We start from the raw sequence: 116,611 nt of genomic DNA, 5'->3' as shown, positions 1-116,611 counted from the left end.
AATTAGTGTGAGCTAGACAATAAGACAACAGATAATCAAAGTATTTTTCAATGTATAATTTCAGTTACATCACACTGTAAACTTTTGCAATAAATTCTGTGCCTTACAATTGTGTCCTCCACAACCACCTGATGAAGGAGCGGCGCTCCGAAAGCTAGTGCTTCCAATTAAACCTGTTGGACTATAACCTGGTGTTGTGTGATTTTTAACTTTGCAATTGTCTTAGGTAGGGATCCTACACAATCTATTAAGACTCTGCCGAATGGTTCTTCAAAAGCTAGTATCAGAATTAAGTACACACATTTAATTGAAGGTTGGGGTTTTCCTACTGTTTAACATGTCAAACATGTCTGGTAAAATTTAAATATGTCTTTATACAATCCTGGGCAATAAAAATGTTTTAGTGATTTTGCATACACTTTTCTAATACTTACACAGCCTTGCATTGGACTTTTCTGAGCCATTCATAAAATTTCATTATAATACCCAGTTGGAATTTGTCCCTGATAGACTACTGCTCATTCCACATTGGCAGTTTTATCAGATAGTCTTGATTTCCTCGTTAGCAATTTGAATTTTAAAAATTAACATTCACGGATTGGCTTTGATTCAGTTTGTTTCATTCCACTCTCTCAAATCAGAATCCAACAATTTTTTTTCTCTGCTAAGGAAGGTGGGTCAAATAGGGTTTACTTTCTTTACTTTATTCTTTTTTTCCTATTTTTGTTTTGAAAGTAGCATTGTATAATTGAATTTCACAATATTTCTATTTTGCATTGATTCTTCCTCTACCTACCTAAATCTATAGACATGAGGTCTAATCACAACACAGTCGTGAAGACACAGAGGATGTCCTGATTGTTTCATTTCTGCAGGATTATTCCAACACCCTCTATGAGGCTAATATTGTTTAACCAATCAGGTCGTTCTCCAAAATAAAATCAATTCTTTCAATCAAGATTTGTCATGTTTGTTATCATTTAAAGGATGTGGGGATTGTTGGCTGTGCCATCATTGATCGCCCATCTCTGGTTGCCATTGGGAAGGTGGTATCAGCTACCTTCTTGAACTATTGCTGTCCATTTGGTGTAGGTAGACCCATAATGCTTCAGATTGAGGGTGATTTAGCGGTTTGGATCAAAAATTGGCCAGCTGACAGAAGACAGAGGGTAGGGGTTGATTGGAAATGTTCATCCCAGAGTTCAGTTACTAGTGGAGTACCGCAAGGACCTGTTTCGGGGCCACTGCTGATAGTCATTTTTATAAATGACCTGGATGAGAGCATAGAAGGATGGGATAGTAAATTTGCAGATGACACTAAAGTCGATGGAGTTGTGGACAGTGAGGAAGGATGTTGCAGGTTACAGAGGAACATAGATAAGCTGCAGAGCTGGGCTGAGAAGTGGCAAATGGAATTTAATGCAGAAATGTGTGAGGTGATTCAATTTGGAAGGAGTAACAGGAATACAGAGTACTAGGCTAATTATAAGATTCTTGGTAGTGTGGATGAGCAGAGAGATCTCGGTGTCCAGGTGGATAGATCCCTGAAAGTTGCCACCCAGTTTGATAGGGTTGTTAAGAGGATGTATGGTGTGATAGCTTTTATGGGTAGAGGGATTGAGTTTCAGAGCCATGAGGTCATGATGCAGCTGTACAAAACTCTACTGCAGCCACACTTGGAGTATTGCATACAATTCTGGTCACGGCATTATAGGAGGGACATGGAAGCATTGGAAAGGGTGCAGAGAAGATTTACCAGGAGGTAATGTGTTATGAGGAAAGGCTGAGGGACCTGAGGTTGTTTTCATCACAGAGAAGAAAGAGGTGACTTAATAGAGACATACACGACGATCAGAGGATAGTGAGAGCCTTATTCCTTGGATGGCGATGGCTAGCACGAGGGGACATAGCTTTAAACTGAGGGGTGACAGATAAAGGACAGATGTCAGAGATAGGTTCTTTAGTCAGAGAGAAGTAAGTGGGCATGGAATTCCCTGCCTGTAACAATAGTAAACTCATCAGCTTTAAGGGAATTTAATTGATCTTTGGATAAATGTATGGATGATATTGGAATAATGTAGGTTAGATGGGCTTCAGATGGGTGTCACAGGTCCACGCAACATCAAGGGACGAAAGGCTTCTACTACATTGTACTATTCTATGCTCTATGCCATTGGGGAAGAAGTTCCAGGATTTTGACTCAGCAGTATTGAAGGATATATTTCCAAGTCAGGATAGTGAGTGGCTTGAAGAAGGAAATTGCAGCTGGTGGTGTTCCCATGTATCTGCTAGCATTGTCCCGCTAGTTGGCTGCAGTTATGAGTTTGGAAGGCACTGCCTATGATCCTTGGAGGAGTTCTGCAGTGCATATTGTAGATGGTACACAATGCTGCCACTGAGTATCAATGGTGAAGTGAGAGAATGTTTATGGTTGTGGTGTCAATCAAACAGGCTGCATTGTCCTGGGTGATGGGGAATATTCTGTTACACTCTTGACTTGTCTTTGACAGGCTTTGGTGAGTCAGAAGGTCAGTTACTCAGTGCAAAGTTCCTAGCCTCACTCTTGTAGTCACTCTACTCATGTGGCTAGTCCAATTCAGTTTCTGGTCAATAGTAACCCTCTATGGCAAGCATTCTATTTTAAATTAGCTGCTTTCTGCCCAAGAGAGCTCCAAAGTTATCAGATTCTGTTGTAACAAGCACTAAGTAGAAAACATCAATGGAATTTTTTAAACATATAGTCGCTATTATAATGCAAGAAATGCAGCAGCTGATTTGCATACAGCAAAATTGAAATAGGTTAATATACAGATAATCAGTTTCTAATGTTGATTGAGATGTAATATTGGCCAAGGTACTATCGCTGGGGATAAATTACTTGCTCTTCCTCAACATAGTACTATGGGATTTTTCATAACCATCCCAAGGGGCAGATACAAATCTGGCAACGCAGTATATCCTGCAGGATATGAACCTAGAAATTTATGATTCAAGGGAGTCATAGAAGTCATTCAGTATATAAACAGACCCTTTGGTCCAACCAGTACATGCCATCCTTAATCTCAACTGAATTCACCACTTCCTCTGGAAGTTCATTCCACATACAAACCATTCTCTGTGTAAAAAAGGTTTCCCATTGTTTGGTTATGCTATCAATAGCTCATTTCACCAATTTCATAACATTGCACTAATTTGAATTCAGACACACCAGTCCAGAAGAAGCTAACTACTGCAGATGCTGGAGATCTGAAATAAAAACAGAAAGTGCAGGATAAACACAGCTGGTGGAGAGAAAGAGAGAACTAATAGATGGTGTTAATGTTTCTGTTAACTCTGTTTTTCTCTCTACAGATGCTTTCAGACCTGCTGAGATTCTGCAGCACTTTCTGTTTTTGCTTTAGGGCAGTACTGACAAATGCTATACTGTTTGAGCACTATGTTTTCCATGAGGTGTTAAAATCTGGTAACTTTAAGGTACGCAATAACAACAAAAGTATTCAATATTACCATTTAAAGAACAGGAATCACACGACACCAAGTTATAGTCCAACATGTTTATTTGAGATCACAGGCTTTTGGAGCACTCCTTCTTCATCAGATGGAGTAAAAAGGAGCACACAGGCCATAATTTATAGGCAGAGAGGTCAAAAGATCATACAAATGGTGTGAGTGGAGCATCCACAGACTGAGTATTAAGTCTCTGCAGGCAATCAGAAGTGTCAGACCATGTGAGTAAAGTGTCGACAGCTGAATAGCAAGTGCAAGGATGACCTATAATCTGATTAATTGAGGCAGAGAGATAATTACAAACAATTAAAAATAAGGTTTTGCTGGAAACAAACCAAATGGCTGGAATAACATGATAGGTATAAGAGTTGCATGCTGAGGGTCTAACAAGTAATCCAAAACTGTACAAATTAGTTAAGGTAGAGATGTGGAAGCTCAGCCTTGAGCTCCTGGGCTTCTTGTGAACGCCTGTCCAAGAACAGAGAACCACCACTTAATTAATACCTTTCAACAGCACTGTTTTTATTCAAGACTGTCAGTATACGAATATACAAACAAGGCTTGGGAGAAAAGCCACCTTAGACCACGTCGGGTACTAAAGAGTGGATTCTCTCACTCTTGATAGGGAAAGTTGTTACATTTATACATAACTTCTCACGCAATACAGAGTCCCATATCATTAAGCTATCGCACAGTGTATTAATCAAAGCATACTTAATTGGAAGCTTACACATCAAAGGTGCTCTAAATCTAACACACACAGATACCAACAGCCATCTGGTTAAGCTCTTAACAATAGCCCTCATTATTCTTACTCTGCTTTTCAAGGTAACATTCAGATATCAAAAATTGCTCTAAACTAAACATGTATAACATTAGTACAGCTCTAAAACTAGACAATGAGACACCAGTATTCCTCTGATGGTTGCCCTTTGATCTGGTGCTATGTACTATCTCATCCTTGGACCTGTGGAGAGGATTGTTTATACAGCTAGGCTGGCTTCTTACAAATTGCTATGTTAGCAATTAGTTTCGCTTAGCCTGTCGCTTAGGATGCCGGGAAATACAGCCAATATGCCGGGGCCATTTTAGTTAACATTTCTGAGCTCCATTTTCTATATGATCACTATATCTATTTCCAACTTATCAGAGAGATCACAAGTTATCCAGGTGGTGGTGCCAAAACAGGAAGATTTTACAGGTACAAAATAATATGCTGAGGTTACGTGTAGCGGAACATGAACACAAGATCATGGCTGAGGCCATTTTCATGGGTACAGAACTTGGCTCTCAGTTTCTGCTCGGTGATTCTCTGTTGATGTGTATCTTTAATGTTGCCTTAGAGGACGCTTACTCGAAGTTTGGAGGCTGAATGTCTTTGACCACTGAAGTGTTCCCAATACACCATGCTTCAGAGCCTCCCTGCCTGCAGGGCATGAGGTATACAATATTGGCGTGTCATATGAGTATCTTCCATGTACACAATGTGTCCTGGTAGTATTCATGTTGATGATCTGACATGTCTTGCAGAGGTTGCCATGGCAGGATTGTGTGGTGTTGTGGTCCATGTTGTCTGACTCTTTTGATCACCTGCAGAGACTTATTATTCAGCCTGTGAACATGTATTCACCCCATTTGCACCATCTTTTAATCTCTCTGCCTAGAAATTGTGTGCCTGTATGCTTCTTTTCACCCCACCTGACAAAGGAGCCCCGTTACAAAAGCTTGTGGTTTTAAACAAACTGTTAGATTATAACCTGGTGTAGGGTGACTTCTGATCCTACCCATCCCAGTCCAACACCTGCATTCCACATTAAAGAACAGCAGTATGGCAATTCCTGGTAAATGCTTATCCATTAGCGAGCAAAACAAGTTATCCGATCTTTTTTCGCAAGTCTGTTTGGGAAATTCTGATGTGCTCAAATTGCCGACCGGATTTGTCTACACTAAAGCAATGATTACATTTTAAAACTTCTCTATTGGCTGTGAACCCCTGGGACGTCACGAGCTCGTGAAATTGCAAGTTCGTTGTTTTCTTTAAACGTTGAGAGACTTCGCCCACGACCACATCCAAGCAAGCGCTCCCTTGGGCAACTTTGTTACAGACTCAGCCAGTCCGGAGCCAGCCAATGTAAAGCTGCGGTTTCGACTCACTGAAATCTGAACTGTGCACTGCCGGTCCCAGGTTCGAGGGTGCGCTGTAAATTCACTCAGTGTATGGCATCGATTCTCTTCTTCACTTTATAAAGAGGGGTCGTAAAAGATTGCACAGATCAACTAAAAACTTTAAAAACTCTGCTCCAAAACAAAAGCTGCGCGAATTATTTAACGATAGTAGGAAAGCAAATCGTTTTAAGTGAAGACTTGATGGCTTTTTAATAAAGCAACTTTGACCATAACATATAAACTATCGGATTATTACTACACCGTACGGTATGATTCTAGCGCGAAATATTGATTTAATGATTTTAAGATCTGTAATAATATGATGGTAGGAATACTATTATCAATTTTAGGCGTGGCAAAAAATAGCCTTTAAAAGATCGAGTGGATTTCTGTGGGATGGAGCAACGGAGGACTTCAGGGAAATATAATTCCTCGTTTTTATCAATCTATTGATAAATTGTAAAGAAAATGCTCCATACAATGTTTAAAGCGTTTCTAGCAGCCAAGTTTAATTAGACAGGAAGATAGTTCTGTTTTGTGTTTAAACACCATCTTCACCAACACATAAACATGCATGTAACAATTCCATAAAGCAGAGGAACATAAGCATGCTCTGCCATTCAATAGGATCATGGATGATCCAACATTCCTCACGTCCACTTTCTTGCCTTTTCTTTGTAACCCCCATTGATCAAGAAGCTATCCCAACCTTAATTGCACACCAGGACTCTGCCCCCAGTTCTGTAATAAGGAGGTACAAAGACTTAGGATCCTCTGAGACAAGAAATTCTTCTTCATTGCAGACTATGTCATCTGGTTCTAAACTCTCCTGTGTGGGGAAATATCCCGAACATTTTCCACGTCAGGCCCCTTAAGAATCCTCTATGTTTAGTGAGATCACCTCTTATTCTTCTAAAGTCGATTTATTAGGGTCCCAAACTGTTTAACCTTTGCTCATAAGAAAGACAATCCCCCTATACCAGGGATGATCCTAGTGAACCTTGTTTGAACTGGCTCCAACGAAATAATTAATCTTCCTTTAAATAAGAGGACCAAAACTGCTCACAATACTCAAGATGTGCTCTCACCAGCACATTCTCGTTTACATTAGCTGTAAATTGGTCAAATTAACTGCCAAGCCTGATGAATATCAGTCTTTACGACATATCTATGTAGAAGGTGTACTTTGTAAATTAAACCAAAATTGACGGGGAATTTAAATTAAGATAATTAGATTAAGTAAATGAATCTGGATTTAAGGAACTAACATCAGACTGTAAAACCTTATCTTCTGCCGAGGCATCTTGTAGCTCTCAGGACTCAATATCGAGTTTAACAATTTCAGAGCATGAACCTCTTCTCTGATGTTGGTTACCCACTCCCCACACCCCCAAATCCTGTCCTGTACAAGTTGTTCCCAGCATTCCGTACCCTCCTCAGTTATTTCCTGATGAAGGGCTTACGCCCGAAACATCGAATTTCCTATTCCTTGGATGCTGCCTGACCTGCTGTGCTTTAACCAGCAACGCATTTTCAACTATCCTCAGTAACCCCTTTGTTTCTTCTCTCTCCCTCACTTTGGGCCCATTAACTGGATTCACTGCCCCCTTCCCCAGACCCACATAAAAACCGTTGCCCAGCTATTTTCAGGTCTGACCAAGGCTCACTGGACTCGAAAGTTAACTTTGTTTTTTTCCCTCCACTGATACTACCAGACGTGTTGAGTGTCTCCAGCACTCCCTGTTTTTGTTTCAAAATTGTACTAAGGGGTTGACCAAAAAAGTCGATTGGCTCACCCCAGGGGAAGAAGTCAGCCACCCTGACTGGGCCTGGTCTACACATAACTGCGGACTCGCGGCAACCTGGTCAACTCTTAATTGTCTTCTTACAATAGCCCAGAGAACCGCACAAGTGTTGTTCCACAAAATGGATGAACCCCACATTCTCAAACAAAACTGGCAATGGACAAGGCATGCACTGATGCCCACCTCCCGTCAGTCAGTCTAATTATTTCCCGTTACATTTTAGGGGACGGAATAGGGGCCAGATGAAGTTTTTTAAAAAAAATGTAAACATTTCTGAGAGAGAAAGCTGATCGCTTAACTAAATTGAAAAAAAAACTACGGATGTTGAAGATCTGAAACAAAGACATTGCTGAAGAAACGCAGCACGTCTGGCAGCATCTGTGGAGAGGGAAACAACGTTAACGTTTCGAGGTCAGCGACCCTTCTTCAGTTTCACTATTTGAAATGTTAACGCTACCAGATGTGTTGAGTTTGTCCAGCAATTTCTGTTTTTTTGCGAAGCTTGCAAGTTTGCTCCCTGACTTTGTAGATTAGCTAGGAAACAAAGAAAATCAAGGAGGGTAAAAAAAGACAAGCAACTGGAACTAATTTACTGTAGAATTGCAGCAATAAGCAGAATTATGCCAATGAAATTGATACATTTTGTTCGTCCTGGGAAACAGAAATAATGGAAATATACAGGCAGCATCTGTGTTCCGCTAAATTGAGGAGGTGACAACAGCCAATCATCTGACGAGATAGGAAGCAGATGACATGACCCATCTGGTCCACTTTTCTTGGGTGATGTTTTAATTTTAAGCAACACACGAACAATGAAATATAAAATTCACAATAAAACTAAACATAGAATCCTTTCGCACATGACTGAGCTAAACAATCGTCAACCGTCTATTTAGAACGGATTACATCTGCTCAACAGCCAATAGAAGTGGCCACTTTAGGCACAAATTCGGGTACATAAAGTGCCTTCCAATTTTTGATCTAAAGCTTTGATTAAATAATAGTTGATCCAAGTTCTTTGACTTTTGTTTTCAAAATTTGATTTCAAATTTTCCAAATAGAGATCACAGACAGACGTTTCTTCCCATTAAAAGAAAAAAGGTCCCCAATTTTCTTAAATTTTCTCCAATAAGCTAACAAAAATAAATAGAAGTTTTAAACTTTTTTTCATAGCACTAAGTACAAGAATACTAAACAAGTAAAAATATAGGGTGAGAACGTAAATACTGAAGTGTATTAATCACAATGACGTTCATTTTCATTGAGTTTGCTGTTTTTCATCTATGAGCCACAATGAGGCGGAATGCTTCTATAACTCGTTTTTTTTAATAACGTGCTTAAATGCTAAATCTTTGCTGGTTACTTCAATGGAACTGCACGAGCATATGGGGTTTAATTTCATTGCCATAAATTGCTGGTTAGTTAAATGAACATTTCGAGTTTAAAAATAGTACTGTTAGCTGGCTCCGTTTGGTTTAGCTTGTGGAAAGTCAGGTTTTTTTTGACGTTTCAACAGCTTCCTCCTGGGCGGCCCCACATTGAGCCTTGCGGCTGGAGTTTAAAGGCAAGTTCAGACCAGCTGGCATGCAGATCCGCCCACAGCAAAACCCATCCAAGATCCACCCCCCTCTCCCTAACCCCGCCAACATGACTAGCACTCAGCTCGCTCTTTCCCTCCTGCTATGATCCTTATACTGTACCAAAATCACACCATGGAAGTAAAAAACACCCATTGATAGTTCCGGGGTTTTCATGTTCGATTACCTGCAAAATAATGGGCTGCTGGAGTGTCTTAACCTCAACATCTGCCTTGATCCTGGCTTCCGGTAAGTGAAGAAATTAAACACTGCCAGAACTTAGTGTGGGGACCATAAATCATATCAGCCACTGGGCTTTTTCCAGCTCTAGCCACTGCTTCATTTGAACAATAGATACGATTTTAGCTGCAATCCCAGATTCACAACTTCACTAACGTAGGTATCAGTTTTTGACCACGTTATTTAACAGATATGTTCACAAATGCAATATTTCCAGCGCGTCAACTATCCAAACAGAGCTTTGTATACGGAATAGACTCCAAAGGTGCTTGTCTTTCACACACGTTCAATCGGCCCGTTTGCAGAAGCAAGAAAACGAGGAACAGATGTTCGTTTAAAGCAAGTCTAGCCATTCAATTAATTTTTGTATTCACAAAATAATTCCAATGACCACGTTTTGCCGAAGTATAGGACCGAGCTTAGGAACAGTTAGCCTACGTTGGGTTTGTTCATTTTGCCGGGAACTCTGTAAGTTCCGAATAATATGAAAGGACAAACCATGTTTAAGTGCGTGTGAAATCTTAGTGACAAGGACAGAAGACAGTTTCATTACCGAGCTGGTAATCTCTCTCCGGCATTAGCTCAGGATAATTTGCTTCCTGACAAACCCCAAATTGCACAAAGCATGTTGCAAAGTCCCAGTGCACCTCAATCGAAAGTAATATATTTCGAAATAAATTCCAGACAACACCGTTTGCTTTTCAAATGAAAAATGCTGCCAATGTTGGAGTTCTGAAAGAAAAACAGAAAGTGCTGGAGAAACTCCGCAGGTCTGGCAGCATCAATGGAGAGAAAGCAGAGTTAACGTTTCGAATATAATATGGCCCTTCTTTGGACTGCCATCCTGTTTTCATATTCGCTCAATTAATGTCAAGGTGTAAACTATTAAGAATATTACATTGGGATCATGATTTAAAGGCCTCAGCGGGACTTTAGAAGAGCCATTTTTACCATTTTCCAGTAGATTGAGCTTTGTGTGGAATTCAGATGGAGCAGATTCCGCAAGTTTTTCCGCACGCTAGTGGTCACTGTTTCAACCGGGGCACCGAAATGACAGAAAATGAACTGCTCAAATCACGCATTGAAGACACTAGCCAAAACCATGATTTTGAGACTTTCTGCAATTAAAATGTGCTATCATTGGCCTGTTCCTTAGGATTTGGAAAAGACTTACAATATGGATCTTGCCGCAATTACGATCGAAAGCAAAACAAAAAAACAAATATATCACCTCAGTCTTTGTGGTTTTAGGCTTTACCGAATAAGAATAAGCAAAATCCATCTTGCCTCCGTGACAAGCGTCCAAAATTCTTGATTTCTAGTAAATATGGAACTGTCACTCTATCTCCAAACGCTTTAATTCAGCTCCAGTTCACTGAGCTAAATTAGTCTTCCTCATACAACTCAACCAGTTCCTCCATATTCTCAGTATCTTGATGTCGTACTAATAACTCAACTTATATTTCTTTTACAAATGCTAACATAAAACAGGACTAATGTATCTATTTAGCACAATAAATGTTGACATACAGAAGAGTATTCAAAGTCTTGGTACGGGAAGTAGGGGAGTTGCGCACAGAGTACACTCTTTACGAATTAATTTTCTTTTCAATTTCTTGGATTTTGCTTCGACCAGATGGATATTTCTGTTTCACCAATTTCCTCCTCTTTACAATTTCCGTATCGAACTGTTATCTTCACTGGCACCAAAGTTTTTTTCACAATTCTGACCTAACTTCCCCACTTCATTTCCCAGGACTAGATCTAAGATTGCCTATTTCCTTTTGGACTGAAATACCATTGAACTAGGAAATAGACTTAGCGACGTTGTAGAAACCTTTGCCTTTTTTCCCAATTACTTTTCATTCAATCTATCCTGAGACAAATAACATTATCCATGGTATTTTCACATAATTCAATAACACTTCTACAAATAGCGACTAAATTCTGTGGGATTTACACTAAAATGTATCAGAATGGTTAAGGTACTTATTTCAGAGAGCAAGAGTTGTTTGTCATGATCTTCAATTCATAAAAGATAGCTTTGCACCTTCCCTTTCATTGGGTAATAGGATAATATCAGTAACAATCAAATGCTAGAATCTACTCACTACATCAGCATTAAGGCACAAAAAATAATGCTCCCCTTTGATGGGGTGATTGATTGTTAGGTTGGACACCACATGGTTTCTAAAATACATTTTATGAGAATTCGGGAATGGCAGAAGAAAGTAGATCAACAATAAAGGTGTTGCAAGACTTAACGATTTACTTGACACAGTCCAGCTGGCCTTTGGCTCTTGAGGAAGCCTAGCTATTGACAGACAACAATGGCATGCTGAAATGGAAGAAGAATTTAAGGCCTAGCCTTATAATGCTGCTTCGTGTGGATGCAAGATGCAAAAAGATGGAAGGAATAGCACTATCAGAAATATCAACAAAGTCCATCTCCTGCCTCATATATGGATTTGAGAGTCTTATGGTAGACAGCTTCTGCCACATATTGATCTGTACAGTTAAATTCATCCATTTTCTGCTCCTTTCATCATTGATATTGTCTTCCTTGAGTAAAGGTACACACCTTTTTGTAAACACTGAATTATTATTCACAAATGATACAAAAGATGGAATCATCTTTGGAGGTATGTGGAATTAGAAAGAATGCCTGATTTGAAAGGAAGGAACCAAAGCTTTGAGTTTTCATCCCACGCTCACACCCATTCCCTACCTTCATCATGAAAGTGAATTGCGAAGGCACTAAAATACAATTTTCTGATCTTTTGAAATTAAGGTACCTGGTTAGATAGAAATGTTATTTAACTTTTAACATTTAGAAATACTACACTGAAAAATGTGAAGAAACCAAAGGCAGGGTCTTTAAAACGAAGTGAGTTTTCTTTGGAAAAAAAAGACTCCATTTTATTTCTGTTTATGTGCTGAATTTTTCAATTTCTTTCTTCTATTCGTAAATAAATACACACTTATTCTCGTTTGTGTTCAGTTGATGCAGAGAGGTTAACATTTTAACATAGTCCAAACCAAAACTGTTGCAAGTATAACAGTGTGTAGGAAAATCAAGGATTTTGACATAATATTAGTTCAATAAGGTGTAGATCTTTAGGTGAGATGGGATTGGTACACATTGCTGCATAACTTATAGTTAAGTGGAATTTTGATAAAGGAATGTTTTTATTTGGCTTATTTCTCAAATTAGACACCATTTTGACAAGTCTTTATGCATTTTATAAATTAATTGTGTTTCAGGAACTATTACGAGCTCAAACGAAGAATTAATTAAGGTCCTACAGGTCAGCTGAGTTCAGCTACTAATTTGTTTTTTTTTGTGGTTAGAATTTCTACCAGTTCAGCATAATGGCCTATTCTAATTACTTAATTCTGCCTCTGGTGTAAGACATAGCAAGAGGACCGGCTATCAGCACTGCAGTTCTTTATGAGTGGAGTACTAGAAGAGTACTTGAATGCTGTCTTTGACATGGAATTAATGATGTTGTGAAACTGAAGCCAAAGATGGTGAATGTAAACCCCAATAGTAAACAACCCTTTTGTCTTTCCCAGAATTACCTTTGAAATAGGTTCAAGTTTAAATAATCGCAGATAATTCTTGGTACATATTTATTAAAAGCATTTGTCGTCTGTTTACCAAATATACTCAGGCACAAAGCTAAGAATCTTTGCCAGCAGTAATACACCATTTTTTGAGAAGCCTGCAAAACATTATGAACACAGCAGTGAAGGCAGATATGGAATGAATAAACAAAATCTAAAGAAAATGATTCACATGAGACCTGAATGTACTTTTAATTTTTGACTTGTCATTCATAATTAAATATGTCTGGTTTTCTGTTTCATCTTAAAATTGAGATCCATTCAAGTCACAAGGATTACTACTAGCCATTTCATCACAACAATTGTATGGAAAATTACAAAATAGTTTAATACTGTAGCACAAAAGGAGTCCATTTAGCCTATCAACATTGTTTCATCTCTTTCTCCAGTTAATCCTGTTCCTTAGCTCATTACTCTTTTAGTTTTAGTATTGATTAAGTTTCTTCTTGAAGGCTTTAATTCACAGAATCACAGAAGTATTATGGCACAGAAGGAGGTCATTTGGCGCATTGTGCCTGCATTGGCTCCCCAAATGAGCATTATTACCAAGTGCCAATCTCTTGCTTTTTCCTGGCACAGTATTTCTATCCATGTAATCATACAATGCCTTCTTGGTCATCAAGTGACGTGCTTCTGTCACACTTCCAGGCAGTGCATTCCATACACTAACTGCTTGTTGTGTGAAAATATATCTTTCTCAGATCAGACTTGCTTCTTTTGTACATCACTTTAAATCTATGCCCTCTTGTTCTTATAGCATTTATGCTTGGGAAAGGTTTCTCTCTATCTACTCTATCCAGCCTGCTCATGATTTTGAAAACTCGACCGAAACCTCCTTCAAAGTTGTCTTCTCTCCATGGAAAACTGTCCCAACTTCCTCAATCTATCCTTATAACTGAATTTTTCATTCTTGTAAATCACATTGCACTCTCTTTAATAAATTCACATCTTTCCTATAATGTGGTGCCCACAACTGTACACAATACTCTAGCTGAGGTCTAACGAGTGTCATATACAAATTCAACATCACCCCCCTTGCTGTTGTACTCCATGTCCTTTCATTAAGTTGAAAACCTTGTATGGTTTATTAGCTGTTCCCTCCACCTTTTGTTTAGATCAGAGTAGTGCTGGAAAGGCATAGCAGGTCAGGCAGCATCTGAAGAGCAAGAAAATTGACCGTTTTTGGCAAAAGCCCAGCTGCCTGACTTGCTGTGCTTTCCAGCACCACTTTGGTCTAAACTCTGGTTTCCAGCATCTGCAGTCCTCACTTTTGCCTAGTTGTTCTCTCCACCTGTCCTGCCATTTACAATGATCTGTGCTCACATACACCAAGGTCCTCTACTCCTGCACTGTCTTTAGAATTATACCCCATCTTTCAATATTGTCTAACCAAAATGAATCCCTCACAGTTCTCTGCATTGAACCTCATCTGCCATCTATTCACCCACTTCAGTAACTTGCCAATGTCTTTGTGGAATTACACACTGTCCTCTTCACAATTTACAATTCTTCCAAGTTTCTTGTCAACTGCAAACTTTGAAATTGAACCCTCCGCATCAAAATCTGGATCATTAATATTTTTCAGAAAAAAGCAACAGTCCCAGTTAAACCTCTCGGGAACTGCATTACAAGCCTTCCTCCAGAAAAAGTTGCCCCTCAGGTCCCTTTTTTTTAACAAACATTGGTATTTATTACAAACATATCAGCCAATGAATATTGTTTGAAATAATATCAGTTTTCAAATTACTTGAATTTTCAATCATTTCCATAAACATTACTTTGCAAATACCAGCATGCCCAAATAACTTTGCCATGTTATTTTTCAGTTTCAATTGTAAAGACATACACTTTGACCTCTACTGTCTGGCAACATGATCTTTACTTCCCCCTTCATTATTACCTTCTTAGTTTCCTTGACAATACATGAAACTCAATCCAAGTTATTGACCTCCTTATTTTATTAACATCAGCAATTGCTGAGGCCTGCTCACCTATACAAAAGGGTGCTAAAAACCAGAGATCATGGGACAGAAGAACACATCCAGGTATTTTGGTTCCCAAAACAGCAGACGTTAATCTACAAACCAGTACACCATGCCACAACTAGCTTTCCAAACTTTTTGTCTTTGGCGAAATCTTAATTGAGATGTAATGGGTTAGTATCACCAGTTACTAAAAAGGTGAACACATCACTCTGTGAAAAAGCTTTGGTAAGTTCAGTTCTTTTGCCAACCTGAAGATGTACAGTCTGAAGAAAAGCATTTTGTAGCATCAGCATGCTGTCTGTGTGCCAGTGACCCATCTTTAATGGGCTCTGAAAGATACTAAGAATAACTCTTTGAGCACAAAATGGCATTTCTTACAGCAGGTCACTTTAAACACCTGTTAATTTTCAATGACCTTAGCTTAACACAAATTGTCTATTGTTGTCTGATAGTGCAAGAAGAGATGGCGAGACCTGCATCACTCTGAAAGCATACTTAAGATTTTGAGAACATCACAACAGGGTCAGTGCACTCCATAGCTTCACAAGGCCACACCTTTTTACTCTTAATGTAGCCGTCAATGTTTCTTCTTCATACCTCAATACAGCAACAAGTAAGGCAGCTCCAAACTCTTTGTGCATATCTTTCAGCGTCAAAATGATCAACTGCGTAAAGTGAGCAGTGCTCACCTTGAATGCAGGCTAATTTCCCCAAACTCTAGATCGACCTTCAGGTCATTTTAGAGGCAGTTGAGTCTGGAAACATGCCGGTCATAGGCGGCAGCTTCCCGCTCCTCCCCCGGACGGTTTATGCTGACGGCCAGCTACAAAGTTACAGGCAGCTTGAGTAAACAGTCAGAGCTTGTCACCCAGCAACCGTCGGTCACTGGAACCACTCCTCAGGTCCTTTCTAAGACTTTCAAATCTCAGTTTAAACCTATTTTTGAACTCCCCTACCCGAGGAAAAAGACCTTGGCAATTCACTTCATCTGTGCCCCTCATGATTTTATAAACCTCTAAAAACAGTTTACATTTATACTCCTTTCGTGATTTTGAATACATATACCAAATTTTCAGTTGTGAGGAGCTTATCTTCAGCTTCTCAAATCCATCTGAATTAGAATGGCATATTCCTGGGACCATTGAACATATCTCTTCTGCACCTTCAACCCCCTCCAAAAACCTAGTACCCAAAATTCTAACAATTATCCAGCTGAGGATAAACTACTGTTTCATAAAAGTCTCACATAACTGCCTGGTTTTTGTCCTCCTTAATTCTGTTGGTAAAGCATCAGATCTCATATGCTTTATGAACTAGTTTGCTAAGTTGGCCTGTCATGTTCAAAAATTAGAAACGAGTAAATTCTGGTAATACACCATAAGCCAGGCAGTTTATGTGGAGAGAAGGTTAATCTTAATATCAGAAGAAATAGAAATAGGCCTTTGGGCCCAACCAAACTGCTCTACCATGCAGTAAAATCATGGCTGATTTGATTGCTATTTTTAGAGGAAATTTTATTTGAATTCTTCTACTTCTACTACACTTCAAAACAAAACAAAAGCTGCAGAAAGCCCATCTGAAATTTAGAAATAATCTAATGCTGATTAACTCAGGGACATATTTATGCAGCAGGTGGAGTGCCAGCCTAATGAAAATGCAGCATGGCCAACAGTAGGATTGAAGGCTCTCAATTCTTCTTCTACGCAATCACCTATTTCTTACTGCCTTTTTGCTCATTTTCTCTGATTTTCCTTCTTTTCCCAACCAGAGACAACCTGTTTCTCACTGCAACATTTTTTTTAAATGGAGAGGCAATGGCCTAATGGTATTCTTGCTAGACTATTAATCCAAAGACTTAGGTAATGTTCCGGGAACCTGAGTTTGAATCCCATCATGGCAGATAGTGGTATTGAAATCATTTTTAAAAAATAATCTGGAATTAGGAATCTAATTATGACCATAAAACCACCACCAATTGCTGAACAAAACTCAGCTGGTTCACTAAGGAAAGTCTCATCCTTACCCTGTGTAGCCTACAAATGGCTCCAGACCCACAGTAATGTGGTTGACTCTGAACTATCTTTTAGGTGATCAGGGATGGGTAATAAATAGTTAATAAACTATTTGGGGTGGCACAGTGGCTCAGTGGTTAGCACTGTTGCCTCACAGCGCCAGAGAGCCTGTGTTCAATTCAGCTTCGGATGACTGTGTGGAGTTGGCACATTCTCCCCCTGTCTGCATGGGGTTCCCTCAAGTGCTCCGGTTTCCTCCCACACTTCAAAGATGTGCAGCTTAAGTGAATTAGCAATGCTAAATTGCTCCATAAATTTCAGGGATGTGTAGATTAGCTGCCAGAGTCTAGGGTAAATGTAGAGTAGTAGGGGAATGGGTGTGGGTGGGTTAGTCTTCAGAGGGTTGGTGTGGACTTTTAGATTAGATTAGATTTACAGTGTGGAAACAGGCCCTTCGGCCCAACAAGTCAACACCGACCCGCCGAAGCGCAACCCACCCATACCCCTACATTTACCCCTTACCTAACACTACGGGCAATTTAGCATGGTCAATTCACCTGACCCGCACATCTTTGGACTGTGGGAGGAAACCGGAGCACCCGGAGGAAACCCACGCAGACACGGGGAGAACGTGCAAACTCCACACAGTCTGTCGCCTGAGTCGGGAATTGAACCCGGGTCTCAGACGCTGTGAGGCAGCAGTGCTAACCACTGTGCCACCGTGCAGCCCACTTGTTGGGCTGAAGGGCCTGTTTCCACACTGTTGGGATTCTGTATTTTGTGAAACCCACAATCCTGACAGTGAATGAAAATAACAAATTTTCATTCGATTGGGATGAGGTTGACCTCATTGACTACAAGGTCATTCATCAGGGTTGTTAACCTGGACCAAACAGGAAAGCCCTGGCTGACTAATATAATCAGGAGATGTAGCACCCCTCAGTTTAGGTGGCTGACATTATAGCTGAAAATGTGTTGCTGGAAAAGCACAGCAGGTCAGGCAGCATCAAAAGAGCAAGGGAAGTGATGTTTTGGGCATGAGCCTTTCTTCATGAATGAGGAAAGTGTGTCCAGCAGGCTAAGATAAAAGGTGGGGAGGGGTGTTGGAAATGCAATAGGTGGAAGGAGGTCAAGGTGAGGGTGATAGGCTGGAGTGGGGGTGGGGGCAGAGAGGTCAGGAAGGTGGTGCTGAGTTTGAGATTTGACTGAAACAAGGTGGGGGGGGGAGGGGAAATGAGGAAACTGGAGAAATGAGTTCATCCCTTGTGGTTGGAGAGTTCTTAGGTGGAAGATGAGGTGCTCTTTCCCCCAGATGTTGTGTTGCTGTGGTCTGGTGATGGAGTCCAAGGGCCTGCATGCCCTTGGAGGGGGAGTTGAAGTGTTGAGCCATGGGGTGGTTGGGTTGGCCTGGGTGTCCCAGAGGTGTTCTGAAATGTTCTACAAGTAGGTGGTCTGTCTCCCTAATATAGAGGAGGCCACATCGGGTGCAGCGGATGCAGTAAATGATGTGTGTGGAGGTGCAGGTGAATTTGTGGCAGATATGGAAGGATCCCTTGAGGCATTGGAAGGAAGTAAGGGGGGAGGTGTGGGTGCAAGTTTTGCACTTCTTCTTGCGGTTGCAGGAGAAGTTGCTGGGAGTGGAGGCTGGAAAAGTGCAGCAGGTCAGGCAGCATCCAAAGAGCAGGAGAATTGATTGTTTGGGCATGAGTCCTTCAGGAATGAGGAAAGTGTCCAGGCTAAGATAAAAAGTAGGGAGGAGGGACTTGGGGGAGGGGTGTTGGAAATGCGATAGGTGGAAGGAGGTCAAGGTGAAGGTGATAGACTGGGGTGGGGAGGTCAACACATTTTCAGCTCTGATCTCCAGCATCTGCAATCCTCACTTTCTCCTGGCTGGTATTATAGTCAGTATGTTACTGATTTCCCCCTTTTTGGAGGAGGAACCTGATTTCTGAACTGGCTGAATTATTTAGCTAGTTTGTTAACTGGCATTCCTTTTAGTGAGGACTGATTGTGCACATCAGGAATGTGCAATGTGTTTCAGGTGTGACTCAGTTCTTAGGGGAGTGATGTTTCACTGACTGGTTACAGCCTGTTACTCTTCTTGAGAAAAGGATAATGTTAATTTTGTGGTAGGGCTTATCTCTTGGACTCTAGTTTTTGTATGTGTCTTTGCTTTTTATTGGTGTTTGGACTGAGCCCTTGTGGAAGACATAAATTTTACCAGAGGAGCTGTTCCTGTGGGGAGGCCTAGCCCTGGGACTGGGCCTCTGAAGATTGAACACCTGTGTGTGTGTGTGTGTACACACGCTGGGAGGAGAGCACTTGCTGTATCCTGGAGTTTAGGAGAACACCTTTCCTTTGGGACTGGACCAAACCCCTGTGAGTTAACTGCACCTGTACAATGTACTGTACTTGAGTGGGCCTGCTTTTCCAGGCTGGGCCAGGACTCCATGGAGACTGAACACCTGTGTGCTGTGGGGTGTGCATTTGCTGCCTTCAGGAGTGGACTCTGCCCTTGATTGCAGACTGTTTTTAGCAATGGACTCTATTTCTGACTGCACATTGTATACTGGTGTGGACTCTTCCTGGAAATGGATTCTATATTTTGAAGACTGTGTATAGATTTGGACGGTGTACCAGAAAAGACTGTTTTGGTAACTAACTGTGTATTGTGGTGTTTCCTGCGTCTATCACCTACACTGTCTTGTGTCCCTGGATCTGGCAGGCCTTGCTGTGAGCCTCATGGGTCGTCCTGAAAACTGTCACCAAGAGCTGGAGGGTGGGTAGGCTATCCTGTGAACCTGAAGGTTGTAGGCTGTCCTGAAAGCTGGAAGATGGGTTGACCACCCTGATGCCAGTTGCCCTGAGAGCCAGATGGTGGGTATGCTGTTCTGAGCACTGTTGCCCTAAGAAGGGGTAATCCGGATGGGCTGTCCTAAAGGTGGTCGAAAGGTGTCGGGGTGGACCGAGAGCCAGAAAGCGCATAGGGGTGGGCTGGAATGTGGGAGGGACAGGGGCTTGCTGGGTCTGTTTTGCATGCACTTTATGTAACAGGATTGTCCTTTTTTATGTACAAATGTCATTGTCACACTTGTGAAACTGGGATTTGAGGTTTGTCCTCATCTCCCTCTAAACTGGTTGAACAGTAGGGTTTGGGGCCTAGCTTTGCTACTCTACCTTGTAAAATTGCTGTTGTATACAGCTGTAAATGCTAACTTTTTGTAATTTTGTTTAATAAAATATTATAACCAAAATAACCAGGAGATGTAGTGTCCCCTCAGTTTAGGGGACTGACTCTGAGCTGGCCAGCCTGCAGTCAGTGTTCCTGCTGTTTCTTTTTTCTTTCCCCCTTAAAAAGAACAAATATAACCAGATGAGAATCTCCCTGCTTCAGGGCTGACTCTATGCTGGCTGGTGCTACAGTTAATGTTCCTGTTGGTTTCTGCTTTTGAGTGGGGGAAAAACCTGATTCCTGAACTAGCTGAATTATTTAGCCAGTTTGTGAACTGGCATTCCTTTTAGTGAGGACTGATTGTTAAACTCCTGATGCACATAATGTTTCAGGTGTAACTCAGTTCTCATTAGGGGAGTGTTGTTTCACTGGCTGGTTACAGCCTGTTACTCTTTTTTTTCCTCTTGAGAAAAGGACAATGCTAATTTTATGATAGGGCTTGGCCCTTGGACTCCAGTTTCCTATGTATCTTCACCATTTTTGGTGTTTTGGAGCCCTTCTGGAAGATGTAGATTTCACCAGAGGAGCTGTTCCTGTGGGGAGGCCTAGCCCTGGGACTGGGCCTCTGAAGATTGAACACCTGTGCTGGGAGGTGAGCACTTGCTGTATACTGGCATTTGGACAAAACCTTGCCTTAAGGAGTGGCTCAAACCCCTGAGTTAATGGCACCTGTACAATGTACTGTTCCTGTGAGTGGGCCTGGTTTTCCAAGGCTGGGTCAGGAGTCCATGGAGACTGAACACCTGTGCTGTGGGGTATGCATTTGCTTCCTTCAGGAGTGGATTCTGCAGTTTGGAATGGACTCTAAATTTTGAAGACTCTATATTGGAATGTGGACCAGAAAGGACTTTTCAGTAATTAAAACTGTATTGTGGTGTTTGTTGGGTCTATCACTTGCGCTGTCTCGTGTCCCTGGGTCTGGCAGCCCTTACTGTGAGCTGGGAGGCTTATGGGTCATCCTGAAAGCAGTCACTGAGAGCCAGAGGGTGGGTAGGCCATCTTGTGAACCTGGAGGCTGGTAGGCTGTCGCGAAAGCCAGATGGTGGGTAGGCCATTCTCAGGACGACAGCGCTCAGAAGGGGTAATCGGGATGGGCTGTCTGAGGTGGTCGAAAGCTATGTCAGAGCAGCTGAGTGCCAGAAGATGCATAGGGGCAGGCTGAGATCTGGAAGGCTTGTTGGCTACCCTGCATGCTGTCGTCCCAGGGAAGGGATGGGCTGTCCTAGAGGTGGCTGGAAGATGTGCTAGTATAGCCCACTGGTCAGATGGCACATTTGGGTCGGTGAGAGCACATGGTACATAGAGGCAGACTGAGCCAGAAGGTGGGTTGCCATCCTCTGCACTGTCACCTCAGGCAGGTATCTAGCAGTCTGTCCTAGAGATGGTTGAAAGGTGTCAGGGCAGACAGAACTCGAAGGGGCATGGGGTGGACTGAGAACCAGAAGGTGTGTAGGGGTGGGCTGCCTTAGTGGGTGGGAGGGATGGTGACTTGTTGGGTCTATATTGTCTGCAATTTCCTTTGTAACAAGATTGTCTATGTATAAATGTCATTGTTGCTGTCTTTTTATATTTGAAACTGGGATTTGTGGATTGTCCTCTTCCTGTAAACTGGTTGAATGGTAGGTTTTGGGGCCTAGTTTTGCTGCTCCTCTCCTTTGTAAAATTGCTGTTGTATACAGCTGTAAATGTTAACTTTTTTTTTTGTAAACTGTTTATTTGTTTAAGATATTAACCAGGAGATGTAGTGTCTCCTCCATTTAGGGGACTGACTCCAAGCTGGCCCACCCAGTCAGTGTTCCTGCTGTTTAAAAAGGTGTTTCTCTGCCTTTTTCCCCCTTCCTAAAAAGAAGAAAGTAACCAGGAGATGAGAATCTCCCTCGTTCAGGGACTGACTCTGAGCTGGCTGCTCATAGCCAGTGTACAGTGCACAAGTAAATAAATGGTGACTCTAACAAGATACAGCTTCTGTGCAGTTATTTCCCAAACAAACATTTCTTTCATACTGCACCAGTTTCTGATTAGATGCCCTGTCCGCTCCACTTAATGCCATCCATTCCTCCAGAAAATTCAGCCTATTCCATTGGTTTTCTCTAATATGCAGCGATGAAGTTAAAATTCAAAGACACTGGTACCTTATCAGCTTACAATACAGGATCCATCACCCACCCTGGAGCTTATTTTTTCAATCCCAAGAAAGATTCTGGGTAATCCAAAATGGAGGATGAGAAAATTGTAAGCTGTTTGTTTGATGTATTTTTTGTATTGGAGCTGATTTCCTCACATTCTAGGAGAAATATTTGCTGCTTTTATATTATTTGGAACTTTTGGGGGGGAAAAAATCAAAACAATGGCACTTTATAGAGGAGGAAGACAGACAAAGGTAGTGACCACATGAAAAGTGAATCAAATGGAGAAATAAACCTGTGCTACTGTCTGACCCAGCATGAGTATGCACAGCTGCCTGTTCTGTTTGATTTCCAGTATCTCTGGCTATTGGAGTCATTGAAGAAAAATTAGTGAAATTCACAGTTGACCTTATGAAATTCTGAGGGGTTTCACAGCACAGGAATAGGTGTTAAAGTATAATTTTTTTTCTAAATCTATTAGTAAGTAAAGTGGGTCTTTCATATGTTTAACTGAGATCTGTCTCTTGATTAAACTTTAAACATGTAAAACTATAGTACTAAGTTAGCCTGGAGCAGTGTTTTTAGAGCAGTAATATTGTGCTATTTTCCAGGTCTGTAGATTAAGGTGTGCAGATCACCTTAAATAGTGATGTGCTCTTCCTGTTGGAAGTGAGTAGGGAGTGTTTCCATGTTACTATTGTCTGTAGGAAGTGTTTGGTTGTGAATCATATCACATGGATTGGCTGGAGTGGCAATGAGGAATAAGGAATTTTACAGGAACTAAGGTGTGATGGATAGCAGTTACAGGAAGAGTGAAACACCAAAAATGCAGTCAAATGAGTTACCTCCAGGAAGATAAGAGAAAGAGGCAGTTCGTGCAGGAGTTTTTTTGCCGCAATTCCCCATTTCAAACAATGTGCTGTCTTGTAAAATGTAGGGGTTGATGGACTTTGAGCGGAATTAGATCCAGGAGTTACATGTCCTTAGAGGAGTGGGATGGCTGTAGGCCAGAGATGTTCTCTGAAATGTTCCTCGAATTGATGCCCTACCCCCAATGTAGAGTGACCACATCAAGAGCAATAGATATAGTAGATGAAATATTTGGATTTGAGGTGCATAGACTTTTCTGCACATTCGAGCATCCCATCAAGAGCAACAGACAGTAGATGAGGTCTCCTGTCCATTGGAATGTCAGGGCACACTCAGAACATCTCAACATGTGAGACATACCCACCAACCAACCCCACCACCCTGTGGCTGACCACTTCAACTCCCCTTTCCACTCCACCAAGGGCACACAAGTCTTGGGCCTCCTCCACTGCCAGATCCAAGCTATCCAACGTCTGGAAGAAGAACACCTCACTGTCTGCCTTGGGACCCTCCAACTCCATGGCATCCATGCCTACTTCACCAGTTTCTGTGCCTCCCCTACCCTACCTCTTCCCGCATCCAACCCTCCAACTCAGCACCATCTTCTTGAAATGTCAGACCTGTCCATTTTCCTTTCCCACCTATCCACCTCACCCTCCCCTCTGACCTATCAATATCATCCCTTTCCTGTGTCTACGTATCACCTTCCCCCTTTTCCCCCACACCAACCCTCACCCTCTCTTTATATCTCAGCCCCCTTTCTTCCCCACCCCATATTCCCAATGAAGGGAGTATGCCTGAAAGGTCGACTCTCCTCCTTGGATGCTACCTGACCAGCTGTGCTTTTTCAGCACCACGTGTTTCAATCTCCTTTTAAAGATCTGTTGAACTTGAGATGGGGGAGATACTAAACAAGTTTTTGCATCAGTGTTTACTGTGGAGAAGGATATGGGAGATAGACAACATGGGGAAATAAATAGTGACATCTTGAAAAATATCCATATTATAGAGGAGGTGGTGCTGGACAGTTTAAAATGCATCAAGGTGGATAAATTCTTGATCTGATCAGGTGTACCCTAAAATTCTGTGGGAAACTAGAAGTGATTGCTGAGCCCCAATATTTGTATCATCTATAGTCACAGGTGAGGTGCTGGAAGACTGAAGGTTGATTAAGGCGGTGCTACTATTTAAGAAAATAGGTAAGAAAAAGCCAGGGAACTATAGACTAGTGAGCCTGCCATTGGTGGGAACCCTGATGGATGGGATTTACATGAATTTGCGAAGGCAACGACTGATTAGGGATAGTCAACACAGGAAATTGTCTCTCTAACTTAACTGACTCTTTTGAAGAAGTAACAAAGAGGATTGATGAGGGCAGAACAGTGGATGTGATCTATAAGGACTTCAGTAAGGCATTTGACAAGGTTCCTCATAAACTGGTAAGCAAGGTTAGATCACATGGAATACAGGGAGAACCCGCAATTTGGATATAGAACTGGCTCAAAGGTAGAAGACAGATAATGGTGGTGGAGGGTTGTTGTTAAGACTGGAGGCCTGTGACGAGCGGTGTGCCACAAAGATTGATGCTGGGTGCACTGCTTTTCACCATTTTACAAATAAGTTGGATGTGAACATAGGAGGTATAGTTAGTAAGCTTGCAGATGACACCAAAACTGGAAGTGTAGTGGACAGTGAAGAACTTCAGAGTAGAATGTGATCTTGATTAGATGGGGTTATAGACTGATGAGTGGCAGATGGAATTTAATTTAGATAAATGTAAGGTGCTGGATTTTGGAAAGGCAAATCAGGGAAGGACTTATACACTTTAATGGTAAGGTCCTGGGGGAGTGTTGAACAAAAAGACCTTTGGAGTGCAGGTTCATAGTTCCTTGAAAGTGGGGTTGTGGGTAAATAGGATAGTGAAGAAGGCATTTTGTGTGCTTACCTTTATTGGGCAGTACATTGAGTATAGGAGTTAGGTCATGTTGCAGTAATGTGGGACATCGGTTAGGCCATTTTTGGAAAAGTGTGTGCAATTTGGGCTTCCCTGCTATAGGAAGGATATTGTGAAACATGAAAGGGTTCAGAAAAGATTTAGATGTTGCCAGGATTGGAAGGTTTGAGTTACAGGGTGAAGCTATATAAGACTGGGACTATTTTCCCTCGTGTCAGAGGCTGAGTGAAAACCTTATTATGAGGGACATGCATTGGGTGAGTAGACAAGTTCTTTTCCCCAGGATGGGGGAATCCATAACTAAAGGGCATAGGTTTAAGGTGAGAGGAGAAAGTTTTAAAAGGTACTTAAAGGGCAACTTTTCCACGCAGAAGGTGGTGTGTATTAAATGAACTGCCAGTGAAAGTAGTGGAGGCTGATATAATTACAACATTTTTTAAAAGACATCTGTATGGGTTTATGAATAGGAAGAGTTTAGTGGATAGGGCCAAATGCTGGCAAATGAGACCAGACTTATTTAGGATATCTGTTCAGCATGGACAAGTTGGACTGAAGGTCTATGTCTGTGCTGTTCATCTGTATAACTCCATGACTCTAAGAGGATATGGGAAGTTACAGTTAAAAGGGAAGAGTAGAAGATAATTGCAACAACAGACATTTAAGGAAGGGAACATACCTCCTTATTTATAAGAAGCAGTCCTATGGGAGATCCATTAGTTGCCTTTATTAAAACTTCTATATATGTCTTGTCTCCAAGTCACAACCTGGTATCAAACTTTGGGGTCATTTCTCATACGTATTTTTTTCAGCTGATTGCCTCAATTTTTATAATTAAAACATCAGCCTGTCAAGTCAGATTGTCATTCATACACATATTTTTATTTTTATATTTATAGTAACTTTACTGCAGCTAGGAAAAAAGTAGTTTTGGCTTGAAAAGCAGAATTATAGTGAGCTTAGTGTTTCGGCAGTGGAAAATACATAAAATAAGGGGTCAAACATTTTGTAGGGCAGTATGTTCCAAATTCTCCAGAAAATGAATCTTCTGCCTTCATGGGATGGGGAGAATTTTCATTTGAAATGGCTGTTTTATCTTAAAGAAACATGTATTTAGACAAGGAAAGTTATACTGGATACCTGTTTTGCCTGCAGTATTTAATCACTACTCTAAATTAAATCTAAATTGTCTCAATCATTACTACTTTTTGGTATGTAGACAGCTGCTTGATGGATTATCTTAGGATTTAAAGTCCTTTTAACAGTTATAGTATTCTATTTGCCAATTCTAAATCAGCCACAGAAATGATGGCCTCGTTTTGTCATAAATGCATCATGACATGCCTGCTTTGGGCACAAGTTGAAAATCTTCCACTGGCTCCCTTTCTGTACTCTCTGCAAGCTACTCTGAGCATACATGGAGCTTAAACTGTGACAGGTTCATGTAACATTGTAGTTTCTCCTATTACTTCATATGGCAGACATTGAGGGCCGACTTTCAGCTCTGCTTTGTTAGTGATATGTTAATTGAGTGGTTCGTAGTTTTTGATAGTTTACTCAGTTTCTTGCATACTGCATTAGAATTTCAATAATGCACATCTAATTTATCTGTGTGATATACAGTGCACTTGCAGGTGTTTATTATGACACCTCACTTTACCTTTCTCTTGTATCTGACTACGGGTGGCAAATAGCTTAGGCAATTTCTACTCTTAAATGATTTTAGTCATATTGGCTACTTCTCTGGTGATGGTTATAAATTCACTGGGATTTTCATATATATTTGTGGTATTACATATAAACACATAAATTAAAAGCAGCAATAAGCAGTCCCCTTGGAACCTTCAGCCTGTTCAAGCATTCATTAATGTCACAAGTGATCTAATTTTTCCAGAAACTCATCTACTTGTGAAAATCTTTCAAACTGTACTTATCAAACATCTATTGCCCTCCACCTTAAACAAATTCAAAGATTCTGCTTCCGCTTCATTTTGAGGATGGGGGCTCCACAAGACTCATGACCCTCTGTGTGGGGGAAAAAAAACTTCTCATCTGTTTTAAATGGGCTGCTCCTGGTTTTTATGCAGTGATTCCCACTTCTAAGTTCCCCAAAAAGCCAAGAGGAATCATCCCATCTGGATTCGCCCTTTTTAGTTCACAATCGCATGTATTTCAATCAATTCAGCTCTGTCTTCCAAACTCCAATAAGTACAAACTGAGTATATCCAACCTTTTTTGCATGAGACAATTCCAGGTATTAGTCTAGTATCTTTCATTTTCTCTGAACTACTTTTAAATGCTTCCTTATATACAAATCAATGCTGTACACTGCACTTCAAATGTGGTCTCACCAATATCCTGTATAGCTAAATCACGACTTTCTTTAAAATTCAATTCCCTTTGCAATAGATATTAACATTCTGTTTACCTCCCCAATTACTTGCTGTACCTACAGAGTAACTGTTTGTGATTCATGCACCAGGAAACCCTCTGCATCAGAGCTATGCAATGTCTCACTATTTAAATAAAATGCTTCTTTAGTATTTATTATTCCAGAAATGGACATTTCTCTACATTTTTCCCCACATTTTATTCCATTTGCCAGATCTTTGCCACCTTATTTGATTTTCACACTGACTTTCCTACCTATCTTTATATCATTAGTAAATGTAGCAACCATAATTTCAATCCTTTCATCCAAGTCATTTATTTAAATTCTAAATTGTTGAGGCCCTTACACTGGTCTCCCAGGCACAAAACTTGTTACATCTTGCCAAATAGAAAATTACCTATTTATACTTATTCTCTGCTTCTTGTTAGCTGGCCACTCTCCTATCCATGCTGAAAATGTGTTGCTGGTTAAAGCACAGCAGGTCAGGCAGCATCCAAGGAACAGGAAATTCGACGTTTCGGGCCAGAGCCCTTCATCAGGCTCTGGCCCGAAACGTCGAATTTCCTGTTCCTTGGATGTTGCCTGACCTGCTGTGCTTTAACCAGCAATACATTTTCAGCTCTGATCTCCAGCTCTGCAGACCTCACTTTTCACTCTCCTATCCATGCCAAATGTTACCCTCTGCTCCATAAGCTTCTGTTTTCTTCAATAATCTTTTGAGGCACTGTCTCAAATGCCTTCTAGAAATCCAACTCAGTACTTCCACCATGTTTCCTTATCTATAGCAAATATCATTTCTTTAAGGAATTCCAATAAATTTAAGCTTGATTTCTCTTTTACAAAACATGTTCACTCTACCTGATTACCTTGATTTTTTTTTCATAGTACACTGTTATAAAATCTTTAATAATAGCTTCTAACATTTCTCTGATGTATATTAATCTAAACCATCTATAATTTCCTGTTTTCTATGTTCCTTTTACATTTGTTTTAATTTCTGATCTAATAGAACTTGAATACAGGGAATTGAAGAAAATTAAAACCGCCTCATCAACAATCTTACATGCCACTTCTTTTAAGATCTTAGAATGAATTCCATCTGAGATCTCCAACAATTTGCTCAGTACCATTGTCATAGTGATTTTAATGTCCTTTTAAGATCCTCTCTCACTTCCATTTCTGGTTTATAGTTATCTCTAGAATGTTACATGTGTAATGAAGACCTCTCATGCCTGTTCAATTTAACTGCCATTTCTTTATTTTCCATTACTAATTTCCCAGACTCATTTTCTATAAGAGCAATCCTCACAGTTCTTTATTTTATATATCTGTAGGAACTTTTACTATATGTTTTATATTTCTAGCTAGATATCTCTCATGCTCCATTTTGCTTCCTCCTTTATTAATGTTTCAGCTTTTCTTTACTGTTTTTTATACTGTGTAATCTTCTGATCTGGCACTCAACTTTACACAATTATGTTTTTATTTAAGCTTGATACTATCCTTGTTTAGTTTACCATAGAGGGTGGGTTATCCCTTTGGATTTTCTTTCTCAAGTTTGCTGAATAGTTTACCCATATCTTTGCACACATGAGACAGTTATCACTAGATATCTGTACAATTAGTTCACATGGTGAATGGGTACCCTTCCAAGCATCAACAACACTGACCTTTTCAGTCAGTGTGAACATTTAATCTGTTTCCCCTGTCTTTTGAATAGATTAATGATTCTAAAAATTATCATTTTAGTTAGGGGGAATTATCTCTGTGCATGGAGAGTAATTACTTGCATTTCTATCTGCAATCAAACTGCATGGAAAACCCTTTTAGTTCAGCAGGATTTGAAAAATCTCTAGGAGAAAAGGGAGGCACCTCCAACTAATGTTAAAGTTATATTTACAAGTTGAGAATTCATTTTTTAATAAATTAGAAAAGGTCTTACAGACAGACTGTCTCTGTTTGCATCTATCATTCTCAAATTGTTAATTTTTTTGCCCATATCAATGTTCAATTTATTCAACTCATTAGTTTGATCTTATCTGTCTTATTTGACTTTAATTCTAGTTACATCAGACTTATTTTTCATTATTTGTTCCTTTTCTAATTAATGAATTGTGCAAATTATCCAGTCCCCATTATGTCCATATATGGATATATTCACATCTCTTCCAGTTGCGTAAAATCAAACTCTACTACTATTAGTCAATGCCACTGACAAAGAGCAGACCCATAGCAATAACTGCCAAAGAGTCAGTTATACAGCACAGAAATAAACCTTTAGTCCAACTCATCCATGCCAACGAAATATCTCAAACTCACCTAGTCCTATTTGCCAGAATAGAGCCCGTATCCCTCCAAACCCTTCCTATTCATGTCTTCATCCAGATGCCTTTTAAATGTTGAACCAGCCTCCACCACTTCCTCAGGCAGCTCATTTGCATACATGCACTATTGTCTGCCTAAAAAAGTTATGCCTCAGGTTCCTTTTGAATCTTTCCCCTCTCAGCTTAAATCTATGTCCACTAGTTTTGGAACCCCCTACCCTGGGAAAAAGACCTTGTCTATTTACCCTATCCATGCCTCTCATGATTTTATAAATCTCCATAAGGTCAACCCTCGGCCTTCAATGTTCCAGGGAAAAAAGCCCCACCCTATTCAGCCTCTCCCTATAGCTGAAGCCCTCCAATTCCAGCAACATAGTTATCAATCTTTTCTGAACTCTTTCAGTTTTGTACCATCTTTTCCATCTCATGGAGATAAGAATGGAATGCAGTATTTTAAAAGCATATCCAATGTCCTGTACAGCTGCAACATGACTTCCCAACTCCTATACTCAATACACTGACCAATGAAGGAAAGTGACAAATGCTTTCTTTACCACCCAGTTTACCTGTGACTTCATTTTAACAGAACTTTGCACCTCCACCCGTAGGTATCTTTGTTCAGCAACGTGCCTTAGGGCCCTACCATTAACTGTATAAGTCTTGCCCTGATTTGCCCTACCAAAATGCACCTCATATTTATCTAAACTAAACTGCATCTGCCAATCCTCACCCCACTGGCCCATCTGATCAAAGTCCTGTTGTACTTGGAGATAACCTTCTTCACTGTCCACTACAACACCTATTTGGTGTTAACTGCAAACTTACTAACCATACCTCCTATATTCACATCCAAAGTAATTAAGAGTTTATCACTGATATTTGATACCTCAAAATCAAAAACTTTGAAACTGATATTGGTATTCCAAAGTTATCCATTAAAAACTACTGATCTGTAGTTTTCATGGGACATTTTGGAGGAATTGCAAAATGTAATTTCAATACACCAACAAGCCTGAGAGGCGAATTCTGCAATCAGTCCAGCATAATTTGAGCAACTGAGGTCAATTTTTATCTTCTTGCTCTCACACAACTTAAGCAGTATGCTTTCCACATGTACCTGGCATGACTTTGCTGAAGCCAGTTGTTTTTCCAGATTCAGGTTCAACTAATTTACATGTGTTGGATGAGTGTCAAAAAAGACCAGCTCTTTAAACTTGGTGTATGTACCAAAAAAAGTGTGGGACGCAACTTTGGTTTTAAGGCTGCTGTTACAAAAAAAAAAGGTTCCACCCAATGCCAAACAGCTACTTTGAAAAAGAAGTTCCAATGCAAGATAATACAGGAGCAGCCTCAGAATTCTCAGCAGTAATTTTCCACGATCAGCGATGTATTCTCAATGTTCTGCCAAAAGATGGAGTGAAAGACATTATTACCTCAGCACATTATCTAAATGGAATGTAAATAATTGTGCCTGTTTCATGCAGGAGTTCTGGCTCACATGTTTGGCCTCAGGGAGCTCACATCACATGCAGAAGTGAAGGCAATCCAGTATATTTTTCCATCCCTATTCTCACTGCGCTGCACTGAGACTGGTTGCATTTTACGGATAGGAAAACTATCATATTTTATCAGTATTAGTTAAATGTTTTAACTATAAATTAATATAATCACAATGAGATTTCAAGCAATCAGTTAAAATTTCCTCATCACAAGATGGTACCGACTAGAGTTCCAACGTAAATAATTTTTGGCTACAATGGCCATGCTCATACCATTTGCAGCAAGTTAAAATTGGCCACATTTAGTCGCTAAAAATAAAAGTCTCTTAATGTACGCATCACCAACAGAAGTGTAATTGTCTGTAACATTGTAGATTTCCTCCTTTAAGTTAATATATAACAAAAACTGACAGATTTTTGAAAATATTTACATTCTTATGTTGTGCACATGACCCAGTAATAGCAATGTGTGGAAATTAAGACTATTTCAAAATAAATATCAAAAAATGATTGTAATCTTTTTTGGGCTCTTGGATTGATTTATGTTAGGCAGATGGAAGTTAATATTTATGAGCACTGAAATGAAGTAAAATTGTACACAGGTTCTTGTCCTATGAAATTTTGCAACAAAATTAGAAAGGAAAATAAGTGAAGTACGGATTATTAAAATCATAAAATAAACAAAGAACTGCAGGGGATCTGAAGCAAAAATAGAAATTGCTAGAGAAACTCAGCAGGTCTAACAGCATCTGTGGGGAGAAAGCAGAGTTAACATTTCAAGTCCAGTGACTCTCGAACATTAACTCTGCTTTCTCCCAACAGATGCTCCAGCAATTTTTGTTTTTGTTATTAAAATGTTACCTCAGTTACATGCTATTGATCTACAGGTGGGATCAAAAATAATTTTAATTACATTATTTTTATCAGCATCAAAAGCAAGACACCAAGGATAAGTAAATATAGATGCCACATAAGGAACAAAACAGCTGAGTAGGTTTAGTTGTGGGAAAGGCTGCATGTCAGTTTACCAGATCCATGTCCTTATCACTCATGATCTTCATCCTGCCTTCACTGTCCATTGTTGTTTCCAACTGGCTGGCAGCTCACAATGGGTGTGATTAGGCTGGAAGCTGGTGAGTTAGGTGTCTGATGGACATTTAAATTGGTCAGGCATCCCCGTGGAAGCAATGCCACTTCTCCAATTGTTCACCAACTGATTGACGGGACCTGTGTCAGGATCATTAAATCCAGCCCTATAATTAAGATAAGAGATGAGATATTGGGTCTATTTGGACTTCAATCGAGAGGGATAAACAACTGAACAGAGATTTTAAAGTTTCAAAAAAGCTTTAATGTCACGTGAAAAAGGCTTAAAGTTTGTGATGATGCACCATTAATTTAAATTTGCCTTTAATGAGCCCACAAAAATGTTTTGTGAAATTTCTTCACATAGAATTGTTAGAGCTTGCAGTGCTTTGCAATAGGCAGTTGTTGAAACAGAGGTATTTGCACATTTTAATAGAAGTATAGATAAAGATTTGAAAGGGTGGTGGGCGTTTAGAATGCATTGCCAGCAGAGGTGGTAGAGGCAGGCACGGTAGATTCATTTAAGATGCGCCTGGGCAAATGCATGAGTAAGAGGGGAGTAGAGGGATACAGATGCTTAGGAATTGACTGACAGGTTTAGACAGTACATTTGGATTGGCTCCGGCTTGGAGGGCCGAAGGGCCTGTTCCTGCGCTTGCAAATTTTCTTTGTTCTTCTTTGTTCTTTGAAACAGGGGAAGCAGGTTAGTGGAATTTGATAAAACCTGTTGCATCAACTTTTGTAAATGCCTGTAGTTCTACAGTGAACATTTCATTCAAATATGGGTTAACATAGGAGAAAGAATTGGAACAGTTTGGCTTCCAGAATAAGGGGATCTATGTAAACAAAAATGCTCATCAAATAGCATAATAATTACCCTTACTAAGTCAAAGATAATGATGCAGAACCCAGCACAGAAAGGCCCTTTCATCCTATTTCCCTATGTATTCTTATTGAAGGAGCATGCAAATTAACCCTAAATTCCAGCATTTCACCAGAACTGCTGCCTTACAGTGCCAGGGACCTGGGTTCAATTTTAGCCTTTGGCAACTGTTTGTGTGGAGTTTGCATATTCTCCCTGTGTTCGCATGGGTTTCCTTCGGGTGCTCCGGTTTCCTCCCACGACCCAAAGATGTGCAGGATAGGTGAATTAGCCACGCTAAATTGTCCATAGTGTACATTATTAGTCAGAGGTAAATATAGGGTGAGGGAATGGATCTGAGTGGGTTACTCTTCGGAGGTTCGGTGTCAACTTGTTGGGCCGAAGAACCTATTTCCACATTGTAGGAAGTCTAATTCTAGAATGCTGAAAATTAGTTCTTTTCAAAGCAAATTAGCTTTTGAAAATTCATATGGAATCTGTTTCCACAAAACCCTCTTCAGGAAATGCATCGTAGATCTTAGAAAATGAATCTGGGGAGATGGGTAAAAGGATCACCAAAAGGATACAGGAGTTAAACCAATATTTTGCAGATGCATTGAACATTAAAACTGAAGAATACAGGGAAGGAATTAAGTAGCATCACTAGAGTAGTATTAGACAAATTATTAGGGCTAAAGGCAGATAAGTCCCCTGGCCCCTGATGGCTTGCGTCATAGGATCCTAAAAGAAATAGCTATAGACATAGGGGATGCATTGGTTGTAATTTTCCAAAAATCTTTGCACTCTGGAGAAGTATTGGAAGATTAGAAAACTGCTAATGTGATACCTTTACTTTAAAAAGGGAGGGAGGCAAAAAGCAGGTAATTATAGACCAATTAGCCTAACATGTATTGTCAGAAAATTTTGAAATCAATTATTAGGGAAGTAATAGTAGCAGGTTTAGAAAGTTGTAATCTAATCAAGTAGAGCTGAAAATGTGTTGCTGGTTAAAGCACAGCAGGTCAGGCAGCATCCAAGGAACAGGAAATTCAAAGTTTCGGGCATAAGCCCTTCATCAGGAATGAGGAAAGTTGTCCAGCAGGCTAAGATAAAAGGTAGGGAGGAGGGACTTGGGGGAAGGGCAATGGAGATGTGATAGGTGGAAGGAGGTCAAGGTGAGGGTGATAGGCCGGAGTGGGGTGGGGGCGGAGAGGTCAGGAAGAAGATTGCAGGTTAGGAGGGCGGTGCTGAGTTCGAGGGAATCGACTGAGACAAGGTGGGGGGAGGGGAAATGAGGAAACTGGAGAAATCTGAGTTCATCCTTTGTGGTTGGAGGGTTCCCAGGCAGAAGATGAGGCGCTCTTCCTCCAACCATCATGTTATGTTCTGGCGATGGAGGAGTCCAAGGACCTGCATGTCCTTGGTGGAGTGGGAGGGGGAGTTAAAGTGTTGAGCCACGGGGTGGTTGGGTTGGTTGGTCTCCTAGAGTCAGCATGGCTGCGTGAGTGGGATATTGTGTCTGACTAATTTATCAGGGTTTATCGAGGACTTCTCAACCAAAGTGAGTAGAGAGGAACTAATTGAATATGTTGTATTTGGTCTTCCAGAAGGCATTTAACAAGGTACCTCACAATAGAGTAGGTCATAAGATAAGAGCCAATGGCGCTGGAGATAAAATATTGGCATGGACAGAATTATGAGCAGGAAAGAGTGAATTATTTTTCAAGGGGCTTCTTTTTCAGGTTGGCAACCTGAAACCCCAGTGGGATCAGTGGTGGGACCACAAATGTTTACAATACATATTAATGACTTGGAGGATGGAAGCAAATGTACAAATTCATCAAATTTGCAGACAACACAAAAATTGGTGAAAGGCAAGTTACAAGAGAGATGTAAACACTTTATAGAGAGATAGTGATCGGTTAAGTCTGTTATGGACCAGATTGAAATCCCTCAAAATATCTCAAGATCTGCTTAGGCCCTAACCTTTATCTTATCTACAGGCCAGTGTTAGATGTGATGTTCCAGATGTGATTTGACTGGTCCACTACTAGGCTTTAAGCACAACTCACTTTATTCTTACAACACAGTTAAAATATAAATAAGAAAAAAGAAGAATTGACATTATTTTTATTAAATATTTCAATAGAATTAATGTAATGTATTATTTAAATACTTGTCACCAACTGTTCCCATAAACAGACCATAGGCAAAGGCAAATTCAGCAAAACAGATTTTTTTTCTCACATCCTATCTCCAGTCCAGGAGAAAGGCACCCTAATAGATTCAATCTAGTAGCGTTGAGAGGACTCCAGCTACTGCAGCACACAGAGAGACAAAGAGAGCTATGTCTAACAAGTTTAAACTCCAAGTTTAAACTGAAAGCAAAACTAAAACTCTGGGACTGTGTGAACCCAATTCCACCTACTCAGAATTCTTTTGTCTTGGGAGTTCAGGGGCTCAAAGTGGTTTATCCAAGGCTTCTGGAGCAGACATTTGGCACAATTGGCAACACATCTATGGAAGAGAAACAGCACAGAACAAATTTCTCTTACAGGCATAGCACTGACACAAATCAGTGGGCAAAACATTGGCAAATATGGGAAAATTTGGTAGTTCATTTTCGAAGGAAGAACAAAAGAACAGAATATTATTTACATGGAGAGAAAATCACTTCAGAAAGCTGCAACAAAAAGAGAATTTAGAATAAAATGTGACTCATTGAAGTACATAGGACTATTAAGGGGCTTTACAGAGTAAATGCTGAGGGTATGTTTGCCCTCATGAGATAGTCTAGAACCAGTGTGCATAGCCTCAGAATAAAGGGGTGCCAACTTAAGACTGAGATGAAGTGGAAAATTTCTTCTCTTTGAGTGTTGAGTATCTTTGGAACTCTTTGCCACAGGCAGCTGTGGGGGCAAAGTCCTTGTGTATAATTGAGGATGAAATAGATATATTTTTGATCAATAGGGGAATCAAGGGTTACTGGAAAGGGCAGGAAAACGGACATGCGGGGTTCAGATCAATCATAATCCTGCTGAATGATGTAGTAAGCTCAAGGGACCAAACAGCCTACTTTTGTTCCTATTTCTTATGGTCTAAACATGATATCTTAAATTCCTTTGTGAATAAAGCTACCAATATTCATTCTATTTTCTTTGCGAATTATTTTAAATACACAATCTCTGGTTACTGATCCACTTGCTGCTAGAAACATTTTCTCCCTATTTGCTCCAATAAAATCCTTCTAAACCAAGTTATCAATGATTTGTGAATATCTTTTCAAGGTCTCTTATCTTGTATTTGCCTGAAATAGCACCTTTTAAGGTTATATTGCCACTTTACATTAATTCTCCTTGAGTGCATTATTTCGTACAGATATAATAATTTGCATCTGCACTGTATTGGCCTAGAAGTAGTCGGTGCTGGATCCACTGCTTTTCATCATTTATTTAAAGATTTGAATGTGAACATAGGAGGTATAATTAGCATGTTTGCAGGTGACACCAGAATTGGAGGTATCATGGACAGCGAAGAAGATTACCTCAGAGTACAATGGGATCTTGATCAAATGAGCCAATGGGCTGAGGAGTGGCAAATGGAGTTTAATTTTGATAAATGTAAGGTGCTACATTTTGGGAAAGCAAATCAGAGCAGGACTTATACACTTAATGGTAAGGTCCTAGGGAGTGTTGCTGAACAAAGAGACCTTGGAGTGCAGGTTTATAATTCTTTGCAAGTGGAGTCACAGGTAGATAGGATAGTGAAGAAGGCATTTGGTATGCTTTCCTTTATTGGTCAGAGTATTGAGTACAGGAGTTGGGAGGTCCTGTTGCAGCTGTACAGGTCATTGGTTAGGCCACCTCTGGAATATTGCATGCAATTCTGGTCTCCTTCCTATTGGAAGGATGTTGTGAAACTTGAAAGGGTTCACAAAGGATTTACAAGGATGTTGCCAGGGTTGGAGGATTTGAGCTACAGGAAGAGGTTGAATAGGTTGGGGCTGTTTTCCCTGGAGTGTCGGAGGCTGAGGGGTGACCTTTATGGAGGTTTGCAAAATCATGAGGGGCATGGATAGGAAAAACAGACAAGGCCTTTTCACTGGGGTGAGAGAGAGTCCAGAACTAGAGGGCATATGTTTAGGGTGAGAGGGGAAAGATATAAAAGAGACCTAAGACGCAACTTTTTTGCACAGACAGTGGTGCGTGTAAGGAATAAGCTGCCAGAGGATGTGGAGGAGGCTGGTACAATTACAGCATTTAAAAGGCATTTGGATGGGTATATGAATAGGAAGGGTTTGGAGGAATATGTGTCAAGTGCTGGCAAATGGGATTAAATTAGGTTAGGATATCTGGTCAGTATGGACGAGTTGGACCAAAGAAAATGTTTCCATACTGCATGTCTCTATGACTCCAGTACAAAAATAATATACCTTAGCCAAATAAAACATTGTGTAGCTTGCATTTAATTTTCTAATCAAGACATAAGGTTATTTTTACAGCATATTAATAGACTAGCAATCCCTACCAGGTTGTACCCTCTACCTGTGTTCACCTATCCTTACCTCACCACCCTACCCACCTGACCACCCAAACCCATCCCCCAACACCTCTCACCCCCTTATTTGCAGCTCCACATACACCTAACCCCAGCCCTGAAGAAGGGTTACACCCGAAACATTGATTTCTCCACGTCCTGATGCTGCCTGGCTTTCTGTATTCTTCCAGCCTCCTGCTTGTCTACCTGGCAAGCCCATGGCATTTGAAAACTGTATAAATTTGGGGCTTGTCTAATGGGCCAAACTGTGGCCAACCAAAGTTGCGTATGTGACCCACAACATTTTGTTAGAGCAACAAGTTGTGACTTTTAAGTTGCTGTAGAGCTGCTTGTCCATACAAAGGCAGTCCTATCCCCACTATTTAGATTTGCTACAAGTAGGAGTAACAATGAGCCTATAAGCAGCAAATATTGGAGAGACGTGACCTGTGTTGGATAAGTGGATGTGGGTTCCATTTAGCTTTCAGACAGTCCATTCTCTCTCCACCCTTGGCAATGCTCTTGCTCAATCACATAGCTTCCAGCCCTTGATAGAGCTCAAGATGGTTGAACAGGCTGGGGAATGGCAGTGGTGGCCCTGTCAGAGTCAGCAGGAATTTAAGATAGGGTCAAGTGAAAGCATGCCACTCAATCCATAACACAAAAATATTCAAGTCCTGTGGGCATGGGTGCATGACGGTGTAGAATGAGTGAGTGAAGCTGAGTGAGACAACTCGTGTGTCAATGAGACAGAGTGAGATAGACAGAATATGTGTGAAGGAGAATGGGACTGAGATAGTTTGTGTGAGAGGGGAAGGGATATATTGTGTGCGAAGGAAGGAGGGAAATGTGTTTGAGAAGAATAATGAGTGACGAAGCAAAAAGAGAGAGTATGTGTGAGACAGGGAGAAAATGTGTGTGTGTGAGAGAGAGAGAGGGTGGTGTGAGAGAAGGACAGAGAGAATGTGTGTGTGTGAGGGGAAGAGTGGTTGAGTATGAGGAAGGGAGAATGTATGTGGGTGGAAGGGAGACTGAATTCTGTAGGTGATAGGGAGGGACAGATTATTAATGAATGAAAGAAGGAAAGTATGTAAATGTGAGAAGGAGAAGGAGAGAGCACCTTAACTCAGCTCTGGTCTCCTTTCCATTTCCTGATGACCAGAGTATGGAGCCCAAACTGTCTTGCTCTAGCTCTTTTTATGTGATTTCATTCATTATTAAAAACTCATTTAATTCATCGACTTATTGCTTTTTTTCTGAAATTCTCATTAACTATTGGGCCAAAAGTTATTTTTCTGACCTTTTCTCATTGGCTCCAGAATGGAACCATGCAAAAAATTGGACAAGGAGGAGAAAGTGAGGACTGAAGATGCTGGAGATCAGAGTGGCGCTGAAAAAGCGCAGCAAGTCAGGCAGCATCCGAGCAGCAGGAGAATCGACGTTTCGGGCATAAGCCCTTCATTCTCCTGCTCCTCGGTTGCTGCCTGACTTGCTGTGGCTTCCAGCACCACACACTCAAAACAGTTGAACAACTCTGGCACAAACTAGGGTAATTTGAAATTAACTTAACTGACAGCATCATCAATGCTAAAGACCTTTAAAATCTGATTTCTGACAGAACCAGTTGAGTTGAATGAAATGTCCACATAGCAGTCAACTTGTATACAATTTATGCATGGCCCCTGGTGCTGCGAAATAGTGATTTAGTCTGCTGTCTACAAACAGACTGAACCACTTTGCTGTTCCTTGTGTAGAAAAGACCGACAACCTGGATGCAATTTGTTTCTTCTTCATGTATTTTTTTTTCCTCTCCCATTTCCCCTTAACTTTTCAAAGCGGCCTTTTCTTCCAAATAATGTTCTCTCGTGAAAGCTGTATAAACGCTTTATATTTTATAAATTAATTCTTGGAAAAATAAACACATTGAGCTGAACAACAGATAAGTTCAATTGTAGGTCAGGAGTTTCTGAATTTTTTTGAGTACAAACCACAAGATGTGGAAGTAAAGGAACTGAAGCATCCATTGGTTCTCAAATTCATGGCACAAAAACAAAGATTGCTGGAGAAACTCAGCAGCATGGCAGAATCTGTGGAGAGAGAAACAAATTAATGTCTCAATTTTGATATGATTCTTAAGAAAAATAAAGAACTGTAATTTGCAGATTTGAAACAAAACAAGAAACCTGAAACACAGCAGGTCTGACGTATCTCTGGCAGCATCTGTGGGGAGAAAGCAGAGCTGTTTTGAGTCTGGTGACTCTTCATCGGAGCTGTTTTCTTAACTCTACATTCTTCCCACAGATGCTGCCAAAACTGCTAAGTTTCACCAGCACTATTTCTGCTTTTGTTTCTGATAAGATTTTTCTTCAGTTTTTCGAACATGTTCGGTTTTTATTTCAGATTTCCAGTATCTGCAGTATTTTGCTTTTATTTGAATGCCATTCATGGAATTTCATGACTGCATTATAATGTTACTTTCATATCCAAATAGCATTGAGCTTCCTAAGTACTTCAATGGATTTAGTTAGTGAATAACTGAGCCACAAAGATAGGTATGGTCCCAGATTTCATAGCTAGTAATGCTAACTTTGCTGATTGCAGTTGGTTCAACATTAGGACATTTTAAGAGTAAGGATTGCAATAATAGACATGTTTCTGATTGTTATCCATTGATCCTGGCTGGAAGTCTATCTATTGATATTTGCTGAAGATGGAACTGAGTTAACCTGTGATGTCCCTGATTCGTTACTTGAGTCCATACCGGGAGCAGCAGCATACGTACCTTGGAATGAGGAATGAACCTAGTGAAGCCAGTACAGAGGGCTGGTTACCTGTACAGTAAACATTAGAAACAGCAGACCAAAAGCAGAACTAAGTGGTCCGAAAACCAACAGATCAGAGTAGAGTTGTTATATGATCTTTTCCATGCCAGGACCTTTCCAAGATAGAATAGCTTTATTCACTCCATGACACCAGATTTGGATGACAAATATTGTCCTTGTCAGGAATGTTCATGTCGTTGAAATAAATAAAACAAAACACAGATGGTCAATATTGTTCAAGACCATTCACTGACTGGTGCTTTTGCCACTGGAGCTAACACTGACCATACTAACTCAATCAGATTATTTTGACAGCACTTTTTCCCCCATCTAATTCAATCATTGAGCTGGGTGTGTGCAAATGAAACAATATTATTTCCAAGTTTCCCTTCAATTAATGGTGCTGACTGGAATTCATTTCCGCTCAGTCAATTCTTGGAATTCCCTATGTAACAGATTAGTGGGAGTACAACTACTTGAAAGATTACAGAGTTGTTTGAAGAAGAGCCATCAATATTTTCTTCAATCAAGTAGGACTGAATAATGGCAATGCCCACATCTCAAGAATACCTAAGGAAAAGAATGAAAATGGTAGCTGTGGAGTAAAGAGTACACTATATGTTTCCTCAAAGCTTAGCTGTTAAACATAAGGATTAGGGCAGGTTCCAAGGATATCCTCAGTTCCCAAGCCTTGTATACAGTTTTGCTTAATAAACTCAAATATTCACCTACTTGAGTACAGATGAGATCATATTACAATGACCTGAAAAAAATGAAAGGGATGGAAGTGAATATTTCTAAATATTTATTGAAGCATGCAATAACCTGTTGTTATCAGTTGACAATCAAAATCATTTGGCTCAATTTCTTGCAATACTGACAGGACCAAAAATTAATTAACTCCGCTCTGACAAAGGAAAATAATATCGACCCAAAATGAATTCATTGACAGCCCACAGTAAATGCTTGGCAATCAATGTCTGGCCAAGTATCCATAATCTCAAAAATTGAACAAACAGATCTTTCTACAATTACTGAAATTATGAAGTAAATTTCATATTTGTAATACTCATAGCCAGATAATTAAAATCAGTTTACCCTAGATTTAATGCAGAAAATTGCTTAAATGGCAATAAATATGTGACAGTAATGTTTGCGCTGAATGATAGGAATGGTTAAAACCATTAAGTTACGATTTTATGAGGGAGAAGATCTCAAGTTCAATTTCCATGCAATGGGCATATGATACATTAATCTCATGCACGAAAGTTGAGAATGACAGTGAAGACAGTTGCTCACATGCCGGGTCATAGAGATGTACAGCCTGGAAACAGACCCTTCAGTCCAACCCGTCCATGCTGACCAGATACCCCAACCCAATCTAGTCCCACCTGCCAGCACCCAGCCCGTATCCCTCCAAACCCTTCCTATTCATATACCCATCCAAAAACCTTTTAAATGTTGCAATTGTACCAGCCTCCACCACCTCCTCTGGCAGCTCATTCCATACACGTACCACCCTCTGTGTGGAAAAAGTTGCCCCGTAGGTCTCTTTTATATCTTTTCCCTCTCACCCTAAACTATGTCCTCTAGTTCTGGATTCCCCCACCCCAGGGAAAAGACTTTGTCTATTTATCCTATCCATGCCCTTCATCATTTTCTAAACCTCTATAAGATCACCCCTCAGCCTCCGACGCTCCGGGGAAAACAGCCCCAGCCTGTTCAGCCTCTCCCTATAGCTCAAATCTTGCAACCCCGGCAACATCCTTGTAAATCTTTTCTAAACCCCCTCAAGTTTCACAACATCTTTCTGATAGGAAGGAGACCAGATTGCACACAATATTCCAACAGTGGCCTAACCAATGTCCTGTACTCAATACTCTGACCAATAAAGAAAAGCATACCAAACGCCGCCTTCACTATCCTATCTACCTCCGACTCCACTTTCAGGGAGCTATGAACCTGTACTCCAAGGTCTCTTTGTTCAGCAACACTTCCTAAGACCTTACTATTAAGTGTATAAGTCCTGCTAAAGTTTGCTTTTCCAAAATGCAGCACCTCGCATTTATCTGAATTAAACTCCATCTGCCACTTCAGCCCATTTGCCCATCTGATCAAGATCCTGTTGTGATCTGAGGTGACCCTCGTACTATCTCTGATCTGCATTTGAGAATGGCAGATCCAACTTTATTGTACTACTTCCCCTGAAACAAAGACCCAATTATTCAAGGTGCTTTTTCCTAATGCAGGAGAGTGAACGGAAAGATTTCCTAAGTCTGCCTCATCTCAGGAGCTAAAATCCAGGCTTAGAAATATAACCATTAGAAATATAACCTGGGTCTCAGAATTACAAGATTTGGTTTTGAAACTGAAATTGAATTAATTTAAATATCAAATATCTCAGCTAGCCTCTGTGAGATAAATGATTCAGGGTGGGAGGAATGTTGTGCGGGGGAATCATTAGAATTTTGGGAAGTTGTCTGTGCAACTTTTCCCGAACGTTTTTGGGGTTGGATCTGAAGCACCAACCTGTTGGATTTCAGTGCTGAGTTCAGAAGACAAAGAAAAGTGATTTACCAAGAGTTGTGGAACAGTTGAGGACCAATTGAATAGAGCTTTGAGAAAGCAGAGTCTGAGTAATTTTCTGTGGAAGTTGCTGTGCAGCAATTATGAGTGAAGTTCAAAAGTTCAGTTCAAAAGTCCCAGGTCTTACAAGACAGCTGTCAAAAAGTTTGGAATCAGTCCCAAGAAAGTTGATGACTTCAAGAGCTCGATTAGCCACCAAAGATTTTGTGGGAAATGCTGTAATAAAAAAGGTATTCCTTAGAGAATTTTAGTCTAGAGTATAAGTGATTTTTTTTTATTGTGCTTTCTGGAGTAATAATGAGTAACTACCTAAGCCAGTGTTTATTTATTAATTTTTGATTTACTTGATTCTTATGCAGTGAAAATTATTTCTTTTGAACTGTGGAATCGACTAGATTAGTTCTTGCAGTAAATCAGTGCCATAATTGAATTTCTAATTCAAAATTAACAGTCTCTAAAGCGGTCATAATAACAGTTAGAATGTTCAATGCTTCCTTTTCACTTCATTTACTGGAGGAGCATCAGCAGTTGAAGAAAAGGATTCCAGCAATGTTGTGTAGTGCACTGTCCAGACCTAAGCAAGCTCCCCACCAATAAGCGAAGCACATTATTTTAAAGTTGCTGGACAATTATGAAGGAGCTGAGCAAGACAGAACAGAAGGCAAACAGTAAGATGAGAACTTAACTCCTGAATCATTGGTGCATTCAACAAACTTGGTATATTGACACTCATGTAGCTTATACTCTCTATTTAATAAATGAATCTGTCTATATGCTATTAATGAAGTGGTCCAAAGCATTTGCTGCTATATTGTTTTCTGTACCTCTCTAATTAGCATCAAATTTCATTCTTTTCTGTGCTGCCATCTTCATCTACCTTACCAAGAATAAAGGAGTTAAAATTAACCTGCTGCACTCAGCAGAAACAGGATTGGGAATTTTTTTGAAATGAGGAATTGTGTTTTACCACTGGAATTTGATGGCCTTTTTTTTGTTGCTGACTACAGTTAGGTGTTAAGAAGGTGGTCAAGAGTATAGGCAAATTTGTTTCTGTCAATCTGATTCTGATATAAGAACACAGGCTTGAACAAGAAAGCCACTATATCCTTCTCACCAGACAGAGGCAAATCAGTAATTGTCAGCAAGAACAAAGAGGCAGTCCCACGTAATTGTAAAACTTTCAAGTCAAGGACAACAGACGTAGTCTTCTGCTCCTTCCCCTCATAAAAACATCAAACCTCCCCTCCTCAGACCCTGCTCAAAGCTACCTCCCTGCAAATTACTAGATTGCTGAAATCCCTGTTTCTCATTCTGACCAGCAAACTCTTCCTCCTCTTCACCAGCCAGCTTTTCACCTTAGAGGTTATAAAGATTTCAGAAAGCCGTTTAAACAAGAAAAGAAAGGTGGCGAAGGAGAGAAATTGGTTGTGGGGGCAGAATTCAAGAGCTTAGGACCTAAATAACAAATAGCCAATATGTAAACTGTGAGGTAAATGACTCAAAAATATTTGGCAGATATTAAATCCTGAACAAAATAGTCACTTAGAATTAATAAATGATGAAAGAAAAGTGCCCACAGTTGGGTAAAATAAGTAAGAGGTGCATATGACCAGAATCGGAGAAATATACTGTTCTGAAAGGGTTAAAGAATTGGTATACAGAATCAAGGCCTTCAATCCTTTTTCTTTTGTTGGGTGCTTTGTTGATATACAATTTGATTAACTATAATCATATTATGCATTTCAGTCCCACTTTCATGATCCTTTAAAATGACAGTCCTGCAGCACAATGCATTTGACATGAGAGTATATATCCCTTGTTTATTTATCTTCTCAGGAGATTTTGTCACAAGAACCTTAGAAAGTACTTCTGACAATAGTCTCAGTTCTCAGTTTGCTGTTTGTATTTATCTAATACTATAGAACAATTTGTTTCATGGGCTGTTCTGTCATGAATTCTAGGAATTGTTCAGGATGGGTCAGCAAAAAAATCAAATTACAGCTTCTGTAAGTACTGTATACATTGACAAGCAAAATTTGAATAGGCACTTGACATTTGAAAGCTAGACTGCAGTCTAATTTTAGCAGCGTTTCTTCACAATGTAAGGGACAGGAGTTTCCTAATGGGCATTGGGACCCTACCATCAAGAGATCTGAAGCTTGCACTGTGTAGGAAACAGTTATCCAGCAAATTGGTAAACGTATGGCCAGAGGGTATGCTTGTCTTCTGGTTAAGGGTGATAGATGGGAAAAAGGGTTGCTAGTAAACCAAAAGGCAGCCTTTGCTTCTGAGGTGGAGGGGCTACAGTAGGCCATCCAGTTCAGAAGTAGTAGCCTTTTCAAGTGTAGAAATGTTCACATATGAATTAGGAACAGGGCTGGACCATTAAAAACGTTCAGCCTGTTACACCATTCAAGAATAGGAAAAGATGGAGGCGCCTTCTCTATAACATTTTTTTACATTCAAGTAATACATTCCTTCAGCTGTGGCCCATTAATGCAGAGAAGGTGCAGTGAAAAACATGCAAACAAGGAGGGTTTCCAACCTGCATGGAACACTAATAGCCTAGCATGTCAGTAGAAATCTACCTCCAGGTGGCTATATTGTCCTCCTTTGTTACACTGGATATTACTACAATCAGCTTGTTACAATGCACTTTATTGCAATGTATTTTAAACTGCCTTAAATGGTTCTGGGCATTTGTGGAAAAATTATGAAGAATGATGTAGCAGACCATCCAGCCCATTGGATGGCAGTTTTATTTTTGTCCTCTTTTTTTCCGTCATGTTCACCCCCACTTGGGGGCTTGAAATACAGCACAAAAACATAACGAATAGGAGTAGACCATTTGGTCCCCTGAGCATATCCAATTGGCTGTATTCAGTTGTGAAACATTTACAACCCTCTTGGAAAGGCTATTCTGAAGATTCATAATTCTAAATCAGATGAATGCGAGGTACTGCATTTTGGGAAAGCAAATCTTAGCAGGACTTATACACTTAATGGTAAGGTCCTAGGGAGTGTTGCTGAACAAAGAGACCTTGGAGTGCAGGTTCATAGCTCCTTGAAAGTGGAGTCACAGGTAGATAGGATAGTGAAAAAGGCGTTTGGTATGCTTCCTTTATCGGACAGAGTATTGAGTACAGGAGTTGGGAGGTCATGTTGCAGCTGTACAGGACATTGATTAGACCGCTGTCTGAATATTGCATGCAATTCTGGTCTCCTTCCTATCAGAAAGATGTTGTGAAACTTGAAAGAGTTCAGAAAAGATTTACAAGGATGTTGCCAGGGTTGGAGGATTTGAGCTAGAGGGAGAAGCTAGACATGCTTTGGCTGTTTTCCCTGGAGCGTCAGAGGTTGAGGGGTGACCTTATAGAGGCTTACAAAATTATGAGGGGCATGGATAAGATAAATAGGCAAAATCTTTTCCCTAAGGTGGGCGAGTCCAGAACTAGAGGGCATAAGTTTAGAGTGAGAGGGGAAATATATAAAAGAGAATTAAGTGGCAACTTTTTCATGCAGAGGGTGGTACATGTATGGAATGAGCTGTCAGAGGAAGTAATGAAGGCTAGTACAATTGCAACATTTAAAAGGCATTTGGATGGATATATGAATAGGAAGGGTTTGGAGGGATATGGGCCGGGTGCTGGCAGGTGGGACTAGATTGGGTTGGGAAATCTGGTCGGCATGGACAGGTTGGACCGAAGGGTCTGTTTCCGTGCTGTACACCTCTATGGCTCTGAAGGAATTTCTCTTCATCTCAGTATTAAAAGATCAAGTTGGTGCGCTGAGAATATGGCCCTATGTTCTCGACTCTGGCAATCTTTTTCATATTCTTCCAGAAGATCACCTCTCATCCTTCTAATCCCCCAAAAAATATGTCTTTTATCGGTCACTCATCACAGGACAACTCTCTCATCCAGGAAAAAATCTAGCAAAGGATTTTTGTTCTGTTTCCAAGGCATGTATTCTTTGTTAAGTAAGGAGGACAAACCTGTGTGCAATATTCTAGGTATAATCTCACTAGAGCCCCATACAATTATTGCAGTACCTCCTTATTCTTCCAATCAAGTCTCTTTCCAATAAAGGCCAACAAACCTTTTTGCCTTCCTAATAGTTTGACTGTACCTGCACACCAAAATTCCTTGTTCCTTGTACACGTGCACCCAATTCACTCTAAACATCATCACTGAAAAAGTTCACATTTTTAAAAAGGTTTTGTTTCTCTACTCTTATTTTGAAATCAAAAAGCACTGACACTTCACTATATTGTATTTTGGTGAGGTGATGGCCTAGTGGTCATCTGTCTAGACTATTAATCCAGAGATCCAAGTCATGATTTAGGGACCTGGGCTCAAATCTGGAGTTAAGTCTAATGTTGACCATGAAATTGTAGTTGATTGTCATCTGGTTCACCAATGTTCTTTAGGGAAGGTAGCTGCCGTCCTGACATGGTCCAGCCACTATGTGACTCCAGATCCACAGCAATGTGGTTAACTCTTAACTGCCCCCGGCCACATCTTTTTTTCAGGTACGGAGCCTAAAACGTCTCACAATATTCCCAATGTGGTCTGACCAAAGCTTTATACTGCCTCAGCAGTACATTTCTGCTCTTGAATTCTAGTTCTCTTGAAATTAATGCAAACATTATATGTTCCTCCTTAACTGCAAACTGAACCAGGAGAATCCTGAACTAGGACTCCCAAGTTTCTTTGTACTTCAGGTTTACAAAGCCTTTCCCTGTTTAGAAAATACTCAATGCCTCTCTTCTTCCAACCAAAGTGCATAACCTCACACTTTCCCACATTGTATTTTGTCTGCCACTTTTTTGCACATGGGGATCCCTCCATACTTCCCAACACTACCTATCTTTGTATCATCTACAAATTTAGCAACAATACCCTCAGGTCCTTCATTCAGATCATTAATGTGTAAAGTGACTAATTATGGTCCCAACATGGACCCCTGTGGAACTCCAATATTCACAGGCTGCCATCCTGAAAACTACCCCTTTATCTCCACTCTCTGTCTTCTGTCAATCAGCCAATCCTGTGTCCATGTTACTACCTTGCCCCAAACACCATAATCTCTTATTTAGCAGCCTCCTATGCAACACCTTGTATTTGGAAATCCAAATAAGTCACGCCCATTGACTCTCCTTTTTCTAAATTGCTCATAACGTCCTCAAAGAATTCTAATAGATTTGTCTGGCATGACCTCCCTTGATAGAGCTGTGCTACATCAGCCCTATTTTACAATGTAATTCCACATACTCCACAATCTACGTCTTAATAATGGACTCTAACACCTTCCAAATGACTGAGGTCACTGACCTATTTCTTGTCTTCAGCATCCATTCCTCTTGAACAGAAATGTTGCACTAACCATTTTTCTGTCCTCTAAAACCTTCTCTGACTCCAGTGATTCCCAAAAGACCATCAATGCCTCAGTTATCTCCTTCAGAGTCTGGGGTAGACTCCATCTTGTCTGGGTGATTTATCACCTTCAGACCTTTCAGCTTCCCCAGCATCTTCTCCTTAGTGATAGCCACTATACTCACCGCTGACCCCAAATGTCTTAAAATTCTTGTCTGCAACTGGTATCTTCCACTGTGAAATCTGATGAAAAGTACCTATTCAGTTCCTCTGCCGTTCCTCATGACCAGTTCTCCAACCTAATTTTCCAGCAGTCCAATGTCCATTTTGGCCTCTTTCTTACCTTTTGATATTTTAAAAACAGTTCTTGCTTACTCTCATGTTTCATCTTCTCCCCTCTTCTTGCTTTTTTTGTTATCCTCTGCTGGTTTTAAAAGGCTTTCCAATGCTCTGGCATTGGCATTCCTACAAATCTTCACTATATCATATGTTTTTTTTTTGTTTTTATTTTTTCTCTGACTTCTCTTGTCAGCCATGGTTGCCTCATCTTTCCCTTAGTTTGTTTCTTCTTCATTGGGATGAACATCTGCTGTGCCTCCTGAGTTACCCCCAGAAGCTCCTGGCATTGCTACTCTCTGCTAGGCCCCACTCCCCTTCCAATCAACTCTGGCCAGCTCCTTACTCATATCTTCTTAGTTACTTTTACTCAATTGTAATACCATTACATCTCATTCCAGCTACGCCCTTTCGAACTCCAAGGTGAATTATATCAGATTATGGGGATGAAACTGAAATTGAAATATTGCATTGTAGATTAAGCAATGCAAAAAGGTATTAAAATACAGTTATAATTTAAAGAAAAAATTAAAAAATGACAGGTATTTAAAGCAAAATTAGCAATCTGACTATCAATGGAGTCATTTTGTGTGTATTAAAAATGGCAAGAAAACATAAACCTCATGAATTGCCAAAAAGTATTTTCATATATGCTAATGACAATCTAGCTTAAAAGCTACAAAGAACATGGAAGTTATATGCACGTATTAAGTAGCACAATGAGAGTATCACATGGAGAAATCAATCCTAGAATCATTTAAATAAGTTACTCTGAGCAAGTTGAAAATGAAATAACATTTGACTGTCACAAACTTAAAATGCATTTTATTGCTAAATTGCGAGAGGGTAGAATGTCCAACAAAATATTGCATTACTCCCTGGTTTTATTTTTTTATTTTGTAAATTTCAGTTTAAATCCAATTGTATTTTCCTTTTCAGATTTTCTTTTAAGATTTTCCATTCAGTTTTAGGCTGTAATAGTATAAAATTCTATATTTTTGATTACCAATGAATTGTAAGTCACTGTAAAATCAGCAACAACAAATTTTATACAGAACTTTTACTGTGGGGAGATATTCCATGGCACCCCAAAGACTGTGAATAAAGGAGAAAATATGACATAGGTAGGTTCTAAGAAATGTTTTAAATGAAGAGAGAGAGAGAGAGGTAAAGGGACTTAGAGATGGAATTCCAAAGCCTAGGCATCAGGCTGTTTACCATGCATGTTCACCAATAACAAGGTGATTAAAATCAGGGATGTGCAAAAGGACGGAGTTGTGGATGGTAGTGATATTGGAGTGTTTTAGGACTTGAGGAAGTTACAGGATTATGGAGATGCTAAGCTGTGAAGGAAATTGAGATCAAGAAAGTGAATTTTAAATTAATATATTGCCAGATCTGTTGTGTTATTGAATAGAATCCGGACCAAATATGCAGTGTAACTTAAAGATATTTACACGACTCACAATATGTGACACTCTGGTATAACAGTACCCGCTTCATCTTTGATCAGGCTGTCAATGCAACGGAGTCGTGTAGGATGTTCAGTCCATCAGTTATGTGTACATAATATAGAGTAACAAAAAACAAACAATGTGTAAGTCTGACATATCCTGCAATGTAAATAGTATTGTCAATAACTTTAAGATAACTATCTCAACACGAGCCTATCTTGGTGGTATATGTTACATGAACTAACTTATCGGGCAGCACTCAGACGATATCATACTGAGAGTAGTGCTTGGCTCAAGAAAACATGTCATGATCAGGAGCTGATGTCAGCCCACAAACACAAGAATGATGGGCAAGTAAAACATAGTGCAAGCTAAAATGCATGGCTTTCTGCATTCAGTTCTCTTCTAAGCAGCCCTGTAGTCCAGTATGACTATGGTGATTTTACCTTTACCATTTTACATTAAAAATATGAAGCATAGTAGTAAAATGGTATATTATTGATAACACTTAACATACTATTTATGTTGACTCCTACTTCTAATTCAACATCTATAGTCAAATATGTCAGTAATGGAAGTAAAGCATGCCAAATGGTTAGTGCAAAAATGTGCCCACTTTTATTGCATTTCTGGGTCTTCTGAGATTGGCCTGAATTTGCATTGCAAATAGTCTGCTCTTGTACTGAAGGCTGGAGTAGCAACATCTGCTGAAAGCACCATTAATTCTTTTTCCAGCAAAATCTAATTGTACTTTTTTCTAATTTAAACAATTCTGTGGTACATTGCCAACTGCTAGCTTATAGACTTTGAAATTTAATTTCAAGAAAGCTGTTCGCAGAGTTAGAAATACAGAAATTAAGATAAATTGCATGAATGATTGGAGATTTTAGAAGTTTAAGTGGATGAAGAAAGGACATTGTAAAGATTTTTCAGAATTTGGACTCTGTAGGCCAAACGAAGATACAGATAGAAAATTCCAGGTCCAGTAGACAGTTACAACCTATTATTACTGATAAATATATTGCTTTCATTCATTCAACCTTTATTGGATTATACACTAATTGGTCCTTTCTGGTGTACAAACCAGTTGCCATTTTCTACAGAGCAAATACAACTGATGTATTCAAAGATTATTGCTACCTGTTTAAATAATTTTTTAAAAAATGAAATACCACATTGGGCCTGCATTTTGTTCCTATTTCTCTTCAGCAAGTTTACTATGATTTATCTTAAGTTACTATTGACAGTTCTCCTGATTATGTTTTATAACAATGGATACAAAAGGGACAATATATTGTAGTACAAGGGTCGTTGTAGTGTTGTATTGATAAAAGTTCAATTTAACTGGAATGCAGTTTATTTAAAAAAAAACAGGAATCATGGTGTATATTGTAAAGAAATCTTTCCCAGAAATATTTTAAAACTGAGTGAAATTAAAGCTGCCAAGATTGGCTTACTGTTAAACTATCTGTACTATGTTCTATGTAGTTGTGTAATCTTTATATTTAATAGTGTAGCAATTAGGAAACTAGTTATCAATAACATGTTCTGAAAATGGAATTGTAGGAACTCCTTGCTATTATATTTGTTACTTAACATATACATATTGTGCCTGCTGATCAAATCTCACACTTACAGTTTAAGCAAATAGTATGTTTACATAGATTTTGGCAACAATCCCCATTTCATATTTCTGTTTAGAAATCTAATCCATGATTATATTTGGCTTAGGAAAAAACAGCATAGGTTCAATTTTAGTTGGGAAAATGAACTGTTTTTAATCAGCTTTATTTCACTCCAGTATGGCCTCATCTAAAGTTTCTGAAGTTTATATTTTGATGTTTTGCATTTGCCTCAGTAACATCTGGAACTCTTTCATAAAGCACAATCTTTCTTTTTTAATGTTTGTGCAGCTTTATTAAATCACCAAAGGCTTAATTTGCAATTCATCATCTGGATTTAATTAGAGGCAATATGAATGATGTGGCAGTCAGAATGTAGATGTTGGGGGGAGGGGATTGGACGCTGTAGTAACTTCAAGAAGTTAATGTTCCTCCTGATAGAAGATTATAATCTAACTTGGTCAATCTTCGTCTCTTATACTGCTCCAAATTACCTCTTATATTTAACTGCTGACACAAAACTGTGTTTGATTTCCTCACAAGATATTCATTGAACGAAACAAATTCAAATGGATCTATAAAGGGAAACACAGAGTTCAAGGCTGCAATTTTCATCTCCCTAGCCTCAACATTATCAGTGCTGTGAGCAGTGTTTGCATCCAAAATGCTGCCCATGGCACACATGTATATTACTAATGCACAACATTTGCTGGGTGACGTTTGGGAGGAGAGCACCATTTTGTGGGAGATGTCATTTTGGTAAGTGCATTAAGTTCCACACAGGACACATCAAAAGTAAACCGATCATGAGACCGATCGGTGTACAACACTGATTTTAGGCTAGCAGTGCATTTGGAGCTCAATGCTTGAGCTAGCGCTGTCCTGAATTAACCTCCAAGCTATTTAAAGGAGTCATTGACAATGTACAGGTTAGTTGCTGACATATCGCTTTGTGATTGCTAGAGCTCTGTCAAGTAATGTTTCTATGCTAAGCTCTTTGACCTAGTTTCAAGGATTCCCAGGCATGGCTGCAGGAGTATCCATTCTTTTTGCACCATAACATGACAGGTAGAATAAACAGATATTTGTATCATTTGAAGCTTGTAAATCAGAAGAGCTTGTGAGATAGGAGAAAAGGGCATGTGAAAAGACGGAGTAAGGCCATAAGACCATGAGATATAGGAACAGAATTAGACTATTTGGCCCATCAAGACTACTCTGTTATTCAATCATGGCTGATATGTTTCTCAACCCCATTCTCCTCCCTTCTCCCCATAATGATCCCCTTACTAATTGTGAATATATTTAATTTTTTCTTAAATATACTCAATGATTTGGCCTCCAGCAGTCTTCTGCTCTAATGAGGTCCACAGATCAGCCAGCTGAAGAAATTGCTCCTCACCTCAATCCTAAAGGGTTATCCCTTCATTGTGAGGCTGTGCCCTCAGGTTCTACCTCTTTTGCTGGTGGAAACTTCTTCACCACATCTACTCTGTACAGGCCTCTCAGTCTTAATGAGTTTTAATGAGATAGCCCCTCATTCTTCTAAATTCCATTGAGCATAGACCAATAGTCCTCAACCGTTCCTCATATAATGAAGCCTTCATTTTGGAATCATCCTTGTAAACCTCCTCTGTTGCCAGCACATTCTTTCTTAGATACAGGGCCAAAAACAGCTCAATACACTCTAAATGTGGTCTGACCAGAGCCTTATACAGCCTCAGTAGTACATTTCTGCTCTTGTATTCTAACTCTTTTGAAATGAATTGCATTTGTCTTCCTAAATACCAACAGAACTTGCATGTTAACCTTAAGAGAATCCTGGCTATATCCTCAGTAAGGTCAATTTAAATAGTGAAACATCTATCAGGATTCTGTGATACAATTTTATCTGGTCCCCCACTGGTTAGCTTAACTGCCTCTGATTATGTGTCAAATTACCATGCGAGAGAGAGAAGTGTATTAGTAAATGAGTGCAATATGTGTGGATGATATGGCTGTTATGGTTGAATTAATGGCAGTGTGCGAGAGGTGAGAAGCCTGTATCAATGAAATTCAGCTTGTATCATGTTGAAATGAAGCTGTTATTTTTTAGAGAAACATTTGTTTATGATATGTGGACCTCACTGGTTAGGCCAGCACTTAAAGACAATCCATAATTGTCCAGAGAGCTAGTAAGAGTCGTCATCATTATTGTGGCTCTAGAGTCACGTGTTGGCCAGACCAGGGAAAGATGGCAGATATGCTTCCCTAAAGAGAAGTTTATTTTTATAGCCATTGTTATAGGTCACCATTAACGTTTTATTGCAAAATTCTAACTAAATTCAAATTTCACCATCTGCTTTAATGGGAGTTAAACCTGTGTACCCAGAACATTACCTTGGATTCTGGATTTCTAGTCCAGTGTCAAGACCATTGCAACACCACATCTGTTAAGTATTTTAAATATAAGTCCTGTTTGTTAAAGATTGCTGGCAGTTGAGTGAAGCATGTGAAGTGCAGTTCATGGAAATTATGGGATATGGTATTTGAACGTACATTCAGAGGTCCTTGTGTATGAGGACATGTGGGAGTCATTGTGGGATGAAATAGGAATGTAGTTGGAATAACTCTTGCATTTGGGTCAGAAAAATGGGAAGGCACCATACTACCTTAAGGGAGAGAGACCTCGAGGTGCTCCAGTGCAAATGGAGGTGTAGTCGTTCATGAGTCACAGAAAACTAACATGCATGGAATGTTGACTTGAAAGGAAATGAAAGAAATAGAATATAAAGCTAGGGAAGTATTGTTGCAACTATACAAGGTGTTGTTGAGACCGCACCTGGAGTATTATGCACAGTTTTGGTCCCCTTATTTGCGAAAGGATGTAGTGGCATTAGAGCCAGTTCAGAGGAGACACACCAGATTGATCCCAGAGATGAGGGATTTGTCGTATGAAGAGAAATTGAACAGTTTAGAAGAATGTTTAGTTTAGTTTACTCTCTGGAATGTAGAAGAACAAGGAGAGATCAACATGAGGTATTCAAGATGATAAAAAGTAGAGATAAAATAGACATGGAGCAGATATTTTCTCTTAACGGGCATTCTAAGACAAGAGGTCATAGTCTTAGGAGAAACTTCTTCTCCTAAAGGGTTGTGAATCTGTGGAATTTGCTACATCAAAGTATGGTGGATGCTGGGACAGTGAGTAAATTTAAGGAGGAGTTAGTCAGATTTTTAATTGGTTAATGGTTTGAAGGGATATGGAAAGAAGGCAAGAAAATGGGGGTGAGGAGCATATCAGCCATGATCAAATAGTGGAGCAGGCTTGATAGGCCGAATGTTTTAGTTCTGCTCATATCTTATGAACTTATGAAATGGTTATGATATGGGATAACCATTCAGCTGCTATTCAACAACCATTATTATACATAATTACAGTATAAGAAGGGAGATAAATACTATATCTGCAGCTCTGAATGGAATGCACTCTCCCTACCACCCTCTGGATGAAAGAGCTTCCCTCGAGTCCCCTCAGAACATTCTGCTCTTCACTTTAAAATTATACCTCTTGTTATAGAGTCACAGAGTCGAACAAAGACAGGCCTTCAGCCCAAACTGGTCCATGCTGATCAAAATGGTGAATGTGAAGACTGCAGATGCTGAAGATCAGAGTCAAGATTAGAGTGGTGTAGAAAAAGCACAGCAGGTCAGGCAGCATCTGAGGAGCAGGAAAATTGACGTTTCGGGCAGAAGCTCTTCATCAGGAATGAGGCTGGGAGCCTCTGGAGTGGAGAGATAAATGGGAGAGGTGTGGGGCTGGAGAGAAGCTAGCTAAGAGTGCAATAGGTAGATGGAGGGGGTGATGAAGGTGATAGGTCAGATAGGAGGGTGAAGTGGATAGGTGGGAAGGAAGATTGGAAGGTAGAACAGGTCATGGGAACAGTGCTGAACTGGAAGGTTGGAACTGGGGTAAGGTGGGGGGAGAGGAAATGAGGAAACTGGTGAAGTCCACATTGAGTAAAAAATGAGGTCTGCAGATGCTGGAGATCACAGCTGCAAATGTGTTGCTGGTCAAAGCACAGCAGGCCAGGCAGCATCTCAGGAATAGAGAATTCGACGTTTCGAGCATAAGCCCTTCATCAGGAATAAGAGAGAGAGAGCCAAGCAGGCTAAGATAAAAGGTAGGGAGGAGGGACTAGGGGGAGGGGCGATGGAGGTGGGATAGGTGGAAGGAGGTCAAGGTGAGGGTGATAGGCCGGAGTGGGGTGGGGGCGGAGAGGTCAGGAAGAGGATTGCAGGTTAGGAGGGCGGTGCTGAGTTGAGGGAACCGACTGAGACAAGGTGGGGGGAGGGGAAATGAGGAAACTGGAGAAATCTGAATTCATACCTTGTGGTTGGAGGGTTCCCAGGCGGAAGATGAGGCGCTCCTCCTCCAGCCGTCGTGTAGTTGTGTTCTGCCGGTGGAGGAGTCCAAGGACCTGCATGTCCTCGGTGGAGTGGGAGGGGGAGTTAAAGTGTTGAGCCACGGGGTGATTGGGTTGGTTGGTTCGGGCGGCCCGGAGGTGTTCTCTGAAGCGTTCCGCAAGTAAGCGGCCTGTCTCACCAATATAGAGGAGGCCACATCGGGTGCAGCGGATGCAATAGATGATGTGTGTGGAGGTACAGGTGAACTTGTGGCGGATATGGAAGGATCCCTTGGGGCCTTGGAGGGAAGTGAGTGTGGAGGTGTGGGCGCAAGTTTTACATTTCCTGCGGTTGCAGGGGAAGGTGCCGGGGGTGGAGGTTGGGTTGGTGGGGGGTGTGGATCTGACGAGGGAGTCACGAAGGGAGTGGTCCTTGCGGAACGCTGATAGGGGAGGGGAGGGAACTATATCCTTGGTGGTGGGGTCCGTTTGGAGGTGGCGGAAATGGCGGCGGATGATACGTTGTATGCGGAGGTTGGTGGGGTGGTAGGTGAGAACCAGTGGGGTTCTGTCTTGGTGGCGGTTGGAGGAGCGGGGCTCAAGGGCGGAGGAGCGGGAAGTGGAGGAGATGCGGTGGAGGGCATCGTCGATCACGTCTGGGGGGAATCTGCGGTCCTTGAAGAAGGAGGCCATCTGGGCTGTGCGGTGTTGGAATTGATCCTCCTGGGAGCAGATGCGGCGGAGACGAAGGAATTGGGAATATGGGATGGCGTTTTTACAGGGGGCAGGGTGGGAGGAGGTGTAGTCCAGGTAGCTGTGGGAGTCAGTTGGTTTATAATAGATGTCTGTGTTGAGTCGGTCGCCCGAGATAGAGATGGAAAGGTCTAGGAAGGGGAGGGAGGAGTCTGAGACAGTCCAGGTGAATTTCAGGTCGGGATGGAAGGTGTTAGTAAAGTTGATGAACTGTTCAACCTCCTCGTGGGAGCACGAGGCAGCGCCGATACAGTCATCGATGTAGCGGAGGAAAAGATGGGGGGTGGTGCCAGTGTAGTTGCGGAAGATGGACTGTTCCACATATCCTACGAAGAGGCAGGCATAGCTGGGGCCCATGCGGGTGCCCATGGCAACTCCTTTAGTTTGGAGGAAGTGGGAGGATTGAAAAGAGAAGTTATTCAGGGTGAGGACCAGTTCAGTCAGTCGAAGGAGGGTGTCAGTGGAAGGGTACTGGTTGGTGCGGCGGGAAAGGAAGAAGCGGAGGGCTTTGAGTCCTTCGTGATGGGGGATGGAGGTGTACAGGGACTGGATGTCCATAGTGAAAATAAGGCGTTGGGGACCGGGGAAGCGAAAATCCTGGAGGAGGTGGAGGGCGTGGGTGGTGATGCCCTGAAGTGTTCTAAGGTGGAAAATGAGGCTTTCTTCCTCCAGGCATTGGGCAGTGAGGGAGTGATGGTAGAGGCGGCCTAGGACCAGCATGTCCTCGGCAGAGTAGGAGGGGGAGTTGAAATGTTTGGCCAATGGGTGGTGGGGGTTGGTTGGTGTGGGTATCCCGGAGATGTTCTCTAAATCGCTCTGCGAGAAGGGGTTCAGTCTCCCTAATGTAAAGGAGACTGCATCTGGAGCAACGGATACAATAAATGACATTGGTGGATGTGCAGGTGAAACTTTGGATGTAGAAGGCTCGTTTGGGGCCTTGGATGGAGGTGTGGGTGCAGGTTTTGCAATTCCTGCGGTGGCAGGGGAAGGTGCCAGAAGGGGAGAGTGGGTTGTTGAGGGACATGGACCTGACCAGGTAGTCATGGAGGGAACGGTCTTTGCGGAAAGTGGATGGGGTGAGGAGGGAAATGTATTCCTGGTGGTGCGGGTCCATTTGTAGGTGGCAGAAATGTCAGCAGATGATGTGGTTTATGCGGAGGTTGGTGGGGTGGAAGGTGAGGACAGGGAGGGGAGGCAGTTCCATCCTTGTTGTAGTTGGTGGGGTGGGGTTTGAGGGCGGAGGCGCTGGATGTGGATGAGATGCGTTGGAGGGCATCTTCAACCACGTGTGAGGGTGAATTACGGTCGTTAAAAAAGGAGGCCATCTGTGTGTTATGTGATGGAACTAGTCCTCCTGAGAGCAGATATGGGCAGAGGCAGAGGACTATGGAATACGGGATGGCATTTTTGCAGGAGGTAGGGTGGGAAGAGGTGTAATCCAGGTAGCTGTGGAAGTCAGTATTTTTGTAAAAATTGTCAGTGTTGAGTCGGTCGTCATTGATGGAGATGGTGAGGTCCCGGAAGGGGAGGGAGGTGTCAGAGATGGTCCAGGTGAATTTAAGGTCAGGGTGGAATGTGTTGGTGAAGTTGATGAACTGTTCATCCTCCTCGCGGGAGCACGAGGTGGCGCCAATGCAGTCTTCAATGCAGAGGAGGAAGAGGTGGGGAGTGATGCCAGTGTAACTATGGACTGTTCTACGTAGACAACAAAGAGACAGGCATAGCTGGGGCCCATGCGGTGCCCATGGCTACCCTTTTTGTCTGAAGGAAGTGGGAGGATTCGAAGGAGAAATTGTTAAGGATTAATTGATAATTGTTAATTGCCAGTTCAGCCAAACGAATGAGTGTCAGTGGAAAGGTATTGGTGGGAACGTCGGGAGAGGAAGAAACGGAGGGCTTGGAGACCATGGTCATGACAAATGGAGGTGTAGAGGGATTGCATGTCCATGGTGAAGATGAGGCGTTGAGGGTTGGGGAAACAGAAGTCTTGGAGGAGGTAAGGGCATGGGAGGTGTCTCGAATGTATGTGGGGAGTTCCTGGACTAGGGGGCAATAGGACAGTGTTGAGGTATCCATTACAGCAGGTGGTGGCATGGTGGCTCAGTGATTAGCACTGCTGGCTCACAGCACCTGGGGCCTGGGTACAATTCCTGCCTTGGGCGACTGTCTGTGTGGAGTTTGCACATTTTCCCTGTGTCTGTGTGGGTTTCCTCTGGGTGCTCTGGTTTCCTCCCATATTTCCCTGAACTTGGCACATATCCTTTAAGACCTTTCTTATCCATGTATTTGCCCAAATGTTATTGTAAATGCCTCAACCACTTTCGCTGGCAGCTCATTCCATATGCATACCACCCTCTGTGTACAACAGTTGCCCCTCAGGGTTCCCTTTTATTCTGTCCCCTCTAACTTTAAAATGATGCCCTCTAGTCCTCGATTCCCCAACCCTCGGAAGAAGGGCGGCACGGTGGCACAGTGGTTAGCACTGCTGCCTCACAGCGCCTGTAGACCCGTGTTCAATTCCCGACTCAGGCGACTGACTGTGTGGAGTTTGCACGTTCTCCCCGTGTCTGCGTGGGTTTCCTCCGGGTGCTCCGGTTTCCTCCCACAGTCACAAAGATGTGCGGGTCAGGTGAATTGGCCAAGCTAAATTGCCCGTAGTGTTAGGTAAGGGGTAAATGTAGGGGTATGGGTGGGTTGCACTTCGGCGGGTCGGTGTGGACTTGTTGGGCCGAAGGGCCTGTTTCCACACTGTAAGTCTAATCTAATCTAATCTAAAAGACTGAGTGGATTCACCCCATCCATGCCTCTCGCTGAAGGTAGGCATGCAGGTGCAGCAAGCGGTAAAAAAGGCAAACGGTCTGTTGGCCTTGATTGTGAGAGGTTTCGAGTACAGGAACAGGGATGTGTTGTTGTAGTTATACAGGATCTTGGTAAGGCCACATCTAGAATATTGTGTGCAGTTTTGGTCCCCTTTTCTGAGAAATAATACTCTTGCTCTCGAAGGGGTGCAGCGAAGATTTACCAGGTTGGTTCCAGGGGTGATGGGACTGACGTATGAGGAGATATTGGCTGGGTTAGGATTGTTTTCACTGGAGTTCAGATGAATGAGAGGAGATCTCGTAGAGACTTATAGAATTCTAACAGGGCTAGACAGAACAGATACAGGGAGGATGTTCCTGATGGTGGGTGCAATCAGAATCAGGGGTCATAGTCTGAGGATACTGGGTGGACCATTTAGGACAGAGATGAAGAGACATTTCTTCACCCAATGAGTGGTGAGCCTGTGGAATTCATTACCACAGGAAGTAGTTGAAGCCAAAACTTTGCATATATTCAAGAGATGGCTCGATGTACCATTTAGGGCGAATGAGATCAGTGGTTATTGGGAGAAAGCAGAATTAGTCTATTGAAGTGGATGATCAGCCATCATCTTGATGAATGGTGGAGCAGGCTTGAAGAGCCAAATGGCCTCCCTTTGCTTCTCTCTTCTATGTTTCTATGATCTTATACACTTCTACAAGATCTCCTCTCAGTCCCCTTACTCTAAAGAAAAGCATCCTAGCTTGTCGAACCTCTCCCTATAACTCAGACTATTGAGTCCTGGCAACATCCTTGTAAATTTTCTCTTTGCAGTTTAATAACAGCATTTCTACAGCAAGATGACCCAAACTAAACGTGATACTCCAAAAGCAGCCTCATCAATGTCCTGTATAACTGCAACATAACTTCCCAATGTCTATACTCAATGCCCTGACTGATGAAGACCAATGTGCCAAAAGGCTTCTTCACTGTCCTGTCTACATGTGACTCCACTTTCAGAGAACCATGCACCTAAACTCTAAAGTCCTTCTGTACCTCTACAATCTTTAAGGCCCTAAATTTCACCATGAAACTCCTATGTTGATTTGAATTTCCAAAATGCAAAACCTCACACTTATCTAAACTCAATTTGCCATTTCTCAATTTTGCCACTTCCCTGGCTGATCAAGGTCCTGCTGCAATTTCTGATAACCTTCCTCACTGTCCATAATACTGCTTATTTTAGCGTTATCTACAAACTTACTAATCATGCCTTGTACATTCTCATTTAAATCATTGTTATAGATAACAAACAGCAATGGGCCCAACACCAACTCCTGAGGCACACCACTAGTTACAGGCCTCCAGTTCAACAAGCATCCTTCCACTATTAACCTCTGCTTCCTGCCATTAAGCCAACTGTGTAACCAATTAGCCAGGTCCCCCTGGATTCTATACAATCTAACCTTGCAGAGCAGCCTACCATGTGGAACCTTATCAAAGGCCTTACTGAAATCCATACAGACTACATCTTCTGTCCTGCCCTTCTCAACCTTCCTGGTCACTTCATCAAAGAACTGTAATAAATTTGTGAGACATGATCTCCCACTCACAAAGCCATGCTGACTACTCCTAATCAAACCCTGTCTTTCCAAATGCATGTATATCTTATCCCTCAGAATCTTCTCAAGTAACTTACGTACCACAGACATTAAGCTTACTAGTCTATAGTTTCCAGGTTTTTCTTTGCAGCCCTTCTTGAATAAGGGCACAATATTCGCAACCACCAGTCTTCTGGGACCTCACTCATGGCTAATGATGACGCACATCTATCAGCCAGGTCCCGCACAATTTCTTCTCTAGCATCTCAGTGTTCTTGGATATATCTGATTAGGACCGGGCAATTTATTCACTTCCATATATTCTAATATGTCCAGCACCACCTCTACTGTGAAATGGACTGTCCCCAAGATATGACTACAACTTCCCCAAGTTCCCAAGTTTTCATGTCTTTCTCCATGGCAAACATGGAATAGAAATATTCATTGAGGACCTTGCCCATCTCCTGCCATTCCACACGTTAGTGTGCACTTTGGTCCTTCAAGGTCCTATTCTCTCTCTAGTTATTGATTCTTTTAAATAACTACAAAAGATAAACAAAGAAAAGGAGAAAATAAACTTTGAGAGTAAACTTGCAAATCATATCAAAGTGGAAAATAAACACTTTGGCTTCACTGTACCTTTTTATATAATTAAAGTAAACATAAGCCCCAGGAGAATGAAACTTGGGACATGATAATGGAGAACCAGGAAATGGCAGATGAGTTGAATAAAGATTTTGCATCCATCTTCACAGTAAAGACACTAATGGCACTTGAAGAATACTAATTAATTAAGAGGCAAAAAGGGGAGAAGGAATAAATAAAATAATTTTTTGCTACAGAAAAAATATTGAGGAAACTATTGGCATTAAGTCATCTAAATCTAGGGGATGTGTCCTAGAATATTAAAATTAGTAGCTACAGAGATTGTGGATGCACTGGTCATGATCTTCTGACAATCCTTAGATCCTGGAAAAGTACCGGAAGATTAAAAATGCCAACCTAACACCTTTATTCAAACTAGGAAGGAGACAAAAATAACTAACTATAGGCCAGTTAGCTTAATATCTGTGATTGGGAAAAATATTAAAAATATTACAAAGCAAGAAATAGAGCATTTAGAAATGCACAAATCAAGCAGTGTTAGCATGCCCTCATGAAGGAGAAATCATACTTGACAAATATTTTAGAATTCTTTTGAGGTGTTTACATGCTGGATAGCTAAAGCAGAAGCAGTAGATGTAAAATAATCTACTTGGATTTTCAGAAGGTGTTTGATGAAGTACTGAACATAAGGCTACTTTATGGAATAAGAGCCTATGGTCGTGGAGGTAGCATGTTAGAATGGACAGAAGATTGGCTAACTAATAGAAAATAGAAAGTTTGGATAAGGGGGCATTTTCAGGACAGCAACCTGTAACTAATGGTGTGTCACAGGGATCAATGCTAGGGCCACAAGTATGTGCAATTTATTAATGACTTAGACAAGGAAAGTAAATGTGATATTCACTACTAAGGGAAGTTTATGGATGACACAAAAATATGTCAGAATGCTGGTGATCAAGATGACTCACAGACTCTACAAAGGCTATAAACAGGTTAAATGAGTAGGCCAAACTTTTCAGATGGAATATAATGTGGAGAAATATCACTTTGGCAGGAAGAATAGATGAGCCAAATATTATTTAAATGGTGAAATATTGCTGAAAATTACAGCATAGAACAATTTGGCAGTCGTCCTGCTTTAATCACAATAAGCTAGCATAAGTGCAGCAGTTATTGAGAAGACAAATAGGATGCTGGTCTTTATTTCAAAGAGAATGGAGTATAAGAACAGAGCTGAAAATGTGTTGCTGGAAAAGCACAGAAGGTCAGGCAGCATCCAAGGAGCAGGAGAATCGACGTTTTGGGCATGAGCCCTTCTTCAGGACTTCTTCGTTCTCATGCCCGAAACGTCCATTCTCCTGCTCCTTGGATGCTGCCTCACCTGCTGCGCTTTTCCAGCAACACATTTTCAGCTTTGATCTCCAGCATCTGCAGTCCTCACTTTCTCCTATAAGAACAGAGAAGTCTTGCTAACATTAATGAGACCATGTCTGAAATACCGTGAACAGTTTTAGGCCCCTTACCTAGGCAAAGATACACTGGCGATGGGGGTCAATTCAGTCAGATTGAACCCAGGTATGGAGGAATGTCTTATGAGGAGAAGTTGAGTAATTTCAGTCCATTCCCCTTGCAGCTTATAAGAATAAGGAGCAACTGTATTGAAACATAAAATATTGTTAGCAGAGAGATGGTTTTCAGCTGTGGGAGTGTCTAGGACTAGCCGTAAAATCCTCAAAATAATGAGTCGTCCTATTAGAATAAACATGGAGGAATTCCTTCTCTTAGTGAATCTGTGGAATTCTTTATTGCAGATAGCAATAGGTGCTTGTCAATGTAAATATTTTCAAAGCTGAGGTAGCCTCATAATCAGTAAGGGAATCAAAGATATGGGAATAAAACAAGAAATTGAAATTTTTGATTTTCAGAGCATCCATGCTCCCTTTGAATAATGCAGCAGACTTGCTGGGCTGAATGGCCTACTCCTGTTCCTGTATTTCATGATCTTGCAATCCTATGTTTATATAGGTCATTGTAATGTTACAGTGCTGCAATCAGGTCCTTGAGGCCTGATTCCTTGTATTAGCCACCAAGGTTATCTTCGTCCACGGTCTCCACAATATATGCTGTGAGAATAATGCACATCTCCCCTCTCGCCTTCCTCTGCCAAGGTATCTCGTATAGCATCAGGGAACTTTTATTAATGCTTTTTCTCCGTTGTGCCATAATTTACTCTTATTCCTTTTCCACACACCATTCCTGGACATAGTCCACAGGCAGAGTATGCCTTCCTTTTAAAAGGTGCAGGCTGGTTTTAAATGGTGCAGACTAAAATGGCGTACCATTTTAGGTGGTGAAAATAGGCCACAAGTGGGGAGGTATGCAGTCACACAAATGTGCATTTAGTATTGCGTGCACATAGCAACATGCACATAAAGTTGCCTGCCTGCCTGCATTGGAAGCAATGAGTATTGGGCAAATTAATCATCATAATTCAAAATATTGCAGATTTGAGGCAGATCTGGCAACAACTGTGTAGCTTCAAGTCCAGTTCTGAAGAAGAGTTATATTGGACTCAAAATGTGAACTTTGTTTTAACTCTCCACAGATGTAGCCGAACCTGCTGAGACTTCTCCAGCACTTTGTTTTTATATCATAATCCCAACATTCATCATGGGGCCTCGAAGTTTGGCTCCAAAATGGCTTCACACCCTTAAAAGATTGCAGATGCAGGACAGCAAATTAGTTCTGAAATGTTTAAAATAGATTTCAAGCGTAATTATTGGGTTTTGGCTGTGTAGTAGTTTAAAGCAGTTTTTAATTTTGATGCTTGAAACTCCTGTGTGCATTATTGATCCTATTGCTTGAATGGTTTGAAAGTTAATTTTCTTAATTAGTTTAACATGTGACTTTAAAAGGGTGAATTAAACAGTGATGGAATAATTCTCCATGAAAATATTTTCAACACACTCAAAACATTTGTGTGTATCATTCTGGATAATTCTTGATTTCATACCAAATATTACAGCACCTGAAATAATTGCACAAAGACAGATATCCTGTCACCAAGTCACCCTTTATTTACCTGTGCACAGTACACTGGCTGTGGCCAACCAGATTGGAGTCAATTGCCTGAACTGAGGAGGTTCTGAATTCCTGCTTATGCTAGTCAGCCAGAGCTTTCCTGATTGGCCCAGGTTAACAACTCTGATCAAGGACTTCACACTGAACACAAGATCCACCTGGTTTTAATCACTACATCCCTCCCTTCCAGGTCCAGGGACATAGGAAAATCTATAAGAGAAAGACTAGACCTGTGATATTTCTGCCTCCGGTCTAGTTCCTCTGACACCTAATGGACTGTAGCCTGTCTCAGGAGATTTTCTTCCGGCAGTAACAGTATCAAGGATACACCCACCTAGGCCTCTAAGGTTTCCTTGACACTTTCAAGGAAGAGGGAGAGAACAGCTTCTGACAGGCCTTCTGGTTATTCTGAGGGGCCAAGATGTTTTGCCCCTGCCCCATTTTTGCGAGATGTTGGTTTAGGACTATATCACCTACCTTATGAAATAAGTCACAGGACCTAATCTATACCAATACAGAGCTATCCACTCCACCCTCCTCCCTGACCTATCACCTCCATCTCCACCCCCATTCACCTATTGTACTCAATGCTACTTTCTCCCCACCCCCACACCCCTATCATTTCTCTCTCCACTCTGCAGTCACCCTGCCTCTATTCCTGATGAAGGGCTTTTGTCCGAAACGTCGATTTTTCCTGCTCCTCGGATGCTGCCTGACCTTTGCTTTTCCAGCACCACTCTAATCTAGACTCTGGTTTCCAGCATCTACAGTCCTTGTTTTTGCCTAGTTGTACCAATACAGAGCTATTCCTATGGTCCGGCACCAAACTTCATCCCCTGAATTAAATCCTCTCTCTCATTGAGAGGAGGCATGTGCTCGTGTTCGCAATTTCAATTGTTGCACATGGGATGGTCCAATAATCAAACAGGAACCAGGACAGTTTGGTAGCAAGTGATTCTGAAGCTGCTTCTTTAAGCCTGCCTTCAACACTTGGACTGTTCTTTCCATGAGACAATTGGATGATGGATGGTCTGGAGCTGTCCTTATGTGCTGAATGCAATTTGACTTTTGAACATATTCAAATACCCTGCTGGTAAATGATGTCCCATTGTCCATGACCAGTACTTCTAGGAGTCTATGTATCATGTACGATGCTTGCAGCTTCTCAATTGTCACCCTTGAGTTTGCCAAACTAACTTTATGCATGTCCAACCACTTTGAATAGGTGTCCGTAATCACCAGGGCCAACATTATCGACATGCAACTGAGTCCAGGGTTTATGTGGGGTGGTGCTGGTGGCAATTTTTGTCTTTGCTGGCATTCTGGGCACAGCCCCATCAACGCAGGTATGTCAGCATTCAATCTTGACCACCAGACATAGCTTCTTGCTAGCAATTTCATCTTGGAAACCCTGGATGACCATGAAGGAGTTCCTGATGAAGGGCTCTGGCCTGAAATGTCGATTTGCCTGCATCTCAGATGCTGTCTGATCTGTGCTTTTCCAGCAACACCGTCTCAACATGGAGGAGTTCAGCCTGTATCTGGCAGTGACCTGTACTTGGGACAATCACTCTTGCTTCCCTATAGTAATATGCCATCCTCTACAGTGATCTGGTCTCACCAGGTACAGAAAGGTTTCAGTCCTGATTGTGAATGTCCTCCTGTCTCCCCCATTACCATCAACTGTTTTAGTTTCTCGAGGACAAGATCTTTTGTTGTCCACAGTTGGATATTGTCAGCGGTGACTGGAATGGTGTCAAGGAAGTTTAAAACCAAAATAGAATCTTCCAGGGGAGGCACCACCAGTGGGGTATCTGACAGGAGGCAGCTCAAGGCACCCACATTAGCCACTTAGCTTCCTGGACAGTGCTTTGTCTTATACTTGTACGCACTGAGAATAACGGCCCAATGCTGAATTCTACCAGAGGCAATGGGCAGCTTGTCTTCCATCAGCATCCCAAGCAGGGATTTGTGATCTGTTACAATGACAAATTCCTGTACATAAAGGTACTGGATGGAACTCCCTTACATCAAAGATGACCTCCCAACCTCCCTTCTCTATCTGGGCATATTTTCATTCAGCATCAGCCAAAGTCTGGAAAGCATATGCTAACGGGTGTTCCTCTCTGTTGGGCCATTGATGAGCCAACACTACCCTAATGCCGCACAGGGAGGCATTGCATGTCAGCACCACCTCTCACTTTGGATCACTGTGGGCCAACACCATAGAAGATGATAGCTGCTTTTTCACTTCCCTAAAGGCTATTTCTTGGCTACACAACCACTACCAAGGCTGAACCTTTTTCAACAGTCAGTGTAAGGGTGCCAAAATGGATTCCATAATAATGCACTAACCCAAGGAGAGATCTAAACTCTGGTACAGATATAGGAGCCAGGGAACCTTTGATCGCCATCACTTTATCTTCCAATGGGTGTAACCAGGTTTTGCCAGCTTTGTAACCCAAATAGGTTACTTGGGGCACCTGAAACATATATCGTTCCCTGTTGAGGTGAATGCCCAGCTGGGAGAAACATTTGGGCTCTGTGTCCAAGCTCTCGAAGTGCTCTTTACTGGTCTTCCCTGTTAATAGTACATTATCTAGATAAATGGCCCTTGTAAAATGTTTTCCATGATCCACTGGAAGACGGCGCAGGCTGATGATGCCTCGAATGTCAGTCTTGTAAATTGATATAAACCCTTACGGGTATTAATTGTAGCATACTTCTGCGGCTCCTCATCCAGTTGCAATTGCAAGTAGGTGTGGGTCATGTCCAGCTTCTTAAAGGACAGCCCCCCCCCCCCCACCAACTTTGCGTACAAGTGCTCTCTGTGAGGGATCGGGTATTATCCAGCTGTGAGAAACAGTTTACCGTTTGAAAATCCCTAGAAGCTGTCAGGCTTCACCATTGGTACTACCAGTGCTGCCCATTCTGCAAACTGCTCTGATTTGATTATTCCTTTGCTCATCCAACCTCTAGATTTCTGCCTCTACTTTCAATCACAAGGCAAACGGCACCAGGTGGGACTTGCAAAATCTCAGAATTACTTCCTGGTCAATATGGAAACTGGCTTTGGCATCTTTGATAGTTCCAAGCCCTTCCTGAAAAGCTCCTGGCTATTTCACTAGGACTTCACTGAGTCATCCATTTTCTAATCAAAAAATGTTGAACCAATCTAAGTGAATCTATCTCAAATAATTCAGTCCCAATAGGTTTGGTCCCTAGCCTCTTACTACCATCAGTGATAATTGAACCAACAGCTCCTTGTAGGAGATTGGAAATGAAGTTTTACCGTTAATTTGCAGTTGTTTCCCAGTGTATGTTCTCAGTCTGGCTGAGATTTTTGCTCAAACTTAAGAGAGTCCTGAGCAGATTTTGTTAAAGACAGATTCTGCAACCACAGATACAGCTGTGCTAATATCGACCCCCATGGCAACTGGATGACCATTTAACCAATTATTAATTTTAATATGTTCTGATTTGGATGTTGCTAAGCATTGTTCCCACCCACGTGTAGCAGGACTTTCCAGGGTGCGCACTCTCCTGGTACCAGCCTACAAGTTTTTATACTGAAGTCAGGCCTTGGAGGCCTCCTTGCTGTCTTTGAGTCCACATACTGGCAGCAACTACAATGGTTTGCTGGCCCAGATTCTGAAGAATGATTTCGCCACTTGGCCGAGGCTCGGCTTTTTTATGGGGTTATACAGTATGCTGGCCAAGGGTCCCTCTGCTCACGGAATCCACAGCACCACAGAACAAGCAGTTCGGCTGGGAGTCCGTGAACCACCACAATCTGCAGCTGTAGGGGACTGCTGCATACAGCACCCTCCACCCCAGATCCCAGAGAGAAAGGGGCAGGATACCCACGCAGAGAGCCGTCCACTGGGGATCTCCACTGCCTGGTGACAAATGGCATGTCCAGCCGGTGGATGAGGGAAAAGAGGTGGACGAGTGTAGCAACTATCAATAGAGGGCCTGCCATGTTATGCCCCTGAAGGGGACAAAACTAAAATTCTGGAGGTGGCTCAGGTTGTGGAGCACAGACTCCCACAGGAAGTACGGGACCTTGGGTCCTCTCCAGTTTGCATCTTTTTTGTTTTTTTTATATAGATTTTACTCTCCAGTTTGCTGTTTAATTTTTTTTGTATATTTTTCTTCCAGTTTGTATTTTTATGCTTTTTTATAAATTTCTTCTCTCCAGTTTGCATTTTGTTTTTGTTTTTAATATATTTTTCTCTCCAGCTTTGTATTTTTTCTTTTTTTTAAATTTTCTTTCTTCTTCCCTTTCTTTCTCCCTTACCCCCATATTACCACCTAACTGCGGTGGTGCTTATATTTTCCCCAGCACCAGGTGGTATGTGTGCAAGTGTGAGACATTGTGTGGATTTTTGGATCTAGAAAATTCAGACATTGATAAAAAGGGGCACAATATCAAAGCTTTACATTTTGCATTCATCAGAACTAGGACACAAAAATCCAGCTTTTAAAAAGGACATCAATTTGAATAGCATGAGAAAGGGATACTTAGTCTTTTGGCCAACGAACATAAGACAAAATTGTGTCTTTTAGCAATATTTAATTTCAGTACTACCCAGAATTATTTTTAGATAGTTTACAGCAAAGAGAAATATTATTTAGCCCATTGTGTCTGTGCCAATGAAAAATGAAATATCTAGTTTATTCTCACTTTTCAGCTCTTGATCCAAAACCTTAAATGTCATCGCACTTCATGAGCATATCCAAGTTTCTGTATTATGAGGAAAGGGTCAGTAGACCCAAAATGTTAACTCTGATTTCTCTCCATAGATGCTGCCAGACCCTGCTGAGCTTTCCCAGCAATTCCAATTTTTGATTTTGTTATTTTTTTCTTGTTTCTTTGTGTTACAGTATTGAATATCCATGTCCTTACAAGTTTCTTGGAGACAAACCTATGCAAGTGGTGTGACTATACTAACCCAATATGCGAGGACAATGTATGTTACAGCAATTGTACATTGAATTCCTATTGTGTAAGTTCAGAAGAAATATGTGTTGCTATATGGTAAGTGTTAATTGTAGTTTTAGATCTTGTGCTTAGCCTTCTTTTTGTACTTGCTTTCTGAAGGTGACAACCTTACTGTGAATTCTCATTTCTTCAGTTGCAACTATGTTCGCAATTGTGTGAGGAAACACAACTTTATTCTATCCCCTCTAGACGGTTTAGTTATTTATCAGCACTAAGTGCCTTTATTTAAATCGACAAAAATTGCAATTTCACCATTCAAATCAAACTAAACTGCACATTTTTTGGAACCTGGGATGAAACCTGACCACCCAGATGAAACCCACACAGTCACAGGGAGAATGTGTAAACTCCACTCAGGCAGTCACTCAAGGCTGGAATTGAACCTTGGTCCCTGGCATTGTGCTCGCCATTGTGTGACCCTAACATGTGTGCCAACCTGGTGTGTCATATTCATCCATTGGAAATACATTAAAGCATTCCCATCACATCATGGTGATATGGCATAGTGGCTCACTGGTTAGCACTGCTACCTCGCAGCACCAGGGACCTGGGTTTGATTCCCATCTTGGGCGACTGTAGGGAATGTAATCATCCAATCAGAAGTATTTCACAAATTCTTCCACTTGTTGCTATTTATAATTATCTTCCACATTGACATATTCCAACAAAATTGCACTTCGCACAACCTACTGTGTATGCTGATGATTAAGAATTTTTTTATCATATTTCTGAACTTTCAAATTTGTATTTTTGTTTTACATGCCATTCTAATTAACCTTTGTGACTCTACATAGGAAGAAGGACAATGAATCCACAAGTGTTCAAACTATGTGTCATTATCCAAATTTACCAGTGGAAGACATAATAATCACAACTTACAATACAACAGTTTGTATCATGACTGAGCAGCCCACAGGGAAAGGAAGGATGTATGTCTGTGGATGTACCAATGAACAGGAGTGTAATGATAAACTTATATTTCAAAATGACCAAAATAGTGAGTATTTATCTTTTTATATAAAAATTTAAGGCAATTTTGTTTTGTATATTACATGCTTTTTGCATTGTTTACCAAACCTCTTTTCTCAGGAAGTTAGATGTTTTTTCAAAATCAACAAATTAGAAATAAATACACTAAAAGAAGTCTACATTACTAGATTCTGGTCTAGGTTACAACATTCTCACTAAATAAACTTTCACATTTTCTTCCATTCATTCTACCTGTGATAATCTCTCTCTCAAGAATATTATTAATTCACATTCCTAGCAAAACACCCAGAGCTGATACCAAGTCATAAAGAAGACCAAATTGAAACCTTGCTCCCTTCGTCTACACTCTTCCTGCTACATAGTGTTTCTGTTTAATTCTGTCTATGCACATTTTTCATTCCTGGGAAAGTTTTTTGATCTATTTTGTGACTTGAACTTGAGATGCTTTTTGTCTTTGGCATACTGCAATACAAGACCACATCAGAGGCTGAGAACCTTGTAGTGAGTACTCACCTCCTGATTCTAGAAAACCTGTCCACCAACTCCAGGGCACAAGTGAGTTGTGTGATAGAATACTTTCCACTTGCCTGTAAGTGTGCAGCTCTCAAGAAGCTTGGCACTATCCAGGGTAAAGCAACCCATTTGATTGACATTATATCCATAAACATTCAGTCCCTCCACTATTGACATTCAGTTGTATCTACATGATGGACTGCAATAATTCACCAAGTTTTCTTCGACGTTACCTTCAAAACCCATGACCACTTCGAACTAGAATGACAAGGGCAACAGATATATGGGACCACGACTATTAGCAAGTTGCCCTCCAAGCCACTCATCAACCTAACTTAAAAATATATCAGTTTCTTCATTATTTCTCGATCAAAGTCCTGGTTCTCCCTCCCAAAAGCATTGTAGGTGTCCTAAACCAATTGGACTGCAGCAGTTCAAAAAGACAGTTTCACCACCACTGTCTCAAGGGCAATCTAAGGATGTTTGATAAATGTAGGCCTAGATAGTGATGCCTGCATCCCAGGCATGAATAAAACGTTACAAAATTATATTCTATCACGGTTGAAACAATGAAAGTCTATAAGTAATTAATCTATCTTCCAATGTGGATGCAAAAAGTAAGCACCGCTCAAGTTTGTTTAGGTATATTTGCGCTATAAGCAACTATGGAGTCCAGGTTGTTCTCTATAACTTGGTTTCTCTTTTGGCTTTTTACACATTGGATCACACAATACTGGTTGATTACCCAAAAACTGAAGTACTGTGGATGTTAGAAAAATGAATTGAAAACAGAATATGCTGAAGAAACTCAGCACATTTGACAGCATCTGTGGCGAGAGAAACAGTTAAAGTGTATGTTAGATAGTGTTTATGAAAACTAATTACAACAGTGATAATTTCTCATCCTATTGAGGCAAGCTGTTACAATGAAGTTGATGCTTATTATGTTTTTAGTTTAAGGAGTTAATGGGCTGAAGCAATGTTTAAAACTGGGAAATGGTCCAGAACTCGCAATTATTATTCTTCCATATGGGAAAGCATCTGGCTGGGAATTGGAGTGACTCAGTGATTGGCTTTCCTGTCTCTCAGCTGGAAAATCCTGGATTGAAGTTCCATTGCAGCTTTGTTGGCTATTAAAGAACACTGCTACTTGTGCAGGCAAACTGATATGTATCAGTACTCATCCCCCGCTCAATAAATGGGGAAGGCTAATAGTAGGCAGTACATACAAAGCTAACCGACCAGAGAACTGTTTCTCTCGCCATAGATGCTGTCAAATGTGCTGAGTTTCTTGAGCATGTTCTGTTTTGAATTCAGACTTTCATCATCCATGGTACTTCAGTTTCATGAAATTGTAGGTCTTCAATCTACATCAGTAGATTTCTATTATCAATCCATTGATAGATTTGTGCAGAAGCAAATAAACTTTTTATTTCAACATCACCATCAGCAAATTCATTATTGGTGAAACCAGTATTTTCACTTCATCGGTCCTGCTATTTAAGGATTGCTTCTGACTAGGCAGGATCTCTGTCACAATTACTGAGGATTCTTCCTGGGTAGATAAGGAAGTTAAATATTCTGCTTGGACTTGTTTCTTCCATTTCACTTGTATCTGTTAATAGCTTTTAGTTCACCAGTATTGACAAGCTCTTTTAGCATCTGGTACCTGCACTATTTGTTGTGTTGGTTTCTCACTTGTGTTTGTGGTTTGCTACTTTAAGAATTGAATGAACTCTGCTGGTCTCCTGGATTGAGTAGATCTTTTCTTAGGATTGATGTATTTTGTTTCTGGACTTGTGCTTCATTCACAATCTGAATGGCTTACTCTTGAGTCAGATCTTCTTCTTTGAGCATTATTAAATTTGTCCCTTAATAATTCTGTTTCTTATGAATTCTGACTTGAAGTCACTATTGTCACATTTTTCACTAATCCATAAGGATTGTTAATCTGTGAATTCCCTTGAATAGAAGATAGAACATAGAATATTACTGTGTAGTACAAGCCCTTCAGTCCTCGATGATGTGCCAACCTGTGAAACCAATCTCAAGCCCATCTAACCTAAACTGTTCCATTATCACCCATATGTTTATCCAACGACCATTTAAAAACATTTAATGTTGGTGAATCCACTACTGTTGCAGACAGGGCAAACCACACCCTTACTATTCAGAGTAAAGAACCTACCTCTGACATCTGTCCTATGCCTATCACCCCTCAGTTTAAAGCTATGTCTCCTTGTGCTAGCCTTTGCCGTCCAAGGAAAAAGGCTTTCACTGTCCACCCTATCTAATTCTTTGATCATCTTGTATGCTTCTATTATGTCACCTCTTAACCTTCTTCTCTCTAATGAAAATAGCCTCAAGTCCCTCAGCCTTTCCTCATACAACCTTCCCTGCATACTAGGCAACATCCTGGTAAATCTCCTCTGCATCCATTCCAATGCTTCCACATCCTTCCTATGATGCGGCAACCAGAACTGGAAGCTATACTCAGAGTGCAGCAGCATCCGAGTTTTGTACAGCTGCAACATGACCTCAGCTCTGAAACTCAGTTGCTCTACCAATAAAAGCTAACACACCGTACGCTTTCTTAACAACCCTATCAACCTGGGTGGCAACTTTCAGGAAATATTGCACAGGGATGATCTTTATTCATCCACGCTACTAAGAATATTATTCATGATTTGGAGGAGACAATGTTGGACTGGGGTGGACAAAGTTTAAAAAAAACACATAACACGAGATTATAGTCCAACAGGTTTATTTGGAAGCACTAGCTTTACCAGGTGATGAAGTAGTGGTGCTTCAAAAGCTAGTGCTTCCAAATAAATCTGTTGGACTACAATGTGGTGTTGTGTGATTTAAAAGAATCTTACCATTAGCCCAATACCCTGTATTCCTGTTACTCCTTCCAAAGTGAATCACCTCAATTTTCCGCATGAAACTCCATTTGCTACCTCTCAGTCCAGCTCTGCAGCTTATCTATGTCCCCCTGTAACCTGCAACATCCCTCTGCACTGTCTACAACTCCACTGACTTTAGTGTCATTCACAAATTTACTAACCCATCCTTCTATGCCCTCATCCAGGTCATTTATAAAAATGACAAACAGCAGTGGCCCCAAAACAGATCCTTGTGGTATATCACCAGTAACTGAACTCCAGAATGAACATTTCCCGTCAACCACCACCCTCTGTCTTCTTTCAGCTAGCCAATTTCTGACCTAAACCGCTAACTCACCCTCGATCCCATGCCTCCACATTTTCTGCAATAGCCTATCATGGGGAACCTTATCAAACACTTTACTGAAATCCATATGCACACCACATCAATTACTTTACCCTCATCCACCTGTTTGGTCACCTTCTCAAAGAAATCAATAAGGTTTGTGAGGCATACCTACCCTTCACAAAACCATGTTGACTATCTCTAATCAAATTATTTCTTTATAGATGATTATAAATCCTATCTCTCATAATCCTTTCCAAAACTTTGCCCACAACAGAAGTAAGGCTCACTGGTCTATAACTTCCAGGGTTGTTTCTATTCTTCTTCTTGAATAAGTGGTCAACATTTGCTATCCTCCAGTCTTCTGGCACTATTCCTGTAGACAATGACGACATAAAGATCAAAGCCAAAGGCTCTGCAATCTCCTCCCTGGCTTCCCAGAGAACCTCAGGATAAATCCCATCAGATCCAGAAGGCTTACCTATTTTCACACTTTACAGAATTGCTAATACCTCCTCGTGAACTTCAATCCCTCCTGGTCTAGTAGCCTGTATCTTAGTATTCACCTTGACGACATTACGTTTTTCCTGTGTGAATGTTGACGAAAAATATTCATTTAGCATCTCTGCAATCTTTTCGGACTCCATGCACAACTTCCGACCGCTATCTTTGGCCCTAATCTTACCTTAGTTATTCCTTTATTCCTGACATACCTATAGAAAGCTTTAGGTTTTCCTTGATCCTGCGTGCCAAAGACTTCTCATGTCCCCTCCTGGCTCCTCTTAGCTCTCTTTTTAGGTCCTTCCTGGCTAACTTGTAACCCTCAAGCACCCTAACTGATCCTTCATGTCTCATATTTACTTAAGCCTCTTTTTTCCTCTTGACAAGAGATTCAACCCCTTTAGTAAACCACGGTTCCCTCGCTCGACAACTTGCTCCCTGCCTGACAGGTACATATTTATCAAGGACATGCAGTAGCTGTTTCTTGAACAAGCTTCACATTTCAATTGTGCCCATCCCCTGCATTTTTCTTCCCCATCCTATGCATCCTAAATCTTGCCTAATTGTATCATAATTGCTTTTCCCCCAGCTATAACTCTTGCCATGAGGTATGTACCTATCTCTTTCCAACGCTAAGGTAAACGTAACCGAATTGTGGTCACTATCACTAAAGTGTTCACCTACCTCCAAATTCAACACCTGGTTTGGTTCATTACCCAGTGCCAAATCCAATGTGGCCTTGCGTCTTGTTTGTCTATCTACGTACTGTGTTAAGAAACTCTTCTGCGCACAATGGACATAAACTGATCCATCTAAAGTATTTAACCTCTAAAGTTTCCAGTCAATATTTGGAAAGTTAAAGACACCTTAACAACTACCCTATTACTTTCACTCCTATCCAGAATCACCTTTGCAATCCTTTCCCCTACATAACTATTTGGAGGCCTATAGAAAACTGCCAACAGGGTGACTTCTCTTTTTCTGTTTCTAACGTCAGCCCAAACTACCTCACTAGACAAGTCCTCAAATGTCCTTTCTGCTACTGTAACACTGTCCTTGACTAACAATGTCACACCTCCTCCTCGCTTACTAAACATCTGAACTCCATAGCCTGCAACCACCATTCCTGTCCCTTCTCTATCCATGATTCTGAAATGGCCACAACTTCAAAGTCCCAGGTGCAAGTTCATCCACCTTATTCCGGATGCTTCTGGCATTGAAGTAGACACATTTCAAACCACCCCCCTGCCTGCAGGTGTAATCCTGCAAACTTGAAACCTTACCAATGACCTCACTACTCTCAACCTCCTGTAAACTGGAGCTACAATGCAGGTTCCCATCCCCCTACTGAATTAGTTTAAACTCTCCTGAAGAGCATTAGCAAATTCCCTCCCCCACCAGGATATTGGTACCCCTCTGGTTCAGGTGTAGACCATCTAGTTTGTAGAGTTTCCACCTACCCCAAAATGAGCCCCAATTATCCAAGTATCTGAATCCCTCTCTCCTGCACCATCTCTTGAGCTACCTGTTCAACTGCTCTCTCCCTATACCTCGCCTTACTAGCATGTGACATGGGTAACAAACCAGAGATAACAACTCTCTTTGTTCTAGCTTTAAGCATTCACCCTTGCTCCCTGAATTTCTGCCTTACATCCCCATCCCTTTTCCTACCTATGTTGTTGGTGCCTATGTAGACCACAACTTGGGGGCTGCTCCCCTTCCCCCCCAAAGATCCTGAAAGCATGATCCAAGACGTCACGGACCCTGGCACCTGGGAGGCAATACACCAACCACGAGTCTCACTCATTCCCACAGAATCTCCTATCTTTCCCCTAACTATGGAGTCCCCAATGACTAATGCTCTACTCCTCTCCCCACTTTCCTTCTGAGCCAGAGACCTGTACCCCATGACCTATCCTTGGTAAGTCATTCCCCCCAAAACAGTATGATTGTTATATAGGGGAATAGCCACATGGCATCCCTGCACTGACTGCTTCTTATCCCTTATAATAGTCATCCAACTATCTTCATTTCAAGGAGTAACCACCTCCCTGTTGCTTTTATCTATTATTGTCTGTGCCTCCTGAATGATCCTGAGTTCATGCAGTTCCAGCTCCAGTACCCTAACATGGTCGTCAAGGAGCTAGAGTTGGTGCACTTCCTGCAGGTGGACTCAGCTGGGACACTAATGGTGTCCCTCACCTCAAACATCCTACAGGAGAAACATTGTCCTGCCTGCACTGCCATCCCTGCTATCTTCCCTTCCTACGAAACGAAAGAGGTAAAAGAAGCTTACCCGATTTTCCCCTAGTGATGTAAGGTTAGAGGATGTGGGTGAGTGGGTGGGTGAGAGGCCCTACAGGTGTAGGGTCTCAGGTTTAGCAAACAATCAACCTATACACTTGTAGGGGAAAAAAGTCCCAGAAGCCTCTGCACTCTGGTAAGTTTTTTAATGAAGAGTTTACCTTCCCAACAGCCCCTGGTTTCTGCTCTCACAGGTCCCTCTGCAGAAATTACGAACTCTTCTTTTAAATTTCTTTTGCTTTATCAATACATTTATTAGTTCTGAGGTTCAAGTAGTTGTCAAGGGATTTCATTAGTTCTCAAAAGTATCTATTGCTTCTTTTACCTTTGGACAAGCTTTAACATCATCAGCTATCCTCCTAACCATGAATAGAACTGTACTTTCTTTCTCAGTTTCTTAATTAGCATCTGGTTTGGAAGCTACGCTGTTTATCAGAAATTTTTCTTGAAAATGTCTCATTCTATGTTCTATTTAGCTCGTCTCTGAAGTTAAGTATTTCTGGCAATATTATTTCTGATGCTCTATCTTCCCAATGTAATTAAGTATTTTGGTATTGTAAAGGCTTTTCCCCCCACAGTAATAGTAATTCTGCTGTACATTACAGCTATACTAGAGGGTTTCTTCATGTGTTGCAGCTACAATGAAGGATTCCAACTTTCTACTGCCTGAGTGGAGTCTCCCAAACTTTCTGTCCCAGTTAGACAGGATATTCCCTCAACTCAGCACCGCCCTCCTAACCTGCAATCCTCTTCCTGACCTCTCCGCCCCCACCCCACTCCGGCCTATCACCCTCACCTTGACCTCCTTCCACCTATCCCACCTCCATCGCCCCTCCCCCTAGTCCCTCCTCCCTACCTTTTATCTTAGCCTGCTTGGCTCTCTCTCTTATTCCTGATGAAGGGCTTATGCTCGAAACGTCGAATTCTCTATTCCTGAGATGCTGCCTGGCCTGCTGTGCTTTGACCAGCAACACATTTGCAGCAGGATATTCTTTTAATCTGTCCAAAGTTATTGTTTTAATTACTGGCTTTGTGATGTCTCTAGCTCTGCAATGTTGGATTAATACATCTTTCATGACCATTTACTTTTTTTTCAAACAATCTCTCCAATATCTGCTCACTTGCCACTGAACTGCAGGTTGGATCTGCTCACACAAATCATGACCTCTCAATGCAGCCAGCATCTACTTTGCAGTTATTAGTTCTCCAACTCAATAGAGTTGCTAACTCTCCTGTTGCAGCTCATCTCTGAAATGTTTTTACCTCTTCACTGGAGTTTTCTTCCTTGTTAAGGATTGTCAGTAAGGTTTCTTCTCCAGAGTTCTTAAATTTCAACTCTATCCTGTTGATCTTTTTCCCCTGTATCCTACTGTTGACTGTGCAGTATGAGCAGGTGAATTAAAGCTGTGTCTGAAGATCTCACACTGTTGCTTACCATATATTGTAACAGAAGTCAAATAAAATCCACACCACTGTCTACCATGGTGTCATATCAGGACACTACACTGTTTGAGATGCTGCTCATAAAAAAGAGGATAGTGGCAGCAACATTTATTAAGTGCTGGAAACTACAAAGCTTGCTTGGTCTTCTGTGATAGAGGAAAGCCAATTCCTAGTCTAACTGGAAGTGTATCTTATAGTTAATAAAGCTAGCAAGTAACAGGTTATGAGGATAGGATAGACATTCTTACAGAGACTTTGACTAGGACTAGATGTCTCACTCCTACCACATACTAGACTCTTCTGCCCACAAATCCATATGACTACTTCATTGTGGCAGGTGCTTATTTTATGCTATTCTTCAGTATTAACTCTGTCAGGATAACCAAAATATCATTGTTCCATAAATTTAATACCACTCCAACAATTAACCCAAGCACAGTTCAAATTCATTCTAAACCATGAAACAGGTAAACCATTTCCATCAATACATTAATAATAACATAATCCAAAACAGTACAACACAGGAACAGGCCCTTCACCTTGCAAGCCTGTGCCAATTCCTAATCCTAATTTGGACCCACTACTTATTACCCATATGTGGTTTTGATCCCTCTGTTTGCCTAACATTCATGTGTCTATCAATATATGCCTTAAACATTGCTAATGTGCTTCCCACCACCTCCACCAGTGGTGTGTTCCAGGCACCCACCATCCTCTGGATGAAAATTTTCCCTGCCTTCTCTCCTAAACGTTCCCCAACTCACCTTAACTGTGCCCTCTTGTAGTTGGCCTTTCCACCTGGGAAGAGCCTCTGGGAAGAGCATCCTATCTATGCCTCTCATAATTTTGTAGACCTCAAGCAAGTTGGCCCTCACCCTTCATCTTTCCAGTGAAAACAATCTGATTTTATCCAACCTCTCCTCATAACTAAAACCCTCCAGACCAGGCAACATCCTGGTAAACCTTCTCTGCACCCTCCCTAGAGCATTCATATCCTTTTGGTAGTGTGGCGACCAGAACTGCATGCAATATTCCAAATGTGGCCTAACTAAAGTTTATACAGCTGTCACATAACTTGCCATCTTTTTATATCCGATGCCCCAGCCACTGAAGGCAAGTGTGCTGTATGCCTTCTTGAACACCTTATCCATTTGTGTTGCCACATTCATGGATCTGTGGACCTGTATGCCCATATCCCTCTGTATGTCAATGATCCTCATGGTTTTGACATTTATTGTAATTTGCACCTGAATTGCATCTTCCAAAACGCATCACCTCACATTTGTCTGGATTATACTCCATCTGCCATTTCTCTGCCCAAATTTGCAATCTACCTATATCCTGCTCTACATTTTCACAATCATCCTCACTATCTGCAACTCCGCCAATTTTGGTGTCATTTGCAAACTTACTAATCAAGCCACCTACATTTTCCACCAAACCATTTAGATATATATTATAAACCACAAAAGTCCCAGTACTGATCCCTGTGGAACACCACCAGTTACTGATCTCCATTCTGAAAAGCGCCCTTCTGATGTTACTCTCTCTCTTCTATGAATCAATTTTGTATCCATGTAGCCAAATCAAACCCAATCCAATGAGATTTCTCCCTTTAGTACCAAATACCCATTATTATTACCCGTTAAAGCATATTCAATAGCAGAATATGTGAAATTTTCTCTAACATTAGGGATTGAACCAATTCCCTATCACAAGGGATGGCAATCTTTTGGCTCCTTTTTTTCAGACAAAACCAGAGTTACTTAAAAGAAATTATTCACTTTTTTAAATGATCTGAAGTAAACCAATGTCAGTTTGTCATAAGCTTCAGTCATTGGTGCTGCATTCCTGGAGATACACAAGATGTGCCCACAAGTTTTATTTCCTCAATTTTATATTGATCTCCTTGAATCATAAGTATCTGATATCACCAGCAAATTCCACAAATTCACTTTCTTAACTTTGTGCCCATGGGCTGCTGGAACAAAATTACGTGCATGAAACACAGCAGTCTTAATAATATCGGAATCTGCAAATGGTTCATACGAAAGAGGTTACTAAATTTATAACACTTTTCCCAACAAAAAAATTTTGTGTTAGAATTGTCTGAAGTTCCTATGGCTATGTAAACTTTGTAGTACTTGTGCATCCTTAATCCTTGAGTCTTGGGACTGGGCCTTTGCCAGACCAGAAAATTTGCCCAATCACAGGAAGTCGAGTATATCCAATGCATTTGCACTTTAAAATTCAGCTTGACTCATATCAATCACAAGACTGTTAGATGAGTGGTTTTTCAATCAGAAGCCTAAAACAGCATTTAAGGTATCCATGTTGGATAGATTATAACAAAAAGCAATATGACTAAAGATCTGTGCAGAGCAACTTCAGGGAAAACTAGATACCATGTGGGTTCTACATCACAGATATTTCTGCACCACAGATCCAAATTTGGGAAGTACAGTCTGTAGCAATTTTATCAAATGAGAAAAAAAATTGCATTTCAACTCCTTTCTCACTGGATATGGACACTAGGTAAATACAGTAATTTTTGCCAAATCAAAAGTAGGAGCTAATCCCTGTTCACATACTTGAAGCCTTTTCCTGTCCAGTTCAAGTTTCCTGGTTTCAAACTTTCATTATAATTTCAAGTTTTTGAATTTCTCTCTTTCTCTTTCTCTCTCTCTCTTTCTCGCTCTCTCTCGCTCTCTCTCTTTCTCTCTCTCTTTCAAATTATAGTTTTCATTTTGCTTTCATTTTCTTCTCAACTTCATGTTATTTCACTTTCAAATAAACCTTAGCCAAATCCATTTATATTTCATCTGGATTACCTTTTTCTTCCTCAAGGTAAAAATATTGAACCAATGCCTCAACTATTTCCGACTTAGTCAAAATTATTAGAATTATTTTAATTTTTCTGTTTTAATATTTTCTTTTGTCAACAGCTACAATGTCTTCACATAATTCTGCCTTTTAAGGAAAGCTTCAGAAATAGTTATAAACCTTTTCACCTTTCCAATGAATGTTCCAATGTTCACTGTGAAAGTTTGTTTTTAATCTTAGCACAGCCTGTGGATTCAAAATCCTGCAAAAGCCCAAGTTTTTAAAGATCCCCATGAAGACCAATAAATTCTTCCAAAAAAAAACCTTAATTAAAAGCTGAATGGAGAAATGTGAATATGAGAAGATTTTATGTCAAAGCTGTTACTGCAACAAAACAACTTAAAGTATTTTAAACAACTTACTATGTTTGTTGATACGTATTAAACTACAAATACCCCTCTTTATTTTTAACAAAACCAATAAATCCCATTACCAGATATTAGATTAACTGTTCTTTAAGCACGTTTTCAATAGTCGTGGAATCAGTCCAAAGTTGTTCTTATTTATTGAGGATTTAGAGCTTTTCCTTTCTTAGCTTGGTAACTTGTAACCCTGAACAGTAATGGCCACTGATGTGACTATAATCAGCAACTGAGTATTTATGGGTTTCAACTTGGCCAAGGGTAGATATGGAATCTTAACCATTTTCTTCCTCCCTTGATGGGTAAAATTGCAAATAGTTCAGTATAAGCAGAAAGGGTCATTCAAATAATTATATGGGCCCCAAACTGCAAATCCACTGAGGGACCATAAAAGTCCACCTAATATTTAATGCTTCTGTCCTTCTGTTTGATGAAATATTTGTGATTGCCCGACATCACCTATTCAAATACCTTTAATACTAATGGTTTTCATTCCATGTTATTTGTAAAGTATTTACCTCAGAGTACAATGACACAACATTCCTAGTAAAGGAGGTTAATATTTTACCTTAATTACATTTTTTTTCCAGAATATCCAATACCACAAAAAAATGAGGTATTTCCTGTGGCTGTGTTGAGCCTACTCCCACCTATCCTGATTGCTTTCATGATAACGATGGCATTTTATCTCTTTCGCACTCGGCAACAGAGAAAAGTGAACAAGGATTGGCCACAGAAACAGAGAGAGCACCAAAGCCTCACTAGGACTGACATGAAAAAACCTGGAGAGTACGATGGAAAATGCACTGTTACAATTGATGATGGTCAGTCTGACATCAGTGCAACATGTGCCAACAACATCAATCACAATAATGAACTGTTGCCAATTGAACTGGATGGCATTGTTGGAAAAGGTAGATTTGCAGAAGTCTGGAGAGCAAAACTCAAACATAGTGCTTCAGGCCAATATGAAACTGTTGCAGTGAAAATCTTTCCTTGTGAAGAATATCCATCATGGAGAACTGAAAAGAAGATCTTCTCAGACGTTGATCTCAAACATGAGAGTGTGCTCCAGTTTCTCACAGCAGAGGAAAGAGTAAGAGGAATGGAAAAACAATACTGGCTCATTACAGCTTATCACAGTGTGGGAAATCTACAGGATTTCCTCACAAACCACATTCTGACCTGGACAGACATGTATATGATGACAGGATCCCTTGTAAATGGGGTTGCTCACCTTCACAGTGACTATACTGCGTGTGGCACCCCAAAGATTCCTATATCTCACAGAGACATTAAAAGTACAAACATTCTGGTTAAAAACAAACAGGAATGTGTTTTGTGTGATTTTGGTCTGGCACTGAGGCTTGATCCATCTCTAACAGCTGAAGACTTTGCAAATAGTGGCCAGGTGAGTATAACATGACTTTTGATAGATTGTATTGCAAAATGAAGCTGATTAATGTAACATAGCCTGACCACTTAAATCATGGTTTGATTGTATTAAAACAACAGAAAAATCAATATTTTTAAACCTATGAGTAGATATAAACGCAATGGCTCCACTTGATCATGCACAAAATTGAATTTTGTCATTTTGCTTCCAATCCTGCATTGCAGGCTGTTAGAGTTTGAACATGGATTCAACAGAATGACAGTACCTAAATTGTAGAAAATTGGGTGTTGACAGCGTACCTAGTATGTCTTTCCAAAGTGCCTAGTGGTATGCTAGGAATGCTCCACACAGAATTGTTTATCACGATGTACACAGATAAATCCATTCAGGTTTCAATTATAGACTCTCCTTCTCTCCTAAATATTTTTGTTTTTTCTAATTTACCATATAACGTCAAAGAAGCAGCTACCTTAATGTACAAATCTTGACAGATAATGCTGATGTAATATTTAGCTTTGGAGAATAACAATGTAGGCATGAGTCTGATCTCCTTTTCCATACATGTACACTAGCGAAGGTTTGATATTGGTTGATTATCCGGTATGGAGACCATGAATTGATTTTTCCTTTTTACAGAATACTGGGGTTATGGCTTCTTCCTGCTGCTGAAACTATTACCATCCTATTAACAAATGCAGAATTAAACCCAGGAGCTTCCTGGATTGTAGATTCCGTATTACAGCAAAAATACTCTTTTTCTTTAAGTATGGGAGGGGATTTCCATTCATAAATTATGTAATGACTTTATTCGTTAAATGGTACTTAATGTAATAATAAATCTTTCCGAATAGCTGCTGTACATACAAAACCTGAGAATTGCTGAAATATACGTTTTGATGAAGCTTTTCATCCTGCACTCATCAGGACAATTCACGCAAATACAAATTCAAAGGGAAAACCAATATTTATACTGCATAAGAGGAGAGTGTAGGTTAACAAGTGGATTCTCATTGGGAGAGGCATTATGTTGCAATGCTATGTTTGATCTGATGCTATTAGACTTCATGGAATCCAGAGTTAATGTTGAGGATCCCAGTTCAACTTATTTGCCTGCATACCAATGTGTCACTTCCACCAACAGGCATTAGCGAATCTAATGACCAGAAACTGAATTGGACTAGCCATATAAGTACTGTGGATACAAGAATTGGTCAGACGATAAGAAATCTGCAGTGCGTAACTCAATTCGACTCCCCAGACCCAGGGTCTGTTCACCATCTACAAGGCACAAGTCAGGAGTGTGATGGAATACTCCCCACATGCCTGGATAATTGTAACTTTAACAAGACTCAAGAAACTTGACACAATCCAGGACAAAATAGCCCACTTAATTGGCACCACATCCACAAATATTTCCTCACTTCACTGACTTTCAGTAGCAGTAGTGTCTACCATCTACAAGATGCACTGCAGAAATTCACCAAGGTGCCTTAGATTGCCTTTGTCATCTAGCTGGACAAGGGTAGCAGACACAAAGGAACACCACCATCTGCAAGTTCCCCTCCAATCCACTCACCACCTTGACTTGAAAATGACATTGCTATTCCTTTAGTGTTGCACGGGTTTCCTCCGGGTGCTCCGGTTTCCTCCCACAGACCAAAAAGATGTGCAGGTCAGGTGGATTGGCCATGTTAAATTGTCCATAGTGTTAGCTACATTAGTCAGAGGGAAGTGGGTCTGGTGGGTTACTCTTCAGAGGGTCGGTGTGGACTTGTTGGGCCGAAGGGCCTGTTTCCACACTGTAGGGAATCTAATCATAAAATCTAAAAAAAAGTGTCCCTTCTTCAGAAGTAATAAAGCCATCCTTAACAAACTAATATCAATTCTGTTCCAATATTAGATACCATTTTCCAACATCACAGTGAATGAATTGAAAATTTATAAAATCGTAGGTCAGTTTGTGAGTGTTATTTTCTAGATTTCCCTGATGGTCTTAAGGGTAAGCAATTGGAACTAATGGAAATATCAGAATTTTCAAGTATTAAATGCATAGGGCTTGTATTTCTGGTACATTTTGCAAAACTCAATTTAAATATGTTAGCTAAATAATGTAAGTCATGGAGTCATACAACATGGAAACAGATCCTTCAGTCCAACTCATCCATGCCAATCAGATTTCCTGAACTGAACAAGTCTCATTTGCCAGCATTTGGCCTGTATCCCTCTAAACCTTTCCTATCCATTTACCTCTCTAAATGTCTTTAAAATGTTATAATTGTACTCGCCTTTAACATTTCAACTGGCAGATCGTTTCATATACACATTACCCTCTTTGTCAAAAGGTTGGTCCTGAGGTTCATTTTAAATCTTTTCCCTCCCACCTGAACTATGCCCTCTAGCTTTGGATTCCCCTACTAGAGGGAAAAGACCTTGGCTATTCACCTTAACTATGCCACTCATGATTTTATGAATCTCCATGAGGTCACCCCTCTGCCTTCTATGCTCCAGGGATAAAAGTCCCAGCCTATTCAGCCACTCACTATAACTCAAACCTCCAGTCTTGGTCATGTAGAAACATGGAAACATAGAAGATAGGAATAGGAAGAGGCCATTCAGCCAATAGAACCTGTTCCGCCATTCATCACGCTCAGGGCACTTCATCCAACTCAGCAGCCTAATCCCACTTTCTCCCTATAACCTTTAATCCCATCTGCCCCACGTGCTATATCTAACCACCTCTTGAATACGTCCAGTGCTTTGGCATCAACTTCTTGCTGTGGTAATGAAATCCACAGTCTCACCGCTCTTTGGGTGAAGAAATGTCTCATCTGTCCTAAATGGTCCACCCCGTATCCTCAGACTATGACCCCTAGTTCTGGATGCACCCAAAATTGAGAACATCTGCCCTGCATCTACCTTGTCTAGTCCTGTCAGAATTCAATAAGTCTCCACGAGGTCTTCCCTCATTCGACTGAACTCCAGCAGAAACAGTCCTCATCTAGTCAATCTCTCCTCATACATCAGTCCCACCATCCCAGGAATCAGCCTGGTAAACCTTCGCTGCACTTCCTCGAGAGCAAGAGCATCCTTCTTCAGAAAAGGAGACCAAGGCTGCATACAATATTCTAGGTGTGGCCTCACCAAGGCCCTGTATAACTGCAACAACACATCCCTGCTCCTGTACTCAAAACCTCTCGCAATGAAGGCCAACACACCATTTGCCTTCTTTACCTCATGCTGCACCTGTATGCCTACCTTCAGTGACTGGTGCACAAGAACACCTAGGTCCCAGTGCACACTCCCCTCTTCCAATTTATAGCCACTCGGATCATAATCTGCCACATTGTCATTCACTTTGGAAGCAAAAACTTCACATTTCTCCAAATTACACTGCATCTGCCATTGATTTGCCCACTCATCCAACCTGTCCAGATCATGCTGAAGGATATCTTCATCCTTGTCACAAAGTTCTCCCTCCCACCCAACTTCGTATCATCTGCAAACTTTGAGATGTTACATTTTGTTCCCTTATCCAAATCATTAATATACATTGTGAATAGCTGGGTCCCAGCACCAAACCCTGTGGCACCCCAATAATTTGAAAAAGACCCATTCATTCCTCTTCTTTGTTTCCTTTCTGTCAACCAGTTTTCTATCCATCTCAATACACTTCCTTAAAAATCTTTTTTGACACCTCCAATAACATCCTTCCCATAGCAGAGTGTTATGTACGAGACCAACCACCCCAAAATATATCAAGAAGATATCCTGAACACCAACTTTTTTCTTATTTTTAAAGACAAGTGTAAGGCATTATGTTCCAGATGCAATTTGATTGGTCATACTTCTAGGTTTGAAGCAAAATTTTTAAAGATTAGCTTAACTAACTATATGAATATATTTAAAATATATTTAAAAAGTTGACATGTATGCTAATTAGCACTGATTAGCTGTTCCAAGATAGTAACATCCCATAAACATACCCTTGATAGAGGCAAATTCTGTAAAATAGATTGTCTCACATGCAAAGTTTCTCCAGACCAGAAGGAAGGAACAACAAGAGAAAATTCTGAGCGACAGAGTGAACTGAAGCATTTTGCTGTAGCGGGGAGAGATGTATAGCAGCTTCTAAACCCTAACAACTGCTGAAAGTTAAACAAATATCTTAGTTAGTTGGAAGCTTGACCACACACATTCAGGCTACTTCTGTTGTTCCAACTTTTTAAAAATTATAAGATTTCACAAACTGTTTACTTTATTGGATTGGAACAGAGTGCTCAACACCTCTGTCTCAATGCCTCTTCATAAAAAAAAACCCCAGGACAATATACACCTTTTAAAGCCATTGTGTCGACAAACCTTCCCTCTTAAAGAAAATGAATAGTCAATATACAAAGATGGCATCTTTTTAAAAAAGTTTTATGCTATTAGTGCATGATAATACATATACATTACATTGTCTATAAGCATGCAAGCATTCACTACTACAGTCCATTTAATCATTTTTCTCATTATTGAATGCTTTCATTTTCCTTCATTAAAGTTGAGACAACGCATTAGCAAGTATATTTTTGCATCCTGCCATATGTATACTTTTCCAATTGAATGGCTGCAATAATAAGCTCCATATAAACAAACAGTCTGGTATCATTTATCCTTATTTTGTTCCAAAAATTTTAAGGGGTTATTATCAATGTGTACGCTTGTCTTAGATACATCATTGGCAACATAAGTGTTGCAATGTTGCAATGTCAACTTCAAACTCAAGCGCTCCTTCTGAATTGTGGAATATTTCTGTTAATGAATATTCAGCTTATTGGAAAAGTACCCAATAGCTCTTTCTTTCTTCTCAATGTCTTGCAAATTTATAGCGTCAACACTCACATCACTCACATTGATAGTCACTCTGAATGACATTGCAGAGTGTTATGGACTAGGTCAGACCCCCCTCAAAACATTTCAAGAAAGTAGCCCAGACTCTAACTTTGCCAGTTTAAACAGTCGTAGAGTGGATTATCCAGGAGCGAGGCAGTTGGCCCAACCCCTTAGTTTTAGACAAGATTACTGAATGAAATGCAAACGAGAACAGAATATAGAACAACTTAACCTACCTACAAACCCAAAGATTATCCCAACTTAATGCTCCTGTTCCAATTACTTGCAACAATCCCCATAAACACCTCTTGGCAAAAAAGGAACAATCAAACATAGGGTCTTACAGGAGAGAAAGAGATGGCAGACAGATTCAGTATGGAACACCTTCTTCAATGTAGCTGGTTTTTTACCGATAGCCTCAAAGCTGACTGCCAGCTTTCTCTGAACAGCCAAAATGCTTAAAAAAAACAAACCAAACCAGAAAAAAGGCTCTGCTGGGAGAACTGGCCATTCCCTTTTCATTGTACATTTTTTTAAACTTGAAAGTCCATTATCTGAGGCAGTATCTGTTATCTATAATCAAATTGGCTCTAAACCCATCCAAGCCAGACCTTTCAAGAAGTCTACATCATACAACACTTGTGAAAAAAAAACCAAGGACAACATACAACCTTGTTAAAGGAGCAGATTCATAACAGTAGTTAGTGTGGCTAACACTGAAACAGTAGTTAACACAGCTTTCAGATTGTCAAATGCCTTCCGGTACTCTTCCATCCACTGAAATTTTCTGCTCCTCATCAACAGGTCAGTCAGTGGAGTAATGAAGCTGCTGAAATTAGTAGGAATTTCCAATAGGAACCATTCAATCTCAGGAATATCTGTTCATTGATGTTATGGGAGACTCCCCAATAACCTTTGTTTTCACGTCCCATAGAGCCATTTATCCGTGTCCAATAACATGATCCAGGAATGTGACTTGATCTTTTGTGAACTCACTCTTAGCCAAGTTTATCACCAAGCCTGCCTACCAAAGTTGAATGAACAATTCCGATAGATGGTCCAAATGTTCCTTCCATGTGTGACTAAAAATCACCAGATTGTTTATGTGTACCACAATTGGGTAATAGCAAAATGACTTGAATAGTTTTTGAAATGTAACTGATATATTCTTTACATCAAATGGTGTGACTTCAAACTGGTATAGTCCATTTGGTGTCACACAAGCTGAATGTGCCTTCGCTCTTTTGGATAAAGCTGACTGCCAGTGTCGTCTGAGTAAATCCAACATGGAAATATAAGCTCTGAGGAAGGGTCACTGCACCCGAAGCGTTAACTTTGATTTCTCTTCACTGATGCCGCCAGACCTTCTGAGCTTTTCTAGCAATCTCTGTTTTTGTTAGAAATCTAAGTTGCTTGTCCCAACTTCTCAATACAGTCTTACAAACATGGAATAGGATATGAATCAGATTTTGTAACTGCATTGGCTTTGTGATAGTCCACTCAAAGTCTCAGGGTATCATCTAATTTTGGCACCATGATTTTGGGTATACTCCATTCACTGGAACTCACTTTGATCATGTCATCCTCTGAGCATGCTTTCAATCCTTTTTGAACCTGCGCCAACTTTAGAGAGTTAAGACTATAAAGATGTTGCTGAATTGGAACAGCAGTCCCTATATCTACATCAGATAAAATTAGATTAGTACATACTCAGCTTACTCCCACATATCTCCCCATGTGACTGTAATAACTCAGGTCATTTTGATTTTCCTCTGGAGGATAACCCAATAATTTATCTCAATTTTTGAGAACTTCCTCATTGTCCAATTCAATTTGAGGAACATCCAATTTCAAATCATCTGAACATGGTTCTTCACTCTGTGTTGTAACCAGTAACACATTCTCCTTTTGCTTTCCTTTCTGCTTTCTTTTCTATCAAAATACCTTATGAGCATATTCACATGACACACTTTGTGAGGTTTCTTCCCATCTGGCATTCTGATGAAATATTCACCTCACTCAATTTCCTTTTGATTTGATAAAGTCCACTAAACTTTGGTTACAACACAGAGTGAAGAACCATATTCAGATGATACAAATATCTCAGCAAGAGGCCCAGCAATCACTTCTCTAGCTTCCCACAGAGTTCTCGGGTACACCTGATCAGGTCCTTGGGATTTATCCACTTTTAACCGTTTCAAGACACACAGCACTCCCCCGTCTGTAATCTGGACATTTTGCAAGATGTCACCACCTATTTCCCTATAGTCTATAACTTCCATTTCCTTTTCCACAGTAAATACTGATGCAAAATATTAATTTTGTATCTCCCCCACTTTCTGTGGCTCCACACAAAGGCCGCCTTGCTTATCTTTGAGGGGCCCTATTCTCTTCCTAGTTACCGTTTTGTCCTTAATAGATTTGTAAAAACCCTTTGGATTCTCCTTAATTCTATTTGCCAACACCATCTCATGTTCCTTTTTGCCCTCCTGATTTCCCTCTTAAGTATACTCCTACTTCCTCTCCCTATAGCTCAAACCTTCCAATCCTGGCAACATACTTGTAAATCTTATTTGAATCCTTTCAAGTTTCACAATGTCCTTCCTATAGCATGTAGACCAGAATTGCACACAATATTCCAATAGTGACGTAATCAATGTCCTGTACAGCTGCAACATGACCTCTCATTTCCTATACTCAATGCTCTGACCAATACCAAATGCCTTCTTCACTATCCTATCTACCTGCAACTCCACTTGCAAGAAACTATGAACCTGCACTCCAAGGTCTCTTTGTTCAGCAATATTCCCCAGGACTTTACCATTAAGATATAAGTTCTACCCTTATTTACCTTTCTAAAATGCAGCATCTCACGTTTATCACTGGGGCGGCATGGTGGCTCAGTGGTTAGCACTGCTGCCTCACAGCACCAGGGTCCTAGGTTCGATTCTAGCCTTGGGCAACTGTCTGTGTGGAGTTTGCACATTCTCCCTGTGTCTGCGTGGGTTTCCTCTGGGTGCTCCGGTTTTCTCCGGGTGCTCCGGTTTCCTCCCACAGTTACAAAGATGTGCAGGTCAGGTGAATTGGCCATGCTAAATTGCCTGTAGTGTTAGGTGCATCAGTCAGAGGGAAATAGGTCTGGTGGGTTACTCTTTGGAGAGTCAGTATGGACTGGTAGGGCTAAAGGGCCTGTTTCCACACTGTAAGAAATCTAATCTAATCTAATCTTAAATTCCATCTGCCACTCCTCAACCTAGTGGCCCATCTGATCAAGATCCCATTGTACCCTGAGGTAACCTTCTTCGTTGTCCATTACACCTTCACTTTAGGTGTCATCTGCAAACTTGCTAACTATACTTCCTACGTTCACATCCAAATCATTTATATAAAAAGATGAAAAGCACTGGACCTAATACCAATTCTTGTAACACACCTCTGGTCACGGGCCTCCAGTCTGAAAAGCAACTCTCCACCACCGCCTTCTACCTTCAAGCCAGTTCTGTATCCAATTGGCTAGTTTTCCCCCCATTCCGTGTGATCTAACCTTGTTAATCAGTCTACCCATGTCTGCATGAGTTTCTGTCAGGTGCTGTAGCTTCCCATCCCCCAACCAAGTCCAAAGATGTAAAGTTTAAGTGGATTGTCATAGTAAATTGTTCATAGTGTCCAGGGATGTGAGGCTAGCTGGATTAGCCATTGTAAATGCAGGCTCACAGGGATACGATGGGGGGCTGGGTTTTGGTTTGGATGGGATACTCTTGAGGGCTGGTACAGACTTGATGAGCTGAACAGCTTCTTTCTGCACAATAGGAGTTCTATAATGAGTGGGTTTTAGCATGAGTATAGAATGCACTGACTGAGAATGTTTTCACTGGAGATTGGAAGAATGAGGGATGTCTTGATTGAAGTGTATTAAGTCCTGAATGGTTTGGACAAGGTGGATGTTGACTCTCGATGAGTCCAGAACTAGGGGTCATTTTAAAATTAGAGATACCCTTTAAGGACAGAGATCAGGATAACATTTTATTCTGAGGATTTTGCAAATTTAAAACTCTGCCTCAGAATGCAATGGAGGTGAGATAATTGAAAATTTTTAAGGTGTGGCAGGCAATTTATTTTTCTTAAGTGAGGGAGGCCCAAGGTTGTCAGGAGTAGATGCTCCCCCAAAAGCATGAATCTTATTTTGTCAAATTATATTTGCAATGCTTCTCTGAAGCAATTTGTAACATTTCATTGCATTAAAGGAACAATGTGAATGCACAATATTATTCTTGTTATTCAAAGATTCTATGATTCTATGTTGTTGATATTTCCTTCCCTTTCCAAAATCTTTTGCGCACACACTTTGATGTGTGGCACATAATATCTATGTGTACATTATGATTTATGTTGTAATGTGCTGAAAGTCATTTGCTTATAGTTCAAATGTATTTCAGTGTTTATGTAGCCACTAGTTTAGTCTTTAGTACCTGATACATAATGCATTACCACTCAGAATGAGGTTATTTAGCAAAGCATCAGGCAAGCATTTTTAATTTTAGATCTTATTAAGTTCAATCATCACCATCTGTCATGGTGGAATTCAAACCCATGCCTCCAGAATTAACTGGAGTCTCTGGAGAGACGCAGTTACTGTTACAAGGGCATCACTGGTTCAGCGAGCATTTGCTGCCTATCCCTAATTGCCCAGAGGGCAGTTAATAGTCAGTCACATTGCTGTAGGCCTGGAGTTGCATGGAGGCCAGACCAGATAAGGATGGCAGTTCCCCAGTTCCCATCTGTGAATCAGATGGGGTTTTTCTGCTGGGATAGGATTTGAACGCAGGTCCCTAGAACATTACCTGGGATTCTGGAGTAACAGTCCAGTGATAATACCACTAGGCCCTCACCTCCCCTAAATTCCCGGTAGAGCGAATTCACCACTATGCCACTTTAAGTCTCCTCTTAATTACTCTAATTTTAAAATAAAACAGGATGGTTATGAGATAAAGTTAAGATTATTAACTTAAACAAAACAATTCTTCATCTAAAACATCTTAATATTGTTATGCAGCTATAATCTTGCTGAAATTATCATTTGATCAGTTAGGAACTATAATATGGCAATACAATGTGATGTCAAGTGACCTAAGATGAGAGAATATATTTATTTGACCAGGAATGAAAGTTTATCTTTAAGTGCTATTTTAAAAGCAATTCATTTCTGAAGGCTGCATGTTTGATTTTCGAGTATATACCATTCTTGTTGTTTGTTCTTACTACATTCAATATTCACAGTTGAATAAACAAAATTTGCCACTATGTAAGCAAACAGAAATTATTGTCTTGTTGCACAGGTTGGCACTGCCAGGTATATGGCACCTGAAGTCCTAGAATCTCGTGTAAACCTGGAAGATCTCGAGTCATTTAAACAGATGGATATATACTCAATGGCCCTGGTTCTATGGGAAATGGCTTCTCGATGTGAGGTCATTGGAGGTAAGATCAACATCAGATCATCAAATGTTTAGTTTTTAAATGATACAGAGAAAATTCTACTGCTACCTAAACTAATAAAAACATATAATTCTTAGAAAAATGTTCTGAAAGTATAGAACAGGTTGAGGAAGTCCAAAACTAGAGGGCATACGTTTAAGGTGAGAGGGGAATGATTTATAAGGGATGTAAAGGGCAACTTTTTCTCACACAGGGTGGCGCATGTATGGAATGAACTTCCACAGAAAGTGGTGGAGGCTGGTACAGTTACAATATTTCAAAGGCATCTGGATGAGCATATGAATAGGAATGGTTTAGAGAGATTTGGGCCAAATCCCGACAAAAGGGATCAGATTTATCTAGGATATCTGACCAACATGGACAAGTTAGACCAAAGGGTCTGTATTCGTACTGTATATCTCTATGACTCTTTATTACTATGAATATTTGTTCTACTGGCTTTTTATTGTAAGTTCTCCTGAGACAGCTATTGTATTGCCCCCTGTACCTCTTATTATTTCATGGGAAGAGGATCCCAGTTGTGTTACAGCAATATCTTTTCACGTATCTATCTCATTGTTATCCTTTCTGAACTTGCATTTATCTCAACTGTGACTTTTTTATTTGGTTAACATCTACAAATCTGCTCTGTTACAAATTACACTAAAGCAGCTCAAATCCTGTCACAATGAAGACCAAGCAAGATATATTTAATTTGCTTCACAATAAATGCAACAAGAAAGTAAGAGCCATACAGCTAGTTTTGTTGTCTTAGACGTTCCCAAGCAACTGTCGGCAGCTGCTTTTCTATTGCAGTCATATTCCCAGGAGAAGTCAATTCTGTTTCTGATTGTTTCATCAGGTAAGTTTAAATAAGCAAAGGTCAAATGTTCCACTTTATTTATCTTTCCTTGATTGGAAACAGGACTTTATTGAGTACCTACTGAGAACAAAGTGATGTGACTAAACCTCTCCAAATCACAAGGACTAAAATTGGTCTTGGTCATAGCACAATATGGGTGATAACCAATCAGAATTTGTTCCTACACCTTGATTTTTATTTTCCCCAACTTTGACTTCCTTGCTTAGCCAGTTAATTTTCTTTACAGTATGGGGTGATGATAATGTGGATGGATCTGTAAATATCCAGGAGGTCGCTTGACAATTTGGAACTTTAATTCAGCACTTGGCAAGGCAGAGGCCTGAATGTAATGGATTAGCATTTCTTTCTTCCTGTTACCCTCTAATTTTTCATCTTTCTTATTTCATTACGTCATCTTAGCTGTATGCTTTAATCAAATTTAGGATTTTCCATTCCCTCATCAAAATGTTCCTTTATACCATATAATGGGTTTCCTATTGTATATGATTTAACTTGTTAACATCCTGAGATTGAGGTTTTTATTTATTTTCCAAAAATCAATGGAAAATAAAATCAGGTGGGACATCCAATGGGTGGCTAATCTGCTACCACAAATTTCCACCTCAAATAAGTAAAAATGTTACTCCATTTCTTACAAACTGTTCTGATAAACACTGTTCTCATTCCAGGAAAGACTGAAAGGAAATAACCCACAAAAAAAGTTGGATCGTAAAGAACAAGCAGTTGTGATTGATTAGATTTCTAATTAAATAATCCTATCCTACTGCAGCCAAATTTGAGACAGTTTTCAAACAATATTAATCAGTTCTTTCCTTAAGTAGTAAGTGATGATGCAGGTCATTACGGTATACGCATGTTTTGTCAACACGCATCGGCTATTAATGCAATTGATGAGTTGTGAATGCTGTTTGGATAACACAAAATTTCTACTGAAAGAGTAAAGCAATTTTTTTATTGCTTTCTTCTACAGTGTAATTTTCAATTGTGGTTTTCCACAGCACGATCTTTACGGTGCAAGGTTGCAGAGGAACCCAACTGTTGCATTATACTAGAAAGGCCTGTGTAGTTAATGTTAATTTAAGTATTATTAACATGGATCTTATTATGCATATGCCAATGTTGCAACATGTGACTAGTCCTTTTATTTATTCCATATCCAGAAGTGTTATCACATATCACTGAATGGTGTTCGCCACACCAAGTTCCCATGAATGTTTTGAATACTATTAACTGCTAGTTAGTTCCCTTTTTTTATACCCAGAAGTGTTATCACACACAGCTGAGGGACCTTCCCACCACCAAAACCACCATGACTTTTTTGCTTTTTTTTTAACTTCTGTCCACCATGAGGAAAAACACCTGTATCGTCAATTCAATATTTACAAACACAGCCCATTATTGACAATGCAAACCATCAAAAGTGGAAGTGGATCAGGACTAATTCAACATGGAATTGGATGGAGAAATAAGGCACTGTATCTCCTCCAATGTTCACTGCTCTCTAAAGACATCAAAAGCACTACATGCTTCTTTGCTAATGAATCCCAAGTAGTAACTAGCTCCTTTTTTAAAAATATCTACCCTGAAGTGTTATCTCCCACAACTGAGCAACTTTCCCTCCACCAAAATCACCATAACCATGTCTTTTAGCTAGTCATTATTTAGTTAGCATATATTATTTTTCTAATCAGCTTGTTGATAGATATTATTACACACTTCTGAAGCAGGTGGGAAATGAACCCAGGCCTCTCAGTGCAGGGCTGGGGCACGACCATTGCTCCACAAGAGGGCATGCTTTCCTGCAGCTAGTAATCCCAGGTGATCTCCCATCCAAGTACTAACTTGGCCTGAGTCTGCTAAGCTTCTGAGACCAAATGAGAGCAGACTCATTCAGGCTGGTGTGACCATATTGCTCTGCCAATGTGCTGGATCCCATTGTCATGCCAAGTTATTTATACCTAAACTACAAATGAATGGGAGGTGCTGCAGCTCTTTGGTGACACCTCTAGGCAATATAATGTTAGAACAGCATAGTAACGTAAAGCTGTATTTCTTGTGCAAAATGTATACAAGTAATAAACATAGTTATGATTTCTCATTGTATTAAACTATATTTAACTTCTTTCATACTTAAATATAAAGTTAGCTCGAGTTTTTGAAAATTATAATTTGTAATTTAGCTTTTTGATTTCGATACCTAATTTATGTCTATGGGAGAATTCTACACCATTTAAAATTCTACATTATATACAATTACATTGCTCAAGGATCATCATCAGAACTGTTTTGCTTACTAAATATTTTAGTTTGTATATTTCCTTAATGTTCATGGATAGAAACACACCAAAAAATGAGGATACGATGAATCTGCTCCAGCCATAAAATGTAAGAGCAAAAGATCATTCAGTCCATTGTAGCTGCTCTACTATTCGATGAGATCATGACTGATCAAATAATCCTCAACTCCACTTACTTCAGAGCCTTACTTATTTAAAAACTCCATCTCTGCCTCATATATACTTAATGGCCCAGCTTTAAAAGCCCTCTACTTTAAAGAATTCCACGGGTTCACCACACTCAGAAGAAATGCCTCCTCACCTCTGTTTTAAAGGTTTGACCCCTTATCCTGAGATGATGCCTTCTGATCCTAGACTCTCCCATGTGGGGAAACCATCTTTCCACATCTACCCTGTGAAGTCCTCTAAGAAACTTGCATGTTTCATTAAGGTCGCCTTTCATTTCTTCTTTTTTCTAACAAATACAGACCCACTCTATTCAACCTTTCTTCAGAAGGCAATCCTTCCAAAACTTGCGTCAGCCAAGTGAATTTTCCTTGGACTGTCTCCAATGTGACCATATCTTTCCTTACATTAGGGCCCAAAACTGTTCACAATATTTCAGCTGTGATCTGACTGATGCCTTTTATAGTTTTAGCAAACATCCCTACTTTTATACTCCATCTCCTTTGAAAGAAAGGCCAACATTCCATTTGCCTGTCCTATTACTATTACTTGCTGAATGTGGATTCTAGCTTTTAGTGATTCATGGATGAGGACTCCTAAATCTGTTTTCTCCATATCTTTCAACAGTCTTTCTCTATTTAAGTACTATTCGGTGCCTTTATTCTTCCTGCTAAAGTGCACAACCTCCCATTTCCCTACATTATACTCCAACTACCAAGTTTTTGTCAATTCATTTAAGCTGTCTGTATCCCTCTGCAGACTGTATGTGTCATCCTTATCAATTGCCTTCTCATCTATTTCATGTCATGGGCAAACTTGGCAATAGTACATACATTCAAGATATTAATATATAGTAAATCATTGTGGCCCAACACTGATCCCTATGACACCACTAGTTAAAAGATTCCATCCAGGAAGTATCGGGAAGAGCTTAAACCTGTCTTCTATTAGATAGCCAATCCTTTAACCATGCTAACATATTGCCCTGGCACCATGGGCTCTTATTAAGTAGCCTAATATGTGGTACCTTATCAAAAGACATCACATTTTACTAAATATTTTAGAAAATACTGTATCCATCAAAAGCCCAGCAGTAGTCAATTTGTTCATTGCTTAGCTAGTAATAATTTGAGATTAATCATTATGGTAGGAGATGGATTCACAGATGCTTGGGCAAATGGCTATTATTTATAATAATTAATCGTGAGTGATGGATGTTGAAGGTTGTGGTATCATAGTCCTACTTAATAGGTTCTCAATAAAGTTATGGCAAAAGATAATTTAAAATTTTACAAACATTGACTACAGTATATCTGGCCAGATTTGGAAGAATGACCATTTTAGAACGTGAGCCAAAATCCTTCGTCTGCAATCTTATTAATGTTCAGAATCAACAATGAACTCATTTTCCACTGGACAGTTTTATTTTTCTAGAAGCTTTAGTAACAACAGACTCAATCTGTTCCTTATTTTCCACACTTCTTAAAAAGCTGACAACTATTGATCTTTCAAATTTCCAGATGTCCATCCTCCCAAACTAATACTTTCACAAATAGCAAGCGACTTATGTTTAAAATTAACCAGCAATGCAGAAAACAAAAAAAAGCCACTAGCCTTGTATTTCAGAATGATCATCATGCAGTTTAATTTGTACAAACTTTTTGAACAATTAAATGTTGATGTCTTCCCTTAGCTCACCCACACTTAGCCCTCAAAATGAAGGCTCCCTTGCATAATGCATCACATGATAAAAGGAAAAAAATTAGCCCTGTCAACCCTGCAAAGTCCTTCTTACTAACATGTGGGAATCGAGAGCTGTCTCAAAGACTAGTAAAGCAACAGCCTGACATAATCGTATTCACAGAATCACACATTACAGACAATGCCCCAGATACCACCATCCCTGGACATGTGTTGTCCCACTAGCCGGACAGACTCAGCGGGTGTGGCAGCACAGTGGTACACAGTTGGAAGGGAGCTGCCCCGGGCTTCCTCAACATTGACGGTGGACCCGATAACCTCTCATGGCTTCAGGTTAAACACAGGCAAGGAAATCTGTTGATTACCAAGTATCATCCTTCCTGGACGGTACCTTGAGGTTTATAAATTGCTGCAGGGGATTGATAAGGCAGATGTTGAACAGATGTTCCCCATTGTGCGACAGTCTAGAACAAGAGGTCATAAATATAGAGTAATTTGGAGGTAGGTTCAAAACTGAGATGAGGAGAAACTACTTCTCTGAGGATTGTGAATCTGTGGAACTCACAACCCCAGAATGCAGAGGAGGCAGAAGATTCTGATGAAAAGCAGGATAAACGGCAATGGGGAGCAGGCAGGAAAGTAGAGTTGAGACCAGGATAAGCCATGATCATGTTACATGCTGATTGACATGAACAGTTGAATTCCTTACTCCTGGTCCTTATTCCTTGGTTCTTCAGCTGATGAATCAGTATTCCTCCATGATGAACAACATTTGGATTTGGAATCAAGGGTAACAAAGATGTAAATTGTACGCTGGGTGGGGTTTCCAACGTCCATCACCAAGAGTGGCTCGGCAGTAGCACTACTGATTTAGCTGGTTGGATCCTCAAGGGCAGAGCTCCTAGACTGGGTCTGCAGCAGTGAGCCAATAAAGGAGAGAAACATACATGACATACATCCTTACCACGATTATTGGTAAGAGTGACCACCGTACAGTCCTTGTGGAGCTGAAGCCTCTCCTTCAGATTGAGAGTATTCCCCATTGTGTTGTGTGGCATTATTACCATGCTAAGTGGAACAGACTTCATACAGACCTAGAAATTCAAGATTGCAGGTCATCAACAGCAGTACAACTGCTCCCCATTGCCCTTTAATCTGTAACCTTGTATCCTGGCAGACTCCCCCACTCAACCCTTACCATCAAACCAGGGGATCAACCTTGCTTTGATTCAGAGTATAAGAGGGCATGCCAGGAGCAGAACCAGGCACACCTAAGAATGAAGATTCAATCAGCTGAAGCTACCAAACAGGACTACCAGCAAGCCAAACTGCATAAGCAGCAAATGATAGACAAAGCTAAGCAATCCCACAGCCAATGGATTAAATCTAAGCTCTGCCATCCTGCCACATCCCATCAAGAATGCTGGTGAACAATTAAACAACACACTGGAGGAGAAAGCTCCACAAATATTCCCATTGTCCATGATGGAAGAGCCCAAAACATTAGTGCAAAAGATAAGCCTGAAAAAGTCCCCAGCATCACAGATACCAGTCTTCACCCAATTTGATTCACTTCACATGATATTAAGAAATGGTTGGAGACACTGGATACTGGAAAAGCTATGGGTCCTATTAAAATTCCAGCAATAATATTGAAGGCTTTTGCTACAGAACTTGCCACTTCCCTAGCCAAGCTCCTCCAGCACAGTTACAACACTGGCATCTACCCTACAATGTGGAAAATTGCCCAGGAGTGTCCTGTACACAAAAAAGTGGGACAAATCCAAATCAGTCAATTACCGCCCACACCAGTCTAGTTTCAATAATTCGTAAGGTGATGGAAGGTGTCAACAGAGTGCTATCAAGCAGCACCTGCTCAGCATAACTTGCTCAGTGATGCCTGGTTTGGGTTCCACTATGGCCATTCAGCTCCTGACCTCATCACAGTCTTGGTTCATATATGGACAAAAGAGCTGAATTCCAGAGGTGAGGTGAGAGTGACAGCCCTTGTCATCAAGGCTGCATTCAACCATGTGTGACATCAAGGAGCCCTAGTAAAACTGGAATCAATGGGTGTCAGGAGCAAACTCTCTGCCGACGGGAGATATATCAGATAGGAAAATGATTGCGGTCGTTGAGATCTCAACTCCAGGACATCTCCGCAGGAGTTCCTTGGAGTAGTGTCCTAGGCCCAGCCATCTTCAGCTGCATCACTAATGACCTTCATAATGTCAGAAGTGGGGATGTTTGCCAATGATTGCACAATGTTCAGCACCATTCACAACTCCTCAGATACTGAACATGTTCAAATGCAGTAAGTTATGGACAACATCCAGGCTTGGGCTGCCAAATGGCAGGTTATTTCCATTACCAATAAGACAATCTGACTACTGCCCCTTGACATTCAATGGTATTACCATCACTGAATCCCCACTATTAACTCATTGGGGCTTATTTTTGACCAAAAATGCAACTGGACTCATTGCATAAACACTGGCTACAGTGCAGGTCAGAAACTCACCTCCTTACTCCCCAGACCTGCCCACCATCTGCAAGGAGTGTGATGAAATACTCTCCCCTTGCCTGGATAATTGTAGCTTCAATAATACTCAAGAAGCTTGACACTATCCAGGACAAAGCAGGTCAATTGTTTGGCATTACATCCACAAGCATCCATTCCCTTCACCGCTGATGTTCAGTATCAGCAGTGTGTACTATCTATAAGGTGCACTGCAGAAATTCGCCAAACATCCTTAGACAGCACCTTCTAAACCACCAACCACTTCATCTAGATGGACAAGGGCAGCAAATACATGGCAACACCACCACCTTCAAGTTTCCCTCCAAGCCACTCACCAGCCTGACTTGGGAATATATCATTGTTTCTTCAATGTCATTGGGTCAAAATCCTGGAAATCCCTCCCTAAGAGCTTTGTGGGTTGACCTACAGCATAAAGATTATAGCAGTTCAAGAAGGAAGCTCCTTCTCAAGCGCCACTAAGGGTGGGCTATAAATGCTGGCTCGCCAGCGATGTCCATACCCCATGAACTAATTTTAAAAACTCTCCAGTCCAGATGACTTCCTGGCAAATCTCTCTGTATCCTCTCTCGTGCAATCACATCACTTCTACAATGTGGGGGTTAAGGAAGGTAGTCAGATACAAATTGAGCTAGGGGCTAAAGAATTTGCTGAGGAGACTGAAAGTGTTGTCTTTTTTTTAAAATAATGAATTGGAAGGGACATTGGCTATCATCATTTTGAAGGTAAAACTCCAAATGAAGTCACCGGTTCTAAACCAAGTAAACACTCCACTCATCCACTTTATTGCCCCATTGGTGGAAAGACATTATGATGGTAATTTTCACATCAAGCAGTTAAACTTACCCAGCTGCTGAAGCTTAATATTTTAACTACTGATGGCTAATACAGCACTCTTAATTATAATTAAATGTCCTGCTGTGTTTTACAATAAATATGTTTTGCTAAAACATAGGAACATCCAACATGTCTGAATGTCGAAGTGATAGAATTAAAATTATATATAATTTTCTCCCTAAAGGCATTATACAGCATATGGACTGCAGCAGTTCAAGAAAGTAGCTTGCCACTACCTTCTCAAGGGCAAATAAGGACAGGCAATGAATGCTGGCCTAGCATGCAACACCCAAGTCCAGCAAGTGAATTAAAAAATACATTGAAAATAATATGTCTTTAATTTTCTTACAGAGGTAAAAAGTTATGAATCGCCTTTTGGATCAAAAGTTCGTGATCATGCATGTGTTGAAAGCATGAGGGACATCGTATTAAGGGACAGAGGTCGTCCTGAAATCCCCAGCAACTGGCTGGTACACAAAGTAAGTATGAAATAGAATTGAGTGTTAGCTCTGATAATATAAGCTGTCTTTGTTAATATAACATAGCATTTTAGTGATTTAACAACTACAGAACAAATAGCAGTATCATTCTATAACTGAGAGCATTGTTTTTTTTATATCAAGGAAAGGACAATATTAAATATACCTTTTTAGAATCAATATGCTTCTTCTTACACAGACAATTTCACTATTTAACTAATTCATTAGGTTTCTTTCTCATTCAGAAAACATGATAATCGCAGACCACCACTAAACAAATGTGTTAAAATCATTCTCCATAAAATCAATGCTTTTCCTTTTTTTTACTGTTATGTTTTTAAAGTCGAGGATCTGCTAAATAGTAAAATCCCTAACTGATTGCCATTTACTATACAGGTTGTTGCTCGGTATTACTCAGTTTAGACTGCTTTCTGATGGTGATAAACTAAAGACCACTCTTTGGATCACAATCCACCAGAAATAACTGGGTAAATTTATCTAATACATTGAAAAGAATCCTATTTGAGGAAGCAGACTTTAAACAATTGAAACGCAGGCCCTGACTTTCGCTTACAGGTCAGGTGCCCAGAGCAGGCAGAAATCCTAGGTCTGCAAACCTGACCTTCCAGACATTCCCATTTTTGGCCCAGGGATGGGGAGTGCAGGTTGACTTAGAGTTAGGCTGGATAATCTAGAAGGCTAAAAACATACCAATTCCCAAGATGGGATGGGTGGAAATCCTACCTCTGGGTTCTAATACTGTGATGGAAGTATAAAAGATGAATCACAAAAGATGAAAAATGTGTTGCTGGAAAAGCACAGCAGGTCAGATAGCATCCAAGGAGCAGGAGAATCGACATAAGCAAGGATGCCTTCCTTGAAAAAGCTCTCTTCCTCCTTCTACATGGATTTCAGTGAGTCCCTCTCTCACTGCACCCCCCAGGTCATCTCCTCTACCCTGAAGCTCTTTAGCCACGTCCTCAAACAGACTCGCTACCACAGCCACATCTAAGAAGGGCTTATGCCCAAAACGTTGATTCTCTTGCTCCTTGGATGCTGCCTGACCTGCTGCGCTTTTCCAGCAACACATTTTTCAGCGAGAAGCATAAAACATGCCCACCTGCCCATCCCCCATGATTCCTCTTATCCCCTGCAGGACTCTCCACCTCTAATCATCACCAAGGTCCTTCATAGGCACAATACCAAATCATAATCTCTCCCCACCAACATTTGCCCTTTCTTCTCCATGACAACTCATTAAGTATCCACCATTTGCAAGACTCAGGGGAAATGCTGACTGTCTCTCTTGATGTTTCCTTTATTGGGGGAAAAAAAATCAACATTCCTTCAACTAATCTCTCATGAAAATAAACATTTCATTTCAGTGCCTAATTACTTAATCCCATATGTAGAGAAACATTTCTATTCCATGAACAGTTGGAGCTATCCATCAAAATCCTCCCTCACAAGGCACCCCAAAATGAAAATGATATAGAAATCAATCACTGCAGCACAACTCCTGCAATGATTGTGGGAACAAACAGTTTCAATTACCTAGTACCCTTTAAAAACATGTTTGAAGAAATTTGAAAACAAGTTTTTGGTTATTCCAATGAGTTTATGCACTTTTTAACTCCAGCATACCTTTTGCAATAATCCAAAGTGCGTCTTGACCAAAGGTGTCCCAACACCAGATTTAAAGGAATACCTTACTCTGAAAGAGGAAATATATAAAAATTTTTCCCAGCCCTTATCCCTGCTTATCCTTCTTACTCCAATATGTATGCTAACCTATATGCCCTCTACCCTCTTCCATAACTCCATGTATCCGCTATGCTAGTCAATGCCCCATACCAATCCCAGTGCTCCTCATACACATATGATATCTTAGTGCTTAGTTCCACCTTTCCCTCCCCCTTACTTGCCATGCCAACTCATTGAGTATCCACATTGGAGAAACAAACAGTGCTATTGCAGACCCCACTATTGGAAAAAAACACATTCATAAAAATACAGTCATTTTTGACAGTGCTCGGCAGGTTGAAGACTATAGAGAGTTCAAGGCATTTAGGTACCTTTTGAACACAATCGTTTCCAAAGAGCACCTGACACCAACCAACCTGCGCCCCCCGCCCCACCCCTTCCCCCCCCCCCCCCAACACACACACACACACACATACACACACACGAGAGGCTGGGGCTGTTTTTCCTGGAGCGTCAGAGGCTGAGGGGTGACCTTATAGAGGTTTACAAAATTACGTGGGGCACAGATAGGATAAATAGACAAAGTCTTTTCCCTGGGGTTGGGGAGTCCAGAACTAGAGGGAATAGGTTTAGGGTGAAAGGGGAAGGATATAAAAGGGCAAGCAGAGAGATGTGCATGTATGGAATGAGCTGCTAGAGGAAGTAGTGGAGGCTGGTGTAATTGCACCATTTAAAAGGCATCTGGATGAGTATATGAATAGGAAGGGCTTAGAGGGATATGGACCAGGTGTTGGCAAATGGAACTAGATTAGGGTAGGATATCTGGTCAGCATGGACGAGTTGGACCAAAGGATCTGTTTCTGTGCTGCACATTTCTATGACTCTAAAACTATGAAGTGTTTTTGAAATAACTTTGCAGAATCCAGTATTTTTTCACCAAGTCAACTTTTATTCAAACATGGAGAGTCCTTGACACTGATCCAGCTCCCTCAGTGTGAATAGGACATCTGACAGTCCTTTTTTGTTCTTTTTTTTTCTTCAGCTCTCAGAATGAATGGGATGTCTGACAGCCCTGTTTTGTTTTGCTCTGAGTGAACAGAGACAGTCCTTTTCTTTTTTTATTATTTTATTAAACAAATTACAAAACTGTTTACAATAAACATTTGCAGCTGTACAAGAGACAGCAATTTTACAAGGGAGAGGAGCAGCAAAGCTAGGCCCCAAACCCTATCATTTGACCATTTTACAGGGAGATGAGGACAACCCTCAAATCCCACAGTCCTTTTCTTATCTGTCAGCCAGGACTCCCTGATTGGACTAGATTAACAGTGCTAATCTGGCAATGCATATTCTGTGAGGTCCATCTGGCTGACCTCATTACAATCACAATAGCTGTCATGGTTATTGTTTAAAAAGGAATGAAATTCTAAAAGAATCTCTAGTATTAAGCGTATACTTCAGTGAGAAGAATAGGATCAGCTGCATTAATGTTCATTTTCCCCATTTCATTCTTTTAACATCAGAGATGAAGCTGCACATACGTTCAAAAAAAGCTTAAGATCTCACGAGAAAATAATATTTATAGAAAGTGACTACCACATATTATAATGATTACATTTATATTCTGCAGCATGAGGGTGCCTGATTGGCTAGTTTGCCATATTGGGAGAGGTGTGGTTCTTATTGTTTAGAACAATTCACTGCATGAAAATATGACTTAAAAGACTTAAATCTCCTTGGGGCTGTAAAACAGATAAAATGAATAATAATTTTCTTCTGCCAAAAATATATGAAGGAAATGTTCCCTCACATGCTTCTTCCTTTAAGACATTTATTTCAAAATTTTAACTTTTGAATCCAGGTACTGTGACCTTCATCGGAAGGTTCCTATATTAAAACTGGCTTCCTTCATCCATTGGCAGAAAAACAGGCTCATAATTTCATTGATCAGTGATTGCAATGTAAAAATAAGGAAGCATTTTAATAACATTGGGATTATTTAATCTACTGGGATCGGAACTATACAAGTGTTTTTGAATAAAAAGAAAATGCTTTAGCACCTCAACAGATCTCTCAGTATTTGTGGAGAGAAAAAGACAGTTAATGTTTCAAGTCCAGCAATCCTCAACTCTGACAAAGTCACATTTGATTCAAAAAATTAACTGTTTTTCTCTCCACAGATAATGCCAGACCTGCTGAGTTTCTCCAACATTTTCTATCTTTGTTTCAGATCTTCAGAGCCTACAGTTCTTTGTTTTAGTTTTGTCTTTAAGAGTCTGCTTTATGGTAATTATTTAACTTATGTCAGTAAAATCTAAGCAAAATGCTTTAAGTTTGTTGAGTCATAAACTGAATAATTATTGTAATATGATCAATGAATTTAACTGCACAATCGAGAATTAATGACAATTGCCTTTTGAAAGTGATGCAACTAAAATTAAGTAGTAGCCATAAATGAATATATTGCTATTAGTTTTATTACATTGTAGTGACTGCCATATATTTTTATTCTTCCTTGTCTAGGGCATGCATTTCCTTTGTGACACGATTGTAGAATGTTGGGACCATGATCCTGAGGCTCGTCTTACAGCACATTGTGTGGCTGAGAGAGTTAATATGATAGTACAAATGAACTGTGAAGATTTTCTCAATAACAATACAAACAGTGAAGCAAGCAAGGAAGGAGGTTCTAATGTCTCAGATTTCAGAAACCCTGCTGAACATAAAAGTATCGAACTAGTCACGGATCAGTGAACAAATTCAAGCATCAAGAGGCGCAAACGTTTTGGTCTTTTTGTACATGAAAAATCACATGACTGAATTCCAAAATAAAAAGATGATGTCCTATGAATAAAGCTACATTGATATGATGCATTATTGATAACTTTATTTGATGAGGACAATCTGTTTTACAGAGAACTGCAGATAAGTGCACACTTTGTCTAAGCAGAATTTCAGGCAGTGCATTGAACTACAACTACATAACATTATGACTGAATCAGAATATTTGTATAATTGTTTTGATAAAGTGTGATGACATTTTTTGTGGATTGTGGAAATCATCCCAACATGGCAAAATTGTTGGAAATGTGACGATACAGCATTTTAATAACTTTTTCTCTCATTTGCTGAAAAAGATCATATTACAATGTGCATATGTATAATGGTATTTTGTGGTACCAAAGATTAATACATTTGTTGAAAGTATTATATGAAATTCCTGATATTTCATATGTCTATTCACATCAGCAGGAAAAAAAATGTTGGAGAAAATTGAGGAACTAATATCTATCAAATGCCCAGGACTTGATGGTTTTTATGAGCATGTAGGCTAAGAGAGTGCATGCACTGATTATAGTTTTTCAAACTTCCCTAGAATCTAAAATGGACCCAGCAGCGTAGAAATCTAACTTTGCTATTCAAAAAAAGAAGCAAGGGAGTAAACGATGAGTTACAGGCCAGTTAATCTGAAATCAGCAAAATGCTGGAATTGATCATCAAAGAAATTTTAGAAACCATAGCATTATCAGACTGTGTTATTAAGTTATAGTGGATTTACAAAAGGGAAATCATGTTTAGATAAACATGCATTTTTTGAGGACATAATGATTATATTACCAAATGGTATACAAAAAGATAGAGTTGAAGGTAACATTTTATCAGGGATGGAGGAATGGTTAACAAAAGATGAGAAGAGAGTGGACATAAACTGGACATTTCAGGGTGACAAGTTGTAACTAGTGGAGTGCTACAACTGTGGCCTCAGCTGTTTGCAATTAATAATAATCAGATAAGTAGAGACAGAATAATTGATCCAAGTTTGCTGACAATATGAAGCAAGTAGGAATACTAGTTGTGAGGAGGACCCAGAGGCTGCAAAATGTTATTAACAGTTTACAGGAATAGGCATCAGTGGCATTTTATTCTTTTTGCTAGGAAGAAGAAATGATGAATTTTTTTTTAAAGGCATGAACCTCAAATGTTTATTGAGAAAGAGATTTGGGTACACTTGAAAAAGGAATACAAAGATGTGTGTTTGGCAAGCAATTAGAAAGCAAATAGCACATAGGCCTTTATTGCAAAGGGATTGGAGTGTTAGGGTAAGGATGTTTTGCTACAGTTGTGTGTACTTTGGGGAGATCAAACTGTGCACCAGTTTGTTCCCCATATCCAAGATATATGGAATGAGCTGCCAGAGGAAGTGTTGGAGGCTGGTACAATAACATTTAAAAGGCATCAGCATGATTATGTGAATAGGAAGGACTCAAAGGTATATGGACAAAATACTGGAAAATGGAACTAGATTTATTTAGGGTATCTGGTCAGCCTGGACAAGTTGGACCAAAGGGTTTGTTTCCGTGCTGTACAACTCCAGGAGTGTGTATATTTTCCTTCAAGCCTATACAGTAAGTGTTTATTTCAGAAAGCATACAACTGAAAAAGGCAATTACATTGAAAATGCAGAAATGAGCTTGGTCATCTGGAGAGATCAGGAGTTTCCAAATCTTCTCTTCAAAGTTGCTTCTCTGGTGAAACATAATCTCTCCATTTCAAGCTGAAAAATTCCCTGCATTTATTCCCTGTGGGAGGGACTCTGGCTCCATGTCAGAAATATGTTATTTTCACTATGTTGGCATTTGCCAACCTTGTCTCAAATAATGAGTTTGACTCAACATTCTGTTAAAATATACCAGTGATTAATTAAAAGTTTTTTTTCAAAAAATAAAACTTTTTAATAGGTTGCTGAGGGAGTCATAAGATAATTTGTGATCAATACAGTTTAAAGCTGAAATTAAGAGAAGTGTTTGGGCCCTCTGCAACTCCAATACCACCATGATGCATTGATTGTAATCTTCCAAAATTATATGGTTTCTGGAAAAGTCTCAGTATTCTGGAAATCCACAAATACAACAGCCCCATTCAAGAAAGTAGCGAGGCAGAAAGGATGAAACTATGCCAGTTATCCAAAAATCTATAATGAGAAAAATGCTAGAATATATTTTTCAGATAATAGTAGCAGTCATTTAATATTGACAAAACAAAACATACAGACTTAACATAGATTAAAGAAAACGGAAGTAATGTTTGACAAATTTCTTGGAGCTCCTTGAGGGTGGAACAAATGTGGTGAATAAAGTGAACTGGTAGATGCAGCATATCTGGCTTTCCAAGGGCATTTAATAAAGTACCACATAAAAGTTAAATAAACGAGATCATGTTTTTGTGTTTAACATATTAGCAAGCATACAGAATTGTCTAACAGCAGGGAGATAGAAAGTCAGAATAAAAGTAATTTTCAAGTTGGCAAACTATACCTAATAGGGTATTGTAAATATCTGTGCTTGAAATTCAACTATTTACAGGATATTAATTGCTAGGATGCAGGGACAGATTTGCATTGTGGTCAGGTTTGTTAAAACTAAGACAATAGATGGAAAAGGAAGTTGTAAGGAGGACAGAGTCTGTAAAGGGGTATAGATAGGTAAAGGGGCAAAAGATTGGCAGATCAAGTATCATGTGAGAAATGTAAAGTCAACTACTGCAGCAGGAAGAGTAGAAAAGTAGGATATTGTTAAATGTAAAGAAACTGCAGAATGCTATGTATAGAGAGATCTGTGTACCCTTGTAAATGAACCACGAACCGTTAACATACAGGTACAGTAACTAATTAAGATGGCAAATGGAATGTTGGCCTTCATCACAAAGGGATAGAATATTATAGAAGCCCAGTTACTGTAAAGGATGTCAGTGTGAGATAACAATTAGAGTACTGACTGCATTTTAGTCTGCTTATTGAAGGATAGGTGTACTTTAATTGGAGACTGTTCAAAGAAGGCTCAGTTGTTTTCTGGGAAGAACTGCTATCTTACGTGGAGTAGTGTTGCAGACTTGGAGGGCTGAATGACCTACTCCCATTCCTATTTCTTATGTATTCAGTTCAACAATGCACTGGGTGATGTATTGCTGAACAATACAAACTGGGGAGATGCCATTTTCAATTCATAATTTGTCTTAGCTAATTAAGGTATTGGTCCTAGGGAATCCTGTTAATTGACTTCAAGATCGTAGGGGAACAGGAAAAGGAAATTGGGAGAGATGCAAGACATCCCATCAAACCTATTGGAAGGAGTGGGTGTGGGTGAGGTCAGAATTGGCTCAGGTATAATACTATCCCAATGTAATGAATGACATGCTAAAAATGGCCACTTAAGGAAATAAAAAAAGGAAGATTTAAAATGTTTGCCACACCCTAGTATGAGTCATTGCTTTCAGAACAAACATTAATTATGGGAATGGCCCTTAGTTACTTGATTTTAAATGAACTTTTTTTTTGCTTGAGTTGTTCTCAAACTTCAAATTTCAATCATTAAAATAAAACTTTAAAAGATTATTGCATTGTGTACCAGCTGTTATGGAGATTGTTGTTTCCACAAGTTTAGTTTCAAGAACACGCACATTGTATAATCCTGCCATTCTCCACCTTGATTTCTGGCTCTGTGATTTGGAGGAGTTTTGGGATGCAGGGCAAGTATCAGCAGTGGGAGTACACAGACTGCACATTCCTCAAATTAGTGCCTCATGCAGCAATCTGAATAACTTTAGAACATATGGCACTTAGAACGAAACAATTAATAATAGATTAAACTTAAATACTAAGCTGCATGTCTCAACATAATTACAGGCTAGCTGGAGCACTGTTGTGTTCTCTTCAAATTATACCAAGTTCAGCTGGCAGGAGTGTTTTAGGTTGTGGGATGGGATGGGATTGGATTGGAGGCATGCATGAAGGAAAATGTTACAGCCAAGCAACAGAGGTTCTAAAACATAAGATTTTAGAACATAAAAACTAAATTGTACCAATGGGAACAGAGACCTGGTACTCCTGCAAAAGGTGCATCACAACGGAGGGTGAAAATGTGATTTAGAACTCTCTTTTATAGTATATGAAACACAAACAATTGTTTGTGATTGAATTTTGATTTTTGAATTTAACAGTGCTTGTGCATCGCTTTGTTGTTTTATTTATATGTGCACATTTGCTTTCTGTACTCCATATAAAGGACATGGCAGTTAGCAAATTTCTTCAGGCCTCCAAAATACAGATTTGTTGCTGAAAATATATGGGATTTCAGTGCACCTAGCTAGTTTTTCTGTGGGAAGATTTAATACTGGCTTGTGATGAATTTCCTTTCCCACTGTGATGATCTAACACATCAGAGAAATCAGATGCAAGCCTGTGCCTAAAATCTCATGATGTAATTTACTTACCTACCCTGCAATATGTTGATTTATCTGCTAGCATGGGTATTCATTGTATTTCATTCATTGATACAAAGTCATTCACTGGAATTATGCTACATTTGAAAATACTTTTCAAAATCAGAAGCAATTACATTTTTGTACTTGGTTCCTTATTCAAGTCAAGTTTTTCAAGGAGTTCGCTTAGGTAGGTGATAAAGCATAATCTGGAAGCAAAATCCAAATCCAGTAGGATTGCATTATGTAACAACTGCAAGGTTCTACAATTTTTATTTTGCCAATGATACGATAGCTTCATTATAGTACATATACTGCACTATAAATGTAGTTGTGGGTGGCTAAGGAACAGTTAAGTTTATAATTTAGTTAAATAGTCTGAGGACTACAGCATTAAAAAAAGTTCTAGTAGTTTATCTGGATTCTGAGAATAACCAGGAGTATTTGTTCAATCCGTACAGGGTCCTCTGTTTATAGTCTATACAGTGGCATAAAAATTGGAAAAAAAGTAATGATTTAAACAGTAATCAAAGAACTTTGGGCTGAGAGGCATTAGTGTACTATTGTTACCATTATGTGATTCATAAATATTATTCAGACCATTGTTTGTATACATGTTGTCTTATATGTTGATTCTTTGAGTAACCAACATAATTAGAGGAATCACAATTAAATGATAAACCATGGAAATCATGGCTCTTATGCCTTGCTGTTATCTGAATCCTTAGATTTACTTTACTCCATCTGTTTTATATTTTAAAATGATGTAATGGAAAGTCAAAGCTAACTGTTGCTTTGAACTCTATGAACTATTCCTTTTTGAAATTCACATCACATGAGTTTTTTTGGATTAATAATAAAACATGTGTGATTGACATGGAAAGCTCTTCAGTGCCTCAGGGTGTAATATTTTCATTTGTGTACAGTTTAAACATTTTTTGTCGATTTTAATTGCTGCTGATATTTTAATGCAATAAATACATTTCAGCATGTAGCCATAATAGATGAATAGACAAGTTTAGTTTCTAGTGATGCATTAATAAAAATAATTAACTTCCAATGTGCTTTAACAAAAATAATTAACACAGCTAAACCAATACAACCATTAAAATCCTCTTCACTGTTTTGATCACACTACATTGCCCTTTGATGTGAAGGGCACTGCTTATCACAGGCTACTCGGGTGTTTTCCTATTTTCCTGGTGGTGGAAATTGAATAAAGATTTGTACACTTTGTGTCTTTCACTGTGACAAAAAAAAATAAAACCATTAAAATGAAAGACACAAACAAAAAGTGCTGGAGAAACTCAGCAGGTCTGGCAGCATCCATGGAGAGAGCAATACAGTTAACGTTTTGATTCTAATGACCCTTCATCAGAACTGAAAACAAAGTAGTAGTGGTACTTAAATGGTGAAACTCATGCTGATTACAGGCTGCAGGAGGGCAGTGGAACAGAGTGAGTCTAAGAGATAGGAAAAAAGAAAGAGGAAAGCACACAAAATGATAGCTGTTGAATAAGCAAGGGGACAAATAAATGCTGAATGGATGCTCATGGAAAAGTGTGCTTTGTTGAAAATGGGTTGGCTATGCTGGAAGCAACATATACAACAACTGGGGGTAGGTAATAATCATGAAGCAGGGCATTCACGCTCTGAAGTTGTTAAACTACATGTTGAGTTTTGGAGGTGGATAAAGAGATTTTGTTCCTCCAGCTTGCACTGAGCTTTGCTGGAGCACTGCAACAGCTCTCAGAAGTGCTGGCCAGGGAACACAGCAGTGTATGAAGTGGCAGGCAACTGGAGGCTCAGGGTCATTTTTACACACAAAGCATAAAGTAGTCATCTAGTCATTAACTCTGTCCACTTTTAGTGGTGGAAGTAACAAATCGGAGGAAGTCCTGGTCAAACTGTATAATGGTGCACAAAGTAATTTTGTTTAAAGCACGTCCAGCTCTGATTACCTCGAAACAAATGATACATTCAAGAAATAATGTCAGCAGAGTCATAAAACAAATCAAGACTCATTGAGCATGGAAACAAACTCTTCAGTCTAACCCATCTACGCTGACCAATTTTCCCAAGCTAAACCAGCCCCAATTGACTACATTTGGCCCATTTACCTCAATCTTTCCTATTCACGTACCTGTCTAAATGTCTTTGAAATGTCATTGTACCTGAAAGTAACACTTCCTCTGGCAGTTCATTCCATAAACACAGCACCCTGTGTGAAAACGTTGCCCCTCAGGTCCCTTTTCAACCTTTCCTCTCTCCTAAACCTATGCCCTCTAGTTTTTAACTCCCCTCCCGGAGGGAGAAGGCCTTTGCTCTTTACCTTATCTATGCCCTTCATGAATCTCTATAATGTCATCCTTCAATCTCTTAGACTAAAAAGTCCCAACCTATCCAGCCTCCCCTTAGAACTCAAATGCTCCAGTCCCTGTAACATCCTTGCAAATCTTTACTATACCCTTTCCGATTTAATAATATCTTTCCAATAGCAGGGCAATTAGAACTGTATACAGTACTCCAAAGGTGGCCTTATCAGTGTCCTGTGAGCTGCAACATGACATCCCAATTCATATACTCAGTGCTCTGAGCAATAAAGGAAAAAATACCAAACACCTTCTTCACCACCTTTTCTGCCTGTGAAGCCACTTTCAAGGCTATGTAACTGAACCCCTAGGTCTCTCTGGGCCCCACTATTAACTGTGTAAGTCCTGCCCCGATTTGTCCTGTCAAAATTTAGCACTTCACATTTATCTAAATTAAACTTCACTTGCCACTCCTCAGCCCATTAGCCCAGCTGATCAAGATCCTGTTGTACTCTGCGATAACCTTCTTCACCGTCCAATATTTCACCACTGTTGGAGTCATCTGAAAACTTATGAATCATGTTTCCTATATTCTCATTCAAATTGTTTATTTAAATGACAAACAACAGTGGACCCAACACTGATTCCTGTGGAATACTATTGGTCATAGGCCTCCAGTCTGTAAAATAATCATCTGTATCCTACCATCAAGCCAATTTTGTATCCAACTGGTTAACTCTCCTTGGATCCCATGTGATCTAATTATACTAACCAGTCTAACATGCAGAACCTTGTTGAAAGCCTTGCTAAACTTCATGTAGGCTTCCCCTCTAACAACTTACGTACCACTGATGTGAGACTCACCAATCTATAGTTCCCTGATTTTTCTTTGAGGTCTTTCATAAATAATGGTACAACATTAACCACCCTCCCTGTCTTCTACAGCCACAGGTGAGATGCTGGATGATACAAATGTCTCTGTTCGGAACTATGCAGTTTCTTCGCTCGCATCCCACAATGTCCTAGAATACACTTGATCAGGACATAGGAATTTATTTACCTTTATGCATTTTAAGAACTCCAACACCTCTTTGTAATGTGGACTGGTTTCAAGATATCACTAATTATTCCCCCATGTTTTTATGCACAGTAAATACTGACAAAATATTCATTTGGTTTCTCACCTATCTCCTGTAGTTCCATACATATACATCCTCTCTTTAAGTGACCCTATTTTCTCCCAGTTGCTCTTTTGCCATGTACATGCAGAACCTCCTTGGATTCTCCTTAACCATATCTGTTAAAGCTCTCTCAAATTCCACCCCACCCCCCACACTTTTTTTAAACTTATTTTAGGGTTTATGGTCATCACTGCTTGGCCAGCACTTATTGTTCATCCCTAGATGCCGTTGAGAAGGTGATGCAGAGCTGCTTTCTTGAACCATTACAGTCCATGTGCTGTGGGTTGACCCACAATGCCATTAGGGAGGAAATTCCAGGATTTTGACCCAGCAACAGTTAAGGAACAGTGATATATTTTCAAGTCAGGATGGTGAGTGGCTTGGAGGGGAACCTGAAGGTGATGGTGTTCCCATGTATCTGCTGCACTTGTCCATCTAGATGGAATGGTTGTGGGAGGATCTTTGCTGAATTTCTGCAGTTCATCTTGTAGATAATACACACTGCTGCTACTGAGCATTGGTAGTAGAGGGAATGGATGCTTGTGGATTTAGTGCCCATGAAGCAGGATAGTTTCAAGCTTCTTGAGTGTTGTTGGAGCTGCACTCATCCAGGAACGTGGAGATTATTCCATCACATACCTAACCTCTACCTTGTGGATGATGGACAGGCTTTGGGGAATCAGATGAGTTACTTGCCAAAGTATTCCTGGTCTCTGACCTGCTCTTACAGCTACTGTGTTTATGCAGCAAGTCCAATTGCATTTCTGGTCAGCACTAAGCCTCAAAATGGTGATTCTGGGGGATGAAATGATGGTAATACCAGTGAAGGTCAATGGTCAGATTCTCTCTTATTGCTAATGGTCATAGCTTGGCAATTATGGGCTGCGAATGTTATTTGTCACTTATCAGTCCAAGTATGAATATTGTCCAGATCTTGTTGCATTTGAACATGGATTGCATCAATTTTTGAGGAGTTGCGAATGACGTTGAACATTGGCAAACATCCCCACTTTGGACCTTATGAGGGAGGGAAGCAGCTGAAGATGGTTGGGCCTAGGACA

General features: G+C 40.3%; 1 protein-coding gene across 1 annotated transcript; it reads left to right on the top strand.

Moving 5' to 3' along the window:
* Positions 1-9,115: 9,115 nt before the first annotated feature.
* Positions 9,116-107,952, top strand: tgfbr2l (transforming growth factor beta receptor-like). The gene is made up of 7 exons (XM_060827860.1): positions 9,116-9,304; positions 70,105-70,258; positions 71,017-71,219; positions 83,040-83,860; positions 94,057-94,198; positions 102,969-103,096; positions 107,324-107,952. Exons 1-7 carry the CDS (start codon positions 9,253-9,255, stop codon positions 107,552-107,554), a joined length of 1,731 nt encoding a protein of 576 aa, XP_060683843.1. The 5' UTR covers positions 9,116-9,252; the 3' UTR covers positions 107,555-107,952.
* Positions 107,953-116,611: the final 8,659 nt, after the last annotated feature.

Source organism: Hemiscyllium ocellatum, chromosome 7 (assembly GCF_020745735.1).
Source record: "Hemiscyllium ocellatum isolate sHemOce1 chromosome 7, sHemOce1.pat.X.cur, whole genome shotgun sequence".
NCBI classification, from domain to species: domain Eukaryota; kingdom Metazoa; phylum Chordata; class Chondrichthyes; order Orectolobiformes; family Hemiscylliidae; genus Hemiscyllium; species Hemiscyllium ocellatum.
The sequence above is the reverse complement of the archived record's forward strand: the minus strand, read 5'-3'. Positions and strand labels throughout refer to the sequence as shown.

Excerpts from the sequence above, each read along its gene's own strand:
- tgfbr2l (XM_060827860.1), top strand. The coding sequence starts at position 9,253 with ATGGGCTGCTGGAGTGTCTTAACCTCAACATCTGCCTTGATCCTGGCT. Across the intron at positions 9,305-70,104 it reads TGCCTTGATCCTGGCTTCCG|TATTGAATATCCATGTCCTT; the intron begins GTAAGTGAAGAA and ends TTTGTGTTACAG. Across the intron at positions 103,097-107,323 it reads GCAACTGGCTGGTACACAAA|GGCATGCATTTCCTTTGTGA; the intron begins GTAAGTATGAAA and ends TTCCTTGTCTAG.